Source organism: Panthera pardus, unplaced genomic scaffold (assembly GCF_024362965.1).
Source record: "Panthera pardus isolate Hobbes unplaced genomic scaffold, ASM2436296v1 HiC_scaffold_2, whole genome shotgun sequence".
NCBI classification, from domain to species: domain Eukaryota; kingdom Metazoa; phylum Chordata; class Mammalia; order Carnivora; family Felidae; genus Panthera; species Panthera pardus.
The window spans coordinates 75,817,303-75,961,481 of NW_026526765.1; the positions used below are offsets into that span (position 1 = coordinate 75,817,303).

Consider the following 144,179-nt stretch of genomic DNA (forward strand, 5'->3'; position numbering starts at 1 on the left):
TAGTGAGTTCATGAAACATAGGTGATTCTATTTAGGGATGGAGATTTTTGACAGTTGGAATCTCTCAAGACCCTTTTAAGTAAAAATATATAAGAACTTTTTATTGAAATGTTTACCAAGATACATGAAATGGATATAATATGCAGAGATGTCTGTGCTTATTTTATTTTGTCTATTTCGTTATCCTGATCAAAATTTGCATACTCTAGATCATCTCTGTTGTCTTTGGGTTGCTAGGATCAGAAGTTCAATTAAATTGATTTAACAAGAAAATGAAATGTATTGGCAAGTATAACTGATAATCCAGATGGTTATTGCTAGTTTAGGACTTGATTCTATGCAGCACACCTTTTCCTTTTTTTTTTTTTTCTTTCTCTATCTCTTGGCTCTTCTCTTCTGTATTTTCCCTTCAGGCAGGCCTTCTACATGTGGTGTCAATGTTGTCCCTGGAGAGACAAGAGTTATATAAACAGAAGGAGAGCTCCCATCATCCAGAGTTCATATTAATTGCCAGAGAAGAGTTGATCGGCTCTGTTTGGGTCAAGTGTCTGCTTCTGGAATAATCATTAATTTTGGAGGCATGTGATGCTTGACTGGCCAACCTGGGTGGATGGACACATTGTTGGAATCATATCAAATAGGTGAATGTGCAATTCCCCGAAGAAAAAGAGTATTCAATTATCAGAGAAAGAAAGGTAATCTATGTCACTGATTAGTCACAGTTGCTTGAGATTCCAAAATCTTCAGGTCCTTTCAAGATATTTTGTGACAATGGCAATGATAATAGACAATGCTAGACCCTGTTTTCCTATTTCCCCAGAAAGGAAGGTGGTGCTTATTATTTATCGTCTTCATTAAAGGAACAAAATGAAAACCTTTTTTTTTTTTTTATTATTTATGATGGGTCTTAAATTGCTTCAGGTGATCAATAAAAGTAAGCTATTTAATTTATTTTTTTTTATTTTTATTTTTTTTTAAATTTTTTTTTCAACGTTTCTTATTTATTTTTGGGACAGAGAGAGACAGAGCATGAACGGGGGAGGGGCAGAGAGAGAGGGAGACACAGAATCGGAAACAGGCTCCAGGCTCCGAGCCATCAGCCCAGAGCCTGACGCGGGGCTCGAACTCACGGACCGCGAGATCGTGACCTGGCTGAAGTCGGACGCTTAACCGACTGCGCCACCCAGGCGCCCCAGTAAGCTATTTAATTTAAAGTTAAAATACTATAAATTTTTGCCACATATATAACACCATATGTAAAACATGCTTAAAGATATGTGAGCTCACCCCTTCTTCTCCATGCTCACTTTTTCACCATTTCTTTAGACTCACTTTCATTCTAGCCCTGAAAAAGTATTGGAATTTCCCCAAAGGTGCTCTCATTTTATGCATTGGCATACATTTATGTGCTGCTCTCTCTTACTGCAACGTCAGTTCTTGCCTGCCAAACATACTCTTAATTCCAAGGAAATCTACTTGGTCCACAGCCCTTACAGCCTTGCATTGCCCTAACTCTTATTCTTATTCCCTTCCCCACTGCTCCAGCAATAGCTTCTTAGACTGGTGTGAATGCATGTCTCAAATCAGCAACCTCTCTATGAGAGAGGTAGTACCGTTATCCTTATTTGAGGAAACCAAGGCCCTGAAACAATACATAGAGCTGGTAAATGACAGAGTCAAGATACAAATTCAGGTAGATTAATGTCCAAACCCGTGTTTTTAATCACTATATTCTCTCTCGTTCAAGAATGCTTATTGAATGAATGGATTAATGCTTATTGAAAACCAGCCCTAATACTATGCCATGACTGACTAGAAAAAATAAGAGTTAAACTTTTTAAAAAAGGAAGAAAAATAAAACTGCTATTAGGGTTACTTAAAAAGGAGACAGAGAAACCAACCCTTCCACATTTTGTGAATGCAATGTTGACTAATCAGACAGAGCTTTTAATGTGAGGTATTTTTGTAGAGTAAGATATGTTTCTTTTAGAACCAAAGCATATGATTTAACACACACACACACACACACACACACACACACAACCACCTTTCTAGTATGACCTATAAATTCAATATATACATTTAATATTTAATTTTTTCTTTGAGGCAAGAGTTGGGCTTATGGTAACATACATGCATTTATTTTTTTTTCTTTCACAGAATGTCACTTAATGGTTGTCTTTTGACATTTCAAGAGCAAGGCCCTCTGATAGTGGTGCTGAATCAGTGACTGCTTTGGTTGGAAATTCAGCTGTGTTTAGTGAGGTGTGGTACATAGCTAACTGCTGAAAATTGGCAGTATGTGGGTACTTTTGCCGGAACAACACTGACTTTCAAAGCAAACACTTTAAATGGATTGGGTAATAATAAGACAGGGAATGGAAGTAAAGAAGAGCTGATGGATTCATGCAAAATAAAACAAAATCTACAAAATCAAACAATTCTTAAAAACAATCATTCAGTCTCTGCAGGAGCAGAATTTATTGCCAAAAAGTTATTGTTTTTGACACCAAATAGCAGACTGGTCACCATATTCCATAACCAGGAGAACTTTCTCAGAAGCCTTAATCTCCTTATTTATTTAAAAAAAATTGTTTTAATGTTTATTTATTTTTGAGAGGGACAGAAACAGAGCGTGAGTGGGGGAGGGGCAGAGAGAGAGGGAGACACAGAATCCAAAGCAGGCTCCAGGTTCTGAGCCATCAGCACAGAGCCTGACACGGGGCTCAAACCCACGAGCTGTGAGATCATGACCTGAGCTGAAGTTGGACACTTAACCAACTGAGCCACCCAGGCGCCCCTCTCCTTATTTAAAAAAAGATCATTATTCATTCTAATTTATTGGTCTTTTCCCTAGAAAATACTAAATGTTCCTATTTTTATCTGAATTCTGCCGATTACCTGATGAATCTTTGACTGTCAATTTGATTCTATTATTCACTACCAAGAACCTAATTCCTTTCCTTTATTCTTCAAATAAATTTGGGGATAAATTGCAAATAAGTAGTCACAGAAAACTAATCTAACTTCATCTTAAAATTATGTACTTTTTTGGGGCTCCTGGGTAGCTCAGTTGGTTAAGCATCTGACTCTTGATTTCGGCTCAAGTCATGATCTCTTGGTTCGTGGGATGGAGCTCTGCATTGAGCTCCATGCTGACAGTGTGGAGCCTGCTTGGGATTCTTTATCTCCCTCTCTCTCTTGCCCCTAACCCCAACCATGCTCTCTCTCTCTCTCTCTCTCTCTCTCTGTCTCTCTCAAAATAAATAAATAAACTTTAATTTTTTTTTAAATGAGGTATGTTTTTCCATCATGTTCATGGATGGACTTAACATCAGGTCTTTAGAATCATGCTTCTAAATCCTTAACACGTTAAAACTTCTCCACATTTCACATCAGATACGCAGTAATGAGAAAGACCTGGATATTTGTCTCCCAACCCTTGGGGCTCTTTTCTGCAATGAATCCTCTATTATCTTGGCTAATTCACCCCACTGAAAAAATAAACCAGTACTGGCTGTCTCCTGTGTACTCATACACATATTCCTACTTCAGTGGACTTTTGCTCCTTTCTCTGTAACAACATAGGTTTGTCTGGGAGACCTAGCAACAGGTGATAATTATAAGGATCCTGTTAAGGGTTCAATTTTATGCCCTCAAAATTTATATGTTGAAATGTTAATTCTTGGTGCCTCAGAAACTTAGAGGTAACAGAGTCATGTGGATGTAATTAGTTCAGATGAGGTCATATTGAAGTAGGGTGCCCTTAATCTAATATGACTGGAGCCCTTAAAAAACGGAAAATTTAGATACAGACATGGACAAAAGAACAATGCCATGTGAAAATGAAGGCAGAGATTGGGTTGAGGCATGTACAAGCCACAAAAGGCCAAAGATTACCAGCAAACCATCAGAAGCTAGCAGGGAGTGATGGGATAGATTCTTTGCCACAATCTTTAGAAGCAACCAAGTCTGTTGGTATGTTGATCTTGGATTTGTAGTCTCCCGAACTGTGAGACAATAAATCTCTGTTGCTTAAGACACCCAGTTTGTGGTCCTTTGTTACACCAGTCCTAAAAAACTGACTAAAATCCACACAGACTTTTGGATGACCTGATCCTAATGAGCACTGACACATGGTGGGAATCTTAAAGTCCTTCTGCAACCTGAGCTCATTTCAACCCTCTCTGAGTTACAGTTGTAACTCAGGGTGAATTCCCCAAATTCAGCAGAGCCTGTACCTAGAACCCAATAGCCAGATTGGAAAATCACTATTTCAAATGGTACTTTTAATGCTAGGATTTTAGGGCTTAAGCAGTTCTTCAGACCTGAACTCTTAATATCAGTGATAGGCCTCTCCTGAACTCCCAACAAATTTTCCTTTGCTCTCAGCTCTTATAAAACTCAGTTTGTCACGATTCTGCCCATCACCTTCCTTTCCTGGCTTTTATTTCCTGGACTAAGTAAACCTTGCCTTAATCATACCATCATTTCTATCTTTGTAGTGAGAGATGTAGCCTGGTTCTGGTGATCTGCGCATGAACAAGAATACACATCGTAGAGAATTGACAAGGAGGGAGAGTGGAACTACTTTTTTTCCTTTCATAAAAGAACAATGATGACCTACACATGGGTTCATGTGTGATGTAGCCTACACGTCCAATTTAAATAACTTGAACAAGAAGTAATCTGCCTCTGGAATAATGGCACCTTATGTACACTGAGTTCCAACTTTTTGTGTTATATATTGCATGAGGTGCTTTCCCTATGAATTTCACATTGATCCTAATAATGACGATCATTTTCATCATTTGCTGAGTACCTACAGTATGTTTGCACTGTAGTAGGTTTTAATACACTTAATTTTAATTCATACCCAGTACAGAATTAGGCATTGTTCTCCACATTTTACAGATAGGGAAACTGAGATTCAGACATGTTAAATATTTACATTGGCAGGGCAGGAATTTTGACTGACAAGATTAATGCTGTAACAATCTAGGACAGAACAAAAGAAATTCAATAAATAGAAGTTTCTATTTACATTGTCTGTAGTCAGAGAAATTTATTGCCCTATTAGACACGTTAGAGCCTAACAGCATCTCAAATCTGAAATAAGGAGTGTGATTCTTTCTATATGTAACTCACTAAACTTTTAACAACATTTCCCCACTTCAGGCTCAGAATGTTTCTCTTTTCCACCTTCCCTCTCTCCCTCCCTCTATCCAAGCATGGGTATGGCCTGAAACACCATGACAAGAACGGGCAGAATGTACAAGAAATACCTCCTGCTTTGTGGATCACACTATTGCTGTACATTTTTTCCCCATTATTTCAAACAAGTGGGTCTTTACTGGAACTCTAACCGAGAACTGATTACTGACAAAATTTTGCAATAGCATGTTGAATTACTATTGAAATACAGTTGACTGTGGCTAAATCTACTATCCTCGAGACTATAGACAATGGAGTTTCCTGAAGCTCAAGGTTAATATTACTTGCAATAAGATTTCCCCAGAGGTGCTGTTTTGCTATGGAAATACTCTAGATTTATGGCATGGTATCAGGCAAGATTCTGGTTTCTTTCTATCAACACCCTCTTAAAAATTCATGAATCAAAACACAGATTCAGAAATTAATGGAAGCTTGAAGCTAAAGACCACAATTCCAAAAGCCAGCTTGTCTTTTACTGTCATGCAGAAAAAAAAAAAATACTCTCAATGGGAACTTAGTTTAATTAACTACTCAAATATTCTATTCTAGGGATTATTGACACTTTAAATGGATTCTTTCTGGAGTAGCTGATAAAAAAATTTTGTTGGGAGGTTGTTAAGAAAAAGTAATAAATTAGAGCTGATGAAATGTAAGTAAAATGGTTATTCCTTACTTGAGGGAAATAAATGGCAAAGAGCTGTGTGAAAAAGAGAAAAAAAAAACCTTCCAAGATCTGCAATAACATTGATTCAGAGATTCATATCTCCCAAAGACACTAATTGCAACTTTTTAAAATTTCTGCTCTTGAGATAGTAGGACAAATGAGATTTTAGAGCAAGACCTGGAAAAGAGAAATGGTGATTTATGTTTATGTTTTCCTTCCTGACTGCTTCTTCCTGCCAGCAAGATTTTAGCAAGCAGATAAACTGTGAGATCTAAAAATTATTACCAAGTGGTAATGCTAGATAAACAGAAAATTAAAACAAATCACATAAGTCTTCTATTGGTTATAAGTTTCTAGGAATTAAATAAAGTACATGGTAGTAGACATTTAGATCAAATAATCTTTGAGATCATAAGTGATTTCCTTTTTTCTCATTTAACATGTATTTTTCCTTCCTTATTGTTTTTTCTGCTGTGGGACTTCAGAACAAAATGGTGTGTGTATGTTTTTTATTTGAATTTACAGTATGTATGAGAGATATACAGGATAGTGCCTAAGAATGTGGGCTTTAGAGACAACTTGGATATGAATTCTGGTTGTGCCGGTCGGTAAGTGTGTAACATTGGACAAGTAATATTACATTACATGTCTTTGTCCAAATATTCACCTGTACAAGATGGGTTAATAACAGCAGCTACTTCATGGTGTTGTGCTAAGGATAAAATGAGTTAGTATGGTGGCCTCCACCTGGTACATGAACACTTTAAAGAGTTGGGACAACTTTAAGGGAATCCCTTTCTAGATCCTGAACTCCACATGCATTCTACCTGAGAACTTGTGGCTGGAGGAGAGATTATTCCAGAGACGTCACGCCTCTTTGCCTCTCTCTCTTCACACCTGCTCTTTCCCACCTCTTACCCATGAATACCCTTAACTCTGCTGCTTACACTTAATGTAGAAATTCTCCAGGGCCAAGTAAAGTGACTATCTGAAAAAGGGTTGTTGGTGTTGAGATGGTGAATAACACCAATGAGTAAAATTATGTGGTTTTTTTTTTTTTTTTTTTTTTTGCAGGTTTGGTGATTTCTAATTCTCTACTTTCAACAAAATTCAAGGAGGACTTGCTTGAATTCTTAGCTGATAGATCACTAGAATGATTAAGGATGGTAAGAACAGAGGATTCTACCATTCCTTTCTACCTCTGTGTGTGAACAGGCTTCTTAGCATGTTATGTGTCCCTGGTCACCATTTAAAAATTATTTTGAATATGGGGCACCTGGGTGGCTCGGTTGGTCAAGCATCAGACTTCAACTCAGGTCACAATCTCATGGTTCATGAATATGAACCCCATGTCAGGCTCTGTGCTGACAGTGCAGAGCCTGCTTGGGATTCTCCATCTACCTCTCTATCTGCCCTTCCTCCTCCCCCATTCTTTCTCAAAACAAATAAATAAGCTTAAAAATAATATATATATATATATATATATATATATATATATATATATATGGTATATATGTATATTTGTTGTTTGATTTTGTTTTTGTGTTGGGGATGATACATATCAAACTACTTTATGACCTAGTCTCAGAAGGCAGAAGGCATTACTCTGGCTGTACTCATAGGCCCACTCATAATCAAGGGGAAGACATAGATCCCACTTCCTGGTGGAGAGCTGCCAATTTCACACTGATAGAGTTTGTTGAATGGGATATATTATTGCAATAATCATTGAAAAATATAAAATACTACATATTATGAGAAGGGAAAATCCTGCAATTTTAAATTTGCAAGCAGTTTTGCTTCTATAAATGGGGAAGCTTGAATTTACCTTTGAAATCAGCTATTTCTTTAGTTTTAGGGAAAAAACCTAATCAGTTTAGTGGGACTTTTCCTATAGTAAGCCAATATTCCATTCTGAAATGAAGGGATATAGTATAGTGAGGAGTGAAATTACTCTGCATTATAAATAAAAACTTTTCCTACAAAGAAATGGATCCATACCTCTGAAGTTTGTTTCCTTTCAGAATGAAAAACTCTCCACTTTTGCATTTTCTGGAGTCCTTGAGGGAGTCCTGGTCCTGAATTCTGAGCAGGACAGTCATGCTGAAGAACACTAGTATGTGTAGGAACTCCATATAACATGGTGGGATACTGGGAACTAAGGGTAGAGATGTTCACAAGCAGTTATGTTGGAATGGTTTGGCCAGGGGATTCTTGGGGTGGTTTTATGTAATCTCCAGTTTTGAGGGTTCCTTTCTTTTCTTTTCTTTCTTTTTTTTTTTTTTTTCTTTCTTTCTTTCTTTCTTTCTTTCTTTCTTTCTTTCTTTCTTTCTTTCTTTCTTTCTTCTTTCGCTAGGATGACCAATTTGTCCTGGTTTGCCCAGAATTTTCTGGTTCTAGTTCTAAAGGTCCCATGTCCCTGGAAATCTTTTAGACTCAGATGAAACTGGATGGTTGGTCACTGACTCAACATTGGAGGTTAACTTGTTGGGAGAGAAGAATAGCAGCTTAGGGAAAGGTGACTTCAGGTCAGTTAGTGGCAACCTTCAGAAGAGATGAGCCATGTCCTGTTGAATCAGGAAGTAGTTCAGCTTTCAAGCAAATGTTAAGAAAAGGTATTGAAATCTTAGAAATAGGCAAAGAGATTACTAGGCCTCCTTTCAGTGTTATGCTAAGTATTGAAGTTCACAGAAATGTTATCCAGTTCCCTAAAGGTGAGTTCTTTTGCTTGACTTTCTATTTTAGTAATGATTATGATATCTTATATCTCTGTAATGGTTGTCATTCACTTGTAGAAGCAGATGCACATGATTATTTTCTGATAGCAATACAAGTGAATTTTGTTCAAGAGATGAAATGATTTATGTCCTATAAAAAGAGATGAACCCCAGAGGTCACAGTTTTAGCATCCAGCAGAATATTAACTAGTTTTGTATTTTAATTAGTATTCTTATTCTACTATCCTTTCTTTAAGTCACTATAAATACTTTGATTTTTGCAACTATTTTTTGAACCAGACTCACCATCTTGCCAGTTCCCTCATTAATGAGGTAAATAAATATTTGATACTGCTGACTTTTTTTGGGTGAGTGATATTTTCATCTTGTTGAAAATCATGTTTTGATGTTAGAGATTTGCTGGAATGTGCTAATAGTCCTCAGAAACATCCTAGAAATTCATGGAGGGAGCGAACCTGGTACAAGTCTGGGTGTCTTACATCACTCTCTCCCAGGGCTGGGGAGATAATGAACATGAGGCTATAAATAAGAGATTAGGTATTCCTATCTCTACTTCATCCCCACTGCCAGTCCCTGCAGGCCTTTATCCTTCTCCTCACCTGCAAGTTTCCACTCTTAGAGGATTCCATCAGTGATGTTATGGTGGGGTCCAGGGTGGGGCAAGTTCTTCAGAACCTCTTCTTAAAAGTGGATATGGACCTCTTCTTAAAGCTTAATTATGCTACATAATGATCCTAAAAAAGTCTGTGTTGCTTTCCTCAGTCTTGCCAAAGATGCTTTTCTAAGAAAGAGTTGGAGATGGAATCAGAATCAGAATAAAACTAGATGTACACATATAAGTATATGTGTGTATTGCATATATTGTCAGGGTCCTAAGAGTAAAGCAGAAGCCAGAGACAACTCCATATGTTGTTTTTGTTTTTGTTTTTTAAAGAAGGTAATACCTGGAATTGGTTAAATAGGTAATGGAAAAACGGAAAAATCATGTAGGGGACGGTGAGGCATTCCAGAAATTAGCAAGAGCAGGAAGCTGCTCCATTCCTCCTGCTGGAGGGATAGAGAAACAGAAGGCAGTATCCGTGAAGCTCACTGGCTGGTGTTGAATAGCAGAAATAGGATCAATGGGGAAGATGCAGCTGTTGGCAGAGAAACTGCTGCGGGCAGAAAGAGGGGAGAGAAGCACCCTGGTTTCTTCCTTCTTTCCAGCTTCCCACTGCCAAATCTAACAGGAAGCAGTTGATTACAAAGCCTGGGAACTGCAGCCTGCATGGCCAGCCCCTTTGAGAGGAGAAAAGAACAGCAGAAGTGGGGAGAAGGGGATTAAGAGGTGTGCTGAGCATACCTGCATTATTTACTGGGACACATGATAGATTAATAAATGGTAAATTCCCCTTTCTTCCAGTTTTCAATTTCATTGGCCATTTAAATTTTTTCTTTGATTACGAGGGATGTAAAGAAAAGTGCTTTTATCATATCCCTCAGGACCTTGAATCAGGTCAAAACTTTCTAAGAATACAAAGGGCTGTCCTCCTCTGAATTTCTTGAAACTACCCCTCTGAAGATAGTCAACTTGGTCGAGCTAAACACTCTCTCAGCTCCAGCATTAACTTCAATACTTTTTTAGTATCTCTCTCTTTTGCTTGGCCTCCCAAAGGTCTTCTTTCTCTGTTTGTGATGCATCCCTAAATCCCACAAAAAAAGAGACCTTTCACTGTTTATTTTACTTCCTCTAATTCACTTGCTGTCCTGTTTCACACATACACATGCAAAATACTGGGTTTTGTGGTGATACTAATTATACTCTCTTTTTTCCTTTGAGTTCTGAATACATTAAAAAAGTAGATTCAGAAGTGAGGTGAGAGCAAAGTATCAGCTGTACTCCTGCAAAAGCTAGATGAAAGAGCACAGCTGGGACTTGCAGAAACGTACTTTTCCTCCCACGAATCCAACGTACCCCGTACCACGTTGCCACAGGTAAAGAGGACAGATAGCTTGCAGGCCCAGCTCCTGCATGCTCAATCCAGACCCACTCTCACCAGTTTGACAAATCAATCCTTCTTTCTGGGATATATGCAAATAATGAGGTAGAGGGGGTGACCAGAAATAATCCCCACCACTCCTTTCTGGGTAGTTTAGGAGAAGGCCTCTCTCCCTGCAGAGATGAGAGAAGGATAATAGCTGTTCCCCTGAGTCAAACTACAGCCTACATAAAATGTCAATCAATCTGTTAAAACCTAACTGTGGCCCAGTTTAACCCCACAGGTTATCAGTTTGTATGTAATCAACCCCTGCCTCAAGAATTTGCAAATCAGGCATTCCTGATTCCTAATTAAGAGAATTTTAAAACCCGATTCAAAGCTTAAAATTTTTATTTAAAACTTCTGTGTTGACACTTGTTTTGTAAGTATTGTAGGCTCTGTTATAAAAGTTAGCACAGTAGAAGCAAAAATAAACTATCACACACCCAGTGTAGTCAGTAACTACAACTCTCAGAGTACTGGAAGTATGATTAAGAAAATGAAGTACTTCTGTAGGTGACAATAACTAAAAATATTTTCCTGAAAGAAAATGTAAGTAACAAATGTAGCAGCATGTGAACTCTATTTTAAATGTCTCAATCCATTTCTTTTAGATTTAATATAAAAATGAAAGTCTATGACCACTAGATGGCAGCAAATTAAATCTTTTAAAACCATGTATCTGATTAAGTAGACTTGAAGGAAACAGGGGCCGGTCATTAAGTTGTGGCAGAGGGGAATTAGGAATTCAGACAGAAACCATAACAAGCAAAATACACTGGCAAATTATATCAACTATCATCCAAATTGTGATTACAGACTTTCTATATTGGCCTCCTAAAGTCAAAATCTTTCAACAGCAATTCCTTTGGACCCATATGTTCTAAGACAAAACTGATTCAACAGTAACTCCCCACAGTCTGATGAGTTCTGAAAATACAATCACTGACTGTACAGAGACCGGTCTAACTTGCAAATTCTGACCAATCTTTGCCAAGACCTACCTGTGACTAAGTCTAGCACCAAACCCTCTCGGTACCCTTCCCTGACTCCCTCCTTTGGTTGTGACCTTTAACACATCAATGAAACATGCTATTTTCAAGCTTATTGAGGGATTATCTTCAAAATGGCCTATAATATTAAAGTAGATTTATTTTAGGTAATGTAAGTTGAACGTCAGCCACAGTGCAGAAGCAAAGCACCAAATATCCTGACAGACCTTCTCCTTGACCAAATTTTAGATACACTCCCCTAAGCCCTCTTTTCAAAATCAGTTTTAGCAAAGAATCCTGCTAAGACATCATGCCCCTACCCTTGATATCTGATCACCCTTGTTATCTGATCAAGTTCCTTGTCCCCGTCTTTGATATAGGAGTCTTTGGCCTGCTTTTAGCAAGAGTCCTGTTAGCAAGAATCCTCTTGTGTTTGATGTCTCCTCTTAGTAATTTTCTATCTACTGACCCCCTCAGCCTAGTCTTTAGCTATAAATCCCCACTTGCTTTGCTGTATTGGGAGTCGAGCACAATTTCTCATCCTTATTGCAGAGTCTTGAATAAAGTCATCCTTTTCATTTTAACAAGCGTCAGAATAATTTCTCTTCATTTTTTAGTATCTTACTTGTTTTCAAAATTTTAACATGTAATCTAGCAATCATTTTGAATGGCTTTACATCTGAAATTATTTATTAAAATGTATAATCAATAACAGGAAAGAATTTCCAAGGCTCTTCTTTTTTATGTGTCTTATTCAGCTGCATATTACTTCACCTATTGACCTCCTGGATAATCTACTGTCTCCAACTTCAATCTACTCAACCATTTTGCAACTGAATTCCTAGGCTTTGCTAGCTAATGAGTAAAAATTACTTTATGTTTATTTCAACATCACAAATTCTTAACTGCAGAACCCCAGCTCTCCCAGATATTTCTGAATGTCCCCTATTTCCACAGAGATGTCAGTCAGGGAGTCATACCTGGGAATCTACGCATTATCCTCCTCCTCCTTCTTCTTCTTCTTCTTCTTCTTCTTCTTCTTCTTCTTCTTCTTCTTCTTCTTTTTCTTTTTCTTCTTCTCCTTCTTCTCCTCCTCTTTCTTCTTCTTCTTCTTCTTCTTCTTCTTCTTCTTCTTCTTCTTCTTCTTCTTCTCCTCCTCCTTCTCCTCCTCTTTCTTCTTCTTCTTCTTCTTCTTCTTCTTCTTCTTCTTCTTCTTCTTCCTTTTCTTTCCAGCTCATTCCCTTTCAGAGTCATTTGTTGTCTGTAAAGCTGCTTCAGGAAGCCTTAAAACTCTTTGTTATAGCTTTTAACTTTATTTCTACATGTCCTAAGTCTACATCTCTAATGTACCTCAAGTAAACATTGATTTTGGCTATTATGTTTCTTGCAAACCATTACTTTTTCACATTCTATCGGTTAATTAAGGATGAAAAGCCCCTCAGTAAAGTCAACTTCTATCCATTGACTGAGGGTCTCACTTAGTAGGTAGTAGAGGGCTACACATAATAGGTACTTTTTAATATAAAAGTTTATGCTTGAAATAATTTTATAAATAATTATCTTTGTTTAAGTATCTACTGTATACCAGGAACTGTGTGACACTCTTAGCATATTACATCAGGCCCTCACAATAATTTTTCAAATGAGTTGCCATTATTTTCATTTTATAAATGAGGAATTAAAGGTAAGAATATTTAAAAGAATTCCCCCAAATCACATAATAACTAAGAAGAGTTGGACCCAAAATCTAGGTTGAATTCTCCATACATGATTCTTCCTTCATGGTTGCCACGTTTGTTTTCCTATGAGTTTAAAAATTACTTAGCATTTCATTTATCCAGCAGTTAGACTTTTATTCTCAATAAACATAAGCAACTCATGGGAAGCCAATACAAAATAAATAAAGCAAAATACCTGTAATTGCTGAGAGCACCAATTTATTTAATGTTTTTAACAATACTTTGCAGTCACTTTCAGCCTACAACCTGTAGGTCTTATAGTTCATATAGAATATGCAGCAAATTTGACTACATAGTTATGGGAGGCAACATAGTAGAAACTGTTGCAAAAAGTCACTACACTCTATCAGTGAAGAATCAAGAACCATACACCTCGGCAGCTAAACAATCCAGGGCCATTTACTAACCGCACAGATAGTTCTATACCTCTTCTTAATAGTGAAGTCATTCCTTGTTAAATAAACTACATTATAGTAATTTGTAACATCATGTCATTTTTCTGTTTTATTGACTCATTTGTCGAAAAGAGCTATATAAAATAGCCTCCCTAGGTTACTTTAGTGAGTTGTTCTTCCTACATACATGTTTAGAGGTTTTAGCTGAAATAGATATTATATGGAGGATATTTAACAGCACCTCATAAACATACATTGCTTAATTTAAACTGGTCTCTTGAAATATCTTAAGCTCTTGAATTGCTTAATTTCTCAGAGACTGATTTAGTTGGTAGGTATATTTCAAAGCCTATATTGAAATTTAATGCAACAGTCATTTGTTAACTTGTAGAAAACATGCAAAATTATTTTAATATCCGTGTTTACAGATTCAAATACAGTTTTTTGTTTTTTCTACATTAATATTTCCAAAATTGGGATACGTTTTACAACTTTATTTACATTTTCTCTGAAAAGTTGTTTAGAAAAATTTTTTAATGCTTATTTTATTTTTTGAGAGAGAGACAGGGCACGAGTTGGGGAGGAGCGGAGAGAGAGGGAAACACAGAATCCGAATCAGGCTCTAGGCTCTGAGCTGTGAGCACAGAGCCCCATGCGGTGCTAGAACTCACAAGCCGTGAGATTATGACCTGAGCCGAAGTCCAACACTTAAACGACTGAGCCACCCAGGAGCCTCTGAAAAGTAGTTTTAAATTCGTGATAAAATCTTTCAGGAAAATACATATGAAGATGTCCATTTTAGTATTATGAAAACAAAAATTGTAAACAAGCCATACCATCAATATGGGAGTGGTTACATTATAGTAAATTCATACAATAGGATTCTATACAAAAACTGTACCATCATATAAAGATAGCCAACATGGATTGTTAAATGTGATGTCTAGTAAGGTTAAAATGTGCAAGGCAAATAGAGGTCTGTTATTTCTTCTTAAATACTTAGGCTACAATCCTTGCAGCTGGATGGCACTGCCCTCTATTATATAACAAAAGCCTGTGATTAGACATTTTTTCCCTTGAATAAATGCTACTATTAAAAAAGACACAACTAAATCATTTAGCTGGCGAAAAAACCAATTATACAAATGGAAAAACATCAACTTATTATAAAATATGATAAAGGAATTGCTATTAATTCTGTGATTTAAATAAATCTTGGCCCCCCAAAACTTATAAACTTAACTTTTTAGAATAGAAAAGGAACCTCTATAATCACACTCCCCATCAGGGTAACCACCAGCTCTATATGGCTCTTGAGCATTTGAAATGTGGCCAGTCCAAACTGAGGTGTCCTGTAGCTATAAAATACAAACTGAAGACTTAGTGGAAAAAAAAAAAAAAATATATATATATATATATATAATATTTCATTAATAATTAATGATTTAAAAAATATTAATTATATGTTGAAATAATATTTAGGACATATTAGCTTAAATAAAATATATTACTCAAATTAATTTTGCCTGTTTATTTTTACTTTTTTGCAGTGGGACTAGAAAATTTTAAATTACATATATGCTGACATTTTATTTCTATTTTACAGTATGGCTCTATAACCTAGGTTTCTTAGAGACTCAAAAACTTCAAAGGTCTCTTTTCTGGTAAAACTTAGAAGAAATGGGGCGCCTGGGTGGCTCAGTTGGTTAAGTGTCCGACTTCGGCTCAGGTCACGATCTCATGGTCCGAGGGTTTGAGACCCGTGTCGGGCTCTGTGCTGACAGCTCAGAGCCTGGAGCCTGCTTCAGATTCTGTGTCTCCCTCTCTCTCTCTGCTCCTCCCCTCGTTCATGCTCTGTCTCTCTCTGTCTCAAAAATAAATAAACATTTAAAAAAAAAACTGAGAAGAGATTAGTGAGGGACCACTTATTATTTCTTTATCACACTCCTTTGGACTTTAAAAAAAAAATTTGTGATCAGAACAACAGCCACAAAATATCCAAATTTACATGAGCAAATCTTCCTCTGGGAGCTCATCTTTCTATCATCATGCAGTTATGTTAGTAAACAACAATACAGGTGTGGTTTCCCTGACTTTCTAGCTCATACTCCCTGTTACAGTGAAAAGGACCTATCTTTTTATGACTGTCACCTGCTGCTTCCAGTGGTGAATTCCTGACTTAACTTTCCTAAAGGGCCACATCATTTTTTTCTCCATGGGTATTTTAAACAACATTGGGTATTGAAAATATGACTACACTTTCACACAGTTGTTTCTTGCATAAAGGTTTACTCAAATAACCCTGGAAGCAAGTCAAAGGGCAGTAGGTATGATACCATTTATTAGTTTGGGGCAGTTCCCTTCTATTCTTAATTTCTTGTGTGTTTTTATCACAAAAGGGTGATGAATATTTTCAAATGCTTATTCTGCATCTATTAAAATGATCAGGTAGACTTTGTCTTTTGTGAATCTGGTATATTATATTAAATAATCTTCAAATGTTAAAACAACCTTGCATTCCTATAATAAATTCCATTTGATCATGGAATATAATTCTTTTTATATGTTGTTGGATATGACTTGCTAACATTTTGAGAAATTTTATTTTATTTTTTTTACAATTCCTGACATCTTTTTGAAAGATATTTTTATGGATAAAGAATTCCTAGTTGGAAATTTTTCTTTCATATTTTAAAGATATAGTTTTATTATATTCTGGCTTGCATAGTTTCTGATAGTATAATTTTCTTTTCTTTATTTACTTTTTAAAATGTCCATTTATTCATTTATGTATTTATTGTATAATATACTTTTGTTTCTCTATAAATTATGTTTGTCTTTTCTCTGCTTCTTTCAAACTTCTCTAATTAGGCTTGATTTTTAGCCTATGCCTATGATATGTCTAAATGTGTTTTTTTGTTTTTTGTTTTTTGTTTTTTTGTATTTATCTTGCTTGGCATTTTCTGAGATTATTGCTTATGTGGTTCTACATCTTTTATTAATTTTGTAAAATCTATGACCATTATATCTGCAAATAATCTTCCAGCTCATTGTCTCTCCCAGGTACCTCAGTTATATATATGCTAGAACATTTAATACTAATTTTCAGACACTGTATGTGAATGTATATTGCAGACCAATCTATTTACACCTGGAAGTGATGATACTTCTATCTGATTGTTAGTCTAGTTTTGTCAATGTTGACAGGGTAGAGTTGGATTTGGGTTTTGTTTTTGCTCCATTTGTCTTTTGTGAAGCATGTGCTTAAAATTCTAATGGGAATTAAAGCCTCGTGTGCTTTGTATGAAATCTGGGGTGCTTGAGAGTCTTTTGACAGTATTACTACTCTACTCTCAGCTTTCATCAGGGGTCCAGTATGCCTGTACTGGATGGGGCTTCCTTCTGCTCTTCTGACCCACCTATATTGGTGCAGTGTCATTGCTTTTTTATTCATGCAAAGCTCATACTGGAAGCAGGTTCCTCTGGACCAGTCCCAGTCCTAGGCCCTGAGTGCCTGAGCCTCAAAGGTTGGACTTTGCCTTGTTTTGGTGGCAGGTCTTGGGAAGGGATGATGTTCCTGCCACTCTGTCAGATGGCTTGTATTTCTACCCTTCCCTCTGGTTGCTGCCAACCTTTGGGTTGATCATAGAACAGGATGTTTTCCTGCCTCTCTTTCAATGGCAAATGGTTTTTGCTCTGCTTCTCTCGCTTTGCAAGTGATTAGGGGGCAAGAGAGTTTCCTGCCTCAATTCCAAAGGCTGAGCTGCTTCTGCTTTGCTTGTTAAAAGGCTCAGGAGCACAGCACTTTGGAGTAGGAAGATCAGGAAGAGTCCTTGTTTCTTCCTCATTGTCAGCCTATCACTACCAAATGCATTCCTCATTAAGGAGGTTAAGCATCCAACTTTGGCTCAGGTCATAATCTTGCAGTTCATTAGTTCAAGCCCTGCATCGGGCTCTGTACTGAGAGCTCAGAGCCTGGAGCCTGCTTCGGATTCTGTGTCTCCCTCTCTCTACCCCTCACCCACTCACACTCTGTCTCTCTCTCTCTCATAAATAAATAATCATTAAAAAATTAAAAAAAAAAAAAGGAGGACTCTCCTGCTCTCTCAGATGGCAAATATCTAATAAGAGGGTGTGGATTCCTCTTGACTCTGAGGTTCCTAGGGTTTCTAAACCATTATCTAGTCCTTATAGTCCTCACTTGTCCTTTAAAAGTTAATTAAAATTTTCAATATGTTTTTAAATTTTCTTTTATGGTTGCTACCTCCTCCTTCTGTGTTCTGCCAAAGCTGAAAGAGTCTGTGTGTCCCATTCTTCTTCCTAGGGGTTTGTTACCCTTTGGAAGCAATTCACCTCGTTGCTTTGCAAATGTAGCTCTCCAGTGGGTTTAAAAAAGTGATAATTTTTGGGGCGCCTGGGTGGCGCAGTCGGTTGGGCGTCCGACTTCAGCCAGGTCACGATCTCGCGGTCCGTGAGTTCGAGCCCCGCGTCAGGCTCTGGGCTGATGGCTCGGAGCCTGGAGCCTGTTTCCGATTCTGTGTCTCCCTCTCTCTCTGCCCCTCCCCCGTTCATGCTCTGTCTCTCTCTGTCCCAAAAATAAATAAAAAACGTTGAAAAAAAAAAAAGTGATAATTTTTTATATAATCCAGATTTTTTTTCTTGGTTGTTATGTTGTTATTGTCTTGGTTATTATGTTGTTGTTTTCTTGGTTATTATTGTTATTAGAGTCAGGTACATTCTGTTTGGCTCTGTATATTCTGGGTAGAAGCAAAAGTCTTAGAATCATTTCTTTTGATCAAAGCCATCTTTTTCCCTCTGCTCTCAGGCAGTGCCCAGTCAGGTACTAAAGCACGAGAGTAAGAGTCCCCTGGCTTTCCACCCTCCAAGGCATGTTGTTTCCTTTATGCTTATTAATGTCATGAAGCAATGTGAGGGTGAACCCTAGTTGAATATGATGAATATGGAAAGACTAAGGTATTTTTCCTACTTATGTAGTGACCACATGTTTGACAAAGTAGGTCTCCTAATAAGGGCAAAATAACATTTCCACGTACTGATGGGCATATAGTGAGGCAAGATGAGGACTCAGGTTGGAGGTGGGGTCTGTGGTACCCTCCTCCCCAGCACTTCTCAGTGTGTTTTTTCTCTTGGTCTACCAGCCCTAGCACTTACTAGCAGCTCAAAATTTTTTTGAAGATCTGTATTGTTTTTGGTGACACAATGTCTAATCCATTGGAGGGAAGCTAGTTTCATTTTTCCTATAAAGTCACCCCGCCCATATATATGGCCTGAATAATTAATATTTGTGCCTGAGAAAAGGAAGACAATAAGAAGACGAATTTTCACCATAAAAACATACAAGTTTCACATTCTGCTACTAGTCTCCTATATTCTTTCTTTTCAGTAAAATTGTTGTACCTAAGAAGGTGAATGACACGGGGTCCCATCCCACTATTTAGGGAGGAAAATAATAATCCTTTCTGTTCTTGGCTAAGGATAGTTTCTAGGACAATAATTTATATATGTAAAACACTTTACTTAGGCACATTCATTGGAATATTGTTTTATGATCTTTGCTGGTTTCTCCGAATATGATAGAAGTGTCTTTTTTCATGTCTCTGATTTCTCCTGGTCCTTCAACACTTTGCAAGCTGTTTCTAGTGAGACCATCCAGTTCAAAAAACATTACAGTAAGGTAAGTCTGGGGGAATTTGGGGGACAGTTCTGATATCGCATCACTGCACATTTCTCTTTCCTTGCTTCCTAATAAAAAGTACTAAATCCACTAGAGTTACTCTGGCGCCCCCTGTTCGTGCTGGCAATGATCAGAATCTAGTCATAGTAGCTTCCTCCCCACCCCCCACCCCTCACCCCCCCCACCCCTTCACCAGTGGAAGCAGAGAAGGAAACAGCCTTGGAAGTTCTCTCTGGCCAACTGTCACCCTTACAGGGACGTTTGCCTTCTGCTCAAGGAGAAACGTTCCCTCTGGAGGCCTGGGCTGCAGGTGCCTCCGGTGGCCCCCAGTTCCCTGACATCGGGCCCGCCGGCGTTTCGGTGGAGCAGGTGGAGCAGGCCGCGCCTGGAAACCGCAGGGCACACCTCCTCTAGCCCGGCGCCGCCCTCTGTGAACCAAGACCCTGGCCTCCGCAGGCCACAGTCCCATGCAGGACGCCCGAGTAGACATGGGGCCCCAGGCTTCCCCGGCCCAGCTTTCTGAGGACACCTTGGCCGAGGAGGCCGGGAACGCCACGAAAAGAACCCTGCCATCAGGGGACGGCCTGATCAAGTTCCACGGTTTCCCACAACAGGGGAACGATCAGGCTGTGGCCAGGCCCGCCCTTAGGAAGAAAACACGAGAAGGGAAAGAAAGTTTGGAAAGGCCTTGTGGCTTGGGCTGTATAGTTATTCCCAGCTGTCAGCGTTTCAACAACATCCAGTGCTTCCTGGTTTTCTTCTGCATCCTGGTCGTCTCTCAAGGTGAGCCTGAGCGAGGGTGGCGGTCGTTGTGGTGAGGGCTGTGGCGGGGTGCCTCAGGGTTGCTGAGGTGGGGGAGGCGGGGGACAAGTGGGGGAGAGGACTCTGTGTGGTGACCAGCTTGAGGCAGCTGTACTCTCACGTTTTCAAGGTACGTCTGGAATAAAAACAGGTGAAAGGGCCCATTACTTGGGGTTTGTACGCCTGTCATTGCTTCACCTCTGCAGGCACCTGGTGACGCAGTCTGCCTAACACAGTGTGTGTGACAGGGGCCCGGCCTCCAGCTAGCCGCTGGAGGGAGGGTAGTGCTGAGCCATTTGATGTTTGGTCACCAACTCTGAGAAGTTCAGGGCTGAATTACTTGAGGGATTAAAGTAAACCTGAAAACTGTGGCCACTGGTGTGTTCCTGCTTGTGCTCACAATTTTGAGACACATACTGGCCGAGCAGCTCCCCGCCTGGAGTTTGTTTCCTCATGTGTGAATTGAGGAGGTGAAGTGGGACCTCAAATAATCTATATCAGAGAACCCAAACTGGAACGTGTTTATCTTGGAGGGAACAGTTTAACAAAGAATGTGAATTTGAATGCCTTTTGGGGGGGTATGCATTCTTACTTGGCCACAGTTATCACCCCGCCCATTATTTAGATTCATAGCCTGTTTACACTGACGGCATCGAACTTTGCCAAAAATGATCCCCTTTTGCTCTAAAATGTTATGTCTAAGTAAGTGCAATAAAAAGGCTGTATATGATAAGAATCACAAGAAGCACACATAAATAGTGATCAGTTTGTCTTGATTTTATTAAAGTAGTTTCTTGGGAAGAGGCATTTGAATTGTGCCTTGATAAAAGAGTACAGTTCTGATAGCTGGGATGTAGTTGAGGAGTATTTATTGTAAAAGGAAATCAATGAATGAATTTTTTGAAAAATAAACACTCAGATATAGAAAAGCCTTGTTCTAGACTGTTAAGTGACAAGTTTGGTTTGGATGATGGTTTCACCTAAGCACCAAAAGGAGTAATTATATTTATTTTATTCATTGTGTCTCCCCAGGACTTAATTATAGTGACTAAGTTAGAAAATACACTCAATAAATATGTATTGACTGCATAAATCAATAAAAAGAAGAAGGAAAAGACAGATTGTCACCACATTAAGTTCTTTAAATACCAGACCGAGAATTTTGAAAGGATACTAAAAGGTGTTTGTTTGTTTGTATTTATTTATTTATTTAAATGTTTATTTTGAGAGAGAGAGAGAGAGAGAGACAGACCACAAGGGGTGGGGGGAGGGGAGTGGCAGAGAGAGAGGAAGACACAGAATCCGAAGCAGGTTCCAGGCTGTCAGCACAGAGCCCGACGTGGGGCTTGAACTCACGAACCGTGAGATCATGACCTGAGCTGAAGTCAGACGCTTAACCGACTGAGCCACCCAGGCACCCCAAAAGGCATTTATTTTTTATTAATGTGCTAGGTGATGAGTAAGAAGCTTTACAGGTATTAACTCACTAAATAGAATCTTCTTATTAGGCTAGTAAGGAAGAGCCATTGGAGGTTTTTGAGCAACTGGTTTACAGTGAATATTTTTAGCTCCACTACTCATTAATGACTTCATACAGGTTATTAGCTCAGTTGGGTATAACGTTGAGGTTTCCATTCATAAAATGATATATCTCTGCATGTATATTTATCAGTTGATCTATTTCTTATTTATTGTTACATTTTAAACAATTTTTAAAATAATTTCAAACATGCAGAAAGGGTGCAAAGTGATACAAAGAATTCCTATGGCTCATACACCCAGATTTTCTAGTTGTTTACGTTTTACCACATTTGTTGCTTCACTTTTTCTCTGTACCTACAGACTTTTTTCAGACACGGTACCCCATTACTGCTAAATACTTCAGTGTAAATTTTCCCGAAGTGAGGACACTGTTCTATATAACCAGTATACACCCTTTTCAGTCAGGAATATAAGTGCAACACTATCATCAAATTAGGAATTGGTGGTGCCAGTCAGATAACGCCAACTGCCTCAATATGCCTCAACTGCCACGAACATTTTTAGACATTAATCTGCAGCAATTACTCATTTTTTCCCTGTTTCTTATGTCCACACAAGTCTTAAAGTATATGGATCTTTCATTCTGTATGTTGAACTTCAACCTGGTTATGTTTGATGTCTCCTTATAACCAGACTCAGGCCATGCCTGCCTGATTGGATCCAGGCTGTTATGAAATTGGTATCAGGTGTAGTCCCAGAAGATCTACCCATAAAGATGGGATTTTTTAGGACTGGTTTTATTATTCCTTTTGTCTTGAGGGAAGTTCTGAGCTGTTTGACAGTGGAAGATAGGTAGTCATTTTTGGTATGTGATGGCATTATAATGAATCAAGCTATCACTTGTGTTTGATTGGGATGAAGTACGAGTTGAAGTATGTTATCTTAAAAGCCCAAGTGTCTCTACACTTTACTTTGTGGAAGTGATAATGACCATAAGGATTCTGGTGTAGGATGGACTCTTGAGTGCCCTTAAAAAGTGCACTTATGAAGGGAAAATGACAAACTCATATCTGATAACTGTCAGCTCAAGTCCTGGTCTGAGAATTCTAGAGCTCCCATCACATCCCTAAAATAAGTTCTCATTTCTTTGAACTGCAGAGCTTGTATTTTTGGAAATCAAATACAGAATTTAAGTGTATGGGCCTATGGGTTATAATGCCAGTGTAATGCACAATCTTGTCAGGTTTGTCCTGCATCTTCTCCTCTGTTACATTTCCAAGAAGAGTTGTTAATTTTTTAGTCTGTTCAGTTTATTGCCTGTTAGGACAGAGTGGTGACTTCCAAGCTCCTTACATGTAGAACTGTTACAGTATGAATTGTAATTGAACCAAGACTTATAAGTTTTTGTGTGGACATATATTTTCATTTCTGTGGCTTTTATGCCTGGAAGTGAAATTGATGTATCCTATGATAACTCTTTGATTCACTTTTTAAGTATGCTATAGGTTTTTCACATGTGTGCTTTATTGGTTTGACGAAGTTGCTTTCTATTCCTAGTTCATTGAGTATTTTTATTATGAAAGTGTTTTGGATTTTGCTATATGCTTTTTTTTTTGATGTTTGTATGGGTTTTGTCCTTTATTATATTAATCTAGTGAATCACATTGATTCATTTTCATATATTGGAATGAAATTAAGAAACACTATGATTTTGCACATTTAAATTGGGTGAAGCATTCAAAATAATTGTACACAGAGACAATTTACTTGAGGAGTTTTGTCTTGTAAAGTATTAGTAAAAAATTCTCTGAATGGAGTATTTTGACTAAAATATTTCAGTACAAAAAAAAAGAACTTCGAACATTATTTAGTAGTGTTTTCTTTAGATAGTTACGCACCTGTAGAGAGTGTTTTCTCAAAATATGATCTACAGTGAACAGTCTTTTGGAGCTTTATATTAAGTAACAATTATTTTTGAGGTCTCTAAGACCTCATTCAGGCTGAATGATTCACTAGAAGCATGTGGATTCAGAGAAAGATGTTATCCTCATGGTTATGACTTATCCTCATGGTTACAATAAAAGGATACAGATTAAAATCAGTAAAGACACATGGGACAAAATCCATAAGAGACCAGGCCCAAGCTTCCATGTGTCCTTTCCCAGTGGAATTGCATGGCCATGCTTAATTTTTCCAGCAACGATGTATGATAACACATGCAAAGAGCTGTCAAAAAAGGAAGCTTATGTGAGCCTTAGTGTCCAAGTTTTGGGGAAGTATTACTCATGTAAGCATACAGCATCAGTGTGACTGACCTGAACTACTCAGACTCCATTACCCCACTCCTACACACACAACAAAACATGCGTTCTCCAGAAATTATATTGTTAGCATAAATTATCTGATCAAACTGGTACAGCATGGCCCAAGGCCTCAGGCATACAACAACAGATGTTCACCTTAAATTACCTTATTAATATAAACTTTTTTACTGGTTCTGTGTGGCCCCAGGCCTCGGGTGTAATAAAGCACTCTTAACAGGCAGCATATTACAAGCGTTCAGAGTCCTTTTCCAGGAGCCAATCAAAGGCCAGTTTTGAAGACAGGCATTTTTTTGAGCAACCACGGCCTGCTGAGTTAACCCTGTACTACAAAACTATACAAAGCAACTTGAATGAATTGCTGCTAATTTCATGAGAACAGTTAAACAAAAGATCATATTAAAAATATATTCTCCAAAAAATATGAATAACATTTTATTAGAGACAAGTATGGCTAAGAAGTTAAAGTATGTGAGTGCATATCAAGAGTCATATTCTTTTATTTCGTAAAAGTTATATATAATATAAAGTTTTGAAAAGTTTTAAAATAAACTTTTAGCTTCACCAATGTAATAAAACTAATTTGTCCGTAAATTACAATGTGAATTGTAATTGAACCAGGAAAAAAAAAACAAAACTGTGAGAGCAGGAGGGTGGTGCAGTGAGAGAGGGGGAGAGAGAGAATCTCAAGCAGGCTCCATGCTGTCAGTGCAGAGCCTGATGGGGCTGGGGGTGGGGGAGAGGGGGAACTTGATCTTAGGAACTGTGAGATCATGACCTGAGCTGAAATCAAGAGTTGGACACTTAATCAACAGAACCATCCAGGCACCTCTAGAACTTTTGACTACAAAGATTCTAGGGTTGACTGATTGCTTCTGATTGTTCTAGAAAGTTTACAGAAAGAAAATGAGAAGTTTAGGGCATGATTAGGGAAATGTGTCAGCTTCTCTGATGGTTCTATGAGAATCTCATCACTTATAGTGACACACTGCATATTTTGATCATTTCCAACCCCGAATTACAGTGTAAGTTCAATTCACAGATTTATCAGATCACTTTTGTCAGAGTTAAGACATTGATTGTGGAAAAGCAGAACCCTAAGATTTGGGATCAAGGCATTTGGGGAATTGAATGAGTGTGAGGACCATAAATCCCCAAATCCTGAACTTCCTTTCCCAGTAGGAGCAAATATTTCTCCTATGTCTGAAGAAAAATCAATTACTTGCTTGAAAATATTAACCTTACCTCACCCAAGTGAAGGGAGTGCTGGTTGCCCTTATGATCTACCCCACCACCCCTTACTGTTGCCTGTACCATAACTAGAATTAGATCCCAGCCTTCATAGAATGACTAACATAAAATCAAACCTGGGAGATAATATACACCAAAAATTTCCCTGCCAGTTCAGTGACGTGTCTAGGGAATGATTGGTTTGGAGTGTGAGGGCTACCTCTTCTAAAGTGAAGGAAAGTTTCTTCACTTGTTCTACTCACTATTAAGAAACATAATCTTTAGTGAACCTATGGTTTTTTGAAGGTGGAAATATGTTATGGTAGATAGTCACACTGTAGCTCCACTCAGGGGAGGCCCTAAAAAAAGTAGAGGAAAAAGGAAATATTCCCAGCGGGCAGAACATTAAGAAGTATATCTGGTTATCTATATTGCCTAGAATGGCATGCTGCCATTGCCTAATGGTTTCACCATTTGGTAACTAGAGGAGAACTGGGAAAGTGTTATGTCTACTTAAATGGGCATAGTTCTCCTTTGTGGATGTTCACCAAAGAAATCCATTACAGAGAAAGCGTTCAACAATGAGATAGATAACCATACTGTGAAATTAGCCAGCCGCTTTCCCCAGTCATTGCATGTCTTGTTCAGTGGGCTCATATTTATAGTGGCAACTGCGTCAAGAATGGAGGTTATGAAATAGCTGGATGCATAATTTATCTTGACCAGCATTGATATGGCTATTGCACTTATTGATTGCCTTATATACTGTCATGATCACTTATTATCACATTGCTTTAAATGAAGGAACTCATTTTATAGGAGAAGAAATGTATCAGGATGTTCATGTTCATGGAATTCACTGATCTTACTACATATTTCCATAACCCAAAACTCTTGGCCTTATAGATGATTATAATGTCCTATAGAGGACTCAGGTAAGGTCCAGCTAGGAGACAACAATAAAAAAATGGAGATGCTGTCCTGTAGGGTGAGGCATATGCTTTGAGATAGCAGCCTACACATGTCATGCGTGATCAAGAAGTACAAGAAGGGGTGAATAGTGGAAGAAGGGGGTTATAAATATCAACTGTGTTTGCATAACTATTTAGAGAAATAAAAACAACAATGATGCATTTTTCTCTCATTTGTTTTATGTGTACACAAACATATATACATTTGTGTGTGTATGTGTGTGTATTCCAATATTTTTCTTTTTCCCTTTTTATTTGATCAAAGAGTATTATGGGAGATAATGTTGCAAATTTATCTCTAGGTTACAGAATATCCCTGAGAAGGAAAATTAATATCCCAACACCAGAGTTGGACATAGTTACTGACAGGACATTTCTTGCTTTGGCCATTATTCCCCTTGGCCACATCTAAAATGAGAGTTGAGGAAAATTCTTCTCTTTGATGCAGCAACATTTTTATACCTTGTTTCCTCCTGGTCTTGCTCTGTTAAACTGTTGTTGCTCTAAGTTTGACTTATGGTTTCTTTTTCAATGTAATTCCCTTGCAAATTTAGTTAAGTCTGTGATGTCTTTGATTAGTTATTTATACCTTTTATACCATTTATACCTTTGCAATTTACTTTTTGTATTGAGAAAATCCATTCAGGTTTGCGATTGAACTAGAAGATGGATTCACATTACCTTGAGATATATATGATGACTGGTTGGACTGTGTGTCTCTGCTTTTGAGGGAAAGAGTGAGAACATGTTTGTAAGAATGAGAATTGCAAAATGTTAGGCAGAAACATGATGGTGTCCCTGCTAATTTGGTATGTTAGTTTAAATAGAAGAAAGGTGAAAATATGTCCTGAGTAGTCTAAAGGGTGAGTTCTCAAGTTACTTGTCTGTTGGCCATAAACTTCATCATTCACGGTCTGGACTCATTCCTCTATTTACAAAGGGGACTGGGAGCTTGTAAACTACAATTGTCAGCCTTTCTTTCTCTCTGGCTTCCACTTAGGTGGTGCCAGTGAGAGGCTATGGCAGTAGATTTGCAAAACGGGCAAAGGAAGGCCTCTTTTTTGTTTTTTCCTCTCTGTCTGTGGTGATGTTTTTGGCAAGAGCAGCAATGCTTGGTGAGGAAAAGCCCCTGGATTTATGGTCAGGAATCACTTCAGCTTCATCAGCAGCAACAGTGCTTATGGTTGTAGGTCTGCAACTGCAAGAGCAGCAGAAGCAGTGGGTGGCTGTGAGTTGGCTCTCAAAGCATTATGTGGGTCCTGGCTTCCTGCAAGAGAGGCGGTGACGGCAATTACAGCTGGAGCAGCAGCAGTGGCCCATGCTCCCGCAACCTCCCTTGGCGTAGGGATCCTGAGTTTTGACAAGTAACTCTTTTCCCTTTTCATTCCAAAAAATGTATTATTTTGGTAACCAATGTCTATATTAATTTATTTTTCTTTCAAATATTTAGCATATTTTTTCCTAGTTGTATACTGAGGGATAGAAAAGCACCCGTAGGATACCATTTATTTAGTGTTCAGGAACATGACAAACAATTCCTGTATTATTCAAGGATATACACATTGTCAAAAAAAAAGTGTTTAAAAGGGTCAGAAATGATAAACTTCAAATCTAGGATGTGCGTTATGGAGAGAGAGAGAGAGGAGTATGTTTGGGGAGTACATATTGGGCTTCAAATATTTTGATGTTTTATTTCTTGTTCTGGGTAGTAGATAAACATAATTATTAGATTGTTATTTATTCATATTCTATGATTTAAATGAATACATTAAAATAAATATCAGTTGGCACAAAAACAGACACTCAGATCAATGGAACAGAATAGAGAACCCAGAAATGGACCCACAAATGTATGGCCAACTAATCTTTGACAGAGCAGGAAAGAATATCCAGTGGAATAAAGACAGTCTCTTCAGCAAGTGGAAAACTGGACAGCGACATGCAGAAGAATGAACCTGGACCACTTTCTTACACCATACACAAAAATAAACTCAAAATGGCTGAAAGACCTAAGTGTAAGGCAGGAAGCCATCAAAATCCTCAAGAAGAAAGCAGGCAAGAACCTCTTTGATCTTGGCCACAGCAACTTCTTACTCAACACATCTTCAGAGGCAAGGGAAACAAAAGCAAAAATGAACTACTGGGACCTCATCAGTATAAAAAGCTTCGCACAGCGAAAGAAACAATCAGCAAAACTAAAAGGCAGTCGGCAGAATGGGAGAAGATATTTGCAAACGACATACCAGATAAAGGGTTAGTATCCAAAATCTATAAAGAACTGATCAAACTCAACACCCAAAAAACAAATGATCCAGTGAATAAATGGGCAAAAGACATGAATAGACACTTCTCCAAAGAAGACATCCAGATGGCCAACCGACACATGAAAAAATGCTCAACATCACTCATCATCAGGGAAATACAAATCAAAACCACCATGAGATACCACCTTACACGTGTCAGAATGGCTAACACTAACAACTCAGGCAACAACAGATGTTGGCGAGGATACAGAGAAAGAGGATCTCTTTTGCATTGTTGGTGGGAAAGCAAGCTGGTGCAGCCACTCTGGACAACAGTATGAAAGTTCCTCAAAAAATTAAAAATAGGGGTGTCTGAATGGCTGAGTCGGTTAAGCGTCCGACTTCAGCTCAGGTCATGATCTCACAGCTTGTGAGTTTGAGCCCCGCGTTGGGCCCTGGGCTGACAGCTCAGGCCCTGGAGCCTGCTTCAGATTCTGTGTCTCCCTCTGTCTGCCCCTTCGCTGCTTGCCCTCTGTCTCTCGCATTGTCTCAAAAATAAATAAACATTAAAAAATTAAAAAAAATTAAATATAGAACTACCCTACAACCCAGCAATTGCACTACTAGGTATTTATCCAAGGGATACAGGTGCGCTGTTTCGAAGGGACAGATGCACCATAATGTTTATAGCAGCACTATCAACAATAGCCAATGTATGGAAAGAGCACAAATGTCTGTAGATGGATGAATGGATAAAGAAGATGTGGTATATATATATACAATGGAGTATTACTCGGCAATCCAAAAGAATGAAATCTTGCCATTTGCAACTATGTGGATGGAACTGGAGGGTATTATGCTAAGTGAAATGAGTCAGAGAAAGAGAAATATCATATGACTTCACTCATATGAGGACTTTAAGAGACAAAACAGATGAGCATAAGGGAAGGGAAACAAAAATAATATAAAAACAGGGAGGGGGACAAAACATAAGAGACTCTTAAATATGGAGAACAAACTGAGGGTTACTGGAGGGGTTGTGGGAGGGGGGATGGGCTAAATGGGTAAGGGGCATTAAGGGCAATGTTGAAATCATTGTTGCACTATATGGTAACTAATTTGGATGTAAATTAAAAAAATTAAAACCACTCTAAAAAAAAGGAAAAAAATTCAAAAATAAATACAATAAATATCAGTAAAAAATCACTATTCTTCAGTAAATAGGTACAAAAATTCAGTTATTAAGTATTTCTTAGAGGTTAAGGTCTGTTAGCATTTTAGAAAATGGATCGTGTGCTTATAGGGTTAAACAATCAGAATAATGTAAAATAAATTTAATGTAAATTGTTTTGCTTTGTAATGATTATAATGGTGTTCTTTTTTGTCTCTTAAATGCATACTATGGCTTTCTTTTTTTTTCTTTTTACATTTTAGGTATTGTGTTTGGTCTTGTAGATCTAAGCATTGACACTTTTCAGAAGGAGAATCATCTGGGGACCAGTGAAAATTTAGTGTTATCTTTGACTTATGATATTTCATCTTGCCTGATAGTACTATTTATATCACACTATGGAGGGAGAGGAAACATACCAAGATGGATTGCATTTTCTTCCTTTTTAGTAGGACTTGGCTCACTTTTCTTTGCTTTTCCATACATTAGTGATGGACGTTATCAATTGAGTGCAGACCCTGAAGGTAAGATTATAAAAGACACAACAAATTACTATTCATTTAAACCATTTCCTCTAGAAATTTAAAATAGACTGTGATATTTGTGTGTACATCCATCCATCTGTATCTATTTATATTACCAAGTTTATTAAGCTAATTAATTATAGCTCCATACTAACATTTATGTGCCTGTCTCTCATCTTCTCATGATCAGATACCCTTTCATTTAAGAGATAGGGATAGGAAGAAGAAAGAATATTTTGGGATAATTGTTTATCTTTTGTCAGTTTTCATATATATTACAAATCTCTTGAGAACTTTGGTAATTCCTTATGTCTTCCACAGTATGCTTTAATTAATCCCTTTATTTTGACCTCAACACACATACACACAAGCAGAAATAAGTACATAAATAAACAGAAAAAGAAAGATTACACCTTTTTGAAGGTACTCCTACCATTTCAAAATGGGAGCTGCCCTTCTGCATAGTACTTGGAATCTGAAGAGATTAGTGACTTCTTTACTTTGTTCATTTTTTAATAAGTTTATTCCACAATCTTTTTGCTGTTCCCAGTAGAAGAAGTCTATTTTGAGGTTTCATAGTGCTATTTCTGACACTGTTGTGTTGGGTACTTTATTGTTGTGTATAGTTCTATAAAAATGTTAAAATGAATTTATCCATTTTGACAACTTTAAACTGGACTTTAGCAAGGCATGGTGGAAAAAGCCATGAGGATGTGTCCATGTTTGTATGTATGTGTATATACATGCTTATGATATTTAAAGGTATGCTTATGATGTGTGCTTATACTTTAAATAAATAATATTAAATATAGTTTAATATATACTATATAATTTGTATATTAAATATGTTGATATATCATCAGTATGTGAACTATATAACATTCACATATATTTATTATGTATTTATTACATTTGTACAATGTAAATATGTAGGCTAAATGTATTAATTTGTAGAATATATTTGTAGTATAATTAAGATATATATTTTTTTCCTGGGGACAAAAGTCAGGGGTACCTACCAGATGCCATATTTAAGAGGAACATGTGTGTATGTGTGTTTTGTATGTGTGTGTGTGTGTGTATGTGTGTATGCATATATTTACACATAATTGTGTATATACATGTAATTGTGCCTACACATTTATATGTGGTTTATAATATTTGTATCTTTCCCAATATTCCCACAAATATCCTTTTATAATTGTGTTTTTCAGAGAATATGGTGATTGATTGTAGAATGGCTACATTCAGTGTAAATTAAATGTTAACTAAAAAAAGCATACTGGTGGAAATAGCTTTGTAAAAGGTTAAATATTTCATGAGAGATACTGCATATTTGTTGTATGTGTAACTTTTGACTGATTTAATAAAAAAATTATCTTTTCAAAAGATACTTGCCAAGAAATGAAGATCATCAAGACTTGCAGGAAAGTCTCACCATCATTCCAAGCAAAATACATAGCTTCCTTCATCCTGGGGCAGACTGTGCAGGGAATAGCAGGCATGCCTCTTTATATCCTTGGAAGAGTCTTTATTGACAACAGTGTTGCCCCACACTCAGCTGGCATTTATCTAGGCAAGTTGTTTTCCCTCTCTAATATGATTGACCCGTTTTGAATTTTTATTGAGCTTTTATATCTTGGTGTACATGTTGAAGCTGATATGGAAGTGCTAATTATTAGCTCTTATAATAATATTATAATAAATAATAACAGTATGTTTGACCTCAAAATCACATTGAGTTGCCTAATTCTGAGGAGTTGCTTGAGATTTGGAATTGTAGACAAGTCATCTGAAAGTCATCAAACAGATAAAGAAAAATTGGAAAAATACATACTGTCTTAAGTAATAAAATCTATACTCTTTATATGTGTGTCTAATATATATATAATGCATATAACATTTATATGTTTTATATATATATGTATATATACATAGTTTGTAATATCAAACTTTATAGGCTGCGTTTCATTTCTCCAGGGAAAAAAAACTCAAATTATTATATTGAATTGCTTGCATAGTTGTATATTTAAGCTTTGGGGACATAGGTGGGAAGCAGCTGCCATCATGTTCGTAAGGAGATAGAAATATTGTTTCATACCTCCTCAGCGCTAGATTCAGTGTTGAAATCATCATCACCATTGTACTAAGCCTTTTGCATACGTTAACTTACTTCATCTGTTTTGGGGAGCTCAGATATTTTGAAGTTAATGAAAATATAATCTTGTTCATCCCATCAAGAAGAGAAGTGATGTGCTATTTAATTGACTACAATGTAGTACTGTTTCCAGTGTTTTATGTCATGGTATCCTACAATAAATAACCCAGGGGTATATCTCAGAATAATCTGTATTTCCTTATGTTTTAATAGCTCCTGGCCCTGGTAGATCATCTGTCTGGACAGGGTTGTCTACCTATCATATTTTTTTTAAAAATTAGAAATTTAACAAAATATATATTGTGAAGGTGACTTAAGAGAAAATAGCATTTTGCACCAAAATAGTGCTTTTTCCACTGGAAGTAAGGAAAATTATGTCAATAGATTAAAATAGTTGACTTTCATATGTATATTTGCTTTTAGAAAAAAATTTGCAGTGATTTATTAGTGTTGGCTGAGGGTGGCAACAAATCTGTTTGTTTTACTTTTGGTTCTAATTGAGATGTACACATACACACTGCAGAAAGAAACTTACTGTATCTCCACCTCCTGCCACCATAGCTGCCAGGGTGAAGGATACAAGCTATCACAAATTAAAGTGAAATCAGGTATATCAAATTTATATTTATATTAAATATAAATATATTTATATCACATTAAATATATAGACTAAATAAGATACAGTGAATTATATAATTAACTTGCCTAAGTTTCTTTATTTATGCATTGGATGAAATACAGGATGGCTAATTTTATGTGTCTGTTTCACTAGATTACGGCAACCATTTATTTGTTTCAACACCAGTATAGACATTTATGCTATATTTTTTAAATGTGACTAACACAGTCAGTAGACTCTGAGTAAAGCAGATTACCCTCCATTATGTTGGTTAGCCTTATCCAATCGGTTGAAGGCTTTCAGAGGAAAGACTTGGGTTTCCCAAAAAAGAAGCAATTCTTTCACCAGACTGCTAGATAGAAACTCTGCCTGAGTTTTTCCAGCCTTCTGGTCTATCTTATGGATTTCAGGCTTAATTATGGACTCACTACTGTAACTTTAACTCTTACCTGGATTTCCAGCCTGCCAGCCTACTCTACAAATTTGGACTTGCCAGGCCTTACAATTGCATGAGCCAATTATTTATAATCTCTCTCTCAATATCCTATTGGTTCTGCTTCTCAGTTCTGCTTCTCATAACTAATAAAGTTAGTTATGAAACTTTCAGAAGTAATCTATTTCAACCATGTAATTTTTATCATGACAGAACTGGCTTATGTAGTTGTTTGATGTTCAGTATTCATTTCATAGGCTTAATGGACGCTTCATTAATACTTGGATATTCTTTGGCTTATGTGATAGGAGCACCCCTTATGAAGGGGGCTGAAAACAATACTTTTCCTATTAGGTAAGTCATTTTATTTCATTTTTTGTTGTTGTTTATGTGATATAAAATATTTATTGGATATGTATAGCCTATAAACATATATTTTTAATTTGTTGTACCATATTTTTAAGAAAAACGTGAATGTGACTGATACGTGTATTTATGTGCATATAAATACACTTTTATCTTTATTTGAAATGCAATATATTGTTTGAAAACATTATAAAGACAACCTTATTACTAATTCTGCATATGGTTTTTTTGAAAAATTGTGGAGAAAACAAATGACATAAAATTTATCATTGTAGCCTTTTTTTAAAAATTTTTTTAACGTTTATTTATTTTTGAGACAGAGAGAGAGACAGAGCATGAATGGGGGAGGGTCAGAGAGAGAGGGAGACACAGAATCTGAAACAGGCTCCAGGCTCTGAGTTGTCAGCACAGAGCCCGACGCGGGGCTCGAGCTCACGGACTGCGAGATCATGACCTGAGCTGAAGTCGGACACCCAACCGACTGAGACACCCAGGTGCCCCTGTAGCCTTTTTTAAGTGTTTAGTTAGTACAGTAGTGTTAACTATGTGCACACTGTTATGCACCAGTTCACTAGAAATTTTGCATCTTGCAAAACTAAAATTCTATATCCATTGCACAATAACTTCCATTTATCCCCTTCTCTCCAGCCCCTGAAAATCACCATTTTACTTTCTAAGATTTTGGCTACTTCATATGCCTTATATAAGTGGAATTGTGCAGTGTTTGTCTCTTTGTGACTGGCTTATTTCACTTAGCACAATGACCTCAAGGTTATTGAACATATGCCGTGGCATATGCCGGTAAAAATACTTTCTTTTTAAAGCTAAAAAATAGTCAATTGCATGTATATACCACAATATTGCATCTGACAAGGGAGCATATGATAAGACAAAAAATCTGTGGTATGACAACTACAGATTTCACTGGTCTTACTCTGTGCCCTTATCCAGAAATAGCTGACTTGATAGAATGGAGTCATGTCTTGGTATTGTCCACACTTTTTGATGGAGTATTTAGGTTTTCTCTATTACTATCATGTCATCTTCAGAGATAGTTTTACTCATTCCTTTCTGATTTGAATGCCTTTATTTCTTTTTCTTCCCTGATTGATCTGGCTAGTACTTCCAGTGCAATGTTGATTAAAGTGAGGAGATTGGGTATCCTTGTGTTACTCCTGATCTTATGGGTTTGTCATGATGACCTTTGTCATGTTGATGCATTTTCCCTTTTACTCAATTTCTTGAGAGTTTTTATTATGAATGAATGCTGAATTTTGTCAAATGATTTTTCCACTTCAATTGACCTGATCATATGATTTGTATCTTTCATTTTGTTCCTGTGGTGTATCACATTGATTAATTTGCAGATATTGAACCATTCTTGCATCCCTGGAATAAATCCCACTGATTGTGGTGTATGATCCTTTTAATGACTTGTTAAATTTGGTTTCCTAATATTTTGTTGAGGATTTTTGAATCTGTGCTCATCAGGGATATTGGCTTGTAATTTCCTTTTCTTGTAGTGTACTTGTGTGGTTTTAGTTGCACATTTAAATGTAATATCCAATTTCAGTTTGTTTTTTTTTATATAATATGGGAAATGGGTAAAGCTTCTATTTTTCCCCTCAAAGGGATATCCCATTGTACTGATGACATTTATGGATCATTCTGTGTGGTTTTTTTTTTTAAATCAATTTATTTTTTACTGATATTATACACCATCTATATCATAAATTAAATTTCTTGCATACATAGGTTTCCTTCTGATCTGTTGTCTCTCTAATCTGTTGTCTGATCTCTCTCTCTATTTTCATGCCAGTACTACAATGTTTTAATAACTACAACTTTATATATGATTTGCTATTTGGTTGGGTAAGTCCTTCCTCAATATTATTCACCAAAAAGCAGGAGCTATTTCTGCAAAATTACTCTTTCAGATAAACTTAATAGTCTCAGGTTACAGTGAAAGCATTTTGATTTGAGATACTTGAATTTACTTATCAAATTGGGAATAAATGTCATTTTTCTATGCAAGAATATGGTATATATTGCCCTATTTTCTCTGCTCTTCCTTTGTGCCATTCAATAAAGTCTTAGGAATTTTGTTACTGAAAACATTCCATTAAGCTTATTCCTAGTAATTTATTTTGTTAGTAATGTGCTTGGAATCTTTATATTATTACTTCTTAATCAATTATTTCTAGTAAGAGGAAAATCTGTTAATATATATGGCACCTATTAAATTCTTTGCTTACATTTTCTGACTATTTTCCTCAGTCTTCTTGGTTATCAATTATTTACAGATAGGTAATAATCATATATAGCATAATGCATATGGTTACAATACATAGCTGGATTCAAAAGTAAAAAGAGAAAAAAAATTCTAAATATTTTAATCAGTGAGGAAACACATAATCTTAGTGAAAATCTAGAGTTGAAACTTGCTATGCATACCATGTCCAGATATATATACCTCTCTGATAATGGAACTCAAGATTGCAACCTAATAGTATTGCAAGTCGGAACTTGTATCCCTTAATAATATAACAATGGATAAGGAGTTAGCCCATTAATAAATAAAACTGGGAATATTCTCCACTTTCTGTGAAAGACAGAGCCTATATGCAAGCTCCTCACCAGGTCACTGTTGACAAATAGAATTACCTGCGAGAAACCAGCACCTTCAAAACTGTGGTTCTTAACTATGTGGGTTTTGTCCCACAATGGATGGTCAGACAAGGTCTTATGCGTCTGTGGAATTGAAGACAGTGGTAGCTGTATGGTAATGAACGTCTCCAAATCTTCTACCTAAATGATACAAAATAACTTTATAACTATGAAAACTTTCTGCAAGATCATGGCCTTAGCATGACTGAAGACAAATAGTGCTGAAATTGCAAAATGAACAGTGAGTAAAAGAGAAAATCAACACAGGATCCTTCACATTCCCATCCTGCCCTGCTTACTGCAAAGTCTGCCAATGCAGACCAAGAAAAAGCTGCAGGGAAAATGGAAGATAAAGGCTAACAAAGAGTACTATGGGTGATTAGGTATGATCACCAGGAGAGTGATAAACACTCAATCTGAGTTGATTCAGAGAAGGAATTATAAGAAAGGCATTTCCAAGTGTATGTAATGTAAAGGGTTAGATATCGGATAAAAGGTTAGTTGCACACCTTAAAGGCCAGGCTTGCCCTAAAGGTTGTGCATGATTTAAATGGGCAGGAATGATGTTTAAGGATAGGTAAGAGTTAAAGGGGTAATATTCCAAAAGCATAGCTTCTGTCGACGAAAAAAGTTGAAAAAGAACAAAGAATTACTTGTGCCACCTGAGTGGACATGGGAAAAGAAAGAAAAGAGAAAAAAATTAGAATCTTGTAGGGTAAAAGAAACCTGCATAATTGGAGGAGTCACAATCAGCAAAACAAACAATAGGGACAAATTAACACAAGATGTTCCTCCCTTCCTCCTTCCCTGTCCCTCTCTCTTTCTCTCTGTTTGATTATGGCTTTGTAATGAAATACACAAAGTTGAAATTTTTAATTTTTCTCTGTTAAAGTGTTGAAGACATTGATGATCATCACAAGTGGCTGAGGAGTTGGTGGATTTATTTCGGTTTTGTCTCACTTACTGCATGGATAACATTAATACCATTGTCATGCTTCCCACACAGTGTAGGAGGTGACTGTAAAAATGTAATTCATTAAGTTAAAATACAGTAGGTTCCTTGTCCCACCCCCATTTCCCGTTCTCAGAATATGGCTGAACTACTTTTCTTTTTGTCATGGAGATATGACATATGCTAGTGTTATTTGAACACATGAAACTTCATGTTGCCAAATACTATTTTATTTATGTGCCAAACTTTCATTAGTATATATTTTTGTTTCTTGTCATTTTTTAAAAAAGGTAGAGTTCATAAGTTTTCTTTAAAAAGAAATATATTTAAATCTATTTACCTAGCATTATTTAATACATGTACCACCTGAAAGAATTATTGTAAGATAAAGTAATAACTATTAAAATTCTTTTGGAAACACTAAAAAATACATGTAACATTAGAGAAATCAAATACTCTCCTAATGGTAGTACATTTTATTGGCACAAAATATTTTTAGTAATGTCAAAGATGACTCTTTTACATTTTAGGGCTGTGTTGTCAAAAACTATAGTCACTTTCCATGTGTGGCTATTTAATTTTCAAAGTAAATTAAGATTACTCAGTCATAGGAGCTATATTTCAAGTATTTAATAGCTACATAGAGCTCGTGGCTACAGTATGGGACAGTACGGCTACGACAAGTTTTCATTATCATAGAATGTTCTTTATGACAGCACTGTTTTAGAAGAATGTGCTTTTTACTTAGATCGACTTTAGCTTGTTCAAAAATAGCTCACTTGCCATTTCAAGAAAAACTATTAAGATGTGTGCGTATGTTTGTATATATGTTTTAATTATTTGAATGTGTCATAAGATTCTTTTACTTGTTAACCTATAGGTACAGCAAAGATAAAAGCTGAGAAACGTAAACAGCTTCATCCGTTTGACAAGTTTAAAGATAAGGAACTTGGAACTAGTATCAAGGATTTATTTGCTAATACTTGGGTAAAGTAAAATATTTTACATGAACAAGCCAATTAAGTTGACCTGTATATTTTCTAACAGTGGATTTAAAAGAATAACCGTAAAGTGTTCAACTTAAATCTGAGGGGGACTTAAGCCCTTAATTAACTTACTCATTTTACAGATAATGGCAAATAGGACCCACCTTACCTAAGTGACGTTTCCGGGAATGTGGCTAGTGTCAGAGGATGGTACTAGTTTTTTCCTTCTACCTTTTCTTTTAATTTTACTTTTGTATTATTTTGTGTTTGTTCTTTTCCTGAAGAAATACATAAGACTTATAGGTATTAACATCTTTTTATTATGTTTAAATGACTTAGAAGAGAACTCTAGAAGTTAACAAATATTCATGAAAACATCGTATTTTATGGAAATTATTTCATCTCAGTTTCAAATGGAGAAAAATTCTTTGCTTCTCTAGGTGAGAAACAAGGCCTACAATACAGACATAGTGGGTTTAATAAAAACAAACAAACTTCTAAGTAGTGATTCTACATTCAATTTGCTTTCTCTTCTCCTTTTCATAAGTATTCTTTATGTTGTGGGCAGAATTATATTGAGGATATATGGAAACTAACACCTATGCCTTTATGGAGCTTATATTCTTGTGTAGGTTTCAGATTTTTAAAAATACAGAGATTAGAGGTAGCTCAGGCTGTTAAGCGTCCAACTCTGGATTTTGGCTCAGGTCATGATCTCATGGTTCGTGAGTTCTAGCCCCATGTTGGGCTTTGTGCTGACAGTGCAAAGCCTGCTTGGGATTCTCTCTCTCTCCCTCCCTCTGCCCCTCCCCTGCTTGCACTCTCTTTCTCTTTCATAATAAATAAACATTAAAAAATACAGAGATTAAAAACAACTGATTAACAATTGTGTAGGGAAAATTCTACATAAAATGTACTTTAGTTATGGGGTAATAATGTAGGTTTCACTGAATGGGGAGCATTTAAATGGAATACCCTAAAGCAAGAGAAGAAGTTATCCATGTGAAGAATGGTCATTAATAAAATTCCAGGCATAAAAGACACATGTGGAAACATCTTGGAGCAGCAAAGTTTTAAGAATGTTCAGTTCAGAGAAGCCTTGTGTATTTGGAGCATAGTTGCTTGGTGGGGAGAATGAACGAATAACAGGTTAGAGAGTAAGCAGAGGCTAGGTCACAAAGGTCCTTGTGGGGCATGGTAAGAACTTTAGATTTTGGTTTTAATGCAATAGGTAGTCACTCATATAGGTAAGGAAATAGTGTTTTAAGAACTTTAAAACATGACTTTGGGTAAAAAATGGATTACAGTGGGGTAAGAGTTGAAAAGGCAGTATGACTTGGGTGTTATAGGAGGTTTTCTCTGGGTATTATAAATAGTAATTTTTTTATTCATATGAGACCCAATTGTAAGAACCAATTAAAGAATTATTTGGCATTTATAAAATACGGGGCTACTGACAATGAATTGTGTACGAAGAAGAAAAAACCTTCCACATGTCAACATGATTTGAGTTTCTGGGGCCTTAAAGAAAAGAAATTAAAGAGTGGCTCAGCTGATTAAGCATCTGACTTTGTTGGCTCAGGTCATGATCTCACAGTTTGTGGTTTTGAGTCCTGTGTTGGGCTCTGTGCTGACAGCTCGGAGCCTGGAGCCTGCTTCCAATTCTTTGTCTCCCCCTCTCTCTGCCCCTCCCCTGCTTGCAGTCTGCCTTTCTCTCTCTCTTAAAAATAAATATGCATTAATTTGTTTTTTTTATAAGAAAAGAAATTAAAGCCTAAAATATGGGGAAACAGATGTTCTAACAGATGTTCTAAAGCCTACATATGGACATGTAATATTAGGATCCAACAGAAAGCTTATGTATCTTATGCTCTTTCCTTTAACAATGTACCAGGCTGAGTTTCAGAAAGAAAACAGGGATAATGCGCCATACTTTAGGAAGCCTAGTAGATTACAAAAAATCCCACTGTTTGCCTTATTTCATGGGGTAGCACCTGCCAAAGCTCCGTTTCTTAGTAAAATGTAGCTACGGAGCAAGCCATGTTGGTGAAATTAAAGTAGGGCATGTCTTCTCTGATAATAATGGAGTCAGGCAGTGTTTTCTGCTAGGTTGGTGGTTAATTATGAGTCATTTAAGTAAGCAATGCAGCTTATTAAAGAATTCATGCAAGGAAGAGTGGAGTTGAGCAGTGGATAATGGCTATAACCCCTTATCAGGCAGGGGCTAGAGATGATATGACTTTCTGGAAATGAGTAGAAAGTGGAACTAAAGGTGAGTTTATGCTTGCCTGTTGTAGATCTTTTAGGCAGAGAGATTTTCTTCAGTAGGGTCTATTACTTTTCATCTAAGCCCAAAAGTCAGATGAGATGCTAGAGATGCTGACCCCTGAGGAGTAGCATCCTATTCTCCTTTGGTAAAAAGTTTTAGAGAGAGCAAGCTCTATCCTTCTCTTTGTGCTCTATTGGTTATCCAAGAGGTAAAAGGCTAATGATACATCAGATCTCTCCTCATCCATAGGTTCTTATCTGTTAGTAGGCCTGACCACTAGTAGGACTACCCAGCAGGGATATTATATAGCACTCACTAATGGTGAGACCTAATGTAAATGTCCATATTTCTTTGATTCTAAGACACACTTTTTTCCTTTACATTTTAGCATATTTAAAATTGGGTTGGTATTAAATTGATGGAGCCTCGAAATAACTGTAAAGCAGCATGTGATTGTGACATAGTAGATATTGGCTAAGTAGATATTGGCTAAGTATGGGTAAAATGGTCATGGCCATTCATATTATCATTACCTTAAGTAAGTTATATACTTTAGTGGGGCTGTCCATAGTAGGCGAAACCGCTGGGTTAACTCTTCAAAAAGATGATGCAGTATTTAAGCATTGAGTTATGAAGTCATTATATATCTAGAAAGAAACAACAACAGAATATAATTTTGATATTAGTAAAGCAAACATTTGATGTTGAACGAATGACCGCTAGTTCACATTTTCTTGCAAATAACATCCAAGTGTTTTATGAAACTTAAGTAAAGGAGTCCCATAAGTAGAGATAGCATTATTGTTCTCTTATTAAGAAAGCTGCTAAAGGAGATAGCATTATTGTTCTTTTATTAAGATACCTGATAAAGGACTGCCTACCACGTGCCAAACTGTGCAACTGAGTCAGGAAAAATTGGCAAGTCCTTCTTAGTAGATCTAATATATTTCAAAAGCTGGTGAAACTAATATCTGCATAGTATAGGACTTTCCTTAAAGCATTGTATTGTTATGTCATTGGCAGTAATTTTTTTTTTCTTGGTGGTACATAAAATAATGGTGTTTCTTACTGTTGATAGTATCTTAGAGTCCATGAAATATGGTATTTTAACCTTTCTGAGCCTCTAAAAAACTGGTGCAATAATGGTACCTTCTTCATAGGAATGCAAGGTGTATAGATTACCACATAGCCCATAATAAAAACTCAATAAATACATAATAAATATGAATGCCTTCTTGAGATATTTCTGATTTTAGTTTAGGGAAGGAAAGTACACCAAAAATACAGGGGAAAACTTCTTAAGATTTTCTTTCTATCTTGATAAGAGTGGGTTATCAACTAGAAAATAAATTTAAAAGACTAATTGAAAAATTTGATGGAATAAATATCTATTGTTTTCCTGCATTACTAATCCTATAGTTCAATACTTCCTGGTTCATGAGACTTAATTGGTACTATTTGCTTGAAGTTCAATGTCTGTTTACAAGCTCCTAATATAAGAAATGACATAAAATAATTCCAGCAAGCAAATTATTCCAATCAGTGAAATGTATCACCATCATCATAAGACTACTAACAGCTAGTTAAAAAACACATCTCCTGATTTTCTAGACATAGATTTTTTAAACAAGTCTTTTTATCATAAATTTTAATTAAAAGCCAGAGAAGTGGCTATTTTTAGAATGAATTCTCTTTACTGTTACCTATTTCTTGCTGTTCCTTATTTATATATTTTAGAAAATTCATCAGTTAAGGAAACATAATAGTTTTATTCAAATGTTAGTAAAGATAATTTTAATTTACAAATAGAGGGGCGCCTGGGTGGCTCCGTCGGTTAAGCATCCGACTTCAGCTCAGGTCACGATCTCGCGGTCTGTGAGTTCGAGCCCCGCGTCGGGCTCTGGGCTGATGGCTCAGAGCCTGGAGCCTGCTTCCGATTCTGTGTCTCCCTCTCTCTCTGCCCCTCCCCTGTTCATGCTCTGTCTCTCTCTCTCTCTGTCTCAAAAATGAATAAAATTAAAAAAAAAATTACAAATAGAAAAAATGGGCATGAATAAAAGATAACAAGCTAAAATAGAGACAAAATACTTAACATTTTTATAAAGTTATAATATCCATGAGGTGAAATGTTATAAATAAAAAGTCAATGGCATTAACTTGAAGAACAGAAAGAAAAATGACTAAGAGCAATAATAGTCTATAGATCTCAGAATATAATAGATTAGAAGTATATTTTAAAAGAATAAAAAGAGAAAGCTTGGAAATTAGGAAATAAGTCAGGGAAAAGAAAAAAATGAAATTAAGACTGGCTGGAAGCAGGTAAGGAATAAAATTTAAAAAAATTAATCTTTATTTTTGAGAGAGAGAGAGAGGGAGGGAGGGAGGGAGGAATAGAGAGAGAGGGAGACACAGAATCCAAAACAGGCTACAGGCTCTGAGCTGTCAGCACAGAGCTTGACTCAGGGCTCAAACTCATGAACTGTGATATCATGACCTGAGCTGAAGTTGGAGGCTTAACTGACTGAGCCACCCAGGCACCCCAAGGAATAAGATTTTATAGGAGAAAACTTTTTAAATGTATGGAGTAGAGAGATCAGCACTTTTACCTTCTTTTTCTTCATCTCCTACCTAAAGTTTCACACCTTATTAACAGGGAAGACATTTACATACTAAAACTCCAGTGAACAAAGAAGTGTCAATGACTATCATGATAATAAAGAACTTTTTGAACGATAAAGACCAAACAAATATAAAGTGTTATTCATTGTTTGTATTTGACTGTAAGTGGATGACAGAATCTATCAAAGGAAGCTAGGATCCAAAGTATTTAGATATTATTCTATTGGTAGTCAAAATACTGAATTTCCTTGGAAAGCAAGTAAATTACTATTATAGATACTAAAATCAATTTACATTTGACATAAGTAACATAATTTTTAAAAATGTATTTATTGCTTATGTTTATGTCAGGACATAATATACTAGTTTCAGTCTCTGAGTTGTCTACTAGGTTTGACCAAATAAATTGGTGTGGAAGGAGAGTGAGTGAAATTTCAGGATAGAGGGCTGAAACATTTTTAAACTTGAAAAAAACAGCATTCTCTACATGAGATATTGTACTCTTATTGGCAGATTTAATAAAGATAAGCATTACTTTCTATGGCTAACTATAGATATTTCATCATAAGGAATGAAGACCAGAGCAAGGGAGAAGTTAAGTAATCAGTAAAACACTTGAGAAGTTCAAGGAAGTTTATTGGTGTCCTCTTCAGCTTATGTTTTCCTCCTATTTGCTCGTAGACACGAAGGCCTTTTATTGGCAAGATCATTGTTTCTTGTCATGCTGCCTTGATTAGGGTAGGAAGTAGATTAATGCTTTTACCACATAGAAGAAAAAGTTCCCCAATTAATTGGGACATTATACACCCCATCTCCAATGAACCTTGGTTGAGTCTTTAGGAACTCTTTCCTCTCTTGCATCATTGCTCTGCATTAGTTTCCTTGTTAACATTTCTTTCCACTGTTACTCGAGCCCTGTCCTGAACCTTAGTCTACTTGTCTGTGGCCACTCTTCCATATACTTTATATTTTGCTGATCCTGTCCTTATTTCAGACTCTAAGTACATTAAGGAGTACCTAGTCTAGTTTGAAATCATACCTCCCAGACCAACATGAACCTCCTCTGGTATGATAAAGACCTTGGTTTTAGACCAACTCTGTAATGGACTAGGGCTGAGAGCCACAGTACTACAAGATATGGCTGTTGCATAAAATTATCCACTACTGTAAAGAACTAATTTGATTTCTCCTTTTGTATATCAACATCTACCATAATTAAGCCTGAGTTTACTACATGAAATTCCTTGAATACTGATTTGTATGTCTGGCCTTTTTCTTTGCCTCCCATATTTATATTTAAGAAAAGAATATTTATTTATTTATTTATTTATTTATTTATTTATTTATTTATTTATTTAAAAAGGAAAGCCTGGACATTTTATTGGAAAGGTCCTTTGCATTCTGAGTGTTTGCTTGCTATGCTCACATGTTCTTTCTGAATAAAGCGCCCACAGCCCTTTCTGAAGAAACCCAGAAGTGTAGTGTTGTGCATTAATTGCCATGTTCTATATGATGTAGTTTAAATGTCCTAGTTAAAACTAGGTCTGAGATCAGCACTTGAGCCCAAGACAGCCATCTTTAGATTTCCCAAAAACTTATCAAATATCTTGAGAAAAATATCCAATCAGGAAACCTGCTATAAACTGACTAATTTCTCTTTCTTAAGAGAGTATAAATGATCAGAAGGGAGCTTTAATAAATTGACATCAAGAAAATGAATGAGAAAAGGCCATTGAGACAGAGAAGCATATGGAGAGAGAATATACTAAGTAGCTGTAATAGAAGTAGATATAGACACAATAAGCTGACAGAAAGAAACTGAATATCTGGGCCTTTGAAGCAATTAAGACAAAGCAATGGAGACAAGATAAGCTGCTGTTTGAGTCTGAATGATGTTGTTTCTTTATGAGTGCTGAATTATTCAGCTACTTAGAAAGTGTTTTTGGCTTTCTCTCTTTACAGTGTAACATTATAATAAGTTTCATCAATTGGATTAAACTATGAGTCTGTTCATTTTAATTCTAAAGAGTCCAAACACAAAAATTATCTAGTACAGTGGTTCTTAGTGTGGGGCCTAGACCACCACCACCACCACCAACATCATCATCATCATCATCACCTGGGAATTTGTTAAAAATGCAAATTCTTAGGTCCTACTCCAGACCTACTGAAAGTAGGATCTGGCAATCTGTGTTTTATACCCTCCAAATGACTTAAAGCACACCATAGTTTGCAACAACAAATCTAATAATCTAGTGTGACCTTCTTATTTTATAACTTATGAAAATGATTTGTATTCTTTCCTGGGTACCTTCTATATGGCAGAAATTAAATTATTACATATATTCAATTCTCTTGATCACTTGGAGGTATAGATATTATCATTTCTATCTTATAGATGATGAACCAGTAATTTAAAGAGGATGAGTAATTTCTCCAAAGACATGTATATCTTTGGATACACATGCACACAGACAAAAGACACATAGGGTTGGCCGAATTGAAGTTAAAAATATAAAAACCTCTCAAAAAAAGAATATAAAAACCTCTCACATGCCTGACTCTAATGCCATTACTCTTGTGTACTCTTGTGTATTATAAAATACCGCCTAAAAATAAGATACGTAGAGACTGCTATTTGCTGATTATTGTTTCAAAAATCAATTGCAGAGCCAAGATAAAAGCTAGGTTTTCTGTTCCTTATTCTGCCTGTTATATCTAATACATACTACCATTTCTTATAAAACCATGGTATAGTCCAGTGGAATGGAAGATAGAACTCAATAAGAGACTAATACATATAAGAACTTGCCATGCGATAGAATAGGCACTGCAGGGATAGTTGCTCAGTAGATGTGATGACAAGTTTGGTTCTCTGTGTGGTGAAATGAAGTTGGATTTCTATTTCATATCATACACATAGGTGATTTCTAGGTTAATAAAATGTGATTAGAAAAAAACAACACAGTTAATGCTAAACCGTGAAAGACATATCTTGTGACATAGAGGTAGGAAAGGTTAAACGAGTTTGCAGTATTGTAAAATACGAAGTAAAAATTTATGGATCAAAGATTTCGGTTCTATGAAGGAAACCGTAGACAATGTTAAAAGATGAGTGACAGTTCTTTCAACCCAACAAGAGATTGGTATTTAGAATGAACAAATTATTGGAAAATCTGTGTAGGAATTTCAGAAAGCCTAATAAAAATATGAATAGACAGTTTGCACACAGTAACAAATCCTAAATAGCTATGAATTACATGAAGAAATGCTCAATTGGATTTGAATTTAAGGAAGCATATTGTGGCACTGCTTCACATCCATCAGCATGGCTAAATTTTAAAAGCCAGCTAATAATATCAAGTGTTTGTGATTATGTGGGGTGTACCAGTTATCTACTGCTACATGACAAACCACCCCAAAACTTAGTGGCTTAAAATAATAAAACATGATTTTGTTCATTAATCAGCAGTTTTGTCAGGCCTTGCTCCTTTCAAATATACTTTTTTTAATGTTTATTTTTGAGAGAGAGAGAGAGACAGAGTGTGAGCAGGGGAGGAGCAGAGAGAGAGGGAGACACAAAATAGGAAACAGCATCCAGGATCTGAGCTGCCATCACAGATCCTGATGCAGGGCTGGAACTCACAACCTATGAGATCATGACCTGAGCCTAAGTCAGCCACTTAACCCACTGAGCCGCTAAGGTACTCTATGGCTTATCCCTTTCAGATCGACTTGTCAGCTAAAGTAAAGTCTGGAAAATAAAATCGTCTGGAGGCTTATTTACTCAAATATTAGCTTTTGGTACTGGTTGTTTGCTGAAATACCCACAGATGGCCTCTCCATCTGATCTGGGCTTTCTTATAACATGGTGAAAGAGTTCCAAGGCCAGAGTCCTAAGAGAGTGGGAGGGAGTACATAGCAGAAGTCAGATTGTCATTTTATGACCCAACATCAGAAGTCATGCTGCATCACATGCTTTGTTGAGACAGTCATAAAGGACTTTTCCAAGGTCATTGCCTCCTGATGAGAGAATGGCAAAATTCTGGAAGGGAATGTGGAACTGAAAATATTGCTTTAATGGATTTTATAAAAAGTATAAGTTGCTACATGAAGAAAATAGAACTCTCTTACATTATGGTGGGATTGTTTTGGGAAAAAAATTCTAGAGAAATGATGTACTAAATGTCAATGCCCTAGCAATCCCGTTCTAGAGTATGTATTTCCAAAGGCGTTCTACCCTAGTCCTTGATGGTGCATGCACAGGGATGTTTAATGTAGCCTTGTTTGTGACAGTGGGAGTGGAACTGAGCCTAAGCATTTAATGCTGTGGGAGTGGATGAGTATGGTGGAATCACACTTTGTAAAGTTAGATAGCACTCAGAAGATGAGTTAAATTAATATACAGAATATGTTTAGATTAAAAAAGTGGTGTTTAGGACTAGAAAAAAATTAAGTTATTTTAAGAATATACAAATAAAACACCACTGAAAATTTCAAAGATATGTACATATATAGGAAATACAGAAATCTGTTTGAAAATTAATACTTTAATGTTAATTATTGTCATGTTAATTACTATGTATAGTGTAGTAGTATGATAGGTAATAGTAAACCATGACTATACATCTTTGTCAGGTTTCTCAGTAAGTTCCAAAAAATTGACTAAAATGCAGAATTTAAATGACTTTACTCTGTATGGAATTCCCCGGAGTAAAATATTATAGAATCTTAATTGTGTGTAATACTAGTGATTTTCCTTGAGTGTTGCTTAAATTATCTTTGTTTCATTTTTTAGTTAAGTAAAAAAATTTGTTAAGGAAAAAAAGTAGATAAAAGTAAAGGGGCATTCTAGACATCTGGTTAATGGCATCTAGTTTCCTTTAAGTTTCCTAGCAAACGGCCAGACTTACAAATAAAAATTTTAGAGGTAGAATTACAAATAAAAATGGTTTAAACACTACATGTCTTTAGCAGTATTTGTATACTGGTGAATTGCAAATTTATATATATATATATATGCACATTTTATATATATATATGCAATATATATATGTATATTATATACGTATATATATTATACATATAATAATGCATTTCCAGTTTAGATTGTGAAAGGTAAAATTTTGTTGATTGCTCATTAACATATGAGTGAATAAATCTGTTTTTCTTTACCTAACAACATAAAATAATTTGAATATGACTTATTTCTATTTCAGGTTCTGATGAAGAATCCAGTATTTATATGCCTAGCTCTGACCAAAGCTTCAGAATCTTTAGTTCTTATTGGAGCTTCTGAATTTTTGCCTATATATATAGAAAATCAGTTTGTATTAACACGCACCACAGCAACTAAAATCGCAGGTAGACCTTTTCAGCTCATTGTATTCATTTTGAAGTTTTTATATAAAGTTTTCTTATATGCATTTAGGAAATATTTCAAATAAACATAAAGCAGGAGTAATAGCATTTACTCAAGTTTTATTTTATTTTATCTTATTTTTCTTTTCAGTGATTTTATGTATTACTCAGTGCTCATCAGAATAGTATACTCTTTTTTTTTTTAATTTTTTTTAACGTTTATTTATTTTTGAGACAGAGAGAGAGACAGAGTATGAATGGGGGAGGGTCAGAGAGAGAGGGAGACACAGAATCTGAAACAGGCTCCAGGCTCTGAGCTGTCAGCACAGAGCCCAATGAGGGGCTTGAACTCACTGGCCGCAAGATCATGACCTGAGCCGAAGTTGGACGCTCAACCAACTGAGCCACTCAGGCGCCCCCGCAATAGTATACTCTTAATCCCCCTTTATTTCACTATGGTCCTCTCCCAACCTCTGGCAACCCCCAGCTTGGTATCTGTATTTAAAGTCTGGGTTTTTTTTGTCCCTTTTGTACTTTGTTCATTTGTTTTGTTTCTTAAATTCCACGTATGAGTGAGATCTTATGGTATCTGTTTTCTCTGACTGACTTGCTTCACTTAGCATTATACCCTCAAGTTCCATCCATACTGTTGTGAGCAGCAAGATTTCATTCTTTTTTTATGGCTGAGTAATATTCCATCATATTTCACATTCTATCACATCTTCTTTACCCATAGGGGCTGCATCTATAATTTGGTTTTGTAAATAATTCTGGAATAAACATAGGGAGGCGTATATCCTTTTGAATCAGTGTTTCTGTATTCTTTGGATAAATAGCCAGTAGTGGAATTACCTGATCATAAACTAATGCTAATTTTAATTTTTTGAAGACCTCAAAAAATACTGTCTTCCACAGTTGCTGCACCAGTTTTCATTCCCATCAACAGCATACACAGGTTCATTTTTGTTCCACATCTTTGCCAACACTTGTTATTTCTTGTGTTATTGATTCTAGCCATTATGACGGGTGTGGATTGATATCTGATTGTGGTTTTGATTTGCATTTCCCTGATGATGAGTGGTGTTGAACATCTTTTCATGTGTCTGAAATGTGTCTCTTGTAGGCAACATATAAGTGTTTTCTTGATAGATTCAGTCACACTGTGTCTTTTGATGGGAAAATTTAGACTATTTACATTTAAAGTAATTATTGATAGGTGGGGCATCCGGGTGGCTCAGTTGATTAAGCATCCAAATTTAGCTCAGGTCATGACCTCACAACTTGTGGGTTGGAGCCCCATGTCAGGCTGTGTGCTGACAGCTCAGAGCCTGGAGCCTGCTGTAGGTTCTGTGTCTCCCTCTCTCTCTGCCCCTCTCCTGCTCATGCTCTGTCTCTCTCTCTCTCTCAAAAATAAATAAATATTAAAAAAATATTTTAAAAATTAAAAAAATAATTATTGGTAGGTAATTACCTATAAAAAGTATTGCCATTTTGTTTATTGTTTTCTGTTTATTTTTATAGTTCTTCTCTGTTCCTTTCTTCCTGTAATTGATGACTTTTTTAGTGTTATGTTTGGATTACTTTCACTTTATTTTTTTATATGTCATTATAGTTTTTTGGTTTGTGGTTACCATTAGGTTTATATATAACATCCTAAGTATACGACAGTCTGTATTAGGTTGATGGTTGCTTTAATTTGAGCACATTCTAAAAACACAATATTTTTACTCTGTACCTTCTATGTTCTATATATATGGTTTTGCATTTTTAAATTTTATGAATCCCTTAACTAATTTTTTAGATGTAATTAATTTTACTATTTTTGTCTTTACCCTTCATACTAGATTTATAGGTGATTGATCTGTAGTTTTATTATACATTTGCTTGTGGGCACCTGGGTGGCTCAGTCAGTTGAGCATCTGACTTTGGCTCAGGTCATGATCTCACAGTTTGTGGGTTCAAGCCCTGTGTCAGGCTCTGTGACAACAGCTCAGAGCCTAGAACCTGCTTTGGATATTGTGTCTTCCTCTGTCTCTGCCCCTCCCCCACTCATGTTCTGTCTCTCTTGCTCTCAAAAATAAGTAATAAAACATTAAGAAAATTAAAAAAAAAAAAGATTTGTTTTTACCAGTGAATTCTTTTTCCTTTTATAATTCCTTCTGGTTCTGCCTTTTTATTTTCCACTTAAAGAAATCCTTTTAACATTTCTTACAAGGCTAGTTTAGTGGTGATGAATTCTTAACTTTTGTTTGGGAAATTCTTTTTCTTTCCACCATATCTGGATGATAAATTTTCTGGGTAAAGTATTCTTGGTTGAAGTTTTTTTTTTTTTTTTTTTTTTTTTCTTTCAGCACTTTGCATATTTATGCTACTCTCTTCTGGTCTGTAATTTTCTGCTGAAAAATCAGCAGGTAGCCTTGTAGGGTTTCCCTTACCCTTTATATGTAACTAGTTGCTTTTTCTTGCTGCTTTTAGGATTCTTTTTGTTTTTAATTTTTGACATTTTAATTATTATATGTCTTGGTATGTACCTTCTTGGCTTCATCTTGTTTTCTACTTCTACACTGTTCCCTCTCTCACTTCTCTTCCTTACTCCTTATAGATAGCCACTATTCTAAAGTTAGAGTGCAATGTTCCCAAACAAGTTTGTATATTTTTACTGCTTATAAGCCTATCTGTGGACAATCTATTTCTAAAATTCATACATTTTCTTGCATATATTCTTCTCCCACTTTCATTTCCAATTACATCTACCCCATTCATGTTGTTGTCTATTTAATGCTGTGGAATTCTATTTTATGAAAACACCACTGTTTATTTATCCATTATCATATTAATGGACATGGAGTTACCTCTAACTTTTCACTCTTCCAAACAATGCCATAGTGAAAAGGCTGTATGTGTCTACTTGTGCAGATCTGTAAAAGTTGATCTAGGTTGAGACATTAAAAGGGAATTGCTATTGTGTACATCTTCAGTTACTAGATATTAAGAATTGGCTCTCCAAAAGAGGTTGCAATTGGTATTAAATATTTTAAGATTCTGGCATTAATGAGAAAGTCATGAATATTGTCATATATTTTATGCTGTAAAAAGCCAAGGATACATGCAAATACTTTTAGGGCAACCAGTAACAGTAAAAAAAAATAAAATAAAATAAAAAAATAAATTAAAAAAAAGTAAAAAAATATTAATTTGGAAATTTTGATTAAAATTAAAAAAAAAAACAAGAAAGGAAAGAAATGAGGAACATAAAACACGTGGGCCAAATAAAAAAAACAAATGTTAAAATATGCACAAATTTTGACTATCAGCCTATTATGGAGTAGATTTTATGAAACAGGAAACACGATTGTCAGACTGCACATAGGCCAAAATCTCAAAACATAGCTGTTTTAAGGGCCATAATGACAATATTTTTCCATGAATCTGCCATATTGTTTGCTGTTCTGATAAATCTAATCAAGAGATTGGGAGTAAATTTATTCAGTTTCCTACAGTGTTTAAATAAGGATAATATCAACAAAAGTCCAAACAAAGGATAAGGCCACATGCAATACTGGCCTCAACCATGCTGGCAAGATCTTGGCCCCAACCAGCTAAATAAATCCCTTGGCCCTCATGGTCTACCTTAGAAAACAAGATGGATTTCTCCTTAAGTTTCTGTATTTACCTTTTTAATTAGCCTGAATTATTAATCCAGTAAAACAGAAAGTATTAGCAATAGTGTATGTTCTACCTTGGGCTAAAAAGATGAAGTTTTGGGCAATTCTGTCATCCAAATTAGTATTGATCAGTGGCTGATGCTGATCAGAATGTTTTCCAAGGCTGTGGTGTCACTGATTATTTCAATTAAAGTCAGGAACAAATTTTGTACCACCTTTTCTGATTGGATTACTCTTATACTGATAACTGCCCTCAGGTGCATATAAATAATGTGTCAGTAATCCCTCCTGGAGGCTCCTGTCAGAGAGATTTCCACAGTCTTCTGAGGGCTATTTGATCTACTGGTGGTATTTCTTTAAGCACTTCAAGATTTCTTACGAATATCCCTATGGCTTGAATATACCATTTCATTTAGTTGTGAATCTGATTGGTGAATCCCAGAATGAAATATAAGTCCACAGAATCACAATGACTGCATGGGTCAGGGCTTCAGTTTTGACAAGAAGCCAGTAGTAAGCTAAGAGTTGTTTTTCCTACCTACCTATTTCAGGGAGTCAGTGAATCCAAACCCCAAGGGATTTTCCTGAATGGAGGCTGGCTCCCTCTTCCAGAGGCTCCAGTACACAAAATCTCTATAGATTTCCAGCTCCAATGGGTCATTAGGTTTGTGGTACCTCAAAGCAGGAAGAAGTATGCCATAGCTTCTTGATTAGCTTCAAAAGTAGGTCGGGATTACACTCACTGTAGGTTAGCTGATAGAAAAGACCACTAGAGTAGAATATCCACATGAGTCACCTACTGTCTCAAATACTCAGAGTCCAAAGCTATGCTATAATCCCTTTTGGTCAGGGGGAAGGAGAACAACAATTTGTCTTTAATTGCCAGAGAGATTGAGCATTGTGAATCTGTCTACATAGTTCCCCCAAAACTTGATGAGCATTCTTCTGGGTTTTGTCAGTCATCTTTGCTGATGAAAGTGTGATAACACTAAAGTCAGAGCTTTTGAGTCTGAGACTTCTGACTCTCCATCCTACTGAACATTTATCTATCATTGAAAGCTTTTGGCATCAGATGATAATGGTATTCACAATGAATCCTTATCTACCCCATTGTAGTAAATATCAGGGGAGTTTAGGGTGTACTGAAAATGTATAGTTATGGCCTTGCAGCATGAATGAGAATTGGTTTTTGTCTTTGGTTCCTAATGGGATAAAAAAGAAGGTTTTGGCAATGTCCAAGATAACATCTCAAGTACCATTTGTGTATGCCATAAATTTAGTTACCTCAGATGTTTGGAACTTCAAGAGGTATAGGAACAACAAATGAGTTTAATTGGTGGTTAATCTGCTATAAATCTCAATTCCCTAATAAGGGACTATGTTTTCACTGGACATAAGGTCTGGTGAATTGAGTTATTGCTCAAATCCTATTCTCTTACTACCCCTGCTTCCTTTAAATCCATAATCAAAGCTGAGATTTCCCTTTCTCCTCCTGGGATTCTATGTTGTTTCCATTAGACCATACAAGAGGAGACAGGCACACAGGTTCGGGTAAAAATTTATGTGTTTCACTTTTACTTTTGGAGTTTAGGAGCATAAATAATACAAGTTTGTAAAATATAATTACCAATTATACATTTTGGAATTGAAGCCATAGCATTAGTATATTGAAGTTACCACCAAAAGTACATTAAAGTTGTCCAAAGCCTCACTCACAAGATCATTTTACCTCCTTTTCTGAGGCATTTTAAGAGTCCAAATTCCATTCAATGTCTTATTTATGGTTTTACATAGGAAAATGTCTTTCTTAGGGAAATATTCCAGAGATGGTCACAACCCTAAAGCAAAACAACTGTTAGATGTTTTACTTTTGTCTTAGACTGGGTCCAAGGTTGACAGAAGAGACTGCAGGAGGAACTGGGCCCTCAGACAACCCAGCTCTGGCCAATTCACATTAACAAGCAATTGTGAACTCTACTGTCTCATCAACAAAGCAAATCAGATCAGCTTCTAATGATTCACTGGTTTTCATCTATAGTGGTTGCATATTTCCCTCCTTTCCCTCTAAACCTAATTTGTTGAAAGTTTTTGTCAGATGCTTTCCTGCATTTGTTGAAATTGTCATTATAATTGTACACCTTTATAACTGTTGTCTGAAATCAGGAGAAATCCTCTACCCAGGATGAATCTTAGTAGCAGTTGTTACAAAGGGATAGGTCTAGGATTTTTATAGTTTCAGGTCTCACATTTAGGTCCTTAATCCATTTTGAGTTTATTTTTATATAGTGTAAGAGAGTGGTCCATATTTTCATTTTTTTTACCTGTCATGTCCAGTTTTCCCATCACCATTTATTGAAGAGACTGTGTTTTCCTCATTGTGTATTTTTTTAATGTTTTATTTATTTTTGAGAGAAGGATTGAACAGGGTAGGGGTGGAGAGAGAGGGAGACAGAGGATCCAAGTGGGCTCTGTGCTGACAGCAGCGAGCCTGATGTGGGGCTCAAATTCATGAACTGTGAGATCATGACCTGAGCCAAAGTCTGATGCTCAACCAATGGAGCCACCCAGGCACCCCCTTCCCATTGCATATTGTTTCCTGCTTTGTTGAAGATTAATTGACCATATAGTTTTGGGTTTATTTCCGGGTTTTATATTATGTTCTATTGATCTATTTTGTACTAGTAACATAGTATTTTGATCACTAGAACTTTGTAATATAACTTGAAGTCAGGAATTGTGATGCCTCCAGCTTTGCTTTTCTTTTTCAGCATTGCTTTGGCTATTTGGGATCTTTTGTGGTTTCATACAAATTTTAGGATTGTTCTACCTCTGTGAAAAATGATGTTGGTGTTTTGACAGGGATTGCATTAAATGCATAGGTTGCTTTGGGTAGTATAGACATTTAAAAAATTTTTTTTCTTCTGATCAATGAGCATGGTATGTCTTTCCGTTTTTGTGTGTCATCTTCAATTTCCTACATCAGTGTTTTATAGTTTTCACGTTACAGATCTTTTACCTCTTTGGTTAAGTTTATTATTAGGTATTTTATTATTTTTGGTGCAGTTGTAAATGACATTGTTTTCTAATTTTTTCTCTCTACTGCTACATTCTTAGTGTATAGAAATGCAACAGATTTCTGTATATTAATTTTGTCTCCTGTGACTTTCCTGAATTCATTTATCATTCTAGTAGCTTTTTTGGTGGTCTTTAAAGTTTTCTATAGGTAGCATCATGTAATCTGCATATAGTGAAAATTTTACTTCTTCTTTACTAATTTGAATGACTTTTGTTTCTGTTTGATGTCTGATTGCTGTGGTTAGGACTTCTCGTACTATGTTGAATAAAGTGGTGAGAGTAGACATCCTTATCTTTTTCCTGACTTTGGGGGAAAAGCTCTGTTTTTCCCCATTGCGGATGATGTTAGCTGTGAGTTTTCTCATATAAGGCCTTTATTATGTTGAGATATATTCCCTCTAAACCTACTTTGTTGAGAGTTTTTATCATGGATAAATGTTATACTTTGTAAGATGCTTTCCTGCATTTGTTGAAATGATCATATATGGTTTTTATCCTCTTATTGATGTGATGCATCACATTGATTAAATTGTGAATATTGAACCACCTTTGCATTCTGACAATAATTACCACTTGATTGTGGTTAGTTATTTTTCAATGTATTGTTGAATTGTTTGGCAATATTTTGTTCAGGATTTTTTGCATCTATCTTCATCAGAGATATTGACCTATTATTCTTTTCTTTAGTGTGTCTTTATCTGGTTTTGGTATCTCATGAATGAATTTGGGTTTTCCTTCCTCTTCTATTGTTTGGAAAAGTTTGAGAAGAATAGGTATTCACTCTTCTTTTAATGTTTGGTAGAATTCACCTGTGGAGCCCACTGGTTTTGGGTTTCTTTCTGGGTTTGCAAAATTTTGTTTGTGGGAGTTTTTTAATTACTTATTGAATTTCATTGTTGGTAATTAGTCTTTCAAGCTTTATATATCTTCTTGTTTCAGTTTTGGTAGGTTATATGTTTCCAGGAATTTATCCATTTCTTTTAAGTCATCAGATTTGTTGGCATGTAATTTTTCATAATGTTCTCTTATAATCCTTTGTATTTCTGTGGTGTCTGTCATTTGTTATTTTCCTCTTTTATTAATTATTTTATTTGATTCTTTTTCATTATGAGTCTGGCTAGAGGTTTATCAATTTTGTTATCTTTTCAAACAACCAGCTCCTGGTCTTATTGATCTTCTCTCTCTCTCTCTCTCTCTCTCTCTTTCTGTATCACTTATTTCTGTTCTGATCTTTATTATTCCCTTCCTTCTGCTGGTTTGGGGTTTTGTTTGTTGTTGTTTTTTTCTAGCTCCTTTAGGTGTAAGATTAGGTGGTTAATTTGAGATTTTTCTTGCTTCTTGAAGTAGATCTGTATTGCTAAAAACTTTCCTCTTAGAACCACTTTTGCTGCATCCCAAAGATTTTGGACTGTTGCTATTTCCTTTTTGTTTTTTGCCATGTAATTTTTGGTTTCCTCTTTGATTTTTTTGGTTGACCCATTCATTGTTTAGTAGTAGTATGTTATTTAACCTCCATGTATTTGTGGTCTTTCCAGACTTTTTATTATGGTTTACTTCTTGTTTTATAGTATTGTGGTCAGAAAGATACATATTATGACATACCTTTTTTTAGTTTGTTGAGACTTGTTTTGTGGCTTACTATGTGATTTATTCATGTGCACTTGAATGTTCCATGTGCACCTGAAAAGAATGTGTATGATACTGTTTTAGGATGGAATAATGTTCTGAATGTATCTGTTTTTTTTTTTCAATATATGAAGTTTATTGTCAAATTGGTTTCCATACAACACCCAGTGCTCATCCCAACAGGTGCCCTCCTCAGTACCCATCAGCAACCCTCCTCTCCCTCCCACCCCCCATCAACCCTCAGTTTGTTCTCAGTTTTTAAGAGTCTCTTATGCTTTGGCTCTCTCCCACTCTAACCTCTTTTTTTTTTTTTTTCTTCCCCTCCCCCATGGGTTTCTGTTAAGTTTCTCAGGATCCACATAAGAGTGAAAACATATGGTATCTGTCTTACTCTGTATGGCTTATTTCACTTAGCATCACACTCTCCAGTTCCATCCATGTTGCTACAAAGGGCCATATTTCATTCTTTCTCGTTGCCACATAGTACTCCATTGTGTATATAAACCACAATTTCTTTATCCATTCATCAGTTAATGGACATTTAGGCTCTTTCCATAATTTGGCTATTGTTGAGAGTGCTGCTATAAACATTGGGGTACAAGTGCCCCTAGGCATCAGTACTCCTGTATCCCTTGGGTAAATTCCTAGCAGTGCTATTGCTGGGTCATAGGGTAGGTCTATTTTTAATTTTCTGAGGAACCTCCACACCGCTTTCCAGAGTGGCTGCACCAATTTGCATTCCCACCAACAGTGCAAGAGGGTTCCCGTTTCTCCACATCCTCTCCAGCATCTATAGTCTCCTGATTTGTTCATTTTGTCCACTCTGACTGGCGTGAGGTGATATCTGAGTGTGGTTTTGATTTGTATTTCCCTGATGAGGAGTGACGTTGAGCACCTTTTCGTGTGCCTGTTGGCCATCCGGATGTCTTCTTTAGAGAAGTGTCTATTCATGTTTTCTGCTCATTTCTTCACTGGGTTATTTGTTTTTCGGGTGTGGAGTTTGGTGAGCTCTTTATAGATTTTGGATACTAGCCCTTTGTCCGATATGTCATTTGCAAATATCTTTTCCCATTCCGTTGGTTGCCTTTTACTTTTGTTGGTTGTTTCCTTTGCTGTCCAGAAGCTTTTTATCTTCATAAGGTCCCAGTAGTTCATTTTTGCTTTTAATTCCCTTGCCTTTGGGGATGTGCCGAGTAAGAGATTGCTACGGCTGAGGTCAGAGAGGTCTTTTCCTGCTTTCTCCTCTTGGGTTTTGATGGTTTCCTTTCTCACATTCAGGTCCTTTATCCATTTTTGAGTTTATTTTTGTGAATGGTATGAGAAAGTGGTCTAGTTTCAATCTTCTGCATGTTGCTGTCCAGTTCTCCCAGTACCATTTGTTAAAGGGACTGTCTTTTTTCCGTTGGATATTCTTTCCTGCTTTGTCAAAGACTAGTTGGCCATACGTTTGTGGGTCTAGTTCTGGGGTTTCTATTCTATTCCATTGGTCTGTGTGTCTGTTTTTGTGCCAATACCATGCTGTCTTGATGATTATAGCTTTGTAGTAGAGGCTAAAGTCTGGGATTGTGATGCCTCCTGCTTTGGTCTTCTTCTTCAAAATTACTTTAGCTATTCGGGGCCTTTTGTGGTTCCATATGAATTTTAGGATTGCTTGTTCTAGTTTCAAGAAGAATGCTGGTGGAATTTTGATTGGGATTGCATTGAATGTGTAGATAGCTTTGGGTAGTATTGACATTTTGGCAATATTTATTCTTCCAATCCATGAGCATGGAATGTTTTTCCATTTCTTTATATCTTCTTCAAATTCCTTCATAAACTTCTATAGTTTTCAGCATACAGATCTTTTACATCTTTGGTTAGATTTATTCCTAGGTATTTTATGCTTCTTGGTGCAATTATGAATGGGATCAGTTTCTTTGTCTTTCTGTTGCTTCATTATTTGTGTATAAGAATGCAACATTGATTTTGTATCCTGCAACTTTCATGTATCAGTTCTAGCAGACTTCTGGTGGAGTCTATCGGATTTTCCATGTATAATATCATGTCATCTGCAAAAAGTGAAAGCTTGACTTCATCTTTGCCAATTTTGATGCCTTTGATTTCCTTTTGTTGTCTGATTGCTGATGCTAGAACTTCCAACACTATGTTAAACAACAGCGGTGAGAGTGGGCATCCCTGTCGTGTTCCTGATCTCAGGGAAAAAGCTCTCAGTTTTTCCCCGTTGAGGATGATGTTAGCTGTGGGCTTTTCATAAATGGCTTTTATGATCTTTAAGTATGTTCCTTCTATCCCAACTTTCTCGAGGGTTTTTATTAAGAAAGTTGCTGAATTTTGTCAAAGGCCTTTTCTGTATTGATTGACAGGATCATATGGTTCTTTTCTTTTATTAATGTGATGTATCACATTGATTGATTTGCGAATGTTGAACCAGCCCTGCATCCCAGGAATGAATCCCGCTTGATCATGGTGAATAATTCTTTTTATATGCTGTTGAATTCGATTTGCTAGTATCTTATTGAGAATTTTTGCATCCATATTCATCAGGGATATTGGCCTGTAGTTCTCTTTTTTTACTAGGTCTCTGTCTTGTTTAGGAATCAAAGTAATACTGGCTTCATAGAATGAGTCTGGAAGTTTTCCTTCCCTTTCTATTTCTTGGAATAGCTTGAGAAGGATAGGTATTATCTCTGCTTTAAACGTCTGGTAGAACTCCCCTGGGAAGCCATCTGGTCCTGGACTCTTATTTGTTGGGAGATTTTTGATGACTGATTCAATTTCTTCGCTTGTTATGGGTCTGTTCAAGCTTTCTATTTCCTCCTGATTGAGTTTGGGAAGTGTGTGGGTGCTTAGGAATTTGTCCATTTCTTCCAGGTTGTCCAGTTTGTTGGCATATACTTTTTCATAGTATTCCCTGAAAATTGCTTGCATTTCTGAGGGATTGGTTGTAATCATTCCATTTTCATTCATGATTTTATCTATTTGGGTCATCTCCCTTTTCTTTTTGAGAAGCCTGGCTAGAGGTTTATCAATTTTGTTTATTTTTTCGAAAAACCAACTCTTGGTTTCGTTGATCTGCTCTACAGTTTTTTTACATTCTATATTGTTTATTTCTGCTCTGATCTGTATTATTTCTTTTCTTCTGCTGGATTTCGGCTGTCTTTGCTGTTGTGCTTCTATTTCCTTTAGGTGTGCTGTTAGATTTTGTATTTGAGATTTTTCTTGTTTCTTGAAATAGGCCTGGATTGTAATGTATTTTCCTCTCAGGACTGCCTTCGCTGCATCTCAAAGTGTTTGGATTGTTGTATTTTCATTTTCATTTGTTTCCATATATTTTTTAATTTCTTCTCTAATTGCCTGGTTGACCCATTCATTCTTTAGTAGGGTGTTCTTTAACCTCCATGCTTTTGGAAGTTTTCCAGACTTTTTCCTGTGGTTGATTCCAAGCTTCATAGCATTGTGGTCTGAAAGTATGCATGGTATGATTTCAATTCTTGTTTACTTATGAAGGGCTGTTTTGTGACCCAGTATGTAATCTATCTTGGAGAATGTTCCATGTGAACTCGAGAAGAAAGTATATTCTGTTGCTTTGGGATGCAGAGTTCTAAATATATCTGTCAAGTCCATCTGATCCAATGTATCTGAATGTATCTGTTAAATCCATCTGGCCCAGTGTGTTATTCAAAACCGTTTCTACCTTGTTGAATTTATGTTTGTATGTCTGTCCATTGATGTACGTGGGGTGTTAAAGTCCCCTACTATTATTGTATTACTATTGCTTATTTCCTGTATGTTTGTTATTGACTATTTTATGTATTTATTTGGGTGCTCCCATGTTGGATGCACAAATATTTACAATTGTTATATCTTCTTATTGGACTGATCTCTTCATTATTACATGGTTTCCTTCTTTTTCTCTTGTTATAGTCTTTGTTCTAAAGTCTACTTTGTCCAAAAAAAAGGATTGCTACCCTGGTTTTCTTTTCATATCCATTTTCATAGTAAATAGTTCCCATCCACTCACATTCAATCTGCAGGTGTCTTTACATCTGGAATGAGTCTCTTGTAGGCAGCATATAGATGAGTCTCGTTTTTTATCCACTCTGGTACCCTATGTCTTTGATTGGGGCATTTAGTCCATTTACATTCAAAGTAATTATTGATAGGTATGTATTTATTGCCATTTTATTACTTGTTTTGTGGTTGTTTTTGAAGTTCTTATCTGATCATTTCTTTTCTTGCTCTCTTCTCTCACATTTTCCTGGCTTTCTTTAATAATATACTTGGATTCTGTTTATTTTTTACATATTTATCAGTAGTTTTTGATTATTAATTACCTTAGGTTTGTATATAACATCTGCATATAACAGTCTATATTAGGTTGATGGTCACTTAAGTTTGAATCTATTCTCTACTCCTCCCAGCCCCACAGTTTTGGTATATGGTATTATAGTTTACATCCTTTTATTTTGTGAGTTCCTTGACTGATTTTTAGAGATACACGTATTTTCACTGCTTTTGTGCCTATTTTCACTTGTGTTTGTTTTTCCTCACAGAGTCCCCGTTAACAATTTTTTTTTAGGGCTGGTTTAGTGGTTTGGTTCATATATCTCCTTCTATTCTGAATGTTAGTGTTTCTGGATAGAGTATTCTTGGCTGTAGATTTTTTCCTTTCATGTCATTCTTTCTGGCCTGCAAAGTTTCTGCTGAAAAATCTACTGATAATCTTATGGTGTTTTCCTTGTAACTGTCTTCATTTCTCTTGCTGCTTTTAAAATTCTCTCTTTATCACTGTTTCTTGCCATTTTAATTACTGTGCGTCTTGATATGGACCTCCTTGGGTTAATTTTGTTGGGGGATCTCTGTGCCTCCTGGTTCTGGATGTCTGATTCCTCCCCCAGATTAGGGGATATTCAACTATTGTTTCTTCTGATAACCATATAATGTGAATGTTGTTACGCTTGATGGCGTCCCTGAGTTCCCTAAGTGTATTCTCATTGTGCATACGTTTTTCCCCCTTACTTGCTCAGTTTGATTGCTTTCCATTAGCCTGTCCTACAAGTCTCTAATTTGTTCCTCCACTTCCTGTAGCCTGCTATTTATTCCATCTAGTATATTTTTAATTTCATTTGTTGTGTTCTTCATCTCTGGTTGGTTCTTTTTTATATTCTCTTATCTCTTTTTTAAGGGTCTTACTGATACTCTCCACTCTTTTCTCAAGTTCGCTGAGTATCTCTATGATCATTACTTTAAATTCTCTATGAGGCATATTACTTACATTCATTTCACTCTTGATATGTTGTTTTTTTTTTTTTTTGTCCTGTTCTTTCATTTGGGATATATTACTCTGTCTCCTCATTTTGTCTAACTTTCTATGTCTGTTTCTGTGTGATAGGGAGATAGATCAGCTATGTCTCCTGATCTTGAGAGTAATGGCCTTATAAAGAAGTGATCCTCTAGTACTCTGCAGTGTAGTACTCTCTGTTCACCAGAACCTGGCACTTCAAGGTGTCTCAGTGTGTGTTGCATGTGTCCAGCTGTTGTGTCCTGGCTACTTTTTCCTTTATTGTAGTCATCTGCAGTTTCTCTCTCTACCTGTTGTGGGCAGTCTTCAGTCCCCGGCCATGAGGCACACAGTTTTAACAAGGTGCATCTCAGTCTTCCCTAGGGCCCACTGCCACCACCAGAACTGAAGCCCTTAAAACATATGAGCCAGAATACCTGGTGTTGACAAGGTTTGCATCAGAGTTCTAGGGGAGCGACCTGCAGGACTGAGACTGAGGCAAATGTGACTGGGAAGGGCAGATCCATCAAAGTCTGGGTGGCCAGGGCACAGTGTAAGCTAGTTAGGTAGTGAATGTGGGCACCACTCTAGGGGAACATAAATCTTAGAATAGACAGTAACCATGCTTACCTTTTAATCCAGAAGGAGACATTATCTTTATTATACTTGACAATAAATGTGTTTTCTCCCAATTCCAGGAGGGACACTATCTCTGTTTTCCAAAACTATAAGCAAACTTGCCTTCTGCTTTCAAGAAGAACACTATCTCTATTATCCAAGGCTGTTTGTTCACTATATAAATATCCTTGAAAAGATAGAAAAAAGATCAGTCAGTGGTTCTGCTTGCTGGGTATACGGAAACATGAGATACATGGAGAATTGCTTCTCAATAAATATCGTAGTAATTATAATACATATAAATAAAGATTTTCAGATTGGAGGGACAATCCAGTATATCACTTGGAAGAGATACTCCTTAAGTATGAGGACATAAAAAGATTGAAAGGATAGAAAAAGTACTGTGGGAAGAAAAGGTGGTGTAACTATAGTGATTTTAAGTATAGTATTCTTTTTTTTTTTTAATTTTTTTTTTTAATGTTTATTTATTTTTGAGACAGAGAGAGACAGAGCATGAATGGGGGAGGGTCAGAGAGAGAGGGAGACACAGAATCGGAAGCAGGCTCCAGGCTCTGAGCAGTCAGCACAGAGCCCGACGCGGGGCTTGAACCCACCGACCGTGAGATCATGACCTGAGCCGAAGTTGGACGCTTAACCGACCAAGCCACCCAGGCGCCCCAAGTATAGTATTCTTTAAAGCAAGAGGTATTACTTGTTATGAAGAGGTTATTTATAAGTGGCAGGAGGGTTAGCCGGTGAGGTAGATGAAACAATTATACATAGGTATGCTCTCAACAATGTAGCTTTATAATAAATAAAACAGATAGCTGGGTTAATTAGGCATTGGTGATATTGGGTCAATTAGATATCGTTATGAAAAAAGGTAAATCTTGACCGCTACCTCACTATATACACAACTACCAAATTCTAGGTGTATTATAGATCTAAATGTGAATGGTAAGACAATAAAGCTTTTTAGAATAAAACATAGGAAAATATCTAATGGCCTTGGAGAAAACAAAGATTTTTTTATATAGGATAGAAATCACATAGATGTAAAGAAAAAAATTAAGTGGTATTACATTAAAATTAAGAACTTCTGTTTATCAAATGTCAGGATAAAGAGTAAAAATGAAAGCAGACAATCTTTTCTTTTTTTTTTTTTTTAATGTTTATTTATTTTTGAGACAGAGAGAGACAGAGCATGAATGGGGGAGGGGCAGAGAGAGAGGGAGACACAGAATCGGAAGCAGGCTCCAGGCTCTGAGCCATCAGCCCAGAGCCTGACGCGGGGCTCGAACTCACAAACCGCGAGATCGTGACCTGAGCCGAAGTCGGACGCTCAACCAACTGAGCCACCCAGGCGCCCCAACAGACAATCTTTTCAATAGAAATACTCTACAAAGATTTTACTCTACAAAGAATATGTAAAAATTTCCATCAACAGTAAGGCAGATAATCCAATAAAAATGGACAAAAGACTTGAGAAGCTGTTCTATAGAAGATGATGTCTATTGGCCAATATTCATATGAAAGTGGGTTCACCTTCATTGGTTTTTGGGGAAATGCATATTAAAACCACAATGCAATACTATTACTCTTTCACCAGAATGGCTAAAATGAAAAAGGGAAATACATGTTGTCACAGACTTACAGCATTTGGCATTTCATCCACTACCGGTGAAAATGTAAATTGGTTTAAGCATTTTTTAAATCTGTTTGGCAATATCATAAAAATCTGAACATATACATATTCCCTCATTCAGAAATTCCACTCCTGGTTACATACCAAACATAAGTTCTTCTCTTAAGAAAATACCTAGAAGAAATGCAAATGTTTACAAAGGGACATATACATGAATTTCTAAAGTACATTACAATTCACAATATCACAGTGAACCAGTTGTGTATGTGTATTCTAGAATGCTATTCAGCAATGAGAAGGCATCATCGATTGTTGTATATAAAACCATGGGTGAATTTTCTAAACATCATACCAAAAAACAAAAGAAGCCTTAATGCATACATACTTTATGATCCATATTTTAGAAAATCCTATGAGTACATGAAAGAGCCTCTAATCTTCTGGCAATTTTTAATTTTTGATTTGAGTGTTATTTTCATAGGAATGTTCACTTTGAAAAGTCATCAATATGTATTGTGATTTGTGTACTTTTCTGTACACCAATGAAATATGTACATAAAATGATGGTTGGAAGTTCTGTGCGTTGTTTGAATTTTCAACTGTTTTGTTTCCTCTTGGGGTAGCCTTCAAAGACCTAGCCCTTTAATTGTTGAACTCCCTGTGCCCAGGATTTTCCTATTGCCTAGGGCAATAAGCCTGACAGCCAATATTTTCCTGGCTGAGTTAAGGACTCAGTTTTCTGCTCACAAATATGCTTTGTTTTCTTAAATCTACAGTTGTTGAGTTCAAGCTGAATAAACCAAGTCTTTTGCCGGTCAGTTATATGGCATGGGGATGGGGATGGGGATGGGGAGAGGACTTGGGAATCAAACATTTTATATAGACTGCAATCCATTCCCCTTGTTTTTACCTTTATCTCACTCCTGCTTTTAGTGGTACCTACTGCCCTTAATTTCCAAGATTCTGGGGTAAAATGTGGTTTACTTCTTACTGACTTCCTTACCTGCAGGAGTACTTCTCATCCTCTGAAGTCTCCTGATTCAGTTCCAGTTCCCACACTTTTCTTGATAAATACTGTCTCCATTCTATTTGTACCTTTTGCTTTCTAATAAATGAATTTGTTTGTAAATTTCTACCTTTTATCAAACACTCATATGTTTACTTTGTTCGAAGTAATTATTGACTTATTTAATTTTCCTAACCACCTTAACATGGTAGTATAATTATTTATAGATATTCATTAGTAGCATCTCATACATTTAGGTATGATTTTCATTGTTTTTTCTGTTCTATGTATTTTTAAATGATGATTCTTGCATTTTTACTTAAGCCAGAAAAGACTTCATTTCTAATTGTATGATTTTGTTTCTCTTTAAATAACCGTGCACATCGATTAGTACTTTCCATATCTTTAATAGTGTTGTAAGCTACGTCTTTATGAGAAAGCTGAATCAAAATACTTTATGGATTTTTAATTTTCTTAAAATCTGGGCATTTTCCCATAATTTTATATGATGTTATTAGATATATACATGTTTAGGAGCTACATTTCATGGTACACTTTTTTTTACTACTTTATTTTCAGACTTTCCTTTAAAAATATCCAATCTGTCTTTTTAATAGTTAAGTTTTATCCATTTACTATTATCGTGGATTCTGATATTTTAGGTAACTTCTATTTATATTTTTTAGTTTATTATTCTTCTGTTTTGCTTCTTTCTCCCCCTACTATCCTATCCTGTCTTAATGGACTCATTTTTTTAAATTTTATTTTATCCACCTTTGGTTTGTTTAGGAGATTTTAACCAACCACTGACAGTTTGCTACCCCCACTTTTCAGTAGTGAGTGTGTGTGTACATATCCAGTCTAGATTATTAATTTTATAATTTTATAAATTAGCTATAGTTATCATTCTTTTTCAAGTAACATGCTTTTTGGCAGCTTTTACAATTTTTGCTTTATTCTTAATGTTATGAATTTTCCTTACCTTCTGTATGTGTAAGGATAGATTTAAGTATTTATTTTTAATCCTTCTCAGTAGTTGGAGTATACTTTTATTCCTAGGAGTAATATTTTTTAATGATGGAAATTTCTCATTCTCAGTTTTAACTTTTCATGTATTGTTTCTCTGGCATTCATTCCATTATATTTCTCACCACTGCTGTAAAACGTTTTTAAGAGCCTTTTATTCTGTTCCCACTGTGCTTTTTTTTTTTAAGTTGCTTTCTGATCAGTTTTAAATTAAAAAAAAAAATGGAAATAGTACAGAGGGCTAACTCCCATTCACTGCACACCTGTTTCCCCCTTTTATTAACATCTTACATTAGTATGGTAGATTTGCTATAATTAATGAACCAATATCAATACTAACTAAAGTCCACATTTTATTTGGATTTCATTAGCTTTTACATAAAGTTTTTGTTTTTGTTTTTGTTTTCTATTCCAGGATCTCTTTCAGGATACATGATATTTAGTTGTCATGTGTTTCTTTAGGTTTCTGTTGAGTTTGACAGCTGCTCAGTCTTCCATTGTCTTTTTTTTATGACTTTGACAGTTTTGAGGAGTGCTGGTCAGGTATTTTTTAGAATGTTCCTTAACAGGGAATTGCCCAATTTGTTTCCTTGTGATTAGTCAGGGTTTATAGGTTTTAGAAGGAAGCTCACAGAAGTAAAGTGCCATTTTCATCAAATCATATCAAAGGTACTACACTATCAACATAACTTACTACTTTTGAATTTGACCTTGTTCAACTGGGTAATCATATCTGATCATACTTCTCCATTGTACTCATTGCCTTTTAACTAGTTATCTTGGTTATTTTCCTTTTACTCTTTTTTTTATTATATGGTAGATGAATAACACAGTCCTCTCTTCCAATTTATTCACTTATCAAATGTCTCTAGTCTGAGATTTGAGTTTTTATTTTAATAATTATATTTATAAATGTCTGGGTTTCTGATTTTTATATTCATCTGCTCTTATTTCATTCCTTTATTCTTTTATTTCTTCTTCATTTTTATGGAAGTTACACTATCATTTATCTTTTTGAGTATCCTAAAACTATTTATTTCCAAGTCTCTCACAGACCCTTCAGTGATATAAATTTAATCTGATGTTAAATGGACTCGTGTTTTGCTTTATATTTCTCTTGCTATATTCCTATTTAAATCTAGCACTTCTATGTTTGGAGCAGTGAAGATTACATCAATGTAAGCATTTATTGTGCTACCTTCATACGATTATTTTCTAACTATATTTCTTCTTCTCCTTCCTCCTCCTTTTCTTCTTCATGCTTGCCTCTATCTAATCTATATCCTTGATTGAAAAGAAAACAATTTTCATAATGGCTACTGTGAAATCCCACTTTGTTATGAGATTGTTAATATTGCACATCCATCCACAGAACCAGCGGATGGCTTAATTTAATTCTTGGCAACACATCTCAGATTCTCTTGTAATTATGAGCATCCCTCTTGCTATAAACTATAAATCCATGAAGCTATACAATAATAGCTCTAAATAAGACCATTTTCTTCTGTTTGCATGGATTAGATGCCATTACTATATAGGAACAAAACTTCTCCATCATTCCATTATGCCTATAGCTTCAGCCCTACTCCCAAATTTATACTTCTCTTAAAGTTCAGGTTTGTTAAGATGTTTACCATGCCTTTCAGTTTTTGTTGTCTTTTTATTTAAATCCATGTTTGCTATATGTTTAGAGCATGGGGATTACATCAATGTATGAATTTTCTGTACTATCTTTAGCTGATTATTTTTTAACTGTTTTCTCCTCCTCCTCCTCCTTTCTTTTAGGCTTGGTTTTGCTTCCAGGAGGTGCACTTGGCAAGCTTCTGGGAGGTATCATTGTTTCCAAGTTACACATGTCTTGTAAAGCCCTTATGAGATTTACAATCGTTACATCTGTTATATCACTTGTATTCTTTGGGTTTGTAATTTTTGTACGCTGTGATACAATACCATTTGCTGGGATCAATGCAGATTATGACGGGTAAATATTATTTTGTATATCAGGATTTTACATTTGAACTAACAATGTATTTTTCAGTTAATAATTATTTATCTAGTAACCCTGTATGTTTGTTCCATTCTTGGAATTATTCAACATGTAAAAGAAATATAAAGCTTCACCTTTACATAAGAAATATAAAGTTTCACCTTTTATACTAAGGGCAGAAATATCATGATGATAGCTTGTGACATGACTATTTATGCATTCATAAAGTAATAAATAAAAAAAAACCATTGACATGAGTCAGGATGTAGAAGTAATATTCTGTATTAAAGTGACTAATACTAGGAGACAATGCTGTCTATACAAAGCCTTATCTTGTGTTCCTGAATTAGTATGTCTGCCTTTTTATAGACATCATAGAAGGGAACTGAAGTACATCTGATAGTACATGTAAGTAATGCATTCTTTAAGCTAAACTTGCGAAAACTTAAAGAACTTGGCAGAGATTGATATTAAACACAGGGGAACAGAATTCAAATAGAAAACCTAAGGACTGAGCAAGTAAAATCAGTAAAGAAAATAAGACTTTCACTTCAGAGTAGCTTGTGGCCGACCAATGCTCCCATTGGGAACAACCCCAGAAAACTGAATAGAGTTTAAAAGGTTTGTTTAAAGGGCATCAGAGGATTGTTTGGCAAATAGGAATTTAAAGGCCAAAATTCTAGAATAAGGCAGACCCTTAAGAAAAGAAGGAATTTTCTGCAGTTGGATACTTCTAGAGATATTTTCTAATTCTTGATGTTGGCAAGAAGCCAAGAATTTGGGCAAAGGTCTGGTCAGAAAGCATCTAGTTAAATGATGAGAAATCACACCTTTTGACAGATGTATCAATCTAAAGAGACAAAAATAGGGCTGGGTGGGATATCAGAGATAGGAGGGAGATAAACAAATAAGACAACATTCTGTTGGGTTTTCATTCAATATATATGCTGCATTATGAAGTAAGAAGCCGAGAACAAGCAAAAATCTTGTAGAAAGTAGAGGAAAATTCTAGCAGTATTGTGATACTCTGTAGATCAGAGTGACTTTAGAATATTGTGAGGGTGGAGTGGAGAGGAACTGTGGTGAACACTACGTGTTCTCAATTGGTATCTCTCTCAGGCTCAGACCTAACAGTGAGGGCCTTCCTGAAGTACCATAGCTTAGCCAGGAGTTAATCTGGTCTCTGATTGGATTGACTTGGTCAGCCAGCACTCTAACTATTGGCAGAAAGATACAACACTCTAAAAAAAAAAAAAAAAAAAAAAGATAATATCAAACACAGCTAGTTGTAAAGTATCATAGGCAAAGGTCTTGCATTACACAAAATTACCAAGCAGATCAAGGATGTGACCAAAAGTTATGAGACAGAACAGATGATAGAACAGACCCACAGGGGATCCAGATGTCATCATTATCAAATAAGAATGTTAACACAATATTGATATGAGCAGTAATACAAATGACTGAATTTCTCTTCAGAAACCACGGGTTCAGAAAAGAGTAGAACAATATGTTTAGAATCCTGAAAGAAAAAAAAAACCAAACTCTTGACTCTTTAATCATTAATCGAGTGATAATATCTTTCAAGAATGAAAATCAAGTAAAGCTATTCTCAGGTGAAGGATAATAAAATTAGTTGTTAGCTCTAAAAGAAATTATTAAGTTTTTTTTTCAGTTTAAAGCAAAATAATCCTAGAGGAAAACTTGAAACTTGAAAGATAAAGGAAGAGTAAAAGAAGTGATAAATACACTAGTAAATAGACTAACTTTTCATCTTAAGTTTAAGATATATATAACTATTGAAAACCAAAAGTACAACATTGGTGTAGATTATCGAAGGTTGTATATGTAATATGTGTGACAACTGTAACCTAAGGGACAGAAAAAATGGACATCTGTGGTTATGAGACTTATACATTTTAAACAGAGTGGTAAAATATCAACTTGAAGTAGAAAAGTAAGTATACATACACATATAGTTTAGGTATCTATGTAGCTCAGGTATACATCGATATTTCCTGTCTTTGTATGGTCTGCACACTAAGATTGTTTTTATATTAGTAAGTGTAGTGAGAAATAATAAAGAACAATAGGACTTACAGTTTCTATTCCAATATGTAAAGTGCTTGTAAGTCATCACTCCCATCCTCACAATTAGAAAAGGTTTGGACAAATGAAAAATCAACAACAGAGGGCAAACTGGGCAAAGTACTGTCCGCTAAACTGGAGAGATAGGCAAATAGAATTGCAGTTTACTGGAAGCAGAAGCCATTGGAACTGAATATTAAGCAGTACTTGACTAATTGCTAGATGTGGAACATGGAATAATTTGAGAGTTAAAGACTCCTGGGGACTCAGTCATAGGAAGACCCCACACACTTTCATGACTCTTACATCCAGGTGCTCCACCAGGTTCTAACAGTGGAAACTGGGAGAAAAATCCTCTTGTGTTTTGGGCAGGAGGAGAGGGAAAGTAACCATTTGAAATATGCCCACAAGAAGTCTGCTCTTTGTAACAAGAGCCTACCCTGAAGGGAAACTACTTTCTCAGAGTTTCTCTTGCCAAACTTTAAAAAGGAGGGCAATTAGGCCAGTCAACCATTTTATAACCTTCCTATTTTGTATAAGGAAAGGGAGAAAAAAAGCTAAGAAAAACTTCTGAAGTTCACAGCCTAGAGACTCAGGCCTACTGGGGCAGGGAGAGACATAAAATCTAAGATTTAATCATAATATTACAGAATGCTTTCCCTCAAGAATATCTTACCACCACCACAACAGATACCTAGTAATAATAGAGAATTACAACCGAGAGAGCTGCAATGTATGCCCTGTTTGATAAAAAGATTCTAGGGCAACCCAGGACAACCTGGAAGACAGAATGAGGATGCCATGGAAAACAGAGGCCTTTGACATCTGTAACTACAACAAACTTTAAACACAGCCTAATTCCTACACAGATAAACATAAAAACCTCACACTAAAAGGCCTATTTACCTCTGTTCTTGGTAACCTAATAATGTCTGCCTTTAAACAAACACATTATAAGGCATTCTAAAAGGGAAGAAAATATGCAGACTGAAAAACACAGTAAACATCAGAACCAGACTCAGATATGGCACAGGTTTAGAAATGACCAGACTAGGAACATAAAATAGCTATGATTAATATGCTAAGGGTTGTAATGCAAAAAAGTGGGCAACATGAAAGAAAAGATAGGTAATTTAGGTAGGGAAATAGAAGTTGTAAGAAAAAAATCAAAAGTAAATACCAGAAAGCAAAAACACTATAAGAGAAATGAAGAATCCCTTTCATGGGGCCATCAGACTGCAGAGGACTGAGGAAAGTATCCATGACTGTGAAGATATGTCAATAGAAACTTCTCAAACTGAAAAATACAGAGAAAAAAAAGATGAAAAAAAAAAAAAACTGGAACAGATATCCAAGAACTGTGCAGCAATTACACAGATATAACAAATGATAAGGCAAACACCAGAAGGAGGAGAGTGGGACTGAAGAGGTGGGTCACATAATGGCTGAGAATTTTTCGTAATTAATAACAAACACCAAAATATAGATATGGAAAGCTCAGAGAACTTCAAGAAGGATAAATACCAAACAACTGACACCTAGGCATATCATATTAAAACTGCAGAATGAGAAAATAATGACAAAAATCCTGAAACAAACCAGGAGAAACAAACCTCACTGATGTATGATTGAAGATTATTTAATACAGACTTATTTAGAAACCATACAAGCAAGAAGAGAGTGGAATGAAATATTTAAAGGATTGAAAAGAATCATTAACCTAGAATTTTGTGTGCAATGAAACTATCCTTCAAAAATAAAGCAGAAAGATGCCTGGATAACTCATTAGGTTAAGCTTCTGACTCAATTTCTGCTGGAGTCATGATCTCACAGTGGTGCAATCCAGCCCTGCATCAGTGTGGAGGCTGCTTAAGAGTCTCTCCCTCCCTCTGCTTTTGCCCCTTCCCTGCTTGTGTGTGCTCCTTCTCTTTCATTCTCTCTTTCTCTCAAAAAAAAAAAAGTGGAAATAAAGATATTCTCAGGTTAAAAAAATAATGGAATTGTAAACCTGCTTTGCAAGAAACATTTAATGAAGTTCTTCAGAAAAAAGAAAAACGGTTTGAATTAGAAATTTGAGTTCACCTACAGAAACAAAGAAACATGCCTTGCAAGTAAACCTGTCTTGCAAGAAATGTGTTTTTTGTTTTTAAGTTTATTTCTTTTGAGAGAGACAGAGACAGTGCCAGTGAGGGAGGGGTAGAGAGAGGAGAGAGAGAGAGCATCCCAAGCAGGCTCCATGCTGCCAGCGCAGAGCCACACACAGGGCTCAAACCCATGAAGCCATGAGGTCATGACCTGAGCCAAAACCAAGAGTCGGATGCTTGACTGAATGAACCACTCAGGCCCTCCAGTAAGAAGTGTATAAAGAAGTTTTCAGAAAAAAGAAAAATGATATGAGTGAGAAATTTGAGTTTATATAAAGAAATGAAGAACATCAGAGAATGAATAAATGAAGGTATAATAATTTTTTAATTTTTAATTGGTGTAATAGGTAACATGTTCAAAATAATGGTGATAAGAGGTTAAGTGTTTATAGTTTATGGATAGTGAAATGGATAATATAAATCTTATACAAGAGGAGGGAGCAGTTGAGAATAGTCTTTTATAAGGTATGTGCACTACCCACGAAGTAGTATGGTGTTATTTGAAAGCAGATTTGCTTATATCCTGGAAATTCTAGGGAAATCACTAAAACATTTTTAAAAGTATAATTGCTATGCTAACAGATGAGAGAAAATAGAATCTCATAAAATACTCGAAACCAGAGGAGGCAAAAAAAAAAAAAAAAAAGAAAAGAAAGAAAAAAGAAGGAAAGGTGAAAGCAAGAGAGCAAGAAAGCAAGAAAGAACAACTGTTTGGCATGTAATTTTTCACAGTCCTCTCATGATCTTTTGTATTTGTGTTGTCTCATTTGTGATGTCTCCTTCATTCACAATTTCATTTGTTTGAGTTCTCTTTTTTTTTCTTGGCAAATCCGAAGGTTTGTCTATTACATTTTTCTTTAAAAAAAAACCAGCTTTTAGTTTCATAGACCTTTTCTATTGTGTTATTAGTCTTTATCTCATTTATTTCTGTTTTGATCTTTGTTATTTCCTTCCTTCAACTAACTTTGAGCTTAATTTGTTGTTTTTCTAGTTCCTTGAGGTGTAGAATTAGGTTGTTCATTTGAGAGCTTTCTTTTTTCTTAATGTAGGCATTTATCACTGTGAACTTCTCTCAGAATTTCTTTAGCTGCCTCCCATACCCCATAGTCTTTGGAATGTTACCTTTCCATTTTCATTTATCTCAAGGTATTTTTTTTTTATTTCTCTTTTGATTTCTTCTTTGGTCCATTAGTTGTTCAGTAGCATGTGTTTAAATCTCCACATAGTTGTGATTTTTCTAGTTTTCTTCTTTAAATTGATTTCTAGTTTCGTACTATTGTACTCTTCTTAAATTTAATGATTTGTTTTATAGCCTACTATATGATCTATTTTGGAGAATGTTCCATATGCATCAAGAAGAATAGGTATTCTCCTGCTGTGGATGGAATGTCCGTCTGTAGGTCTAACTGAGCCAATGTGTGGTTTAAATCCAATGTTGTTTGTTTGTTTGTTTGTTTGTTTGTTTGTTTGTTTGTTTGTTTTTACTGATTTTCTCTCTGGATGATTTATTTATCCCTTGTTGAAAGTAGTTGAAGTTCCCTACTATTATTATATTTCTGTCGATTTTTCCCTTTAGGTCTGCTAAAATTTGTTTTATGTATTAGATATTCCTCTGTTAGATAAATAAATATTTGCAACTGAATTGTTATTGGATTGATTCTTTTTCATTATAACATGATATTTGTCTCTTATAACAGTTTTTGCTCTACTCTGTCTCATATAAATATAGCTACCACAGCTTTCTTTTGGCTTCCATTTGCATGGAATATCTTTTTTCATCTCTTTACTTTCAGTCTTTGTGTGTCCATACATCTGACGTGAGTCTCTTGTAGGAGGCATACAGTTTTTTTTTTTAAATCCATTCAATCATTCTATGTCTTTTGATTGGAGAATTTAGTCCATTACATTTAAAGTAATTATTGATAGGTATGTATATATCGCCATTTTGTTAATTGTTTCTGGCTGGTTTTTAGTCCTATTTCTTTTTGTCTTGCTTTCCTTCTTATAGTTTGATGGTTTTCTGTAGTGGTATGCTCAGATTGCTTTGTCTTTATCTTTTGTGTGTCTACTATAGGCTTTTGCTTTCTGGTTAGCATGTTACATAAAATATCTTATATTTTTAACAGTTTTAAGCTGATAAGAGCTTAACCTTGAACACATACTGAAGCTCTAAATTTTTATGCTCACTCTACATTCTGTTTGTTGTTGATGTCACAATTTATGTCTTTTTACCTTGTGTATGCATTAACAAATTCTTGTAGTCATAATTATTTTAATAACTCTATTAACCAGGTTAACCTTATCTACAACTATTGTCTTTTTTTAGCATTTTTTTACCTTGTGTATGCATTAACAAATTCTTATAGTCATAATTATTTTAATAACTCTATTAACCAGGTTAACCTTATCTACAACTATTGTCTTACCTATAATTATAAATAGATGGTATTTATCATTCAGCCAGGCTTGAGCTCTTGCTTGTCTCTCAAACTTTTGTGATTGTTTAAACTACCTTCTTTGTTTTTAATGGGTCCTGTTAGTCGAGGATGTGCCTAGACCTGTCAGTGTCCCAAAGGGACACTAGTCAACACCTAGATTTAGGCTGATTGGACCTCAATCTGGACCTCAGGCAGTAATAAAATATAGTTTGGACCCTCCCAGGGAGAAAGTGGAGTTTAGCTATTTTGTCTGCTCCATCTTTGTTAGGGTTGAGTGTATAGCAGCAGGGGGTACTCCTGTGCACATTAATAATGGCTTTTTTGTCTTTGTCTACTATGGTCCCATGGAACTCATCACTGCAAGCCCTTTTGGATGTGAGAACCAGACTACCCAGAAATCCATCCCTTGGGTGGCAGCCACAAAAGCTGGGATGCCAGCATATGTATAAGTTACTTCTAGGGAAACACTGGCAGTTTGTAGTGAGCTGACATGAGAAGGCAAAGGTAATGTCTGATGGCTTCTCTCATCTCTGGGGAGGATTGCAGTCAGCCCCTACATGCCTTCTAAATTAGAAGCCTGATCTTCAGGCAGCTGCTTTTAAAGTATTCAAATAGGCCTCTTTCATGAGAAATCTAAAAAATGGGTATATTTTGTCTCCCCCCCCCCCCCCCCACATGAACCCTGTAGGGATAGCTGGTTAAGAACTGTTTCTTTGCTGCAGTACTGTGGAACTCTGCAAGCTCTGTTGGTTATCAGAGTCCTGCCATCAAGGGGCTCTTGGGGGGATTGTGGTGAGCCCCTGGATAGATGTTAAATTAGAAGCCTAATCCTCTGGTAGCAGGTTTTAAAGTACGCAGATAGGATCTTTCAGGCAGAGATGGGCATTTTTTGCCCATGGGGAGATAGCCATGGTGAGTCTGCAGAGCCCGTTAAGAAATGTTTCTTTATTTCTTTCAATCTTGTTCACCTGTGGTTGCAAGCCCCAATAGTTTTTGTAACTAAGTGTTTTGGGTGTGTTTAAGACTCAGGTGTAACTCAGGTGTGAGTCTTAAAAGTTGGCACACTAGAAGTGGGGTCCATATTTTTCACTGCTTAGGGAGAAGTTGCTAGTTGGGAGGTCCTTCCTGATTATCAGGCACTGGCCAGGGGTGAGGTTTATGCTGAAAGTGTGTCTCAGGTTTTCCTATCTGTTTCAGTGTGGGTGATGGTATTTTCTCATTTTCCCTATTTGTACGAGTTACTCGGGGCATTTCTCTGTATAGCTGTAGATTTGGTGTGTCCTCAGTAGGAGGTGAGTTCTAGAGACTCACTGTCACCATCTTGGATTGCAACCAAGATAGTCTTTTCAACAAATGGTGCTAGAAAAACTGAGAATGTACATGCAAAAAAAAAAAAGAAAAAGAAAAAAATCTAGAGAGAGAACTTATGCTCTTCACAAAAATTAAAACTAACTCAAAATGGACTCTAGACCTAAATATAAAACACAAAATTATAACTTCTGTAATATATCATAGGATAAAATCTAGGTAACCTTGGGTTTTATGATGACATTTCATATACAACGCCCAAAAAAAAAAAACATGAAAGGAAAAAATGATATGTTAAGTGTCATTAAAATTAAAAACTTTCTCTCTGAAAGGCACTTAATGGAATTAAAAGACAATGCACAAATTGGAGGAAAAATACATATTTGATACAGGACATATCCAAAATATTTAAAGAACTCTTAAAATTCATCAGTTTACAGAGAAACAACCCAATTAAAAATGGCCAAAAGATCTGAACAGACACTTCACTAAGAAGAATATACAGATGCTAATAAGCATATGAAAATATGTTCAGTGTTATATGCATCAGGGAGTTAAAGATAAAAACAACAATTAGATACCCCAACACATTGACTGAAATCCAGAAAACTGACAAAACCAAATGCTAGCAAGGGTATAGAGTAACAAAGACTCACATTTGCTTCTATTGGTAATATAAAATGGTAACTCTGTATATGCTCAATTACGTAAACCTAAAATTGTTCAAATATATAGTTTAAAATTCAGAATATAACAATCTAAAAGTATTTTGAAGTATAGGCAGTTTTTAATAATATAAAGTAAGACCTTTTGGCTTTATCCTAAATTTATATTTGGAAATAATTCCGAGCTTTCACTTCCAGCCAAGATGGGATAACAGATTTCCTCTTCTTCCAAAAACAACCAAGAATTTGATAAAATTGAAACAGTGTTTTTCAAGACATTGGAATTAGTCATTGAAAGACAGTGATACATGAGAAAGGAGAAACATTTAAGGTGAACCAGGTAATTCCTCCAGCTCACTGTCTTAATAGAGGTTTAAGGTCATGGCACAGGGAGTGGGAATGAGACAGATTCTGCCTGATTCCCTTAACTGAGGAAATTGAGCTGAGGGTTCAAAAACCAATATGGCTATAGTTCACAGGATTGTGTATTAGAGGATATATCTGCAGAAGACCCCCTGAAGTATTAAGTGCAATAGTAACTATGATATATGTGAAAAAAGTTCTTGAGTCAAGTCCGCCAAAAGAATTAGAATTACAGTGCATACCTCTCACACAGGATTGGGAATAATATCTGTTTTAATCAGTCAACTAGGAAACCTCAAAAATCACAGTGCATAAAGTATACACAGGGATCTTGTCTCAGAAGTGGATAATAATTGTAAATTGAGTGCTATTCTGGCTGTTCCTATCAAATCTGCCTAACAAACTAAAAAAGATAAAAGTGTTTCCAAGTAAATTACCTGAATTTCAGAGCAAAGCTTAAGGATGTTCACAAAAAGACAAAAATATTCAGCATCAAAGATCAAAATTTAGAAGGTCCAATATTCAGTAAAATGTTGTAAGGAATTCAAAGAAGCAGAAAACTACAACCCATAATGAGAAGCTAAACCAGTTGATCAAAAATGACCCATAACTGACATGGATGTTAATATTATCAGAGTTAACACAGTTATTATATCAGTATTCCATATGTTCAAAAAGTAAAAGACATTTTTAATAACCGAATTGAGCATAGAGAAATGAAAACCAGGATGTTTGAGAAAAATGCTGTATGAGATTAATGACAGAACAGACATTGCAGGAGTTTAAACTTGAAATTATTAATAATAAACATCCAACAGAAAAACACAGAGAAAAGAGAATTAACAAAAATAAAGCATCAATGATTTGGACAACTTCAGGTGGCCAGCCAAGCGCAGAGTTGGAATCTCCAAAGGAAGGCCTTGGAGAAAGAAAAATATTTGGAGAAATTAGGTTTAAATTTTAAAAATTTCATGTAGACCATAAACCTACAGACCTAGAAACTTAGCAAACCCTCAGAACAAGAAACATGAAGAAAATTACACCATGCTACATAATAATCAAATTGTGCTCACAGCACAGAGCCTGCTTCAGATCCTCTGTCTCCCTCTCTCTGCCGCTTCCCCACTTGTACCTGTGCTCTCTCTCTCAAAGATAAATACATGTGAAGATTTTTTTTAAGTGAAGGAGAAATAACTTTACACATAAAAAATGTAAATAAATTTGAACAACAGACTTATCCTACGTGAAATGTTTAAAAAGTCTGGCTGAAGTAAAATACCAGATAAGAATATAAAATACACAAAGCAAAGAAAAGCAAAGGAAATGGTAATTATTTAGGTAAGTATTTTTTCTTATTTAACTCGCTTTAAAAATAATTGTTTAAGACAGATAAACATATATTATGGACTTACATGAAGTGCTATAATATCACATGTTGGTAAACTGTGTTAAGTTAAAGATGTATAATATCACCTCTGAAGCACCACTAAAATAACAAAGTCACAGCTAATAAGTCAAGCTGACACATGAATTAAAATAGAATTTTACAAAAACATTTGTTTAATCTCAAATTAGGCAAAAAAGAGAACAAAGAAGAGATAAAAAGAAAACAAATATAAAGGATAGATTCAAACCTAACTACAGTAGTAATCACATTAAATGTAAATGTTGCAATATCTCAATTAAAAGGCAGAAAATTTTAAATTTGATTTTTTAAAGCAAGACCCAATGTATATGTTGCATAAAAGAAATGTGCCTCAAATATAGACACAAGTAGATTATAAGTAAAGGGATGGGGAAAGGTGTATCATATTAACAGTAATCTAAAGAAAGCTGGAGTATGATATCAGACCAAGTAGATTTGAGAGCAAATAATACTAGCAGGAATAAATAAGGTCATTATGTAATGATAGAATGATCAGTTCATCAAGAATTCAAACAGTTCTTGATTTTTATGAACCTAATGAAAGAGCTTTAATATATGTGAAGCAAAAACTTAGACGCTGTAAGTAGACATGTAGAAATCCACAAATATAATCAGATATTTCAATACTCTTCTCTTAATAATAGAAGTAGGCAAAAAAACCTCAGTGATGATGCATAAGATTTGAACAACACTAACAACCAGTTTGACCTGATTGACATTTGTAGAACACTTCACCTGTCAAAGAAGAATATACATTCTTTTTAAACTCGAAACACTAAGTAAACCATATTCTGTAAAGTAAGTCTCAGTAAATTTAAAAGATTAAATCATATAATGAAATTAAATTTTCAAACCATGATGAAATTAAATTAGAAACAAATTAATAAAAAAAGATTTCTGGAAAGTCCCAAATATTTTGAAACTGAATAACAAAGTTCTCAACAACTCGTGTTAAAATAATTTTTTCAGAAGGGAAATTGTAAAGTGTTTTGATGTGAATGAAAATGAATACACATGTAACAAAATTTATAAAATGCCACTAAAACAGTACTTAGGGAAAAATGTACAGCCAGTGTTAGAAAAGAAAAAAAGTCTCAAGCCAATGACATTTGTTTCTACCTTAAAAAACTAGAAACATCAAAGCAGATTGATCCCAAAGTAAGTAAAATAATGGAAACAATTGAGATTTGAACAGAAATTAGTGAGGTAGAAATGATAAAAAACAATGGAGGAAATGTAATCAGATGAAATTTTGAGAAGATGGATAAAATTGCTAAACTGTTAGAGAAAACTACCAATATCAAGAGTCAGAGAGCTGATGTGATATTTTTATAGATTCTACCAATATTAAAAGGATAGTAGGGTAATATTATAAACAACTTTATGCCCATAAATCTGACAACTTCCATGAAATGGGCAAATCCTTCAAAAGACACAAATTTATTTAAGAAAAAATAAATGTATGTATCTAGTAAATAAATCAAATTTGTACTTAAGCACCTTCTGACAAAGAAAATTCCAGGCCCAAATGGTTTTATTGGAGAATTAAACCAAACATTTAACAATATCTGATTTTACATAAATTCTTCCAGAAAATTGAAAAGGAGTGTATGCTCCCCAACTTATTCTATAAAACTTGCATTATCTTGATGTCAAAACTAGACAAAAACTTTGTAAGAAAAGAAAAGTATATAGGCTTATTTCTGTCGTGAACATAGATGCAATAACTTTTAACAAAATTCTAGCAAGTTGAACCTAACTAAGAGTATATTAAAAGGAAAATAAATTATGTTCAAGTAAGATTTTTCAGAGGAATGCAAGATTACTTTTATATTTGAAAATCGATCGATATAATCCACCATATTAATAAAATCAAAAAAACTATAATCACAATAGATGTCAAAAAGGCCCATGATAAAGTGCCACATCTATTCCTAATAAACTAGGAAACTAGAAATTGGAGGTAACTATGAAAACATACAGCTAATACTATACTTAGTGATTATTATGGAATGAATGTGTCCCTCCCCCCCAAATTCATATGTTGAAGCCAATGTGATAGTGTTAGGAGGTGGAGCCTTAAGGAAATAATTAGGTTTAGGTGATGTCATGAGGGTAGGACCCCCCCACCCCCATAATGGGATTAGTGTTCTTTTAAGAAGGGGAATAGACCAAAGACTTTCCTCAATTTTCTGTGTGAGGATACACTGAGAATGTGATGATCTACAATCTGGGAAGAAGCCCACACCAAACATCAAAGCTACCTGCACCTTGATCTTGGACTTAGCTTCCAGAACTGTGGGAAATAAGTGTTTATTGTTTAAGCCACCCAGTCTATGATATTTTGCTATAGAAGCCTGAGCTGCTATAAAATGATGAAAACATGAATGACATGTTGAAACATTCAAGGACAATGATGAAACATTGAATGACCAGGAGCATAACAACGATATCTGCTTTCAGTACTATTACATTAACATTATAATGGATGTTCTAGCCATTACAATACTGTAAGAAAAAGAAATAAAAGGCATCCTGATAAGAAAAGTAGAAATAAAATGGTTTATTTTATTGTCTATAAAGAAACAATTGTCTATATAGAAACTATATAACTAAAAATATAACAAAAAACTATAAAACTATAAAAAATGATAACTGAACTATAACTAAAAAAATAAGTTTAGTAATTTGTAGGATACAAGATCAAAATGTAAGAGATTACAGTATTTCTACATACCACCTACAAATAAGTGGAAATTAATGTCAAAAACACTACTGACAGTAGTATTAAGAAAAAAAATGTTGTAGAAGAATATATCATCATACAAGAATCAATGGTGTTTTTATATACTACCTACAAACAGCTGGAAATTGATATTACACAAAAATGCCATTAGCAATAGTATCAAGAAGAAGAAATACTTAAGGATAAATATAAGAAGTGAAAGCCCTATTCATAATTACTACAAAATATTCCTAGCTAACATAAATACCTAAATTTTTAAAAAGAGATCCCGTGTTCATGTTTTGGAAGACACAATATATTAAGTTAATCCTTCCAAATTGATGTAGTTTTCAATGTAATCACAACCAAAGTCCCCACAGGGTTTCTTTTTTAGATATTCTACAAATAACTTAAATTCATGCAATATACACAGGACCTAGAAAAACCAAAAACAATACTGATGAAGAGTAGAAGTAGAGTACCAACACTATTTTATTTCAACAGTTACTAGCTAATGTAATAAATTGTGTTGGTATAAACATAGATGAATATATCAGTGTGATAGAGTAGAGAGTCCCGAAATAAGCCCACGTATAAATGGATGATTGAGTTTTGATAGGATGTATGTGAAATTTAGCGAAGAACATATAAGCATTTTAACAAATGATGATGGAACAATTAGATATCTATATGTAAAAAAAATGAACTTTGATGCATATCTTGTACCACATAAAATAGTTAAAATGGATTGTAAGTGTGAATACAAGATACAGAATTCTAAGAATATAGGAAAAATTTTTTATAAATTTGGATTCAGCAAAGTTTTCTTAGATATGACACTAAATACATGATCCATGAAGAAATATATTGATAAATCTTTCTATGTCAAAATAAAATATTTCTGCCCTTTGAAAGACCTGTTAAATGAATAAAAGAACAAACCACAGATTGTGAGAAGATGTTTAAAAATCATGTATCTGGTGAAGGACATGTTTCCAGAATATATAAAGAAATTTCAATGCTCAATAAGAAAACTAATCAATAAAAATGGGCAAAAGATTTGAGCAGATGTTTAACCAAATATATACAGATGGGAAATAAGCACATAGAAGGATGGCTCACATCATTAGCCATCAGGGAAGGGAATATTAAAAACCACAATATGAAGCTGCTATATTCTTAGACTGTCTAAAATTAAAAAGATTGATTATATCAAGTGTTGGTGAGGAATGTAGAAAGCAACTGAAACTCTTATACACTGCTGGTGGGAATATAAAATAGCACAATCAAATTGGAAAAGTGACAGTTTCTCAAAAAGTTACATGAGCACCTACCATATGATCCAAACATCCTACTCTTTAGTATTTACCCAAGAGATATGGAGACATATCACCATACAAAGACCATATAAAGAACCCAGACAAAGAAAGTGTGTATATTATATGATTCAATTTCATGAAATTTAAATTAATGAATAATGACAGAACATAGATCTGCGGATGCCAGAGGCCAGAGGTATTACAAAGGGTCACAGTGAAATTTTGGGGGTGATGATTATGTTTGTTAACATGATTGTGGTGGTGATAGTGATGATTTCACAAGTGTATACATATATCAAAAAATTTCAAATTGTTCACTTTATGTATAGTTCATTGTACATATTGAGTTATACCCCAATAAACCCGTCAAAAGGAATTTATTTCAATAAGCATATTTTTATGTATCTCATATCCTAATATACACATTAATAAGTATAATACTTCAATCTCTTTTTTTACAGAACAGGACAGTTGGGAAACCTGACAGCTCCTTGCAATTCTCATTGTAGATGCTCATCTTCACTATATTCTGCTATATGTGGAAGAGATCATATTGGATATTTTTCTCCTTGCTTTGCAGGCTGTATACAATCTAAAATAATACAAGATCACAAGGTAAATATTTTTTATTATGCATCTTCCTCTCAATAAGATGTTCAACTTGTAGATGGTGTTTACATTTTACTCCTAGCTCTCTAAAAAAGCATTTCCCCCCCATAAATGTCTAAAAAAAAACAGGAAAAGAATATTTACTTTATGTGGCCATAATACAAAGGGCTTAAGGGAATTGGCAGTGGGAAAGATACTTCTACATTAAAACATGCCTCAAAAAGTAAGAAAATTATGAAAGGAAAAAAATTCACAGGTAAATACAAACATAAAAAAAGTAGTAATCACTTATAAAACCAGGATGGAGATTAAAACACAAAAGCAGTAAAATTAGTTTTATCTATAAAAATCAGTCAGGGAATTCACAGAATATAAGGTTGTAAAATATGCTATTTTAAACATAAAATGTGGACAGAGTAGAAATTTAATGCTTTTAGAATGGGTTCAAACTTAAGCAACTATCAACTTAATATTGATGGCTATATGCATAAGATGTTATATATGAACCTAATGGTAAACTCGAATCAAAGGCATAAAATAGATTTGCAAAAAATAAAGAGAAAATAATTCAAGGATGTCACTAAAGAAAGCCATCAAGCCACAAAAGAATGTGAGCAGGAAAAGAAAGGAACAGAGAACTACCAAAACAACCATTTAAAAAAGTTAAAAAATGGCAGTAAGTTCATACCTATCAATAATTACTTTCCCTATAACTAGACTAAATGCCAATCAAAAGACATAGGGTAGCTGGAAGGTATACATAAAAAAAAAGCAAGACCCATGTATATACACCCTACAAGAGACTCCCTTCAAACTTAAAGACACATGCAGATTGAAAGTGAAGTGATGGGTAAACATTTATCATGCAAATGGACTCTTGCTAGAATAGCAAGACTTACATTAGACAAAATAGACTTTAAAACAAAGACTGTAGCAAGGTACAAAGAATAACACTATATAATATAAAGAGAGGGGCACCTGGGTGGCTCAGTCAGTTGAGCATCCGACTTCAGCTCAGGTCATGATCTTGTGGTCTGTGAGTCTGAGCCCTGCATTGGGCTCTGTGCTGACAGCTGACACCTGGTAGCCTGGAGCCTGCTTCGCTTCTGTGTGTCCCTCTCTCTCTCTGCCCATCCCCCACTCACACTCTTATCTCTGTCTCTCTCAAAAATAAATAAACATTAAAAAAAATAAAGAGAACAATCCAACAAGAACATAAAACAGTTGTAAATACTTATGTATCCAACATGGGAGAACCCAAAATGTAAAGCAACTATTAACAGACATAAAAGAAGAAATCAATACTAACACATTAACAGTAGGGAACTTTAACACCCACTTACATCAATGGATACATCAGACAGAAAATCAACAAAGGAAACAGTGGCTTTGAATGATACTTTGGAACAGATGGACCTAACAGATATATTCAAAACATTCCATCCTAACACAGCAGAATACACATTCTTTTCACGTGCACATGAAACTCTCCCCAGAATAGATCACATGTTAGGCCACAAAACAGGTCTCAACAAGTTCAAAAAGACTGAAATCATATCATATATCTTTTCTGACCACAAGGGTATGAAATTGGAAATCAATCACAAAAAAATCATGCTACTGAACAATGAATGAGTTAACTAAGAAATCAAAGAGGAAATTAAAAATTATATGGAGACAATGACAATGACAATGACAATGAAAACACAGTGGCCCAAAAACTTTGAGATGCAGCAAAAACTGTTCTAAGAGGGAAAAATCATAGCAATACAGGACTACATCAAGAAGCAAAGAAAAATCTCAAACAACCTAACTTTACACCTAAGGGAGCTAGAAAAAGAAGAACAAAACCCAAAGCCAGTAGATGAAAGAAAATAATAAATATTAGAAATAAATAAAATAGAGACTAAAAAACTATAGAACAGATCAATGAATCCAGGAGCTGGTTTTTTGAAAAGATCAACAAAACTGATAAACCTTTATCCAGAGTCATCAAATAAGAGAAAGAGAGAGAGGAGGACTCAAATGAAATCAGAAATGAAAAAAAGAAATAACAACTGACACCATAGAAATTGTAAAATATTACACACCACAAAGGATTATAAGAGAATAATTATAAAAATATATATGCCAACAAATTGGATATCTTAGAAGAAATGGACAAATTCCTAGAAACATATAACCTCTGAAAACTGAATCAGGAAGACATAGAAAATTTGAATAAACCAATTACTAACAATACAATTGAATCAGTAATTTTATAGAGAACAAACTATGGTTACCAGAGGGGAGGTGGGTGAGGGTATAGTTTGGGTTGGTAATGGGAATTAAGAAAAGCACTTGTGATGAGCACTGGGTGTTACATGTAAGTGCTGAATAACTAAATTCTACACCTGAAACTAATATTACACTGTTATATTAACTGACTGGAATTTAAATAAAAACTAAGGAAAAAAAAACTTCCAACAAACAAGAGTCCAGGATCAGATAACTCCATAGGTAAATTGTACCAAACATTTAAAAATTAGTGAATACCTATTCTCAAACTTTTCCAAAACAGAAAAGGAAGGTAAACTTCCAAATTCATTCTATGAGGCCAGTATTTCTCTGATACCAAAACCAGATAAAAATACTACAAAAAAAGAGAACTATAGGCCAATATTTCTGATGAACATAGATGCAGAAATCCTGAACAAAATATTGGCAAATTGAAAAAACAATAAAAAAATTTCATTCACCATGATCAAGTGGGATTTATTGCTGGGATGCAAAGGTGGTTCAGTATTCACAATTCAATCAGTGTGACACGTCACGTCAATAAGAGAACATATAAACACCATATGATCATCTCAATAGATGCATAAAAGCATTTGACAAAGTACAACATCCATTCATGGGAAAAACCCTCAACAATATAGGTTTAGAAGGAACATACCTCAACATAATAAAGGCTATACATGAAAAACCCACAGCTAACATATTCAGTGGTGAAAAACTAAGATATTTTTGCCTAAGGAACAAGACAAGATGTCCACTCTCACCACTTTTATTCAACATAGTACTGGAAGTCCTTGCCACAGTTATCAGAAAATAAAAAGAAATAAAAGGCATTCAAATTGGTAAGGAAAAGGTAAATTTTTCACTATGCGCAGAAGACATGACATTACATATAGAAAACCCTAAAGACCACCAAAAAACTACTAGAACTAATAAATGAATTCAGTAAGATCACAGGAGACAAAGTTAATATGCAGAAATCTGTTGCATTTCTATACACTAATAATGGAGTAGCAGAAAGGGAAATTAAGAAAATAATCCATTTACAACTGCACTAAAAAGAACAAAATACCTACTAATAAACTTAACGAAAAAGGTGAAAGACCTGTTGTCTGAAAACTATAAAAAATTGATGACAAAAATTGAAGACAACACAAACAAATGGAAAAATATTTTATGCTCATGTTTTGGGATACCAGTATTTTTTAAATGTCCATACTATCCAAAGAAATCTGCAGATTTAGTGCAATCCTTACCAAAATGCCAATAGCACTGTCCATAGAACTGGAACAAATAATCCTGATATTTGTATGGAATTACAAAAGACCTCAAATAGCCAAAGCAATTTTGAAAAAGAACAAAACAGGAAATATCACAATCTCAGATTTCAAGTTATACTACAAAGCTATAGTCATCAAAACAGTATGCCACGTGCACAAAAATAGACAAATAGATCAATGGAAGAGAGTGGAGTCCAGAAATATACCCACATCTGTATGGTCAATTAATCTATGACAATGGAGGCAATAATATGCAATGGGAAAAAGATAGTCTCATCAATAAATGGTGCTGGGAAAACTGGATAACTACATGCAAAAGAATGAAACTGGACCACTTCTAACACCATATACAAAAGTAAACTAAAATAGATTAAAGACACAAATGTGAGACCTGATACCATAAAATTCCTAGAAGAAAAAACATATGCAATAATTTATTTGACATCAAAAAATTAACCATTTTTGTAAATATATTTCCTCTGGCAAGGGAAGAAAAAGCAAAATTAAATTATTGGGACTACACCAAACTAAAAAGCTTTTGCTCAGCAAAGGAAACCATCAACAAAACAAAAGACAACCTACTGAATGGGAAAAGATATTTTCAAATGATATATTTGATAAGGGGTCAATACCCAAAATATATCAAGAACTTACACAACACTAAAAAACAAACAAAAAAACACACAAAAAAACACCAGTCTGATTAAATTTGGGCAGAGAAGAATATGAATAGACATTTTTTTTAAAGACGTATAAATGACATGAAAAGATAATCAGCATCACTCATGATCAGGGAGTTGCAAATCAAAAACGACAATATATCTCAACCAGCATCACTCATGATCAGGGAGTTGCAAATCACCACCACAATATGAGGTATATCACCTCATACCTGTCAGAATGACTAAAACAAGAAACACAAAAAATAACAAATATTGGCAAGTATGTGGAATAAAAGGATCCTTCATATACTTTTGGTGGGAATGTAACTTGGTGCAGCGATTGTGGAAAACGGAATGAAGATATCTCAAAAAATTAAACATAGAATTACCATATGATCCAGTAATTTTACTACTGGGTATTTACGCAAAGAAAATGAAAACACTAATTGGAAAAAGTATATGTACCACTGTGTTTATTGCAGCATTATTTACAGTCGCTAAGATATGGAAGTAACACAAATATCCATCCATAGATAAATGGATTAAAAAGATGTGGGGTGTGTGTGTGTGTGTGTGTGTATAGATGTACATACACAAAATGGAGTGAGATATCCATACACACACACACACACACACACACCCCCATATACAATGTAATATTAGCCATAAAAAAGAATGAAATCTTGCTATTTACAACAATATGGAGGATCTAGAGGGTATAATGCTAAGTGAAACATCAGTCAGAGAAAGACAAATGCCATATGATTTCATTCATATGTAGAATTTAAGAAACAAAGCAGGCAAGAAAAAGGACAAAAAAATAAACTCTTAACTATAGATGACAAACTGGTGGTTATTAAAAGGGAATTGGTGGGGGACAGGTGAAATAGGTGAAGGAGATGGAGTATACTTATTGTGATAAGTAATGTATAGAATTGTTGAATCATATTGTACACCTGAAACTAATAGCACTGTATGTTAATTACACTTGAATAAAAAAAGTCTCCATGTATTACATCATCCCAATTTTATAGTTTTAAAGAAGTAGGTGACTGTCATTGCCTCTTGCAGTAGTAAAGTTGAAAGCAATGGTTTAAGAGAATATTTTGTCTTCTACTTATGTCATTTATTGTAGTTCTGTCCCATCTATCAGCAATACCCATTCACACCAAAATCTTGACCCATAGTCTTTCTTACAGCTTTGGGTTGACCAATGCTATCTTTCTGGTCACCTTTCACTTGGTTTTTTCTTCTCCTGAAGAATTAAAAATGTCTACACTACACCTTCTTGCTGTTTCTATATCTGTTCCACATTGACTCAGACATGAAAATCAGTCCATTTAATCGATGATTAGCATACATACAAGACCTTTTTAAACATATCATACTTTCTAGAAAGGTAAAAGAGAATACTTACATGGTAGCAATACAAATGACTAACAACTGAATATATGTATTCTTGTTTGTCTTTTGCTGTTTACATGTATCAGGACTCATTTTAAAATTTCCCTGTTTGCTCATATTTGGTCCATAACAATCAGAATTCCTTATTTCCCTAGACCTTCTACCAACCAGACAGAGTTGGCTACTCTGCTACTTGCTTGACTCCACATTAATTTTCTTTTGTCCTAAGTTGCATAAATCTGCTTTTAGCTAAATAATGCACTATAACTTAAGTCTCTCCCTTTTAAGTTGCACCAAAGTAGGGATGTGGGATTTAAAAACTTTTTTCACATGTTTCTGGCTGGTCTTTCTGAGGGGGAGAAGACAACAGAGAGGTATATATATCCTGACCCATGGGCATTATACCACCTCATTTAGTAGGCAGTAAGATCCTTTACTATTTATGCACTTACATAATAATAATGCCTTTTCCTGTTATACACAGATTACTTTACCATATTAGCATACCTGGCCAACTTCAGTTTTTTGTAGTCAGGTTTTCACTAGTGTATGATTTAATAATATATCTTCAGTTTTTTATTGAATATTAATATAAAAAATATTGTACACCCTTTAAAAATGTTTATTCTTAAATGTTACCTTATATTCCAGAGTCTTTCAACCCTTCTGGAGCCTAATATCTTGTGATTCTACCATTTGTTCACTTAACCTTCTTCATGTTTTCAGTTTTCCCTTGGTCAGCCTAGCTTCTATTGTCTGCAACCACTTATTGTGCTGGACATCTTTTGTCTGACCTCCAGGTCCACTTGTCACTCTTCTCTACTTTCCTCATTATTCAAGAAAGCTGAACTATAAGACAAGACCTTCCTTGCCTTCTGAGTGGATTAAGATAATAAAAAGTCCAAGTAGAAAAGCAGAAAAATGGGGGAAAAAGTGAAAGCATTGTGCTTACTTTCTTGGTTCACTTTCTGAACCATGGACTGACTGCATCCCTTGACTGAAGGTCTTAATTTCTCTCTTCCCTCTCTATATGACTCTCCTTCTGGTCACCATTCTTTCCCTAAGACCCTTAAGCAAATCCTTTCAAATCTACTTTCAGAATAAATACTGGATCTGACTAGCTTCATCATTTTCTCTGTTACCATTGTCTCGCATCTCATTTCAATAGCTTTTTAACTGTTTTCTCTGCTTTCATCTTTCCCTTCATAGTCTGGTATAGCTGTCAGAGTGATCTTTTTAAAATATATCATTTATACATATATCCCTCCACTGTTTTTACATTACTAAGAATAAAAACCAAAGTTCTTAAATTATTCTTGCAGTTTTTTACCGGTTTCTGTATAATGTGCTTTTCCCCCTGCTACTTTGATTTTATTTTCTTAGTTTCTTTCATGCTTATTCTGCTCCAGCCACATTTGTCTCCTTACTTTTCTGTGAATGTGAATATTTTTGCTGAATTTTTTTAGATTAATAGAATTTATCCTAAATAACTCTAGTTAAACACACACACACATTTTTGTTACATAAAATACCTAGAATGTATCATTAATATTTCATTTCTAAATAATGAATGGCAGATTTAATGTAAGAATATTGACTAATAAAACTAGCTACTGTACCTGCAGTTATTGATTTTATTTTATAATGATAGAAGTTGTTGCATTATGACTATATTTCTAGAAGATGGTTTCTTGTTTTAATTTTCATAGGCATACTACAATTGTTCTTGCATTCAAGAAGGGTTAACAACTGCAGATGACCAAGGTGATTTTATTGACGCTAGACCTGGGACATGTGATGCAAAGTGCTATAAATTACCTTTGTTCATTGCTTTTATCTTTTCTACGATTTTATTTTCTGTTTTTTCTGGTGTACCAAACACCCTGACCATCCTTCGGTATGTATATAATTCAAAATCATTGTTCATTTAATTTATGAGAAACACAATTTTAAGAATATTTTAGAATATTGTTATAAATGAGTCACTTTTTTGTTTCAAAGTGGCAACTGTGAGAGGGGAAATTGATTATATTGTCAAAATTTATATATTTATTTCTGTTTTAACTAATTATTTGCTTAAAGTTTGTGGCTATCACATTTAGTTTTAATTAATTAAATTTAACTTACAATATGGTAAATTCATATATAGGAAAATTGTTACGTTGTCAAAATTCATGTGTATATTAATTTTCTCTTTTATCTAATTTTTTTTTGCTTAAAGCATATAGATATCACATTTAGCTTAAGTTTAATATAAAACTAAATTTTTTACTTAATTTAAGACACCTGGAAATTTCATGAATAGAGGATAAATCTTAATTTTAACACAAATGTGATTATAATGTTGATTCATTAGTTAAGGTATTTATTGAGTGTTTGCTTCTATATTAGCCAATTTGACTATGAGAAAACATCAGTGTCATTAGCAAAGGAGCGTAATAACTTAAAAAATTGTAGAATTTCAGTACACAAATTTATCCTAAATTAAAGCAACATTTGAAATGTATTTTTTCTGAATATGTGAAATACATGTAATATTTCTTTTTATCATGTAGCAAAATAATTGGTCACTATTTTCAATTTTTTTCAAAAGGCTAACATAAACTCTAGGTCATGAGGAGCGATCTGTTGTTCCCTAGGAAAGCAGGCTAGAAAACATGAATAAATATATGCAAAAAAAAAAAATCTGAGAACTTGGGGACATGTGGTTTCTGCTTTTAATTAACTTGCAATTTAGGTGAGAGTCAAAAGTTGGACTTATAAATCCAGTGAAGCAGCTTTTATAACCATTCATCTGTGTCTGGAGTAAAATTACAGGGACCAATAAGATATATACCTTGCCTTCAAGTTTCTTAGAGTATTGTAGGGAGAGAACCGAAAAGAAGATGTACAGTGGAGGGGCGCCTGGGTGGCGCAGTCGGTTAAGCGTCGGACTTCAGCCAGGTCACGATCTCGGGGTCCGTGAGTTCGAGCCCCGCGTCAGGCTCTGGGCTGATGGCTCGGAGCCTGGAGCCTGTTTCCGATTCTGTGTCTCCCTCTCTCTCTGCCCCTCCCCCGTTCACGCTCTGTCTCTCTCTGTCCCAAAAATAAATAAGAAACGTTGAAAAAAAAAATTTTAAAAAAGAAGATGTACAGTGGATATTTAGAGGTGTCTTGATTAAAACTTAGACAGACTGACCCAGGAAAAGGTGGATGAAATGGTAATTTTTGTCTATGATGATTTGGAAATGCTTATAGAAGATACAGTACTTTAACTGAGCTATGAATAAGCAATTTGTCATAATGCCTGCCAATTACGGAAAAGTTCTTAACAGGAAAACTGAGCCGTGAAAGTAGAGGCAAAAATGTGTGAAGTATCTTGACAAGGAATTTGTTATGACAGAAGTAGCATGATGGTAAAGGGACAGGGAGATTTGGGCTCCATAAAGGTGAGATCATGGAAGGCTTTCTTTGCCATATTAACATGAATGATGTTATCTATTTTGCAGCTGGAGGCCATTGAAAAAAATAAACCTCATAAGTAAAAGTGATCAACTATGTATTTTAGATAGAATACTTTGAAGATGGTATAAAAGACAAAGCTGAGGGGGGAAACAAGAAAAAGGAAAGTAGTTGGGATACAGTTTTCAAATTTAGTAGTGGTATTTAAAGTTAGAAGTGATAGAATATCTTTGAGAAATATTTAGTTTGGATAAAAGCGCAAGATTATTACTTTGATGTTCCTCATATAAAATATTTAAAAAATTAATTATGTGCAGATTTCCAGTCTAGGGAACTAAATGAATGACAATCCATTAACTGAGATGAGAAATTCAAGCAGAGAATGCTTAGACTGAATATAATCTGTACAATGTTAAACATGCCTTACGTAAAGATCATGTGAAACATCCAGGTAAAAATTTCCAGCACTGAGATGAGACAGATGATAGTAATAGTCCAAAAATTTAGTTCTCAGTCTTATCACTTATTCTAGTAAGTAATTATATAGAGCTATAGGGAAAATAAAACACACATGTATGTGTGCACATGTGTGCACACACTATAGTTTCTGTAAATAATGAAATTGGTAAAAAAAAAAAAATCACAAAGTTGAAATTGCGTGTGAGTATTGCCAAAATTGAAGCAGAACTAGAAGCCAACTTGTAGATTCAAAAGGATGTGAAATGTGGGGAGGATCTCAATATTGACAGATCTGATCTCTGGCATTTATTTCTGCTCAGAAGGAGAAGGCCCCACCTTAGAATGGAAGTTTTGGGAGCACAACCTAGGTAGATAAATTAAGGTAGACACTCTCTGGAAATAATGAGAGAAAAGGCTTGGAAAATGCCCAGGTGGTCTAGACATAGCAGATCTCAAAAAAGTTCCAGCAAAATATTACTTCTATAAATGAATACATCACCTTGGAAAGCAAGAAAAGTGAAGAGATCTCAGAAGTACATTGATTGTAGATGTTCTTTTGAAGCAGGCCATATTTGGAGAGGTAGAAGAGGTGGAACGATACATAGGAATCATTCTTAAGTCCTCCCCTATGTCACAGAGGAGATAACTTCAGTTTTGAAGCTTGGAAACCCTGGCTTAAGTTCCATTCTCACAACCTGCCTCTAATTTAAGACAACTCACCTCATTAAAATATGAATAAATGGAAAAGAAAAAAGTTCTGCCTACGTACAAAATAACTATAGTAAAAGAAACGAAACTTATTAAGCATTACTGCACACAATGAAACTCAGTAGAAAATTGTTCATGAATCAGATAAAAATATAAATGTAGTTATATGTAAATTTAGGCTAAAAAAATGAACAATTATGGCCACAAAATGAGAAAAATAGCTAGAAGAAGGAAGCTATGGAATGCAAGCTGACAGAACTCAGGAACAAAATTAAAAGGAAAAAACTTAGAAATGAAAACTAAATTAGAAGCAAACAGGGAAGAAAAGACAGCATAGAAACCAATGTGGAGCATAGAAATGAGGGGGGATGAAGAATATAGAATAAAAATAAGAGAAAAGCATTAGATAAAAGGGACAAAAATAAGAGGAAAGGAAGATCTGACATAGGGATAATTGAAGTTTCTAAAGAAGAAAACCAAAACAATCCAACAATAAATATTTAAATTTTTAGTTAAACTTCACTGAAATACGATATTTAGTAAATGCTGGAATAATAAGCAATAATAATAATGAATAAAGACTGAAATAAAAAAGATTTGTGTTTACATTTTAGAATGACACATCAAGTAAAACTAGGGAAATTTACCCAAACCAATAAACATTGAGATACAGTGTATTAAAACTGTTATATTTAAAGGTGAAGAAATAGTCCTTCTGTCATAAAAAAAAAAAAAAAAAAAAAAAAAAAAAGAAGAAAGCAAACAAGTTTGGCACCACATTTGTCCCCAGCAGCATTCAGCTCTAGAAAACTAGAAACACTTAAAAGATCACTGAGGAAAGAAAATGTGAACTAATTATTTTGTCATCAACAAACTGCCCTACAATTATAAACAGCTTTGATATGGCAGAACTGGGAAATGTTGTTAAGAGATACTTCTTAAGAACTGAAAGCAAGACAAGTTATAATTAGCCAAGATACATGATTAGGAAAACTTTGATAATAGGTCCGTTGGTGAGCGTTGGATAAGTTAAAACAAACAGATTAACTACTTATATTTAGCTAATATATTTTTTAAGTGTAATTAATTTATGCTAGAACTAAGACATATACTAATCCGAGCATAAAGGTAACAAAATAGAATGCAATATATTATGCTTTGATAAAGTAGAAATTATACCACTAACAAAAATTGGGGAAAGAAAATGGGTCAAAAGAAGGACAAGCATCTTGGATACCTAATAGATAATAAATGGGGAGTCAAGGGAAATCATCTTAATAGACATTATAATGAAGCATAATATATTCAAAAGAGTGCACAGATCACAGGTATACAGTCTGATGGAAATTTTACAAAGTAACCACCACCAATGTAACCACAGTCCAGTTCAAGAAATCAATAATTATAAGTATTCCAAAAGTCCTTCCACTAACTCCTTTCTTGTCACCAACCCCTTCATCACTTAAGGTTACCACTATCCTGACTTCTATCCTGAATAGGTTAGTTTGTTCTGTTGGAACTTTATGCATATAGGAGATGATAGCATGTAGTCATTTGTGTCTGTATCGTGTTACTCAACAATATGTTAGTAAGAGTCATTGTTGCATATAAAATAAATTCATTTTCATTGCCCTATAGCAGTGCTGTCCAATCGTATTTTCTAAAATAATGAAATGTTTTGTATATCTGTTGTCCAAAATAGTAGTTTCTAGCCACATGTGCGTATTGAGCATTTGAAATGCAGTTAAGTATGAATGAGGCACTGAATTTTAAATTTTATTTGGTTTTAATTGACTTAAATTTAAGTAGGCACATATGGCTAATGGTTACCATATTGTATAGCATAGTTTTATAGTAGTCCATTGTATGAGTATACTAAAATTTGTCCATTTGTTCTTTAGTTAATGTTTCCAGTGCAGGGCTGTTATGATTGCTATTTCTTTTCTTTTTCCTTTCTTTTTCTTTTTTTTTTTTTTTTTTTTAACATTTATTGATTATTGCGAGACAGAGAGACACAGAGCGTGAGCAGGGAGGGGTAGAGAGAGGGGAGACACACAATCCGAAGTAGCCTCCAGGCTCTGAGCTGTCAGCACAGACTCAGAGCCTGACACGGGGCTCGAACTCATAAACTGTTAGATCATGACCTGAGCGGAAGTTGGTCGCCTAACCAACTGAGCCACCCAGGCACCCCTATGATTGCTGTTTCTATGACCATTTTTCTATTTGTCTTTTGGGAAACATATGAACAGATTTCTATTGAGTTCATATATAAACAATAGAAATGCTAAGTCATAGTGTTTACATATATTGGGCTTTTTAACAAATTTTAAAAGTATTTGCACAAATCCATTCTTCTAGCAGTCTGTGATTGTTTTCAAGTTGAGCAATTTTGATGGGTGTGTGTGTTAATATTGTGATTTTAATTTCCTTATTCAGAGGACTGATATTATTGAATATATTTTCCTTTACTTATTAGCCATATGAATATGTAATTTTGTTAAATGTCAGTTTGATTTGTTTGTCTATTTTTAAATTGAGTTAAATCATTACTGATTTACAGGGTTTCTTCCTATACAGTATCTATACCCCAAGTTGGGGGTCGCTTATCATATATATTCATAACAAATATCTTTTCCAACTCAGTGCCTTGCCTTCTCAACAATGATGTCATCTTTTGAGTGAAAAATTTTTTTATTTAATTTATTTATTTTTATTTTTTTAAAGTTTATTTATTATTTATTTTGAGAAAGAGGGGGGGCAGGGGCAGAGAAGAGAAGAGAGAGAATCCCAGGCAGGCACTGTCAGTCCACACTGTCAGCGCAGAGCCTGATATGGGGCCTGAACCTATGAACCATGATATCATGACCTGAGCCAACATCCATGCTTAACCAACAGAGTCATCCAGGCGCCCCACAAATTTTTGATTTTAATGTCCTGTTTAGGAAATATTTCCCTAACCAAATTATCAGGACATTTCCTATGTTATTTTAATAAAAATTATAAAATCAGTAATTCAGCTGGAAATAATTTTTTACTTAAAGGCTGTCCTTTCCTGGGGCACCTGGGTGGCTCAGTCATGATCTCATGGTTCATTCAAGCCCTGCATCAGGCTCTCTGCTGTCATCACAGGTTTCAGATCCTCTGTCCCCTTCTTGCTCTGCCTCTCTCCCACTCATGCTCTCCCGCTCTCTCTCAAAAATAAACATTTTTTTTTAAAGGCTATCTTTTCCCTGCAGCAGTGTACCAACAGACTATATATGTGGATCTATTTCTGTACTCTGTTCTGTTCCACTGGTTTATTTACGTATCCTTATACCAAATTACACTTATTCATTCATTCATTCATTCATGCATTCATTCATTTATTCATGTATTCATTTATTTGAGCGAGAGAGAGTGCACTCATGGGGGAGGGGCAGAGAGAGGGAGAGAGAGAATCCCAAGCAGGCTCAGTGCTGTCAGCATTCAATTTCACCAAACCTGAGATTATGACCTGAGCCGAAATCAAGAGTCAGTCACTTAACCAACCCAGCCACCCAGACGTCCCCAGTGTTAAATTTGCTAATATTTTGTTTAGTGTTTTTGCATCTGTATTCATGACTAAGGTTGCCTTATAATTTTTTCCCTTTTTATTAATGTGCTCGTTAGGTTTTGGCCTTAATGTTCTGGTCTCATGAAATGAGTTGGGAGATATTTCCTTTTTTCTTTGTATCTGGACTATTTTATGAGGGTGTAGATATATATATACGTATATATATATGTACATATATATATACGTATATATACATATATACATACATTTATATATTTAATTAATAATATATATATTTAATTAAATATTTGGAAGAAATCACTTGTGTTGTCACTGGGGATGGGAATTTCTTCATGAGATTTTAAATGGAATGTTTGTGTGTGTGTGTATGTGTGTGTGTGTGTGTGAGAGAGAGAGAGAGAGAGAGAGAGAGAGGAAGAGAGAGAGAGGGAGAAAGAAACAAACCTTTTTGCATTTATCTTTATAATTCCTATCATTTTACTTTTATGTTTATTATGTTTTTATTTTATTCACATATATCTTCTGTATATTTGTATATGTTCCTTTTCTATCCAAATATGAATATAGCTGCATTCCAAAAGTCTTAACATGTATTTTTCTCATCCTTTCAATTCAAATATGCCTCTCAATGTATTTTTTACAATTTTAACCACATGTTATTTAGAGGTGTATAGTTTAGGGGCGCCTGGGTGGCTCAGTTGGTTAAGCATCTGACTACACCTCAGGTCATGATGTCACAGCCCATGAGTTCGAGCCCTGCGTCAGGCTCTGTGCTGACAGCTCAGAGCCTGGAGCCTATTTCAGATTCCGTGTCTCGTCTCTGTCTCTACCCTTCCCCCAATCGTGCTCTGTCTCCCTCTCAAAAATAAATAAAAATTAGAAGTGTATAGTTTAATTTCTAAATATTTGGAAATTTTTTTGTTATATTTTGTTACATATATTTACATAGACATGAATATAATTAATATTCTATTATTTTTAGTTCGAATCCACTGTGTTCAGAGAACATATTTTTATGTTTTTTTCCTTGAAATTTCTTTGGACTTACTATTATGGTGCATTTGTCCATTATTTCTGTCATTTTTGCTATATACATTTTGAGGCTTTTATTAGTTGAAAACAAACTTAGAATTGCTACAACTTCTTGCTTTATTGACCCCTTTATCCCTTGAAATATTCCTTTTTATCTCTAATAACTTTTTGTCTTAAAATTACTTTTTATGACATTAATATTGCTTTATCAACTATATTCTTATTAGCATAATATATACTGTTCCATTCTATTACTTTTGATCTTTCTCTGACCATATATATTTAAGGTATATCTAGTAAGTAGTATACAGTTGACTTAAAAAAATCCAGTCTAACCACTTAGTTTTCAAACTAGAGTATATAGAGTATTAAATTAAAAATAACTGCTGGTACATTTGGATTTTTCTCTCATTTTAGTGTATGTTTCAAAATATTTTCTACTCGTTCTTTTACTTCTTTTGAATTAAGTTATTTTAGTTTTCATTATTTTCCCTTTATTATTTTGCTAATTTTGCATTATTTTATTCTTCTTGTGGTAGTCAAGACATTATTAAAGTATATATAGTTCATTAGAGTCAAATTAAATTAGTGCTTTTCCCACTTTCTGGATAATTCAAGGATCTAAGAATATTTTAACTCCATTAACTCTCTTCCAACCTTTTATTATTGTTGTCATGTATTTTGATGCTACATAAATTTTATAACCTAAGAGTGAAACTGTATGTATGTTTAATATCATATTAACCAGAATCTTTATTTTTTCCTACATTTTTGTGCTTTCTTCAGAGATCATTTATTTCTTCCAGAAAAAATTCTTTTACTGTGGGTCTGGTGGAAATGAATTTTGTTCATTTTTTTATTTGTTTAAAAATGTCTCGGGGTTCCTGGCTGACTCAGTCAGTTAAGCATCAGACTCTTCATTTCCACTCAGGTCATGATCTCGGGTTTGTAAGATCGAGCCTCAGTTCTGGCTGTGTGCTGACAGCGCAGAGCCTGCTTGGGATTCTCTCTCTCCCTCTGTTTCTGCCCCTCCTCCACTCGCATGCATGCTTTCTCTCTCTCTGTCTCAAAATAAATAAACTTCTTTAGAAAGTCTTTAAATCACCTTTATTGTAAAATTATATTTTGACTATGGAATTTCAAGTTGGTGGTAATTTTAGTACTTTAAAGAGAAATATTTAACTTTCTTTCTGACTTCTATGAGAACATTTTATTGCTATTCCTTTGAATGTAATATGCCTTTTCTCTAGATGCTCTTAACATTTTTTCCTTGTCCTTGGTTGTCAGCAATTTTAATATGATATTCCTTAGTATGATTTTGTTTATGTTTATGCTGCATGGAGATTTAAAATTTTCTTACGGCTTTGAAAGACAGGCTTATTGTCTTTTCCATTTATCTATTATGATGGTAAGTGTATTTATTTGCTAGGCGGCCATAGAAAGGTATCACAGAATGGGTAACTTAAACAGTAGCTGTTTATTTTCTCACAGCTCTGGAGGCTAGAAATCTGCAATCAGTGTGTGGGCAGCTCTCCTGAGGGCTGTGAGAGAAGGATCTGTTCCAGATCTCCTTGGCTTGTAGATGGCCATTTTTGGTCCAGTCTTTACATTGTTACAGTCCATATTTCATGTCGGTGCACATGTCAGTGTCCATATTTTCTCTTCTAATAAAGACACTCTCATATGGGATTAGGCCCACCCAACTGATCTCATTTTAGTTTGATTACCTCTCTACAACCCTGTCTCCAATATGATGGCATTCTGAGGTACTTGAGGTTAGGATTTCAGCATATAAATTTTGGAGGGACACAATTCAACCCATAGCAGCAAGAAACCATCCCCAATTTATTACTTACCAGCACCACATTATCTTCATGACTGTGAGTTGACTGGACTCAATAAGGTAGTTCTTGATTGGGGTTTCTCATGAGCTTGTGGTCAGATGCCACATGACACTTACTCATCTGATAGCATGACTGGACTGGATTTCCAAGACAGCTGACAATTCAGGCTAACTTTTGGTGGGAGCCTAACTGGGGCTGATTGACCACAAGTAGCTTACTTATGTGACTTGTACTTCTGCTAACAAAGTATTATAGTTCCAAAAGGGGGTGTCCCCAGCTTTAGTGTTCCAAGGGACCCCAAGCATAAGCTGTAAGGCATAAGCAACAAGGCTTTATTTGACCTAGGCTAGAAGTCCAAGAATGTTACTTTTCTGCATTCTTTTTGCTAACAAAATCATTATGTTTCAGGAAGAAGATCATTAGGTTCCGCTTTTTGATGTCACGTACAACTAGCATGTATACAGAAAAAACAAAAACAAAAAAAAAAGGAATTGATGACCACCATTTTGGGTGATTATCTACCATACCCACTTTCATTGATTTAGGAGAATTCTTACATATTGTTTCTTCAAATATTCCTTTTGCTCCATTCTTTCTCTATTCACCTTTGGAATATTAATTATACATATCATAAACCTTTTACTGTGTCCATGTGTCTCTTACTATCTTTTGCATTCTATTTTTATTTGTTTTTATGTTTTGTGCTTCAGACTAAGTTTTTTCACTTTTCTAATTTCCGATGTATTAATCCTATCTCTACCTGCTTTTCCAGTTACCTACACTCTAGTTTACTAATTATATCTTCATCTGTGTTTAATGAGCTATGAAAGTCACCTATTGAATTCTTAATTCTAATCAGTGTATTTTTCAGTTATAGAATTTCATTTCCTTTCAAGATTCTAATTCTCTGAAAAAATTCTCTGTCTTATCGTTTATATTCTTGGGTATATTAATTCCCCAAATTTAAAATCTCTGTTAGGTACCTAGTATCTGAATATTCTGTAAAACTATTATATTGTATTTTTTTCTCTTGGCCCTGTCTTTTATAATTCTGTAATTATTTTTAATAATGTATGGAATTTTGTGTACTAAGAACAATAGAGGCTAGAGACATTAATAACTCCCATTTTTTTTTTAACAATAGCTTTATTTAAACACACAGAATTGGAACAGTTCCCTGTAATCCAAACAGGAATTTAGTTGGTTTGAGGTTGGGTTTAAGTCTCTAAAAGTCCTTATCAATATCCAGATTGCTTTTATCCTAAGGTATAGTCTATTAAGAAATCCTGAGTGAAAGAAACATATGTTAAACATAGGATCCTTCATTCTTGGTGAGAGTTGAATGCTAGTGTTTGTCTTCCAGTTACAATAAAACTTCCAAGAACAATATTACCAGTTCTTTTTTATATTGTATTAGAAATAATAGCCAATATATTTAGATAAAAATTCAGTAAGCTCCAGTATATAAAAAAATAACACACACTTAGAGCTACATGCACTCATGCACATACACAGACACACACACACACACACACACACACACACAAATTCAGTTAAAATTAATTTTTTAACCTACATTAACTGGAAAATGAAAACAGACTAAGGTCTTTAGTCTGATTAACATAAATAAGTGCATGTTGTTTTCCTGGTTTTAATATTATATAATAGTTACATAAGCTTTCATCACTGGGGGATGCTGGGTAAAGGAACACATGGTACTTTGTACTACTTTTATAACTACCTGTCAGCTTCAGAAATAAATAATTTCAAAATAAAAAGTAAAAAAAAATGAAACACACACATGTACATACACACACATATGAATATTACAAAAATAGACTGACTTAACAGTTGGGGAAGATGTATTCAATATACGGATAGAAGACCTAACATCACCAATATATTAGTTCTTTTTGAGTTAACTGATAATTTTAATGTAATAATTAATAGAATAGAATTATTGGACTTTAAAATCTGATTTTAGATCTCTTAGGGAAAAATAACAAGCAAGAATAGCTTGGGAATCTTAAACAAAGGAGCACAATAATGGAGCTTTAGTCTCATAAGCTAAAATGTACCATAAAATTTTAATTATGAAAACAATATAGTATTGATTTATGAATAGAATGACAGTAAGTCTAGAAATAGATCTCAAATTGTATGGGGATTTAATGTAAAATGAAAGTGAGATCTTAAAGAAGTGAATCAAAGATTCATCTTTTAGAAAGTGGTTTGAGTGGGGCACCTGGGTGGCTTAGTTGGTTTAGCATCTGACTCTTGAGTTTGGCTCACATCATGGTCCCAGGGTCATGGTACTGAGCCCCACATGCCCATGTTGGGCTCTGCGCCGGGTGTGGAATGGGCTTAAGATTCTCTCTCTCTCTCTGTGTCTCCCCCAACTCCCAGCTTATGCTCTCTCTCTCTTTCTCTTTCTTGCAAAAAAAAAAAAAAAAAAAAGAAAGAGGGGTGCCTGGGTGGCTCAGTCAGTTAAGTGTCCGACTTCAGCTCAGGTCATGATCTCACAGTTGGTGGGTTTGAGCCCCGCGTCGGGCTCTGTGCTGACAGCTCAGAGCCTGGAGTCTGCTTTGGATTCTGTGTTTCACTCTTTGCCCCTCTCCTGCTTGCACTCTGTGTCTCTCTCTCTCATAAATAAATAAGCATTAAAAAAATAATAAAAAAAGAAAAGAAAGAAAGAGAAAGAAAGAAAGTAAAAAAGAAAGAAGGGGGAAAGAAAAAGAGATTTGTTTGAGTATAATGAGATTGTCTTCAGGGGGAAAAAAAAATATCCAGAGTATAAACACACCAGAGAAACCTAAAATGGAACAAAGATTAAAAAAAAAAAAAAAGTGCTAAGCAATACAAGTGCTAGAAAAAAAAATTGACTCTGGGTGCCTGGGTGGCTCATTTGGTTGAGCGTCTGACTTCAGCTCAGGTCATGATCTCAAGGTTTGTGAGTTCAAGCCCCACGTTGGGCTGTGCACTGACAGCTCAGAGCCTGGAGCCTGCTTCAGATTCTGTGTCCCCCTCTCTTTCTGCCTCACCCCTGCTTGTGCTCTGTCTCTGTCTTTCAAAAATGAATAAACATAAAAAAAATTTAGAGCTTATCTCTTTAAAAAAAAAAAAGAAAAAAAATGGACTTATTTCACTATTATCTTTAAAAGAGCAAGGTATTGGGGTGCCTGGGTGGCTCAGTTGGTTAAGTGACCGACTTCTGCTCAGGTCATGATCTTGCAGTTTGTGAGTTCGAGCCCCGTGTCGGGCTCTGTGCTGACAGCTCAGAGCCTGGAGCCTACTTCGGATTCTGTGTCTCCGCCTCTCTCTACCCTTCCCCTGCTCACGCTCTGTGTCTCTCTGTCTCTCAATAATAAATAAACGTTAAAAAAGAAAAGAAAAGAAAAGAAAAGAAACGAACAAGGCATTTCCAACTATGACTCAAAATCTAAAAATGGGAAAGACTGAAAAAAGGTACTCCATAAAATTAAAAATAATAACCAAAGTCAAAATTCAAGCAACAATAAGTATAAGCAACTCTTATATAAAAAGATTAATCCCTCTAATAAGTAAAGCTCTCTTATGATTAACAACTCTGTAGAAAAGTGGAAAAGCATCAAAGAGAAAGCAAAAATGCAAATGTGAAGGAATGTTCAGCCATACCCATAATAAGTGACATAGAAATTAAAATTTTAATGTGATAGTATTTCTTATTTATCTAGGTGACAGGAATAAAACTTTGATTATAGAATCTGTTTATGTGGCCATGTAGAAACAAGTACCTTCATAATATTGCTTGAAAGAGCACAAAATAGTACATCTCCTGTGAAAGGGGATCTTTAATACCTAAAAAATTTGCAGATGTGCTTATCCTTTATGCCAGCACTTATACTTCTTGAAATCCTTATTGTGAACATCCTGTAAACAGATACATTTACATCTGTAAGTTTATCTATATCACATATGTATATGTTTCTATTTCATATATATATATATATATATATATGATATGATATATAATATACATGGGTGTATGTGTATGTGTGTGTATGTGTATATATATATATGAAACAAAACAGTGGGAAAAATCTAAGTGTGAAGGAGCAACAGACTGGTTGAATAAATGATTGCATTTTTGCACATGAAATATAATGCAACTAAAAAAATTAATAGGGTGGAGCTCTATATTCATGTAGGAAAGGATCTTAATATATTGTTACATGAAAAAAGAACAGTGAATATTGTATGCTACTTCCTGTGAAGGAAGAAATAAATATAGAGATATGCATATCACTTATTTGTATTTGCATAAAAGAACACTAGGTATAAAAAAGAATGTAATTAAAATCGTAACCTAAAGGTAACCAAACCAAAAGGAGGGGGTAGAAATAGAGGTAGATGACAGCAAGGGTGGAAGCAAGCAGGTTTCTTCAGCATATTCTCTTTATATTGTTTTGCTTTCCAAAGCATGTAATTATACTACAAATTCAACAAATAAAGTTTAATTTTAAAAATACAATAAGATTCAAAGTCAAAGACATAAATTGTGAAATCGTTGTCAAATGAGTGATAATTAGAGTCAAGAAAGAGGGGTAGGATGGGGTTTGTAGTAAGCCAATGGGCCTACAGAGGGCAACAAGAAAAGATGGGTTACATGATAAAAATAATATATTTAAAGGCAGAGGACTAGAGGGATTAAAATTCCAGAGAGAGCAGAAGTTTTTAGAGGTGAATTGGAGATCTAAAGCTGTCCCTGAGATTCTTGGCCAATTCTTGATGAAGGCTAGATCCTGACAGTCTGGACTAGGTCCAGGTAGAGGGTCACCCCTGGGGCAAGCAAACTGGCAGAGTTATTGGTGATTACATGGGACTAAGAATGACAAAATTGTTTTTCTTCTGGAGAAATTTGTTGAAATCTGACGCTGTGTGAAGTAAAGTCTAAACAGAAAAGTATCCTAACTTGTCTGTATCTCTCTATCAGGGGCTCATTAAGAAAAACTAGTTCTTCAATTCTTTCCTTTCCAACAGAGCCCGACTTGGGGCTTGAACCCGCAAACCGCAAGATCATGACCTGAGCCGAAGTCGGCGGCTTAACTGACTGAGCCACCCAGGCGCCCTCCACCAAAAAAATGTGTCTTGACTAATAAGTATTCAATTATAATTTTAAAACACACTGCAAAGAAAATGCAGTAAAATTCGATGAGAAAATTATAGGCTGGTCTAACTCTGCGTGAGGATTCAGAGAGGGTGTTCCTGAAGAACTGATATTTAAGCTGAGCCCTGAGGGATAGGGGATGAGTATTCACACAGTGGGAAGGACAAATGTGAAGATTCTGAGTGGGAGAAGTAGCTTGTAAGATTGTTGTGTTGTAGAATGTCGTGAACAGGAGGGTAATGAAGGCAAAAGTGAGGTGTGAAGTGGCATCCAGTAAGACTGATGTGATAAGGCTGACTCTTGTAAATGTTTTTTTTGCAATTCTAGGTTTTATCATAAGAACAAGGGGAAGCTGTTAAAGGATCCTACGGGAGACAGTGAAGTAATCAAAGTTTCACAGTACGAAAAATCACTTTGGCTCTTAGGTGGAGAGTGGGCTGAAAGTATAAGGATGGTTGTTGGGAGATAAATTAGGAAGTCATTTCATTTTTTTTTTTTTTTTTTGGTTTGTTTTCAGGAGAAAGATATAGACTTGGAATAGGCTGGTGGAATTAGAAATTAAATATATATATATTTTAAATCAGAGAAAGAACCAAAAAATGTATTTTTAAAAATCACAGTATTTGGTTATTGGCTCTGGTCCATGAGGAAAAGGATGGGATCACAGGTGCCTCTTTTCACATTTTGGACTTGAACACTGCATGATGGTGGATGACAGCTCCACTTGTCATGGGAGAGCACTGGGGAAGGAGCAGCTTTTGTGCAAAACAGGAATTTAAATCTAGAGCTGATGTCTTATAAGAATGATGTGGAGTGGAAATATAAGTTTAGAAGTCATGAGAGATAGTGGAAGCTGCCTTTTTACATTTTGGAAGAGTACTAACAAATTTTTGTTTATTCCATGATATTCTTAAGCACCCTATTATAGCCTTACTTATTAGACAATATACAAAAAAACATTCGCTTCATTCATTTTTCATTAAATATTTTTAATACAAAGCTATTATTTATTTTGTGCTATTCATTTAACTGATGGAAAATCCTGGGAACCATTAATCTTTTTATCTTGTATATCAGAAGTGAAGATACAAAAATGCTTCTTTTTTAAAAGTTTATTTATTTAATTATTTTGAAAGAGAGAGAGAGAGAGAGAAAGAGAGAGAGAGAGAGAGAGAGAGAGAGAATCCCAAGTAGGCTCCAAGCTCAGTGCAGAGCTTACATGGGGCTTGATCTCATGATTGTGAAATCATGACCTGAACTGAAATCGAGTCGGAAGCTCAACCGAATGAGCTACCGAGGCGCTCCCAATACATAAATGCTTCTTAATAATGCTACTTATGAATTATGGTCAGTTCTATAGATGCTTCGGAAAGCAATGATAATCCATGTAATAAAACTACATGTGCTAAATGAAGCAGAACACTCAATTATAGTTAGGAATATTATTAATATCTCCACTTTATACCAAGACCTATACTAAAGTGTAGTTCTAAAATGTGACACTTTCTTTTTCCTCCCTTAAGAATCTGCTTACTATGGAAGTATAAATTATTTTTTTATTTAAAAATACCTTTATCTTTTGAGGATTGGTTAATTTGTTTTCATTTTCCTAGTAGTAAACATTTGAGGAAAGAATATTTCTACCAGGTTGATATGGGTGGAATTATCTTACTTTTTGTGAGATAGTCACAAAATATTGTATGAATGCTACATTTTAGTATATTGAGTTGTTTGGATGAAAATATTGGTCATATTAGTTCATTGTGCAAGTCCTAGAACAAGGAAAAAAATGGTAAGCAAAGAGTTTTTTTTTTTAAATAAAATGTAGTTTTTATTTTTTTACTTCCTAAAATGTTCAATGGTTTATTATTTTTTATTGTATTTTCAATTGAGTCTCCAAACTGAGACTATCAGTGGTTAGTCCCTAACCACTATTTCTTTTTTTTTTTTTTAATTTTTTTTTAACGTTTATTTATTTTTGAGACAGAGAGAGACAGAGCATGAACGGGGGAGGGTCAGAGAGAGGGAGACACAGAATCTGAAACAGGCTCCAGGCTCTGAGCTGTCAGCACAGAGCCCGATGTGGGGCTTGAATTCACGGACCGTGAGATCATGACCTGAGCCGAAGTCGGACGCCCAACCAACTGAGCCACCCAGGCGCCCCTTATGCATTTTTTTTTAAAACAAATACTTGCTTTGACCTATAGGAAATAAAGAGAGCTTCATTTTTTATATTTGGAAAATTATTTTTGTTTATTTTAGCTTTTGAATAGTGAGGGTAACAGAGGTCCAGCAGGAAAGAGAAGGGGCTCTCAAATTAGGATAATTTAAGCAAGGTTGAAGAAAGTGGCTATTTAAAATGTGGGTGGAGTATAAGAATCATAAGGTATATAGTGCAGTATCCCTGGTCTGTTACCACTTGCCCAAAAGAAAACAAGGGTAGGAAAGAGAGAGACCTGTAGAGAGGACTGCTTTGCCTAGTGACCTAGTCAGCAGGATTTCACTCTGGGGAGAGAAGCTGGGAAGAAACACCTTGACCTCACTCTCCTTCTTCACTCTCGAGTACCCAATTGGCAAACTGTAATTAGAAGCCAGAAGGCAAGAGAGCCTATTGATGTAGCACATTTAGATCAGTCTCTCAAGACAGAGATAAAGGTAAAGAAATGTAGAGTGGATCTCACAGGGGAAAGAGGAGAAATATAAAGTAGTGGATGTGTACCTCAAAATGGAGAAAAGGTAAGTGTGATAGTGCCAAATTTTTTTTCAGCAAAGGAAAAAAGAGGCTGGGGCAGAGGGTCTGGCCCATAAATGTTTCCTCCTTGTGAAGAGCAAGAAGCTTTGGAATCAGTTGGCAAGGGGAAGGATATGAAGAATTGAAGGAATTGTACTTCTTTAATTCACCTAGATTGAACTCTGTTAACTGGCTAAAGATTTTTAGTTTAACTGATGAAGAGTAAAAAAAATAACAAAAAATTTATAATAATAATAAAATAATAATAGTAACCTAGCAAATTCTCTAAAGTTATTAATAGCAATGTTTTGATAATATCATTACTCTTTGCTCGCAGGATTGTATCTGACAATCAACGTTCTTTGGCCTTGGGTTTGGCCCTTGTGTTTTTGAGAATATTTGGTATGGACTTTCGGCAATCTTTTATTACAGTGAATTGTTGATTTTTTGATATGTGTGTCTACATGTATATTTAGAATTTCAAATAAATAAAAATGGTAAACTGACACAACACAAGTGAATGGGGGAGCTGCTTTGCAGAATTTAGGAGACAATATTTATGTAAAAAGACAATACATAACGCAAAGCCGATCCTGTCATATAAAATATGCATTAATACTATATTTGATCAGACAGGACAGTCTATTTGATTAGATGTATATTCATCAATCTTGTCCAAGTGATTTGGTAAGCTGAAACAAAACACATAACCACAACACTGCTTGCATGTTTGGGGAGTCACTAACAACATTTTCGTTACCAAAGACTCTGATGTTTTTAAGGACTTACAGCCAAAGAAAAAAATTGTTTTTCTCAGATGGTAATGCACTCTGTACTTCAGGCTTTCTTAAAATGGCAAAAACTAGCTTTCAAATCTAAATTATCTACATTATGACTGTATTAGCACCCCTGATTCAAAAGTTGATTAAAAATATTGATGGGGCAAGGTAACGAGATTAAACTGGATTGAAGACTGAAAGACATATGATAAATGGAGTCAAGAACATAGAAAAATTTAAGTGTGGCTTGGATAGGGATCAGAGAAATAATTCTATACCTAGATCAATATGTGGGGTTAAAATTGGCTCTTTTAATTAGGAAAAATGAGAGCATATTTTTATGTGAATCATTGCCTGATCGATAAGGACAGATTTGTTTTGGAAGACAGAACCTAAGAAACGGCTAATGCATAAACAGTTTCTAACATGAGAAAGGAAGCTAGTGAGACTGATACATTTTTGTTGGAAGAGGGTGGAACAAGATGATACTTTAGATACAGACTGCCTCTATATCTAACAGTATTTTGCCAACAGATAATTTGAAGCAGAGGATAGATATTATCTGTTTTCTGCTTAAAAGATAACTCTGCTTCTGGAGGGAAAAATACTTATAGAAGATAAATGTAAAGAAAAAAAGGTTTTTGGGGCGCCTGGGTGGCGCAGTCGGTTAAGCGTCCGACTTCAGCCAGGTCACGATCTCGCGGTCCGTGAGTTCGAGCCCCGCATCGGGCTCTGGGCTGATGGCTCGGAGCCTGGAGCCTGTTTCCGATTCTGTGTCTCCCTCTCTCTCTGCCCCTCCCCCGTTCATGCTCTGTCTCTCTCTGTCCCAAAAATAAATAAAAAACGTTGAAAAAAAAAAAAAAAAAAAAAAAAGAAAAAAAGGTTTTTGATCCAGTCTAAACCAGAATTATGTTAAATTGGATTCTGGAGGTTGTGAAAGAGACACAGAAATCAACATATCCAAGATATGTTTAGAGTTAGTGTCCTAAAGATTTATCATGGATTGGAAAAATATGAAGGAAAATAGAAAAAAATGAATAGTAGGCTTAGGTTTTTCACCTTGAACGATTATAAACAGAGTGCCAGCACTCAATAAGATTGGGAGAATTGGTAATCTTTGATAGTGATCTTGGATAGTGGTCTTTGGCAGGAGTCATAAGTCATGAAGCATGAGGGCCCTGACATAATGAAGTTATAGTAAACTAGATGTCAGTAAAGATATCTTAGTTCTGAGATTTCAGTTCTAATGTCTTTGGGGTGACTTTTTAAAAAATGACTTCTAATTCACTTTTAGCTGAAATTGTTGCTGAGGAGATGTTGTCTCTGAGAGTATACAGAAATTTACCTAAGGCAGTACACAACTCTTCTTCTGAATATGAGGTCCTCTGAATCTAGGGTTGCTACAAACATACCAAAGCATTTACATTCCTAGTTATTTCTCTCAATATCTTGATAAATAACAGATGTACATTGCATTAAAAAACTAACTTTTCATTGATTGAAAACATAGAGAACATAAAAACATAAACTGATTACATGTATGTCATTCTAAAAATATGAAAGCAACTAATTTTTTATACCTACAGAAATAAGGATTTTTTAAAAATACAGTTTTTTTCCAGTTCTTAATAATCCTACTTATAAGTAAATTCTTAGATAATTTTAAATGATATATTTAAATGTGATGATGGCTAAATACATCAGTTTAATTTTAGAATAAAAATCATACTTATCCTAACCTGTAGTGTTTTCATGGAGCATTTATAATTATTGCATTTTTCATAGGGACTATACCTGGACCAATAGTTTTTAAAATGACAGCAGATATTTCTTGTATCTTTCGGGAGACTGAATACTGTGGGGATAAAGGAAATTGTTGGATCTATAACAAGATGAAAATGGCCTACCTATTGGTAGGAATATGTAAGTGATACCTGTTAAAGAATTACAGAAAAGTAAAACTGTTTTAAACATGTATGGTTGTTTATAGTAATGTACAATAATAATAAACTACGAACAAATGGATATTTTGATGTTTAAAGAACCCTTATTATATAGAAAATATTTTAGAAACTGAAGTATTAAAGTATTTATATGAATATTTGAGTCACTGCATTAAATACACAATTGTTTTATGTTGTTCCTGAATAAAGGGTGGTAATTAGCAAAATTTCAATTTGGGAAGTAATTTTGTCCATATACATATACAACCAAGTTGCTTGACCTTGTAGCCCTTGCTATTTACATAGTAAAAGATTGGACAATTAAAAAAATTTTTTCACATCCCCAGAGAACATCAGGATACTCTCACCCTACTTACATGTGAGTTTCACAGTCTCTTTTGCTTAACGATGTAACAGCCTACCTAGCAAGTATTCAGTATTTATTGAATAAATAAAGATATGAGGAATTGAGATACTATGGTGGTATGAGCTGTGTTATGGTCAGTTTTGAGAAAATCTAGATATGCTTGTATTACTCTAGAAAATATATATCTTCCTTGATTTCAATTTGTTCATCTGTAAAATGAGGATGTTGGACTATATAATGTCTGAAGTCTTAATCTCTACTAACATTCAAAAATTTTATTGTATAGATGTTGGTATGATAAATATTTAAAAGTGTTTATATGTTTTGTGATTTTAATGAGTTCATTAATTCGAAGAAACATAATGATAGACTCTAATATTTAACAGTAACAAATACTTCTGTGATGAACAGTATATAGTGGTGCCTTGTAATTCAAAAGTCAATTATCCAGCAAACTTAGTCTACACTGAACATTGAGTAAAGTAAAATTTTAAAAAACAATTAAAAAGTAAAAAATGATATTTAAGAAGTCAAAATTAATTTCTCAGAGATAATTCAACAAAACTAGGTTTTGTTCTTAAGGAAGTCCTCTTAAGACACTACTGAGCCTTTTAATTTTTATTTTAGATGTATATGTAACATGCTTATCTATTTTCAAACACAGCACAAAATGGACAAAGCTGGTGAACTGCTTAGAGATCCTGCTAAGGAGCTACTAAAAGGAGATAACAATAATAAAGGACATAGAGAAATACAGTTGGAAAGGGCAAACAGAAGAAACTGAAATAAGAATATGCTTTTGTGGCAGTTTAGTGTAAACTTTTTAAAGTTCTGATCGTGAAAAGAAATAATTAATAGACAACCATAGTTTAGAAGGTAAAGTGTAAAAAGGAACCAATGTCCAAAATATATAAAGAACTCCCATATATCAAAATAAGCAAAGGATAAATAATGGAAAAAATGGACAAAAGACTTGAAAGAATTCACAAAAATTTAATAGTCAGTCAATAAACAATGGAATGGATGTATAAATTGTGCTAAAATCAACAATGGAATGGTATATGGCAATGAAAACAGAAGGTACACAACTATATAAAATATGAATTAATCATACAAACATAATTTTGAAAGAAAGAAATCAAACAACTGAGTATGCACTCTGTGATTCCACTTACATAATTTTGACCTGCTGTAACTATATTTCAAAAATAAAAGTAACCCATTCTGGTTAGTGACTTTGAGGAAACATGAAGGAAAGCTTCTGGGGTGTTGACAGCTGTTTTGTTCTTGATCCAGATGCTGGTCGCACTGTGTTTAGTTTGTGAAAAATGTATCTTTAAAAAAAATTTGAGATGTAATGAAGATGCAGTTAACATATATCTTAGGTTTTTAGTTTGATGGCTTTTGATAAATGAGTGCATCTGTGGAACCAGCACCTCAAAACAAGCTGTAGAAATTTATCCCCTGTCCCTTTTCAGTCAATTTCCTTCCTCTAGAGATAAACCTGTTTCAGATTTCTATTACAATATGTTGGCTCTTTCTGTTCTAAAAATTTATGCAAATGGAATGCAGTATATACTCTTTTTTTTTTTTTTCTGTGTTGCTTAATATTTTGCTTTTGGGAGATTCATCCATGTTATTCTATAGCAGTAGTTTGTCCTTTAAAAAACATTTCCAAATACTATTTCATTTTGTGAATATACTATAATCTATCCATTCTCTTGTTAAAATTCATTTGGTTGTTTGCAGTATTGGGCTATTATAAATGTATGAAAGTTACTGTGTCATTATAAATGACAGACTCATTAATGTTTCTTTATCTTTTGTGACCACTATAATTGATATTGTCAGATAATTGATGTTGTTGCTCTAGAATATTTTTTACTTTAATTTTCAGGGTCTTTTGCATTCTAAGCTCAAGTACTTTTATATAATGCTTGTAATATTTCTGTTTATATATGGAAAATGGTGATTTTTTCAAAAAGAATAAAGCTGCATGAAGTGGCTTAAATAGGTTCCAGTTCCTATTGATATTTAAGTTAGCAGCAATGTATTTTTAAGCTTTAGAGTTAATACATTCTGTGAAAAAAAGACACACTTTTTAAGAAATTTTAAAGCTTTTGTAAACATTAAAAAATCTCCTTTAGTAACTTGATATGTTTATAACATTAATTACATTCTATAATTAGAAAATTGATATTTTAAAGAGATTAAATATACTTACCATTTCTTTGGTAAATAGCATTCTTTCCACAAATATTTTTGCTCTAGATAGATTGACACATCTGATGGTTTTTTTTTTTTTTTTAATTCAGGTTGTATTTGCAAAGTAGTCACTATCTTCTTCACTGCTATTGCATTTTGCCTATGTAAATATTTACCAAAGGATAACAGTGAAATCCTGCATATGCCCGTGAAGAATCCAACAGTAAAAAAAAAAAGAAAAAGCTAATTTATAACTGGATCATTAATGTGGAAGAATTATACACTGTCAGTCCATCAATGGAATGTTATACTAATAAAATTTGAAATAATTATAATATAGTTACATGTTTAATAAATGAATGTGACTCATATGATCCCATAGGTTTATTATAGTTTGAGTACAAATATAATAATATAGTCCCTGTGTTTTGGATTTTTGAAATATATTGTAAAATACACATTTAATAAGTAATAAAAAGAATACTTTTAATGAAAAAGATGAAGCAGAAGTGGGAAAATATACATAAGTTAATTCTGTTAGTGACATGTATTAATTATTAGCTTTTGGTTATGTAGGACTACTTAGGATTCATATAGTTGTTCTTATTTAATTCGGGCTGTGGATGTTTATTTCTCAATAATTTTTCAAAATAAAATTAGATTTTTCATTCCAGTTCATATAATAAAAATTTAAATTAATGTCATACTTATTCTCCAAAAGAAGGCAGTTTCAAGCTTCTTAAAAATTAACATTTTATTTATCTTTTATTTCACCATGGAGAGGTTTCTTTTGAAACTATCTCTGGTCAGTTGGCTAATTTGCAATACATAGTTTCATGCTCCTTTAGTTTTAGTAGACACAAAAGTCAAAATGATCATATACATCTTTATTTTTACTTTGACTTCAGTTTTATTGATAAAGACTACCTGATGCCTGAGCTGATTTCCATTTTTGTGTTTTTATATTTAATTGTATGATAATTATAATTATTTCATGTGAAAAATATTCAAATTTAAATGTAGAAAATGTGTCAACCATTTGTGGAATTTTTTAAGCTTAAATGTGTTTCTCTAGAGAGTTTTTGTTATAAGTATTTCATACATCATTGTACATCCATCGAAATTTATAGCAATTTTCTAAATGTTAGTATAAAAATCAGATTGTTATAAAACAAAAAAACTTCTCTACATTGCTTCTATTGTTCTCTTGGGAGAAGAAATAACGGATAGAATTTCTCCTTTGTTATACACATTAGTCAAGGACCGCTGTGTGTAAATGTATTGCCCTATTCCTTTTTTTTTTTTTTCCTTTCTCCAATTTTTTTTTTTTTTAATTCCGGTTAATTAACATACAGTGTAATATAAGTTCCGGGTGTAGAATTTAGTGATTCATCACTTACATACAACACCCACTGCTCATCACAAGTGCCTTCCTTAATCCCTATCACCTATTTAAACCATTCCCCACCCCCACCCCCCAAATGATACAGTAACCCTCGGTTTGTTCTCTGTAGTTAAGAGTCTGTTTCTTGGTTTCCCTCTCTTTTTACCCCCTATATAAATTTGTTTTGCTTCTTATGTTCCACATATGAGTGAAATCATTTGGTATATGCCTATCTCTGGCTGAGTTATTTAGCTTAGCATAATTCTCTCTAGCTCCATCCCTGTCCTTGCAAATGGACTATTCACAGTATTGGCTGGCAGAAGGAATTGTGAAGCAGTGAGTATTTATATTCTACTATCTTTTTTACTTAACTCCAACATGCATTTATGAAAACCTACACATTAGTCTTTATATGAAATTCCAGTGGGATTGCAGAACATTTGAGGATCAGAGTGTGAAAACAGGAGTTTCTTCTTTAAAGATTCTGTAAGATCTATTTCTGTGCCCTACATTCAGAAAAGAATAATTACACTTAATGTTTACCTAAGTAGTAGAAATATATCTGTGGTGATCTGTGTTTTCACAACTAAATACCTTCCTATGAAACATTTTCTGTATGTTTTTACAGTGTATAGTATTTTAAATATCAGAATATAACAGGTTTTTCTAGGAGAATTAGTTTAATAATCTTAGGTTACTCATATCCTTTATTAATATTCTTATCTAAAAGATACCTGAAAATATATACAACTAGGAAATAAGGTAAAACAATGACAAATCCATTTTGAAGTTGCTTGTAGTTCATGTGTGTGTATATATATATTATCTGTATATTTATCCTTTTTTCAGAAAATAAAAGTATAATAAAAATTATAATAATTTGGATAGTAGTGTTAATACTTTAAATTTGAAGATAGACTTCTGATACAACAGAACATTGTTTCTGTCACAAACTAGTTTATAATTATGTGGATTGGTAAATAGAGAAATGATGTAAGTATAACCCAGAAGTTTCATTGGTTAACACTAAGTACCTTTTGAAACAGTCAAGAAAATCTTTCTTACTATTAAAGAGACGACCTTGGCAATAAATGGAAGTCTTAAAAAAACAGCTAAAAAACTTACAGTAATACCTTCCTTTGGAATCAGTTTTGAATAATTTAATGCTATTGAGAATCATTATGCTTTTCACAATGTTAACATATCTAGTGAAGTTGCAAGTGTAGATGAAGAAGCTGCAAAGTTATTTCTAAATATTTTTATTTTTGATGAAATTGGTCTCTATTGGAAATTCATGTTCCCAAGGAACTTTATCTCAACAGAAGGAGGTGAGTCCCAGTGTTTAAACCTACAAAAGATTAACAGTGGTACTGGGTGAAAACCCGGTGTGGATTTAGCTGTGCTAAAATGTATTAAGATTGTGGTGTTTTTTTGTTAGAACTCTGGTTACCAAGTTGCAGTGGTTTACCTCTACAATGTTTTCTCCATAAGCCTTGTTATTTCTGGTGTTTGATTTTTGCCTAAGGGAATGTTTTAAAGGAATGCACACATAATACTATAGCAGAAATGCTTATGTTTTAGAATTGATGAGAGTTTCTGAGCTTCAAATTGCATGTTCTCCAAAATCTTAGAATAATTAATTACCATGAAAATCCTAGTCCCTCAATCTTTAAAAAAATGAATTCTTATTAATATTGGATTGAAGATTTCTTGTTTTAACATGTAGCATTCAGTGTTCTGTATGTAGTCTAGAAAAGTATCAAGTTTTGATTTATTAATGGCAAATTTCCCTTCTCAACACTGTTTACTCTTATTTTCCCCAAGTTAGTTAAGACATCATTGACATATAGCTCTGTATAAGTTTAAGGTGTACCGCACAATGGCTTGACTTACATATATTGTGAAATTATTACCACAGTAAATTTAATTAATATCCATCATCTCAAATAAATACAAAAAAAGAAAGAAAACCAATTTTTTTTTGTTTGTTTCATGATGAGAACTCAATATATCTCTTCTCAACTTTCAAATATACGATAAGCAGTGGTAACTGTAGTCATCATTTTGTACGTTATATCTCCAGTATTTATTTATCTTATAACTGGATTTAGTTATCTTATAACTTGTATTTTTGACCACCTTTGTCAAATTCTTCCCTGCCCCTCAACCCCCACCTCTATCTTTTAGATTCATATTTAAGTGAGATCATCCAGTATATTTTCTTTCTCTTTCTTACTTATTTCACTTGTCAAAATGCTTTCCAGGTCCATCCATGTTATCACAAATGAAAGGATTTCTTTCCTTTTTTTATGGCTGAATATTATTCTTTGTATATACATATACTACAATTTCCTTTTCATTGATGAACACTTAGGTTGTTTCCACGTTTTGACTATTGTAAATAATAATGCTATGAACATAAGAGTGCAGATATCTCTTTGATACAGTATATTTATTTATTTTGGATCTATTTCCAGGAGTGGAACTGTAAATCATATGGTAGTTTGATCTATTTTAATTTTTGAGCAACCTTCATACTGTTTTCCATAGTAGGTGTACCAATTTATAATTCTGCCACCAGTGAAGAAGGGTTTCTTTTCTCCACATCCTCACTAGCATTTGTTACCTATTGTCATTTGATGATAGCCATTCTAACAAGCCTGAAGTTATATCTCCCTGTGGTTTTGATTTGCATTTTGCTGATGGTTAATGATGTTAGCATGCTTTCATGTACCTGTTTGCTATCTGTATATCTTCTTGAAAAAGTGTCTATTCAGATACTCTGCCCATTTTTTAATTGAATTGTTTGGTTATTGAACAAGGGTATGGAGAGTATATTTATATTTTGAATATAAACCCCTTATCAGTTATATAATTTGCAAATATTGTTCCATATACTATATGGTAAGTTATCCTTTTCTTCTGTTGATCATTTCTTTTACTGTGAAGAAGGTTTTTAGTCTGTTGTAGTCCCACTTATTTATTTCTGATCTTCTTCCTTATGCTGTAGGTTACATATCCAATAAAATCATTGCCAAGATCCATCTCAAAGAGCTTTTTTCCTATGTTTTCTTCTCAGAGTTTTATGGTTTCTGGATTTACATTTAAGTCTTTAGCCCATTCTATGTTAATTTTTGCAAGTGGAATGAAAGAAGTAAGTGCCTAGTTTTACTGTTTTACATGGTGTGAATATTCTCAGCACCATTTATTGAAGATTCTTTTCTCCATTGAGTATTCTTGAAACCTTTGGAAAAATATTGACCATATATACGTAGGTTTATTTCTGAGAGCTTGATTATATTCCATTTGTCTATGTATTTGTATTTATAGCAGGACCATACTGTATGGATTGTTTTCCTGACTTTGGTGTTCATCTTCATGACCATTATTTTGACTTTTTATGAAGTAAATCACCCATCTCCATTTCAGATTCATTTCTAGTATTTTTTTTACTTTTACTTTCAGTAAATTTTTAATTTCAGTAACATTTAATTTCAGTTAATATACAGTGTTATATTAGTTTTAAGTATACAGTAGTAATTCAACAGTTCCATATATTACTCAGTACTCATCAAGGTAAGTGTACTCTTAACCCCATTCACCTATCTCACCCATCCCCCAACCCTCTGGTAATGGTTACCTCTCCTCTGGTAAACACCTGTTTCTTTTTATAGTTAAAAGTCTGGGTTTTTTTGTTTTGTTTTGTTTTTTTTCCCCTTTATTCATCTATTTTGTTTCTTAAATTTCACATATGAGTGAAATCATATGGTATTGTCTTTCTTTGACTGACTTCTTTTGCTTAGCATTATACCCTCTAGGTCCATCCATGCTGTCATGAATGACAAGATTTCATTCCTTTTTATAAATAAGCAATATCCCATTGTATAGATATATATACCTCATTTTATTTATCCATTCAGCAGTTGAAGGATATTAGGGCTCTTTCCATAATTTGGCTATTGTTGATAATGTTCGTATAAACATTGGGGTGCATGTGTCCCTTTGAATCAGTATTTTTGTACTCTTTGGGTAAATACCCATAGTACAATTACTGGATCATAGGGTAGTTCTTTTTCTAATTTTTTGAGAAAGTCTTTAGTGTTTTCTACAGTGGTTGCACCAGTTTGCATTCTCACCAACAGTGCAAGAAGGTTTCTTTTCCTCCATATCCTTGCCAATACCTGTTGTTTCTTGAGCTTTTGTTTTAGCAAATCTGACAGGTGTGGGGTGATATCTGATTGTTGTTTTGATTTGTATTTTCCTAATGATGAGTAATGTTGAGCATCTTTTCATGTGTCTGTTAGCCATTTGGATGTCTTCTTTGGAGAAATGTCTGTTCATGTCTTCCATTCATTTTAAAATAATATTATCTGTGTGATTTTTTGTTTATTTTGTTTTGTTTTGTTTTTGGTGTTGAGTTCTTTATATATTTTGGATACTAACCCATTATTGGGTATGCCATTTGAAAATTTCTTCTCCCATTCAGTAGGTTGTCTTTTAGTTTTGTTGATTGTTTCCTTTGCTATGTAGAAGCTTTTTATTTTCATGTAGTCCCAGTAGTTTATTTTGCTTTTGCTTCCCTTGCCTCAGGAGACATATCTAGAAAAATGTTACTACAGTTGATATCAGAGACATTACTGCCTGTACTCTCTTCTTGGATTTTTATGGCTTCAGGTCTCATATTTAGTTTCTTAATCCATTTTCAGGTGTGTGTGTGTGTGTGTGTGTGTGTGTATGATGTAAGAAGGTGGTCCCATTTCCTTCTTTTGCATGTAGCTGTCCTGTTTCCCAATATGATTTGTTGGAGACACTACATTTTTCCCATTGCATATTCTTGCCTCCTTGATTGAAGATTAATTAACCATGTAATTGTGAATTTATTTCTGCACTTTTTTTTTTGTTTTATTGAGCAATGTGTCTATTTTTGTGATAGTACCACACATTTTGATCACTACAGTTTTGTAATATAACTTGAAGTCTGGAATTTTGACACTTCCAGTCTTGTTTTTCTTTTTCAAGATTCCTTTGGCTATTTGGGGTCTTTTGTGGTTTCATACAAATTTTAGGATTGTTTGTTCTATCTCTCTGAAAAATGTCATTGGAATTTTGATAGGGATTGCATTGAATATGTATGTATATTGCTTCAGATAGTGGGGGAATTTTAACTATATTAATTCTTCCAATAATAAGCATGGTATATATTTCCATCTAGTTATATTGTCTTGCCTAGGTCTAGGGCAATATTGAATATATTAATACAAATAAATACTAAAACTTCTAAAATTCAATAAGCAAAACACAAACCTCTAAAAAAAAGGACGGGCATTTATAGAGGAGGAGAAACAACTGCCCAATTATTATATGAAAAAAATGTGACTAAGGACTTAATTAGTAATCATGAGAACACAAATTGAAATACATCATAAAGATACCATTTCATACTCATTAGAATTGGAAAAATTTAAAAATTACAAAATCTCTTGTTGCAGATTTGGCAGAACAGAGCTCTTTTAGACTGCCGGTGGAAGTGTAAAATGTTACAGGCATGTGGATAGCCATTTAGTTTATTTTGAAAATATGTACCCAGTAACCAGAAATTCCATTTCTGGGAATATATATTTTAAAAATTCTTACATATCTTCAAAAAGATACATGTTCAAACATGTTTACAGATGCATTGGTTTGTATTAAGAAATAAGGAAAATAATACAAATATTAATAAGGTAATGCATAAATACATTGTGCTATATTTTTGTAATGGAAATCATACTACTATGAAAATGAATGAAACTTAGTTGTTGCTATCAAAATGAATAAACCTGAACAAAAAAATTTGACAAAAATGCCAAATTGGAGAATGTATATATAATATATATTACATATATGTTTATAATATACAATATCATTTATGGGCATATACATCTGTAGCAGAATTATAAAGAAATTTAAGAATGACAAAACATCAATTGTAGTAGCAGAGTTAACATGCTGTATTTCTTACATCTACTGGGGGAGAAATAAACTTTCTCCCCAAATTTGAAAAGAAAAAAACAAAACAAAACACTCCCTTGCTTGAGTCTGGTTGGACAAATTTCAGGTCCATGCCACGCCTGGAACAATAACAGTTGCAAAGGCAATAATAACCAAAATTGACTTAAATATGAGCTCCTAAATTAATTGTTTCCAAGGGAATATAATTGCTATAATTATGTGATTTAATCAGGTCCTAGTCATAGAGTTGAAGGTTAGATCAGCTTCCCCTAGGTCTCATGAGCAGTTTGGGAGGGATATATATCATGAAGAGAATATAATTTTTTTAAGAAGAAATTTATAGGAGTTAAAATGTTATAGTGACCAAGAGTATAGTAGTAACAGTGGAATTATGAATAAAATGTGAATGTTGAAGGATGAGAGGTGAGGGAGTGGGAGAGGGAGCAGAAAGAGAGAGAGAGAGAGAAAGAGAGAGAGAGTTGGGGTGGATGGAGGTTCAGAAAGGGAGATTAAGCTTGGTGCCCTAGTAGTTGGCTTGTATGTTTTTATATAGAGTGTTACCATTTATTAATAAGTGAAGCATAGGAGGAATAGAGGATTTAGAAGAGGAGATGAGTTGTTTTAGACATACTGAGTTTGAAGTACCAATGAGGGAGCCTAGTGCTATTTGACAGTTGAAAATAAAGATCTAATGCTGAGGAGCGAGATCTCAATTGTAGTCATAATTGGGGGTTGTCAGTATAGCAATAATTATTTAATCCATGGAAAAAAATAAATTTTCCCAATATAGGAGAAGAGTCTACTGTGAACTGAGGAATTCTGAAGAATATAACACGTAAGAAATGGCTAGAGGAAGAGACTAAGAAGGAAAAACAAGAAGAAAACCAGGGCTGAAATCAGTACAATAAAGGCAAGGTAGGAGTATATGAAGACAATGGGGGTGGTCAAAATTGCCAAATGTTGCTGAGAGGTCAAGGGAAGTAAGCAATGAAAATGTTTACTGGATTTAACAACAGAGTTTGTTGGAAACTAGAATGAGAGAAATTTCAGAAGAATTGTAGGAAGAGAAGCCAAATGGCAATAAATTAAGAAATGTGTTGGAAAAGAGCAATTGGACACATTGTATGTAAGCAAGATCTTCTATAAGTATAGCTGTGAACAGAACATAGGATCTGGTAGTTGGCTGTGGTGCTAAGGTTTGTTAAGGGTGGTAGATGAAGTCATTGTTGCTCTAAGTGTTGTGATGGATGGCTTATCGAAGATTGATAAGAAGCAGCAAACAGGAAGAGATTATGGTCTAAGAACAAGAATATAATTAATAGAAAGATATTACTAAGAAAGGGATAGGATGGGTTCCAAAACACAGGAAGAAGGATTAGCTGTAGTAAAGAGAAAGGACTTCTTCCCTTGCAACAGAGGGCACCAAGGAAAGGATTGGTGAAACTGCAGGTAATTTTGTAGGTTTTGTGGCTAGAACTTGAACCCTTGCAATCTTCTGAATGTGTCTCCTTTCCTTTAAATCATTTCTTCATGACCTAACCTTTGCAACCTATGTTCTGTTGTATAAACAGCGTGATACCTCTCTAACTAGTCTCTTGGTTGTTTCTTCTTCCAATCTGCTCTCCTTCCTGTTGTGAAAGGAATCTTTTTATAATGCCAATATGATCATCTTATGCAATGAGTTGTAATTTTTTTTATCTCCCTTACTCTTTTCTAGATAACCAGCCTTTGAAAGGAGGTATTGCATTGTTCATTACCCTGTTCTCACTCATTCTTATGTGATGAATGTTAAAAATATATATATTAGATGAATAAATGGCTGGTGACTTTATCTTTAATGCCTTTGGCACCGAAGCGTTTGTTTTTCATTGAGATTATCAGATGACAGATTGCTAAATAAAAGTATAAAATCTTCTATGGGACTTTGAGATTTCACAATTAAGATCTTAAGGACTTCTTTTCAAAGCCACTTTCTAACTTGCTCAAGCTTCCCTCACTTGCTGTTTAAAAGCCTACTTCAGCAAAGTTTGCTCAATTGTAGGTTGAATGGTGTCCCTACAAAAGATATGTTCAAGTCCTAATCTCCAGTGCCTGTGAATGTGACCTTCTTGGGAAATAAGAACTTTTTAATTTTTTTTTAATTTTATTTGTTTTAAGTAATCTCTACACCCAACGTGGGGCTCCAAGTTACAACCTTCAGATCGAGAGTCATGTGTTCTTCTGACTGAGCTGCCAGGCACCCTGGGAAATAGGATCTTTTAAGATGGAATCAAGTTTAAGATGAAGTTGTACTGGATTAGGGTAGGTCCTAATTCAATGACTAGCATCTTTCTAAGTAGAGGGAGATTTGGACTCAGAACACATACATCAGGCAGAGATTGGAGTGATGTATCCAAAAACCAAGAATACTAAGAGGATAGGAAGACATCTTTGCTACCGCCTTCAGAGGGAGCATAGCCCTGCTGACACCTTGATTTTGGACTTCTAGCCTCTAGAACTCTAAGAAAATCAAATTATGTTGTTTTAAGCTGCCTGTTTTGTGGTACTTTATTATGCTAGCTCTAGGAATCTAATACACCTTATATATGTATATACTTTTTTTCTCAATTAGATTTATTTGTAGAATCTTATCAAACTTCCAACTAAGGAAGTCTTCTCACTTCTTGAACAAAAGTTTTTCACTCTTACCTATCCAGGAAGCTATTATTTCCCGTTACAACATAAAATTCAAACAACACTGCTATAACTTTATTATCTTTAGGACAAAAATGCACTAATCCCATGGCTTTGTTTTTTGTTTTTTAATTTCCTCTATGATATTTTTTTCTTTTTTACTTCAGTGTTGTTATTTGACTAGGAAGAGAGTTTCTCAAAGACAATAATCTGTTTAAATTGCTATGAATAACACTTAGGAAACCATGACTAAGAAAGTGGTGGAAAAGATTTGCCACCAATCATGGACTTCACAAACGAAATTTTACAGGAGAAAAGTTTCCATGTTAGATGAGTTCAGAGGGATCATAAAAATAATAAAAACTGTGAAAACTTCTGACCCTAAAAGTACTTCACTATTAACAAAAAAAAAAAAAAAAAAAAGAAAAGAAAAGAAAAAGCTTACGCGAGAGTTTGTTTTAAGCAAGTTAGCATTTCTTTTGACATATTTTATTATCTTTAAGTAGGTAAAAATTTAATCCTTTTTTCAGTAGTAAACATTTAGTACTGTATTAGAACAAAGGCATAATCTTTTAAGTAGGTTATAATGGATATACTTCTCTCAAATTATGCAAAAGTGTTTCAAAAGGACTTTTGTGTCATGAGCTGACAAATGAAATTACTGTTTAATTTGGTAATTAATATGAACCAAGGCATATAGGATAATAAAAGTCAATAAGAGGTATAGTTTCTGGTTTTCACTTACTATAAAATATTGTAAGTTAATTCATATTACTTTTTATCAGAGACAGATATATGGTGATGAGTTACCTAAAGTGGTAATTGTCATATACTATTTTTAATATGTAATTTTGCTTTCTGTTGGAAAGTCTAGACCCAGACTAGTACCACTCTAGACCCAGAGTAACAGGTAACAGGTGTTACCAGTATTATTTAGGAAAAATAGCTTTTTGTTTAGTTCATGGAGAAGGAAGTAGATAAAGATAGTTAGGTTTGAAAAAAAGATCAGCATTCTTTAAACATATTTTATCATACAGCATCCTTTAAATATATTTTATCATCTTAAAGTAGGTAAAAATGTGATTTTCTCTTTGCTTCTATGAGTTTGACTATTTTAGATTCCACGTGTAAGTGATATCATACAGTATTCGTTTTTCTCTGACTTTTTTCACTTAGCATACTCCCTTAAGTTTCATCCATGTTGTCACAAATGACAGAATTTCCTTCTTTTTTGTGGGCAAATTAAAATTCCATTATATATAAATTAATACGTCTGAGTTAATACGTATGTATACATGTATATAAAATATATATGTATTTTTTATATTTTTTTATTTTTTCACCCATTGGTGAATAGTTAGTTGTTTCCATGTCTTGGCTATTGTAAGTAATGATGCCGTAGACATGGTATACCTCTTGGAGATGTAGTCTCTGGCTTACAATGGTTTGACATCTGATTTTTGTACCTTATGATGGTGCAAAGTAATAACAAATTCAATGAAAACCACACTTCAAAGATTTTGGATACTAACCCTTTATCACATATGCCATTTGCAAATATCTTCTCCCATTCCAAAGGTTGCCTTTTAGTTTTGTTGTTTGCTTTGCTGTGCAGAATCACTAAATTCTACTCCTGAAACTAATATTACACTATATACTAATTAACTGGAATTTAAATAAAAACTTGAAGCTGAAAGAAAGAAAGAAAGAAAGAAAGAAAGAAAGAAAGAAAAAGAAACAAAGAAAGAAAGAAAGACCATACTTCAAATTTTGAATTTTGATCTTTTCTTGGGCTAATGATATATGGTATGATACCTCTCATTCTGCTGGCTGTGGCAGTGACCCACAGCTCCCAGTAAACCATGTGATCATGAGGTTAAACAACCCAGACACTTAGAACCAATCTGTACCCATACAGTCATCCTGTTTTTCACCTTCAGTATAGTATTTAATAAGTTACATGATATTCAACCCATTATTATAAAATTGGCTTTGTGGTAGATAATTTTGCCCTACTGTAGTTCTAATATAACCAATATTAAGGGCTCTAAGCATGTTTAAGGTAGGATAGGCTAAGCTATGATGTTTGCTAAGCTAGAAGTAGTAAATGCACTTTTGATTTAGGATATTTTCAACTTGCAATGGATTTATTGGGAGGTAACCCATTCATAAATTGAGGAAGTCTGTAGTGATTTCATTTCCTTTTGGATATACACCCAGAAGTGGAATTGCTAGATCCTAAAGTAGTTCTATTTTTAATTTTTTAAGGAACCTCTATACTACTTTCTATAGCTGCACCAATTTATATTCCCACCAATAGCACATGAGGGTTCTCCACATCCTCTTATCTCTTGTCTTTTTGTTGTTGTTGTTGTTGTTGCTTAATTTTATTTATTTTGAGAGAAGGGGAGGGGTGGGGGGGGGAGCAGAAGATCTAAAGCAAGCTCTGTGCTGACAGCAGAGAGCCTGATGCAGGGCTCAAACTCATGAATCATGAGATCATGACTTGAGTCCAAGTCAGACGCTTATCCAACTGAGCCACCCAATTGCCCCTCATGTCTTTTTTATAAAAGCTATTTTAACAGATTTGAGATAATGACTCATTGTGTTTTTAATTTGCATTTCCTATTGTTTAGTAATGTTGAACACCTTCTCATGTATCTTTGGCCATTTAAATATCTGCTTTGGAAAAATGCCTATTCAGGTCTCTTCCCCATTTTAAAATCAGATTATTTGATTTTTTTGCTATTATGTTGTGTGAGTTTCTTACATATTTTGTATATTGATCTCTTATCAGATATATGGTTTGCAAATATATTTGATCATTCTGTAGGTGGCCTTTTCATCTTGTTGATTGCTTCTTTTGCTGTGCAGAAGCTTCTTTAAAAATAAGTTTATTTTTGTTCTTATTGCCTTTTCTTTTGCTGTCATATCCATAAAATCATTGCCAAGATCAATTTTGAGCTTTTTCCCCTGTGTTTTCTTGTAGGAGTTTTATGGTTTCAGGTTTTGTATTTAAGATAATTAATGACTAATTTTACCCCAGGAATTTGAATATAGAAAGTTAAATGAATTTGAACTGGAAAAGAGTAGGTGAGAGAAACAAGAGAGAGAGAGAGAGAGAGAGAGAGAGAGATCCTAAAACCTTTTGTAATCTCTTAAGGAGTATGGATGTCCTTGGGAGTATCAGTCTCAAACAAGAATTTGGGGATAGTGAATTTGGGAACTCGATTTAGAACAACTACTAAATATATATACATATACAGGCTATTCTATGAACTAACTGAAAACATCTGGTTCAGCTGGAAGTAGAGCCAGGAGCCCATTTTCTATCAGTGGAATTTCACTACAGAGAACATAGGCTGTGTATGATCATGAAATGAAAGAGAGAATGGTGACGATAACAATAATGACAATTAGGGATATATTTTTCTAACAAAGTGGAAAGATCACCACTGCTTTTCAATGTTCTACTGGAAGTTCTAGCTAATACAGTAAGACAAGAAAAGGAAATAAAAAGTATACAGATTGGGAAGGAAGAAATAAAGTTCAAAGATGATATACTCATTTATGTGAGCAATCAGAAAGAATTGACAAACTCCTGGAACTAATAACCAGTTATAGCAAGGTTACAGAGTGCATGGTTAATATGCAACAGTCTATCACTTTTCTATATACCAACAGTGAACAAGGGGAATTTGGAATAAAAAAAACCACAATATCATTTACATTACCAAGATAAAAAAGAAATTCTATTGTATAAAGTTAACAAGATATGCACAATATCCACATGAGAAAAACTACAAAACTGTGTTGAAAGAAATGAAAGAAGAACTAAATAAGTAGAGATATTCCATGTTCATCAATAGGGAGACTCAGTATTATCAAGATCTCAGTTCTTCTCAAATTAACCTTAGCTTCAATATGATTCTAACAAATTATTTTACAGATAGGACAAACTGAATCTAAAGTTTATATGGAGAGAAAAAAGATTCAGAATAGCCAACAAAATATTGCAAGAGAAGAATAAAGTTGGTGGAGTAAGTCTATCTGATTTTAAGGCAGTATAAAGCTACAGTAATCAAGATACTGTGGTATTGGTGAAAGAACAGACAAATAGATCAATGGAACGTAATAGTCCAGAAATAGATCTACATAAATATATTCAATTTATCTTTGACAAAGGGGCAAATGTAATATGATGGAGCAAAGATAATCTCTTCACTTAATGGTCTGGAACAATTGGATATCCTCATACCTCATACAAAGAAATGAATCTAGACACGGACTTTATACCCTTCACAAAAATTAAATTTAAATGAATCACAGACCTAAATGTAAAATGCAAATATTTTACATTTACATCTACAAAACTCATAGAGGACAACATGGGAGAAAACCTACAAAATCTTGAGTAAAATGATGACTTTTTAGATTAAATATCAAAGGCACCATCCATGAAAGAAATAATCGGTAAGCTGGATTTAATTAAAATTTATTGTCTCTGCAAAAGACAATGAGAAGATGAACCACAAACTGGAAGAAAATATTTGCAAAAGAACTGATAAAGGATTGATATACAAAATATAAAAGAACTCTTAAAACTCAACAATAAGGAAAACAAACAACCTGATTGAAAAAAATGAGCCAAAGACCTTAGCAAATATCTCACTAAAACAAACAAACAAATAAATAAAAATACAGATGTCAAATAAGCATATGAATAGATGTTCCACATCATATGTCATCAGGAAAATGCAAATTAAAATGAGATACCACTATATACCTATTAGAATGGCTAAAATTTGAAGTAATGACATCCCCAAATCCTCATGAGAACGTGGAGCAACAAGAATTCTCATTCCTGACTGGTGGGAATGCTAAACAGTACAGCCACATTGGAAGACAGTTTGGCGGTTTCTTAGAAGAGTAATCACACTCTTACCATGAGATTCAGCAATCACATTCATTGATATTTACTCAAAGGAGTGAAAATTTATATCCACACAAAAATTTACACGTGGATGTTTACAGCACATTTATTCATAATTACTAAAACTTGAAAGCAAACAATCTGGTCTTCAGTAGGTAATGGATAAACTGGTACATCTAGACAATGGGATATTATTCAGTGCTAAAAAAAAAAAAAATGAGCTATCATGCCATGACAAGATATGGAGGAAATTAAATGCATATTACTAAGTGAAAAAAACTAATCTGGAAAGGCTACATATTGTACAATTCCAACTACATGACATTTCAGCAAAGGTAAAACTATGGAAACAGTAAAAAGGTGAATAGTTGCCAGACGTTAAGGGGGACGGAGGTATAAATAGAGCATAGATAATTCTTAGGGCAGTGAAACTATCTGTATATTCTAATGGTGGATAGATATCATTAAAATTTTGTCCAAACCCATGAAATGTACATCAAGAGTAAACCTAAAGTAAATTATAAATTTGATAATAATTTGTCAATGTAATTTCATCAGTTATAACAAATGTACTACTCTGGTGATGCATGTTAATGATGGAGGAGGCTATGCATGTGTTGGACAGGGGATAGGGTTTATATAAAAAATCAGTGTACCTCCTCTCATTTTTGCTATAAACCTAAAACACAGCTCTAAAAAATAAAATATATTATAAAAAATGTACTCTTGACCTATTAGAATATTTTTTTCCATAAAGTTACTTTTGCCTTCTTTTTCTGCCTCTTTTTTTTTGCCTTCTTTTCTTCCTTCTTTAACTCCTATATCTTTAAGACAATGTTCTGTTTATTTCATGGTAGCTGTAGCTAGTTATGCCTTTATGTGTATGGTTTTGCCACACTAAATAAATGTTATGCTTCTTGAGGGAAGGGATTGTATTTTATTTCTCTAAATTTTCTCTCTTCCAAGTATATATAGGCCTTGCTCTCTATATTTTTATAAATAAAATATAAGAAAACGTTTTTCTGCAGAATGATGTTCCATATTTATTTTCCTTTCAATTTGCATTCCATATTCTATAATTTTTCTTCAATGTACCATGCTGACATTATTATTATTATTTTGATTAATGTAATTCTTAATACATTTTGCTTCTAAAAACATTGGAGGCAGCAGGGAGCATTTTTTTAAAGGAGAAATAAATTATAGGACTATCTAGGAAAACAGGATTTACTTGTTCTGGAAACTGATACTGAAATGTGTATGGCAATGTATTACTGAATTTACTTTTCTTCTTCCTTGTCTCTAAGACTAAAAGAAAAACATATTGTGTTACTTCATTCCCATGAACTAATACAAGGAAGCTTATTAGTTCTTAAAGTTTTTAAATGTGAATTTTATATAAAAGTCATTGCATAACATAATAAGCATTATCTTTAATAGCAGGTACGTCAAAACTGCCCAAGTATTTTTCATATCCTATGTAGTAGGCAAAATTATGCTCCTCAGATATATCTACCTCCTAATCTCTGCAGCCTGTGCATATGTTATGTTCTGTGGCAAAGGAAAATTAAGGTTGAGATTGGAATTAAGGTTCTAATTAGGTGATTTAAAATAGGGAGATTATCCTGGATTTTCCAGGTATCTTGTAATCACAGAGATCCTGAAATGTGGAAGACAGAAGCAGAAGAGTCAGTATCAGAATGATGTGAATTGAGAAAGACTCAACTGCCCATTTCTTGCTTTGAAGATAGAAGGAAGCAGGCTATGAGACAAGAAATGCCAATACCTTGATTATAATCCTACCCCTTTTGGATTTCTGGCCTTCATGATTGTAAAATAATACATTTTTGTTGTTTTAAGTTACTAGTTTGTGGTAATTTGTTAAAGCAGCAAAAGGAAACTAATCCACCTATCTCATTAGACCTCAAAGACAGGAATGGCACTGTCATCGAGATAATATTCATCAAATATTCTATTCCCTCGCCTCACTTAAATTTTCCAGTCTCTGTGAAGTTAGATGTTACTCATTCTGACCAGTGAAAGGTGAGCAGAAGTGAAATGGGCTCTTTCAGATCAGATTCTTTTTTCCTGCTTGTTTGGTTCAGATGGTACAGCTACAAGCTGGTAGATCCTCAGTCAACCTGGGCCACAGAGTATATACATATGGCATAGCAAACACTCTCAAGTCATTATCGAACATGTAGTGAAGCTAGACAAATTTTTTTATGATGTTAAGCCATCACAATTTGAGTGGTAATTTGTTACTGCAAAATGACATAATTTATCCTAAAAACAAATACGGGTACCAAATTATAGCTTAGTAAATATCAGGAAATAAGTTTCTTTGATTTCTAGACTCCTGGTTTAAAGAGTTTACAAAATTTACAAGACTTCATGGCTAACATTGCCTTTGGAGTGTTACATCCCACCTGTACTTTTAGCACACAAGATTTACAATTCCAAATTGTGCTCTCTGGCTAGTGACTAAAGGGAAGACGGTGTATACTGGGTATCTTATTAAAAAGTCGTACATTCTTTATGAACAATGGTCAGTAGCCAAATAAAATGCAGTTATCGAAATTAAAGACGTTTTATTTTTGCTAAGAGGTAATCCCACCTTTTCATAAATGTGCCTGAGGCGGAGTCTGTAGCAGTAATGCCTGGCCCAAGGAGCCAATATTTTTCTCAAAGAACTTTGAGCCTCTCATACGTCTGAACAATTATTTCTTTGACAGTTCAGAGTTATCTGTCAGAGAACTAAAAGTTATGATTTTATCATAGTCTAGAAATTTTAAAGGCAAGCTGTTGCCATTTGATTCAGTCAATTATAGATGAACTCTAGTGTGAATCTGTAATATAAATTAACCAAAGGTGGCCCTTAGGTTATTTCTTCACAGAGGTCTGGGGCCTATTAGCCCAAAGGCCACCAGTGCCAAACTAAAATTTTTACACATCCAAAGTTTTTAGCATAGCCCAAATAAACAGATTTGTATCCATTTTGAGCCTGATTGCTTTGCATATTATGGAAAACAATGCCCAGCATCTGCTAGCCATAGATAAAATAAACCCTGTAGTGTAAAACATCCAAGCTGCTGCTGCCCTTTGGAGCTCTGTGACCCAGACTCCCTACTCAGCTGTTGAGTGACATCACCCCCCCTCCCCCATCATATGATTGTTGGTAGGATTCAGTGTTTTAAGGGATGTTGGACCAACAGCCTCAGCGACTCACTAGCTTTTGACCAGAGGCAGCCCTCAGTTCCTTGTCACGTGGACCTGTCTATGTGGGCTCACATCAAGGACGTTGCTTCACCAGAATAGCAAGCTAGAAGAGCCACAGAGTAAGTGCAAGCAAAATAAAAGTCACAGTCTTCTGTAGCCTAGTCTCAGAATTGACATCTCATCACTTTTTTATACTTACCATGCCATGAATTCATAGGGAATGGGTTCCAGCAGCTCAATCCTTTCCACTGGTTCTCACAAAGTTTTCTGCTTTGGGTGGAGCAGGCTGGAGCTTCAGTCTAACCCAAATCCCTATGGGTTTGGCTTCCTTCTTTTTCTGATCATTTTCCTTCCTTCACAGGCTTCAGGAAGCTAGCTTGGCTTTTTGAATACTTCATGGGCTCAATACGTGCATTAATTCTCTTGGCATGAATCTTGCCCTTAAACTGGTTTACAACAATGTCAACTCAATGCTGGGTAACATTGTAGACTCTTTCAGGTTTGCCATAGTAACATTTGTGGGATGTTCCTTTTTGAACAGTGCCCATTCCCTTGATGTCTACACCACCTTTCTTGTAGGTTTGTGCATACACAGCCAAAGGAACAACTTCTTCCCATTTGTGTTGGGCATTTTGGTGAGTTATTGGAAGATGGTGGTTCTGGCAGAAAGGTGACATCACTTTTTAAAAAGTTGTTTTTATTATTTTTAATTTTTATTTGAGAGAGAGAGAGCATGAGCAAGGGAGAGGGGCAGAGGGAGAGAGAAAGACAGAATCTTAAGCAGTCTCCACATCAGCATAGAGCCCTATGTGGGCAACTTAATCCCATGATCCTGGGATCCTGACCTAAGCCTAAATCAATGGATGCTCACCCAACTGAGCCACCCAGGCACCCCTCATCACTTAAAAAAAAAGCTAAACTATAACTTTATTCAAAGGTGACCAGTTTTTCCACCTATGTTCTTCTGTTCCACAGCCCAATCCAGAATGTCACATAGCATTTAGTTATCATATCTCCTTAGTCTCCTTGCTCTGTGATCATTCTTTCCTTGTGTTTCATGATCTTGACATTTTTTAGAAGAAATGGTAATTTTGTAGAATGTCCCCCAATTTGGGTTTGTTTGATATTTTCTCATGATTATACTGAAGTTTTGCATTAAGGGAAAGATAACACAAAAGTGATTTTCCCTTTCCATTGCATCATATCATGGATATGATATCATGGATACATGATGTCATTATGTATTGCTACTATTGTTGACCTTGATAATTTGGTCAATTTTGTATGCACCAGGTTTCACTCTGGCAGAGTTCCCTTTTTATCATCTCATTCCTTCCAGTTTTAGTATATCTTGTTTGTTGGAGACAAGTCACTAAGTCTTGCCAGTACACACAAGGGAAGGGGATGACATAACGGGTTAAATGCCAGGAGATAGGGTTTATTGGGAGCCATTTCATAAGCTGCATATCATACTATGAAGGGTAACACGGGGCTACAGTGGTAGGTAAGGTAAAGATGTAGTAGGTAAAGTAAGGATACATAAGTCACATAAATGACTTAACACATTGCTGTCAAAGTGAATGATAGCTATTATGATGATTATTATGCAGTCGTAACTATTTTGTGGTTCTCTTTCAAATTGATTCATTCAATAAATGTTTGTTGAACGCTTATTCTGATAGAACTGAAAATACAAAACTCCTCTGGTTTATGAGGGAGATAATAATAAACAGGTTAAGGAAAATATTTGTGAATTGTGATAAATGATATAAGGAAAGTAATCAGGACAAGGTGATAGAAAATGTATGTGTGTGTGTGTGTGTGTGTGTGTGTATGATGATTATCTCAATCCAACAGAAAAAGCCTTCCTGAGATGACATTTATCCTGAGACTGAATGTTGAGAATCAGCTTTACAAGATCCTGACAATAACATTTTAGGCAGAGAGAATAGCAAGTTCAAGGGCCACAAAGCAGAGAAGAGTTTGTTATGTGAAGGAAATAGGAGAAACTTATGACTAAAGTATATTTAGCAAGGGGTAAAGTGTTATGAAATAATGTTGGAGGTAGGTAGGGGCTAAAATAGATAGGGCTTTGAAGGGTGTGAGAAAAACATTATTTTACTCTAAGTATGATGGAATGCATTGGAGAGTTTTATGAAAGGTAACAACAAGATCTTATTTTTACAAATTTGGTCTAATTGCAAAATTACAGAAAACTTGTAATAGTGCAAGGAATTTCCATACACCGTTCATGTGAGGTGAAAATTATATGATAATGCAGCTTTGTATTACTCTGATCAAATCCATTCTCTTCAAAACATCTAAAATGGTATACTGGCCTTTATTTTTCTAGGATTAAAAAAAAGATGTTTCTATACCTACTATATAAGAACGAGGAATTATAATAATTTGGTCCCATTCTCTTTAAATATTTAGATAATAACTGCAAATATATTTTGGAACTATTAAAATTATCCATAGTGTTTATGCTTGAGACAGCCAAGCATAGGGACTCCTATTGGCTGATGGAAAACTCTCTTGTGTCATTCCAAGTATCCCATCAACAATTTTATCTTACTGCTTGAATTTTACCTTGAATTTTACCTTTAAGATATTTGCCTTTACTCTTGATTTTCTTCCTTTTTTGCAAGGAAATATAGGTATAAGTTTCTGAACTATGGACATTATAAAAGAATGCATAAATGATTACAAAGCTTTGATACCAACAATGATGCTTGAATATTATTACACACACATTATACTAACCAATTAGTATTTATGTTTACAGTATCTTCATGCTTATAGCATACCATAATTAATTGATTTATTACACTTTGGTAAGTCTTGTGTGGCATTTATTCAATATACCTCTTATATTCAGGTACATTATTTGGGTAAATATTTGTTGGTGTACAATTGTGTATGTCTTACTGTTTTATGACTTATTCCACTTCATGAATAACCTTAAAAGTATGTAGTATTCTCATCTGGCTTTATTCTTGTTTTCTTACTTTCCACTCACATCCCAGCTTTCTTTCTTTGCTAACATGTACTTTGAATACCTGAGACATATGTAGGGAACAAAAGCCCACGTACACAGTATATAGAAGCCTGAGAAATATTTCATCCCTTCAGTCAAGGAGTACTATGAAGGTAGTTACAACCAACAAACATCTTAGCCAGTGAACTCTTGAATGGTTCCAGTTAAAATAGAACAAGGTCCATTTATTTGCCTTGCCAAAGCCTGGAGGTAAACATAATTGCTAAACTATGGGAATAAAATCAGGGGAAGGAATAAAAATTGTCTAGTGGGAAGATAACAGAATTCTAATTATGGTTCTGACACTAAGTAGATGTTTGATAAACACATTTTAACTAAGTTTATGTTCCTGTCAGTATTTTCTTAATGGATAATTACAGATTTTTAGCATCAGTGTGTTTCAGATTTGGAATGGGCTTCAATGGCTTCAAGCTACTTTATTTAGTCTATCCCATTTTCCCATTTTATATAGCTTTAATTCAATGGTTCTTAAACTATTTTGTCTCAGAACCTATTTATACTCTCAGCACTTACTAAGATTGCAAAGAGCTTTTGTTTATGTGGGATATATCTATTTATGTTTATCATATTAGAAATTAAAATGAAACATTTTAATAATTAATTTTGAATAGCTATAAGCTCATTACATATTAACATAAATATTTGTAAGCCTCAATAATTATAAGCCAGACACAATAAGACAACTACCTCATGACCTCACTTATATGTAGAATCCAAAACAAAACAGAACAGTTCAATTCATGTAATAGAAAGTAGAATGTTTATTACCAGGACCTGGGAGGTGGGGCAGTGGGGGAAGGGTGATGTTGTTTAAAGAGTACAAACTTTCAGTTGTAACATAAGTACATTTGGAGATCTAATATACACCACAGGGACTATAGTTAATAATAATGTATTGGATACTAAAAATCTGCTGAGAGTAGATCTCAAGTGTTTTCCTCATACACGTAAAGACACACATAAAGATAACATGTGAAAGACAGTGGATATGTGAATTAGTTGACTGTGATAATTATATCACAATGTATACATATATCAAAACGTCATATTGTATACCTTAAATATATATAATTTTTATTTGTAAATCATACCTCAATAAAGCTAGAAAAATATATTTTCAAAAATTATGGTGAGAATGGAATGGTTTTACCTTTTTTCAAATCTTTTATGCTGGCTTAATAGGATTTTCTTATGTCTTCCTTTTGTGGTATGACGTGTCAAGTAGCCTCTGGAAAAACATCACTGTAGGCTCATGAGAAAATGAGAATCTAAAAGGCAAATAGCACCCTCATATCATTTTGAATATGGTTGTGAATTTGAAGACCCTTCGAAAAGGTTTCAGGTTTCCCCTGGGTATCCTGGGTGACCTATTGAGAACCACTTCTCTATAAAGATTTTCCTTTATTTTTATTTTTACTTTCTTTAATGCTCACTTTTGAGAGAGAGGGAGAGAGAATGAGCAGGGGAGGGACAGAGAGAGCAGGCAACAGAGGATCCTAAGTGGGGTCTGTGCTGACAGCAGAGATCCCAATGTGGGGCTTGAATCCATAAGCTGTGAGATCATGACCTGAACTGATGTCGGATGCTCAATCGACTGGTTTTCCTTTATTCTGAGTCCACATTTTTCTTCTACTTTCAAGGTCCTTGTGCTAATCTCAAGAACCATAAAGAATAAGTCTGATCTCTGTTTCAAATGATAGCCCCACTCAAATATTTTATGTCAGCTATGTTGTTAACCCTATATCTTTCCTTCAGGATCAACTTTCATAGTTATTTCAACTAATATTTATGTGAGAAATTTCAATTTTTCTTTCCACATCAGTTATGTTATTCATGGGCCTGCTCTCCTTAGCCGTTTGTTCTTTTGGTATAACAATTAGAGATGAATAAAATATTTCAGAATAGTCTGAATGATGGAAAGTAGAGAAAAAATCTTAAACTGGATTCCATGTCTCTTAAATTCATATAAATTTGATTCATATTTTAACTTGTTAATGTTCAGTTAAATCTTTCCTATTTTAAAGTTTGATTTCAGTTGATTCACAGAATTTTTAATAATCTATGTCGTCTTATTAGATAAAGGATCAACAATTTAGCTCATGGATCCTAATGACATTATATAAAGTATTCATAATATTTACACAGACACAATGCTGTATATTCACCAAACTGTTTCATTTTCCTCCTGGGAATACAGCACAACCACATACTGAGCCCTTGAGCATATAGGTAGAGCATAGACTGAGTTCTGGTCAGTGGGGTGCAGGCAGAAGTGCCATATAATCCATTTCAGTGTTGGCCAGAAACCTGCAGTACAAACATCTGCAGTCTCTCCCCATTTGACTTGCTGCAAGCAAAGAACTCTGAGACAACTAGGAAGTGGGAGGAACCTGGATCCCTGAGTTCACTATTTGAAGGAAAACTTCCCAGGAAATCCTCCAGAAGAGGAAAATCCACATGGAACCTTCCATGAGCCAGAGAGAAACTGTTACACATTGCGTTAGGCTCAGGGGATTTTTGATAGCCTATCCTACCAAATGTTCTCAGCTTTACTGAAACACTCTATGATGACATTCATTTGTTATTTAGTTGCTGTTTTGCCATAGTCATTTAATCAAAAAGGATCAGTCAACTTCAACTGTACTAATTGTACTAACAGTACTGTCATTTGCCCAACACTTATTTATCTTATCCACAAGAATACAAGATAATTTTTGATAGATGCTATGGTGAAATTCAGATAAATGATGAGTAATGCTGTCATCACAGAATGAGTTGGATTGTGTTCCCTTATCTTAATTTTCTGAAAGAATTTGTGTAGAATTGGTATTAGTTCTCCCTTAAATGCTCAGTAGAATTCAGTACTGAAGTCATTGGGCCTGAGGTTGTGAAAACATTTTTAACTGCAAATTCAATTTCTTTAATAGACATAGGTTGTTTAGGTTTCCTATTACCTCTTGAAAGATCTTTTGTAATTTGTTTTAGAGGGATTTTGTCCAATTTATCCATATTGCCAAATTTATCAGCATAAAGTTATTAAAAATTTTTTTTAATGTTTATTCATTTTTGAGAGACAGAGAGATAGAGTGTGAGTGCAGGAGGGGCAGAGAGAGAGGCAGACACAGAATCTGAGGCAGATTCTAGGCTCTGAGCTGTCAGCACAGAGCCCCAATGCGGGCTCGAACCCACCAACTGTGAGATCATGACTTGAGCCGAAGTCAGATGCTTAATAGACTGAGCCACCCAGGTGCTTCAAGTTATTTTAAAATATATTTTATTTATATATATTTTATTTATCACTGTATCTTTTTAATGTCTGCATAATCTGTGGTGATACCACCTTTCACGTTTCAGATGTTAGCAATCTGTGTTTCATCTCTTTTTCTTCTGGTCTCACTAGAGGTCTATGAAATTTACTTATCAAAGAACTCTGTTTTAGTTTCATTTTTTCTCTATTGTTTTCTGGGTCTATTTTATTAACTTACTCTCTGATCTTTATTATTTCCTTTATTCTATTTGCTTTGGATTTAATTTGTTCTTCACTTTTTGATTTCTATTGATTGATAGATTGATTGATAGCACGAGCAGGGGAGGGGCAGAGAGAGAGGATAAGAGATTCCCAAGCAGGCTCCACACTGCCAGCACAGTGCTCCATGCAGGGCTTGAACCAACAAACCAGGAGATCATGAGCTCAGCCAAAATCAAGAGTTGTATGCTTAATTGACTGAACCACCCAAGCTCCCCTTTCATTCTTTAATTTCTTAAGATAGAAATTAAAGTCACTGGTTTGAGAACTTTCTTCATTTCTAGGCATATTGTAAGTTTTCCCTTAAGTACTGCTTTTTAGTAGTATCCTACAAATTCTGATGTTTTGTTTTTATTTTCATGCAGTTTATAATAATTTCTATTTTTCCTTTTGATTTTGTTTTTGATCCGTGGGTTAAGAGGTGTTGTTTTTTTTTTGTTTTTGTTTTTGTTTTTGTTTTTTTTTACATATTTGGAGATTGTCCAGATATCTTTGTTACAGATTTCTAATTTATTCCCTTGTGATCAAAGAACATATTTTGTATGGCTTGAATTCTTTTAAAATTACTGAGACTTTTTCCATTGCTTGGGATCTGGTCTATCTTGGTAATTGTCCCAAGTGTCCCATGTGTACCTTGAAAGATGTGTAGTCTTTTGTTGCTGGTGGAAAGTTTTGATAAGTGTCAGGTCCAATTTGTTGATAATGTTTTTTGAGTCCACCATACGCTTTTGATTTTCTATCCTATCAATTATTACTATCCTATCAATTATATGTATCTCTGGTATAATTGTTGTTTTGCAAAAATATTTTTCTTTGCAGTTCTATTAGTTTTGTCAATTTTGACATTGTTTTTAAGTGCATGATTTTTAGGATTCTTAAGTCCTCTCTGTGAATTTACCCCTTTATCATTAGGAAATAACCTTCTTTATCTCAGATAATATTCTTTGCTCTGAAGTCTACTTGGACTGTTATTAATGTAGTCATTCCAGATTTCTTTTGATTAGTGTCATTTTCAATGTAAAGCCTATTAGCATTGATATTTGAAGTGTATTTTTTGTAGGCAGTATTTAATTGGTTCTTGCTTTTTATATCAGATCTAACCATCTTTTCCTTTTAATTAGAATGTTTACCCTATTTCCATTTAATGTAATTATTAATATAGTTTAGTCTAAATTATCACCTCATTACATGTTTTCTTTTTGTCTCATCCATTTTTTTTTTCCTTTTGTCCCTCTTGTCTGCCTTCTTTGGATTAACGGAATGTTTTTTAGGGTTCCACTTTTTCCTTTCTTGGCTCTTGGTTGCTTTAGTACTTATAAGTCATTAGAGTATTATACCTTTGACATGATATCACTTCACATATAAGATGTGTATTTTTTCACATATAAAATATTTACAATAATATACTTCCATTTCTCTTTACATGACCTTTGCATTATTTTCATACATTTTACCTTAAGTGTAAACTTAAGTGTAACTTAAGAGTACCACAATACTTTTAAATTTTTGTTTAAGCAGTGAATTATCTTTTAAAGATATAGAAATAACTTAAAAATCATATATATTTCTCCATCAGCCTTAACCTACATCTCCTCATTTTTGATGCTCTTTATTCCTTTGTATAAATCATTTTTTCCATATGGTATCATTTTCCTTCTGCTTAAGGAACTTCTTTTAATTTTTTTAATGTTTATTTTTGTTTTTTTGTTTTTTTTGTTTTTTTTTTCAGTATATGAAGTTTATTGTCAAATTGGTTTCCATACAACACCCAGTGCTCATCCCAAAATGTGCCCTCCTCAATACCCATCACCCACCCTCCCATCCCTCCCACACCCCATCAACCCTCAGTTTGTTCTCAGTTTTTAAGAGTCTCTTATGCTTTGGTTCTCTCCCACTCTAACCTCTTTTTTTTTTTTTTCCTTCCCCTACCCCATGGGTTTCTGTTAAGTTTCTCAGGATCCACATAAGAGTGAAACCATATGGTATCTGTCTTTCTCTGTATGGCTTATTTCACTTAGCATCACACTCTCCAGTTCCATCCATGTTGCTACAAAGGGCCATATTTCATTCTTTCTCATTGCAACGTAGTACTCCATTGTGTATATAAACCACAATTTCTTTATCCATTCATCAACTGATGGACATTTAGGCTCTTTCCATAATTTGGCTATTGTTGAGAGTGCTGCTATAAACATTGGGGTACAAGTGCCCCTATGCATCAGTACTCCTGTATCCCTTGGGTAAATTCCTAGCAGTGCTATTGCTGGGTCATAGGGTAGGTCTATTTTTAATTTTCTGAGGAACCTCCACACTGTTTTCCAGAGTGGCTGTACCAGTTTGCATTCCCACCAACAGTGCAAGAGGGTTCCCGTTTCTCCACATCCTCTCCAGTATCTACAGTCTCCTGATTCGTTCATTTTGGCGACTCTGACTGGCGTGAGGTGATATCTGAGTGTGGTTTTGATTTGTATTTCCCTGATAAGGAGCGACGTTGAGCATCTTTTCATGTGCCTGTTGGCCATCCGGATGATTAATGTTTATTTTTGAAAGAGAGAGAGATAGAGTGTGAGCAGGGGAGAGGCAGAGAGAGAGGAAGACACAAAATCTGAAGCAGGCTCCAGGCTCTGAGCTGTCAGCACAGAGCCTGACATGGGGCTCAAACCCACGAACTATGAGATCATGACCTGAGCCGAACTCAGATGCTTAACCGACTAAGCCACCCAGGCACCCCTGAAGGATTTCTTTTAACATTTGAGTAGGTGTTCTGGGTATTAAATTATTTCAGTTTTCTTTTCCTTTTTTATTTTTAATGTCTAAAATCTTCTTTATTTTACCTTCTTTTCTAAATATTGGCACTGTCTCTCTAATACCTTCATATGATTCTTTCCCTGGACTAGGATGGTTTCTTCATATGAATGTGCTATCTGTACTCTGCTGAATACTTGGGGGAACCCTCTGCACATTAAATCTGTGCAGCTTTCTCCTCTCCAGTATTCCTCCCTATACATTCTAGCCACTTGGTGTCCTTGGACCTTTATTTTGTCTCCAACTCAGAGTCAGCTGGATTTTCTGTGGATTTCACATCCTGCCCCACCCTTCCCACACTTAAAAACTCTCAAGGCAGTAAACTGCTCACTTGGTTTGCTTCCCATCTCTTAGAGACCACTTTTTTAATTACCTGAAATCTGGTGTCTTGAAAACCTTTTTTTTTTTCTTTCATATGTTTTTTCTTTTTTTTTTTTTTTTTCTTTTGAGTGTTTCAAGTAGAAGTTAAATCTGACCTCTATTATTTCATCTCATCTGAAACTGGGAGTCCCTTCAACTGGCTGTACTTTTAATGCCCATTTTTAAAAAGTTTGCCTTTGTTTCACCACAGCCTCAGAAGTTTTACTTGCTATAGCTTTTTGGTATTCTTTTATTTTCCTAGCCATCAAATTTTCATCTCCTCTGATAAGCTGAAGTGTGGAGATCTTTTTTTTTTTTTCCTTTAATGTTTATTTTTGAGAGAGAGACAGAGACAGAATGCAAGTGGGGGAGGGGCACAGAGAGAGGGAGACACAGAATCTGAAGCAGGTTCCAGGCTCTGAGCTGTCAGCACAGAGCTCGATGCGGGGCTCAAACTCAGTGAGATCATGACCTGAGCTGAAGTAGGAGGCTCAACCAACTGAGCCACCCAGGCACCCCATGAAGTGTGGAGATCTTTCTATCTTCTTTTCAAACAAAGAAGATACTTTGATTCTGTGAATTTTCTCTTATGCACACTTAAGTAATCCTCGGTTTTCAAAGCTCCTTTGTAGGGTATAAAATCTTCATTCTTGTCTTTTAGGAACATGCTCTGAGATTTTCACAAGTTGTAAAGTAGAAATGTAAGATTTTATAAAGGTTTTTATTTATTTTATTTATGTCCAATGATTTGAACTCTGTTCATGAACTCTCTTATTTGTATTTACAATTAAATTATTTTACTAATTAATTATAGCCTGCTAGCTCCCTCAACCTCACACTAGACTTCTACCAACTCTTAATACATTGTAAAAAGATTACTATTAAAGAATATGTAATAATTCCTCATATTGTGCTGGCTATCAATCTACCTTGTACTGGCCTATTTCCTGTTTCTGATTGCGTTGAACTGTTGGGTGTATTTGACATTAATCTTCCTAGAAGCAGGTTTCTGTAACAAATGACATCTTGATGTCCCTTATAGTTCTATAAACCTAAATTTTAATAACCTTCATCATCTACTTTCCTTTGTTAAGAAACAGTAGCGGTTAAATTGTGGAAATGACATGACCATCAAGAGTGGCAGCATGGCTGTTTTTCCACTCAGTAAAGCTGGCATTTTGTCATGATTATGACATTGTGATTATATATATTCTATAAAATCATAACATTGAAGACTGTTTCTTGGCATCAAAATCAGATCTTGAGTAGAAAATAAATATGCTTTAGAATATTATCCTAATCATTCATTTACTGTAGGATAATTTCTTCTAGCTTAAAGCATTTCTTGATATATACAAATCCAACTATATTATCTCTGTGATATTTGTATCATAAATATTGTAGTAGGAGTTAACAGTATTTTGAGTAAATTATAATAATAATTGTTTATTAGTGAAAAGCTTAACTTGACATTGTAAATTTTACACTAGTAGTACATTTTCACTGCCTACTGGGTTAGCTTTCTCATGGGATTATAGTATTAACTGTTCACATTTTTAAAAAAATTATAATCATCTATGTTCATGGATATATGTCTTTCTTAATTATTTATTAGCATTACTAAAGAAAATATAACTGCAATTTCTTCTAAACATAAATATATTTTTCTGTGCAACTGTAATAAAATAGTATTAAAAATAATCTAGTTCAGCATTAAATTTTTCTTAGATATAATTTGTTATTTTTAATTATACATCTTGTAGAGCATTTAAAAAAGAAAGGATGAATGAAGAATACTAAGAAAATCACTTAGATTGTGCTATTGCTTTTATTTAATAAATATAAGATCCAGTGTTATTAATAAGTCTTTAATACTTGGATTTTTAATTACTTCAACAGTATCTGCACTTGACCATTTTTGTATTCAGGCTTTCTCAAGACCCTGGAATTTTAATATTCTGTGAGCCACATAGTGTCATACTATTAAAGGATTTACATCTAGTCTGCAAGTGGAAGGGAACTAATAAATTATTAAAAGCACACATAAAAAATGATAAAATACTTAAAATAGGTATTTAAGTATATTTCCATCCTATAGGTATATCTCCATGGAAGGCCAAAATATAATGATTAGATTTCTTTTAAGTATGGAATCAGAGCAAGGGGAGTTAGTGAGATAATCATGATAGCTTCTGTCATTAAGCCACTTCATCTTGGTTCATCTAATTCCTGAAGGAAAAACCTACTGCACATTCCAGAGAATGATCCATAGGCAGGGACACCTGCTCCTGTGTCCATTGTTGGAGTTTTACTATAAAATTTGGATACTGTTCTTTATCCTACTCTCTACCCTTTAAAAATACAGCAAATGAGATCCATTAAAAGAATAGCAATTTATTCATTACCTTCTGAAATTTAACATGGTGTATTTTGACTATGCTCACTAGATTTACCCTAGATTGACAAAAGAATTAAAAAGTGGTAACTTTCCACAGAATTACAAGAGACAAAATTTATCAAAATTTTTTTTGCTTTGCTTTGTTTTGTTGTCTTTGTTGCAAACCTGAACCCCCTTCCTTCCATCATTGCAGCACAAAGGATGTAAGGGAACAGGAAAGTGGTGTTGATAACACTTTCAGTAAGAGCAAGATGTATTTAAGATGAAGCAATAGCACTTTCGCTAATCTTTAAAAAAAGTTCTACTCTCCAGCACTGCAAGAGTGGAGATCTCTCCTTACACAATATGGATTTAAG

General features: G+C 34.6%; 1 protein-coding gene across 1 annotated transcript; it reads left to right on the top strand.

The window, feature by feature from the left end:
• The first annotated feature begins 19,699 nt into the window (after positions 1-19,699).
• On the top strand, positions 19,700-113,844 carry SLCO6A1 (solute carrier organic anion transporter family member 6A1). The gene is made up of 13 exons (XM_019450616.2): positions 19,700-20,238; positions 29,938-30,198; positions 31,589-31,774; positions 33,666-33,762; positions 37,334-37,455; positions 38,274-38,380; positions 48,487-48,631; positions 68,356-68,551; positions 83,495-83,648; positions 90,975-91,162; positions 108,517-108,581; positions 110,744-110,881; positions 113,584-113,844. The coding sequence occupies exons 1-13, from the start codon at positions 19,923-19,925 to the stop codon at positions 113,718-113,720; spliced, it is 2,112 nt and encodes a 703-aa protein (XP_019306161.2). The 5' UTR covers positions 19,700-19,922; the 3' UTR covers positions 113,721-113,844.
• Positions 113,845-144,179: the final 30,335 nt, after the last annotated feature.

Excerpts from the sequence above, each read along its gene's own strand:
- SLCO6A1 (XM_019450616.2), top strand. The coding sequence starts at position 19,923 with ATGCAGGACGCCCGAGTAGACATGGGGCCCCAGGCTTCCCCGGCCCAG. Across the intron at positions 48,632-68,355 it reads CACAGCAACTAAAATCGCAG|GCTTGGTTTTGCTTCCAGGA; the intron begins GTAGACCTTTTC and ends CCTTTCTTTTAG. Across the intron at positions 91,163-108,516 it reads AACACCCTGACCATCCTTCG|GATTGTATCTGACAATCAAC; the intron begins GTATGTATATAA and ends CTTTGCTCGCAG.